The sequence below is a fragment of the Microchirus variegatus genome (assembly GCF_963457635.1).
Source record: "Microchirus variegatus genome assembly, chromosome: 3".
Taxonomy (NCBI): domain Eukaryota; kingdom Metazoa; phylum Chordata; class Actinopteri; order Pleuronectiformes; family Soleidae; genus Microchirus; species Microchirus variegatus.
In genome coordinates, this window is record NC_139804.1 from 21,158,393 (window position 1) to 21,287,219 (window position 128,827).

At 41.0% G+C, this 128,827-nt stretch overlaps 1 protein-coding gene across 1 annotated transcript; it reads left to right on the forward strand.

The window, feature by feature from the left end:
* Positions 1 to 24,205: 24,205 nt before the first annotated feature.
* Positions 24,206 to 120,932, forward strand: fat3a (FAT atypical cadherin 3a; the record flags this gene model as incomplete). Its single annotated transcript, XM_083887331.1, has 29 exons — positions 24,206 to 27,515; positions 51,887 to 52,210; positions 68,152 to 68,213; positions 70,077 to 70,391; positions 70,479 to 70,689; positions 77,651 to 77,790; positions 81,557 to 81,832; positions 82,595 to 82,805; positions 82,928 to 85,656; positions 85,752 to 87,123; positions 89,244 to 89,440; positions 89,978 to 90,131; positions 90,220 to 90,453; positions 91,162 to 91,551; positions 93,672 to 93,886; positions 94,948 to 95,085; positions 99,221 to 99,364; positions 100,870 to 101,067; positions 103,346 to 104,147; positions 106,035 to 106,169; positions 106,586 to 106,740; positions 107,972 to 108,226; positions 108,878 to 109,124; positions 110,913 to 111,066; positions 112,470 to 113,167; positions 114,181 to 114,294; positions 116,098 to 116,157; positions 117,852 to 117,887; positions 120,307 to 120,932. The coding sequence occupies 29 exons, from the start codon at positions 24,206 to 24,208 to the stop codon at positions 120,930 to 120,932; spliced, it is 13,902 nt and encodes a 4,633-aa protein (XP_083743457.1).
* Between the last annotated feature and the right edge of the window lie 7,895 nt (positions 120,933 to 128,827).

Sequence of the window (128,827 nt, forward strand, 5' to 3'; positions counted from 1 at the left end):
ACATGCCATCACTGTGATGCTGACACTGGGACTGCACCTTTACAGATACAAGTATTCTTGCTGCATTAAACTGTCAGTGTTGAGCCTGACATATTTGCTTGTACAGGTTTGAACAGTACCACACAGTGTTTGTTTTAGTGCTCACAGACCCTGCTGTTGCATCTGGCAGCGCAGCAGAGGTTAAATGGGGCAAATCATGGTTGAGGAGATGTTTGTTACCTCTAATGGATTATTCTCTACAGTTTACCGCAGTCGGTCAGTGCCCTGTCAATTTCCTAAACAGAAGAAGATATATTGTTTCTATGAGGTAAACTATTCGTTCTATTCTCTTCTCTCTCTCCTCTGACCTGCCGACTGACTGCTTAGATGAGACTGGTAAACAACAGGGATTTATTGTGTAGTGGTTTGGTTGTGCTTGTGGTTAGGCGTTGAGGATTACAGAAGAGCCTGTTCAAGCCTTTGTGTTGATATGTTGTATTATGTGGTGGCATTATGTAGTTGTATTTGTGGCTTTGATTCAGACTGCATTCAGGTTTGAAAGCTTAGGAAGTCCTCCCAGGTGATTGGGTTGAGAAAGACACAATTTGCGAGTGTCATGAACAAAGATGCACAAAAACACACGGAAGGGATTTGAGACATTTGAAAGAAATTAGGATTTTTCTCTTATACCCGCAGTTAAGTTCCCGTCCAGATGTTCCTGCTCAATTATCCTCAAAGAAAACAGCTGTCTGTAAATTCTATACGTGCCTGTGCATATGAATGTGTGTGAATTTATGTTTTATTATTATTGTGTGTACAGCCCCAGGCAATTACTGAAGCTTTCCTCCTTAACAATAGCAGCTCTTTCAGGTCAGAACAGGAGGATTTTCGCTATAAATACCTGCCTACCTGCTTCTGTTGCTTCTGCAGAGGCCATAGATAAAACCTTCAGCTTTCGCACAATCCTACTGGGAAAATCCCTCATTACTGCAGAGCCAGCACTTATGGTGATGACTCTAATTTACCTAGAGGACGTAGAACCTTCAAATGTGCTCAAAACGACTCATGGTTGGGTTACACTTAGGATTTTTTTTTTTTTTTTTTAGCAAGAACCAGTATGTTGATCTCCTCCAGTATATTTTACTTCTACCCTTCTAGCCCCGTACTCACTTTATTCATCTTGCATCCAGTCAGCTGTCAGCCAGTCCCGTTTGGGCCCCATACATCTTGTCTCACCTTAACACATTGTGGCTGCTATGGCTGCAGGCTTCTCTTCTACACCAAGCAGCCCAGTCACAAATCCACCCACACTCGAGACTAAAATAGTCGTGCTATTGCCAAGCACTCTGCAGAACTCATACAGTGGAGGATGGCTGCACTTTCTGCAAGTCAATAGCTTTAACCCCATGTCCCCTACTACACATTTTGTGTTTGAGTTTTTAGAATTGTTGGCTACATCTACACGACTCAACGCTGCTCTGGATACACCTGCCATCCACGTTATCCATTTTTAAAGAACCATAAAGAACCATTAAATTTTTTTCTGTTTTTTTTAGTTTCGAAACTGAACCAAAAACTCAACGTTATGTTAATTGTGTTGGCCCTCTCATAAAATAAATCCTGTATGTTACTTTTTACCATTGCTTCTCCTCAGCTGTGTCTGAATCTATGCAAACACCGCTCACCTGCCTCTGGTTTATGACCATGCATGTGTGTACCTGAATGGTCATGTCCATTGTGAACTCCATTGTGGACTCCAGCCAGACAGTGTTCTCAGCATGCAGGAACTTCCCAGCAGGTTACACATGAACGTTTTTACTGGTTCCTCTTTTGTTTCCACTCCTCTCCAATGGATTTTGAGGAAGAGTTGTTGGAACAAAATTTGGCCACCGCCCAGGAGGGCGATATTTACAGTTAATGCGAGTTGCATGTGCTGTCAGCGATTGCCAGCAGCGCTTTAAGATGGTGATGAGTCAAGCAGATGTGTAATCACCTTACAAGAAAGACCGCAACAACATATTGCGGTGAAAACCCTTTCTCGCATGTGTTTGAACCACAGCGGAGGTCCTCATTACTTTTTATCACAGCAAAAACATTTGGAGTCAGAAAACAGGCAGAGTGAATGCACTGGAGTTTTTAGAAGAAACAGTAAAATTGACAGACAGACTCTTTTGTCTCCCCTCTCCCCTATGCCTAATTTTTCTTTTCAACCCAACTGGCCAAGGCAGATGGCTACACATCTTTGATTCTGGTTCTACCAGAGATTTCTTGTTGGGTTTTCTCTTCTCTCGTTATATTGCTTCTGCCTTACGTACAGTGCCTTGAGATAATGTATGTCATGATTTGGTGCTGTACAAATACAATTGAATCCAAGTAAATTATACAGAGACAGTTGGTCAGTCAATCGGACAGACAGAATGGTGAATTCCCTGTCTGCTCAGTGTTGGTGAGGTTTCTGTGGGATGCTGTTATCATTGCACGTGGGTGTGTGTGTGTGTGGGTGTGTGTGTGTAAGAGTGGAAGCCCATAAATAAGTCAGGTCTGGAGGGTGTTTTCTGACTGCTGTTAAAATACTAGGTAGACAGAAATCTCTGGCAATCCATAGCTGTTAGCATACTAATCTGCACACTCCCATTCATATTCATGCTGCCTCGCTTCTCCCATGGCTGCAGTGTACTCATGTGCATGTGTGTTCACTGATATGGTGATTGAGACATACAATGAATTAGAGAATGAGAAAATATCTGTTTTAAGATCAGCACGGGAACAACATGAGTGTGTGTGTGTGTGTTCCTATTTGTTCCTCTTTATGTGTCACTCACATCTCTTTATGTATGCATGTGGTCTCCAATGCCGAAATTGATATCCACAGTGCGTGCGTGTGTGTTTGTGTACAGAGCAGCAGACCCCCATTATGCATTATTCATAGCATTAGATATTGCAAAGATGCAAATTGACTCATAAAGCAATGAAGCTGCTACCAACTTCAGCCAAGACTCACACTGATTCTCTGCTCCCCCCCAATGTAAGTGAGTCACAGCTAAACTGCATGGATGAACACACCAGTGCATATGGAATGGAAATTATAGCCCAGGAAGACAATAGGTCTGGAAGGAGCAGAGGAGGTATCAAAGTCACACACTTGACAGTAGATTTAAATGTTACCAGATGTTCATGAAAAAAAAATTCTGGGTCAGTCCCAAGTCTTTCTAATATGTCGGTGAGTATGTGGCACAAGGTATTTATGAGCACTCCGATATCACTTGATATGTTTGCGCGACTGTTTCCTATTATACTTGTGAAGTTCTGATGTACAGTTTGTGGTTGCGAAACAGTTTGGGCTTTTGTTGTGGGTATTTTGATCCGGAGCTGTCGTCCGTTTAACCTGCGACTGTTACCCACACTCAATGTGATATACAGCTGTTTATTTTCCATGAGCATTGCCATGTAACGACCATTAATCCTAACGTTGGAGGCAAATGCATCAACAGGCATTAAACAAAGAATGCTTGTAAAATTGTGCAAGAATGCTTTGTTTTTAGACTAATACTATTTATTAGTAGTAATGATTATTTTACTATGGATGGATATCAGGTTATCATGATGAAAACTTCAAATCAGGCACTACAGACAATTTTCACAATAAATGTTAATATATTAAGGTTGACTTTTTGAATTAACCACTTAAAGGTGCATTAAACAGGATTATTAAAGGTGAATAGTGGATTGCGGAGTATCATCTCCAAGGCATTAAATGTTCATGTTTGGGGATCACAGCTGTCTGTCCTGAGCTCAGACCTTTGTTTCATATGTGACATATGACCTCAGGCAGTCTCTACATCTTTTTACAACATAGGCAATTGCTGCTGGTGTTTCAGTCCACCAAAGAGACCAGGATGCAGACTAACTGTAGGAATAGTAATGCCTTCTTTCTTTAAGCTGCCCTGTGATCGGTTAAAGTTTCTGCATCAGATATCCCCTATGCAGTGAACACAACTTGAGGAGTTGCTGATGTGTCATTCCCTCTTAGATCACTTGCTTTGTTTTAAGCTGAATGGCTATTATGGAATTATTGAGAAATAACCCCAACGTATGTTGCTTATCCCAGTTTTAATTGTGGGTATAAACGTCTTGATGACACAGGCGAACAAACATTTCACAAATCGGAGGTAAAACTTTCAGAGCAACGCGTTCGAACTCAAAATGTGTTTACACAACGCATAAACATTATATTGTAGAAATGTATATTGTGATAATTAGTGTTGCTCAGGCTTCATTTTTTACAGTGTGATTCAAAGGGCTATACTCATTGAAGTTCAGTTGTAAGTATCAACAAAATCCAGGAACAGTATGAAGGATGTTGGAGGGGTGTGGAATGTTTTTGTCTCATCTTGTGTGGGATCTTCACCCATAAACATTGACTCCGGCAGTCTTCGGTGCAGCCTCTGCTGTGGAGACACATTTCAGATAAACACATTTTGTCCCTCACAAAACATTTACAAGATTTGGGAGGTGTATGCATTGATTCCTTTATGAGCTATATGCATTACCCATGACACCCCTGTCTGGGTCGAACCCCAGAGATGTTTGTTGTTTGGAGAGAAAAATCACTACAAGCCTTATGACTTGGAAGAATTGGGATAATAAAAAGTGGGTTTACTACAGTTGTATACGTCCTCTGTTCTTTTTATCGAGCATAGGTCCAAGAACATGAGCAGCTGTTAGGTTTCTTCCAAATCACAAAGGAAAGATTACTGTAGAGATGCCTTAAAGGTCCATTGCGTAAAATGCGGAATCATTTTCTTTTGGCAAAAAGTGGACAAAGTCCTGATTGTGTAAATTGTTGTTTTTCATTATCTAAGAATGAGCCTTTTGCATTTGTTTTAGGAGCCATGTCAACTGAAGGTGAGGGATATTCAGCTGCAACATGCAACTTCATCACTAAATTACGCTAAATTTCACACACTGTACCTTTAACACACACTCATTTGATATTTTATCGGCCTTGCACCTTCAAAGAAAACAGTGATGAACATTTCCTACAATATACAATGCTCTAAAGTCCCTATCAATGCCAAACCTAAACAAAACATCTTTATTGGTGTTTACTTTCATTTCAACTCTGCATTTTTTTTTTTCACGTCCATCCATCCAGTATCTGCTGAAGGATGGTGGCCAGTGTCTGCTTCTCTGATAGCCATTCTCGGGCAGAACAGATGAATTACAGAGCAGCGCATTGTTGACTGGCCTCAGGAAAAACTGGAGACCTTTCTGGGAAACCATGTAACCAATTTCCCCAGTTTTTAACCTGTAATCTATCAAAGAAGGAGAAAATGCCGAGTGGTAATTGGTCACAGAAGTCCAGTGGTGAATGCGTGACCAGAGAAGTCATGTATGAATGAAGTCATAAAAATGTGTTTTTATGGTCTTATTCAAATTATTTTGTTTTCATCGTGTGTTTTTAAAAAACATGAAGTCAAAAATAGTATAAGCTGGTGAGACATTGACTATCTTTGGGTGAAAGAATAAAAAGTGATATTTCTTTTAAATCTAGTCATATTTTGTCAAACTTCAAAAGACCAAACACATTTTTCTGTGTTCCGTTTGAAATAGTCTCTTGGGTGGGGACTCATTTCTGCAGTTTATCAATATTTGGTGTTGTATTGAATGCTTGAGGGCAGCAGGACCATACTGGACACAGTCTTAAAGTACAGCATGTGTGATCACGGTGAAGAAGGATCATGTGACTCACTTAAATACTGATAGGGTGCTGGGAAATGTAGCACTGATGAACAGGATGTATTTCACACAGGAGCTGAGCTCCAGGTTTTCCCATCATCTAGCAATTTCCCTGCAGGAATAATGAAGTACTTCTGATTGTGAAGGTTTGCAGACTGCATCACCACTGACCAATCAGACAAGTGTGTTTTGTGTACAGTACATCTTGTTAGTAAACTACATCAGCGTATGAATTTGGCCTTAGGCTTATGTTGTGGCTATTGATAGCCAGTTATGTACGATTGCCCAGTCATTGTGCTGGTACATTAACCACTTACTTCACTGTAGCATTGCTTGGCCCTTGGGGGCCCAGTCAGCAGGACATGGCTGAATTAATCTGTGTGAAGACTGAATAACAGCTCACACTACTACAAGTGACCTAGAAAACCCAGAGCACTAAAATGAAATGACGCTGGCTTCCACTTCAAATGGAAGGCCGTCACTGGCAGGAAATGTCAGATTGCACTTATTCAGGATGACAGAATCATATTGAAGATGACCCGTTCATATCCTCAGCTCCCGTAATGAATCATAATCACTCAGTGTCACATGGGATGTTATAGAACACGTTCTTTGCTTTAATTATGTTTTCCAACGTTATATGACCTTTATTGCGTCACATTTGTGTGATGATGAGTGGAACAAGCCCCAGGCGCCAATATTACACGGGCGATGGTTAAAGCTGCTGTCAGTGAAATCCTCAAAATCTCTTTTAAATAGCTTTATAGTCCAACAGCTATTGCGGTCAATACAAGATAGTGTTGCGAAATATTTTGCATGGCAACATTGTGTCGATACACAAGCTTGTTCAGTTTTTTGCTTATTGTTTAACCATAAAAGGGCCAGATGTCCTGTGAGTAAGTGCGTTTGCCCATTTTTCCAGAATAGCTTTCAATCCCTGGCGATTATTTAGAATTTAATGCATGTTATAATAGTGTATTAACATTTTAAAATGAAGATAAACTACATTTTTAATTAGAAAAAAAAAAACGTAGTTGTACACGAACACCAGCTTTTGTGTGTTAAATTTGAAATTTGAACAGTATACAATATATTTAAAGTAACAACTGTTTGAGTCTGTGTCTCAATGTCCAAAAGCAGGCCGAACGTTTTTTCCAACTCTCATCTCTGGTGACAAAGATGCCAATTCACCAGCTTCCTGCAACAGCGCAAGTGAAATTACCGTAATAACCACAAATTGGCTTTTTCTTCCAACTTCTCAGCTTTCAGAAACCGTTAAGAACCCATTGAGAAGGTGACTCTAAAACCTTTTGTCCACAGCTGATAGTCAAGCCATTAATTTGCCTCCTGATTGGTTCTTACTCAGTGAGTGACCGTTTCAAGTACTATTTGTTTGTCTAAAGGTAAAAGCAAGATTTTACTGGGACTTTTCCACTGATTTTGTTTTCCCTCCATCTAATAAAATACCATATTTAACAATTGATGCCTAAAGATACTTTAATTAAACATCTGCTCATAACAATTTGTCCCAGCAGTCTGCATTGGCTGATGCTGTGTATTAAAACTTAACTCAATAACCGTTGTATGTGTCACCCAGTGAGATTGCTTGTGGAATATATTCAACTCCTGGCTGACTCTACATGGAGCAGTGAGCTGATGCTGCCTGCAGGGTTGTCCCGAGTTGTCATTGGCTGCATATTTCCATAAGTGTGGGTGGCCTGCTCCATTTCAACAACTGCCTCGACCTGAAGCGCCTCAGCTGATCATTCATCAGACGACCTGGTCGTTGGACACTTTGTTTGACTTTGTTTGACTTTCTTCTTGTTTTCTTACGGTTGGCCTGATTCTGTGGGGCAGTTTGGAATTATCCATTGATGCTTCTTTATTTTTCTTTAGAAAGTTCCCCATTAATGTTACTCCTGTCTCTGCATAATAGTTTGGAAATTAACTGCAGATTGCAAGTTAACACACACACGCACACACACACACACACACACACTGCAGCCCTGCAGTCTGTCATGATTTAATAAGTCTGCTGCCATTTTAGAATGTCAGCAAGAGCAATTTATTCCTAATTAGGTTGAAGCTGAACTTTTGACCTGCTGCCCACTGTGTGTTTATGCACAAGCAAAATGTCAGCTATACACAGGAGGTGGGAACACAGCAACCACACACACACCTAACCACAGGTCCTAAAGAGGTAACTAATGCAATATGCACACACACGTATACAAACACACGTAAACCCACGTATACACACACCTATATATACAATACACATACACCTGAGTAGGTCTTCCACCCTCTGCATGCTGAGCCCTGAAGGTGTGGGTGATGCAGGCTGCTTGTGAACATCCCTCAGCTGAATGTGCTGCTGAAGGTTGTGGGTCAGCCTTGATCTGTAAAATACAAATGTACTTTAATATGCCATTGATTCAGGATGGCAGTCTTATTTATACTTGAGAGTATAAATATCTGCAGAAGCTGTATCTCAATTCAGAGGAGGAGAAACCAAAAAAGTCTGGTGATGGTCTGGTCTACGGTGGATTTCCCTATTGCGTTTGTCATGCAATGTATCGTGTCATTTTGTAAACATGGAAATAAAGTTATTATGGCCTTTTTTACTCATACTGGTAGATTTCAGTTCAGTTGAAGCCTGGTACCTGCATTTAAAAGTGTGTTCTTTGGATGTGTTGTTGTTGTTGGCTGTGGCTATCTCTTTTCAAAACATTCGTCTCTGGGGTGCAATGAATCCTGGGATTTGTTGGGCCGGGAATGATACATTTGTTGTATCCTTTGTTGCTTGGCAATGGGTGGACACATTTGTTGGCTGCATTCTGGAGGAGCCTGTGAAATGGGACAGCTGAACCGTGACACAGTCAGCCTCCAAATGATGCTGCCCTTGAACGGAGACACCTTTTTATAGTAACATCCATCGTTACATTATAATGCACACAATTACAAAGTGTGTGTGAAGGTGACAGATCTATTTTATGATTATTACTTGCTGTTCAGTGTTTTTTTTTGTTTTTTTTAATGTGTGGTTGTGTGACGTTCTGACATATTGTTAGCACTGATTTTTCCAAATGCTCTGCTGTCACTGAGAATGCAGCCTGAGACATATTAGCTAACCCTCACTTATAACATGACTGCTCTTGGGGAGTTTCTGCAACCAAGATTTTGAAGAATAGTGAAGAAGGCCCTGGAGTCTGTGATGAGTTATGTTGAGGAAATGTATTTGAATATTCTTGCTCAAGGAGAACAGAAGCAACACCATGTACACAGCCTGACTCTACTTCCACTTCTGAAGATCAGTCCTCAAGATGACAATTATAATCATCTGTCTAATAACCTTTAACATATTTAATTAGAACCTGGAAGACACAAAGTCTCTCTGGACTTATCTGCTCTTGGCTCCATAATTATCTATATTTTGGTTTTATACCAGGCTTTGATTGGCTTCTTACTCACAAGGAATGAACACAATAGCTTTCTCTTAGAGCCAACCTTGAATCTAGCTCAGTCTGTACAATACCATGTTCTCTAGGGGTGGGTCAAAACATCGATTTGGTGATCGTCCTTCCTTGGGCAATATGATAATTGATTCCCCGGGGCAAATATTTTTCTTATAATTAACAGATTAAAGGCGTTCTAAATTAAACAGTCCCTGCTAGTTCCACTCGCCGGACATCACTACTTGATGCCTCCTTGCGGCAGCGCTGCTCAAATGAGATGCCCCAAATTCTTGAACTGTTACACTGATTTGAATAATCTTCTGACTTCTTCCACCACGGCACATTATTGTGTTGTGTGATGTTTTGAATGATGCTCACAGGTAGCAAGCACAATCATTTCCACCTCTGTCGTCGATCAGATTTCGAAACAGCTGAAAATTCTGTGGATCCAGCATCTGTTGGTCTTGTGAAGAATTGCATTTAAACTTTATTGCCCAATCTTAAACCCTTCTTTTGTTCTGGCCTTAACACTTTATCAGATCCCCCCCCCCCTCCTCCTACTGGTCCTCCTCATGTTTCGTCTCCCCATCCTCCCCTCATTGTATTCTGTCTGCACTGCCCAAGACCTCTGGGGACTCCTGGAGGGACAGGGTGAGTTTAGTGTTACATGGTGAACCCAAAAGTAGAGAATAAACCACACATATAACACACATACACACCCATTCTTGTACAACGATGTTAGTGAGGACACTCCATAGGACAAAACTAATTCTAAACCTAAAAACTAAGTTATCATTGTGAGGACCAGCCAAAATGTCCATAGAAAGATATAATTGATTCAAAATGTGTTGTCCTCACAGCCTACTAAAGACCTGTATAGCATACACACACACACACACACACACACACTTAAATACATGCTTGAAATGGGTATCAGCTTCCAGAGCAGAACAAATGGGCCTGGTAGGAACAGAAGTGGAGGTTAGGGGTGGTCTGGACCAAGCTGGAGCTCTCACGCCTATACATCCCTGCAGGGACACTCTGTCTCTTTCACTCACTCGCTTCCTCCATGACACATACACACACATAGGCATGCACACTAGAAAAAGGCCAGGTTGATTGGATTTATTTTTTCTATCATGTGAGGTGCTGCAGCAGAGAGACACACTCTTTTAGTGCCGTAGGATTTTTTTTACACACACTTGCGCACACACACTCACGCGCACACTTATCCCTTCCCCTTTGCCTTTCTTCAGAGCCACTGAAGTAAATGTGGTGTCGGAGTCAGTCTTATGCAATTATTTCTGCCTCTCTGCAATGCACCCACTCGGAAGTGTGTGTGTGCATCTGTGCGTGGGTGTGTGAGATAAAGGGTATCTCCTCACATCATAGCGGTACCCATGTCTCTCTGGTGAAATATGAGCGCTTTCTACTCGCCTGAAACATGGCGAGTGTGAACCATCCCGTGCACACTTGCAGTAGCAGAGGCAGTAGGACAGAGCTTGAATATGTATGAGGGTGAACCAGATTCTCTCTGATTTAACACATGTACTCTATGTTTGAGAAAACTGCACGAGTGGATGTGGAACACTACTTTTCCAGCTGCCAGATGACCATGAGCACAGATAGCACTTCCTCAGGCGGCTCCAAGGTCAAAGCTGCTTTTTTTTTTTTTTTTTACCTTGAGTGTGCATATTTTAATCAGACACTTAAGATTTGTGTGTGAGAGAGGGAGCCACTCATCTTTTTTTTTCTTTTTGAAGTACTGTGGAGATACTAGCAGTCGTCCTTGGTGTTAAAGTATCTTTTTTCATTGAGCAAAAGGCTCTGGGACACAGATATGGCTGCTCACTTGGTTTCATTATCTGTGTGTGTGTGAGAGAGGGAGAGATAGAAAGAGGAGAGCCCATTGTGTGTCTCTGTCTGAAGCGAGTGCGACCCAACAGACATTTGTGTTCTTTTTCCACCTGAAATAGACCTGAGACTGATTTTACTTGCACATGTTTTCCCCTGTTTGATTAAATATGGAATAAATGTGTACATGGCTGGAGCCCAGCCAGCGTGATTGAGCAGCATTACTGTATGTGTGCATGTACTAGCTGTATATACCTTCAGAAAATACCTTTTTTTAATCACAGTCATGGATATTAACCTCTCCCCCACTTAATCACTGACACAATTGTTGTTCTACAAGCCAGATATTTACACTTTTTTTCATATTAAAGTGTCTGTAAGCCATGTGTCTAATCTAAAGGTGAAGGTGGTCTGAGTTAGACGATGATGATGACGAATGGCTGCTAAAACCCTCCCTAACCATGACCTCTTAGGTAACCGGACAGGACACCACATTTCCTGGATTTTAGAAAATGTGGAAAATAAAAAAAACAAAATGTACCTCCAGAAAATTCCTGCGATATCTGCCAAACCAATTACGATGGATTAGAGTCCAGAAATGTTGTACATATTGTATGTTACAGGGCATTAGGGCAGTGGTAACTTGAATACATATGGTCTGCTGCATTTCTGGACTACTGAGAACGTCCATAATGTGAGCAGTCAGTTAACATTAGCACTTTGAGAATGACTTCTATAAATCACATATAGCAGTTGGGTCGATCCAGTCCAATTGAGTAAATGGTGCTCATATGTTTTTTATTATACTATATTATAGAAACCCTTTTTTGCCTGTACAACAATATCATAACTGAGAAGGAAGTCCAGTCCAGTCAGGGAAATTCATCATCTGTTATTGATCAACGGCTGTCTGTATCACCAAGAAGCAGCTTAACACCAAATTGATTGCTCTGATCTTTATTTGATCTGTGGGAAGTGTTTTGGGCATTTAACAAGCAGGGACTGTCTGTCAAATAGACAGACATGAATAGGATCCAGTGATTTTAGCGCTACAAACAAAATGAAACTTTGACTTTTCTCTTCATAATCTGTATCTTTTCAGACCCTCAGTTCAATGGAACCAAAGTATTTATATGTAAGGTATTCCTTACAAATATAATGTTGCCATTGTTGGGAGACAAAAACACAGCATGAAGTTTGGTTGCAACTGTGTATATTGGCACAAGTACGATCTAAAATAAGGGGAGAGTTAAGTTACCTATAATTATACAATAATTAACAATGTTTTAGTCTGAAAACCCTGACCTGAAACAAATTTCATATTTCTTGAGGCAACTGGGGCTCGGAAACAGTTAGGGTGAATTCCAATTCCTTGCTTAACCCTCAATCTTAACCCTCAATCTCAAAAATGCACGCTCCCGCTTGTGCAAGTGCTGTCCCGATTCTTAGAAAAAATAAGTTGAGGGGCAAGTTTAAGGGCTGTATCGCCCTCAATATTGTGATTTTCCGAGACCACCCTTGGGAGCAAGGGCTACCCAGAATGCATTGTGTGTTTTGACACACAATGCAGTGCAGCAAAATGAGTAAGCTATAAATTAAGTATTTTCTCTGTTAAAAGAGATATAAAAATTATGAAAACCATTGTATTATCTTAGTTTAGGCCCATTTTATGGATTACTTACATCATAATTGCGCTTTTGTCAATAGCCGGCCGGTGTGGACAAGCGATCGTTTGCTATCGTTTACTTTTCAATAAGCCGTGGTGTGCGGTAACTGTCAGCTGAATATGTCCGTGGTTGTGGTATTTGTATGAGTATCATCTTATAGCTAACTGACAACCTAATAGCTTGACTGACAAACGGATTGTAATAAATAATCGTGACCGAAATGCGTTCTTCTTCTTTGGAGAGACTGGACGCAGCTTTCACGTTATTCTGCCCCCCACAGTCTGAAGACGTATCTGCATGTAAGGGGTTTCCCATTTCTAAGTGACAAAATAACACTTGGTTTTGAGGGCCAGTTAAGATTAAGGGTTGAGCTTGAGGGTTAAGATTGAGGGTTAAGTTAGGAATTGGAATTGGCCCTTAGTCTTCTAACTCTAAGGTCAGCAGTTGAGGTGTCCTTGGTGCAAGACACTGAACTCTGTGAATGGGGGGGCAGCATGTGCACAGGTGTGATTGCAATTTAAAAAAAAAAAAAGTGCTTTATTTAATGTGCAATGAATGAGTGAATGGCAAAACAGTAGTATAACGCGCTGTTGATAGTGGTAAAGAGTCAAGACAATACAATTTATATACCGTCCACACAAACGTCCTATAGGAAATCATTTTCGACCTGTAATATATGTATTACATTATCCTAATCAAGTCCACGTCTCTCCATGTGTAAAAAATGAAGCCATGATGATGGAACAGTGTGTTTGGACTGAGCAGGTAATCAGAGAATGAGACCCCACCCATTCATTTCCGCTCCTCATCTGTCCTGTTGTCATGTTTTGAGCTGCAGGGCAGGTAAGCGATTTAGCAGACCCGCTCTCTGTCTTTACATCTCCCCCTTCTGCCAAAGCATTTGTTCTCTAATCCCGCACTGCCCAGCCTCACTCTCCTCTCCCTCTTTCACATCGCTCCACTGGGTAAACATGGGGGTTCTCATGTTCCACAGCAGCTGGACGGGGGATGGAGGAGCGCTTTCTGACAGTGTGTGAAACACTGCTTCATTCTATGCAGCCATTTTGTCGTGGTGGCAGCACTATTTGATTAACTTTGGCTTTGTGTGTGTGAGTGTGTGTAGTGCAGTGTAGTGTATTGTTGTGTGTGGTTTGTGATTCCAGGCCTGACACACAAACCTCTCTCCCTCTCTGTGTTTGGTTTCCTGATTTGTGGTTAAACTAAACACTGCTTACAGCAAAGACTCTCACCACATTAGCCTCAGGTATTTTTTAAAAACAGAAGTTGATTTTCACTTTCTCCTTTGCTTCTCTTCAGTAAGTGGTGATTCTGTTAGCCTGCTGTGCACAGACATTGAAAAATGATGCACGGGGCAAAGCAATGTTCCGCTCTGCTTTCTTGCTTTGTGACTTAGAACATATTAAAGCAGCCCATCTTGCATATGGTAGCAAATTAATTGTTCCAAAATGTCCATCACACTTTATTTCAGTAGGGGACCATAGTCAATATTTCACTCTCCTTTCTGTCAATCAGCTTCTCCACTCGTCGTCTCATTCCCTCAGTTTAAAGTTGCTCATGGTTTGTGTTTTATGCAGATAAACAGTCTGGATATTAGTTGTTCCTGTAGCTGGTGGGTGTCAGACAGAGCCAATACATGATAAAGAGTAATGTAGGACATGAAAGGTTCTGCATATAGATGCATCATATGGCTGTGTGTGTGTGTGTGTGTGTGTGTGTGTGTGTGTGTGTGTGTGTGTGTGTGTGTGTGTGTGTGTGTGTGTGTGTGTGTGTGTGTGTGTGTGTGTGTGTGTGTGTGTGTGTGTGTGTGTGTGTGTGTGTGTGTGTGTGTGTAAATGGGAGAATAGTAGTGCACTGTGGTTTTAGTGGTCAAGACTAGAAAACAGCTATATATCCAAACCTTGTGCCATTTATCATTTTTATCATGATTTATTGAACATAGTCTTCCGTCAAACAAAGAACAACCATGTGTTCTGGTCATAGCTCAGTAATAAAATCTTCTGTTCCTAAAGTAGCACTGGGAAGCAGCAGCAGCAAATGGTATCGACTCGATGATGATGATGAGTCATTAAAAACAACTTCTTCGTCTTGAGCTGAAAGCCTCAGTGTAATGAGCAGAAATAAGGATGCGAATGCAGGGCACACTAACGTTGCCCTGCCCTCCTCTTTATTACAGTCCAGTTTACCATTAAGTCACTTTGAGACACGATCCTGGAAGGACTTCTCTGCAGAAGTTGTTCTGCATTGTTCCTCAAACCTCCTCTACAAACATGTCATTCAGTTCATATGCAATTCAATTTTCCACAAAAGCTGGTGGGTCAAAACAATTGAAATAACTCTACATTAATTGTACTCATCCGGGTAAACTGTTCCATGTTGGATTCAGTGTAACTATGCAGTGTGGCTCTGGCTGCTGTGCACATGAATTGTTTGTCAGTGTCAATTCACGCAGTTGTTCTCAGAGCAGCCTCATGGAAATTCTTCAAGCCTCCCATTGGTCCTCTCACTGAAGCTTCTCACCCTTAACATAAAAATATTTTTATGTGAACAAGAGAACAACACACCTAGCTGGAACACAGGCAGGAGCCAATTAAAACTATAAGTGTACTGTTTAGTATTCATCCTGTACAGTCAACAATTTACGCTGAAAGTTCACTGCCACACACACACTCTCACTCTCTCTCTCAGATTCAAGTAACCTTTGTCCTTTGAATGTTCAGTGTCTGTATTTTCCATTTGAAAGGAATATGAAAAACAAAATATTTTTGAAAGATTAGTATTAAGGTTTAGTATTCCAACAGATGTCCTCTGCTGTAAGCCCTCCAGAACCAGGTCATCAGCACCACACTGTCTTTCTCCGAGGGGTACAAGGTAGCTGAATGGCTGAAGAAAGAAAGGATTGACGGAGGACAGTGGCTAGGGTGAGGAAAAGGGTAACAAGGGTGAAAGGAGAAAGAGTAAGGATGTGAAATTAAATAAGGGGAGGAGAAGGGGAAGGACAGTAGAGAGGTGTTTGAGCATAGATGGATATGGCAAGTGCAAGAGGAAGAATGATGTTAGGGAGGGGAAAAGAAAAGACGGGGATACAAGGGTAAGGAGAGGATAGATAAAAAGGAAAGGGAAGATGAAAAGAGCAATTTCCGGAGCTGAATCTGAAGATATTGTGTGGAGTTCATGTAAAGACAGCAGAAGTGATCACAGATGAAAGGGAAACAAAGAAATGCAGAGTGACTGAGAAGGAATAAAAATGAATGAATGAAGGAAGGAAGTACTTCAGTACTCCAGTACATGTTGATGCCTTTTACAACAACAACAACGATAGCAGTTTTGGTTTCTGCTGCAGTGAGCATGGGAAGTCTGTACAGTACAGTGTACAGTGTTTGCAGAATGCATGGAATCAGATATTGCTCTCTGTCCTTCAGAGTGAATGTGATGTGATTAATGGAAGCAGCTCATGCCCTTAGACACTCTTCATACCATGAGTAAAACATTTCTAAAAAGTGGTTAAAAGAACAATTTTTCCCATGACAATGCTTCATATACTGTACCTGCACAGCACTCAGTGTGGGATTCTGTGTCTTGCCCAGTGACACTAAGACTAGAGGAGCTGGGGTTCAAACTGTGGTAGGCGAGCTACTCTACCTCTTCACTGATCCACTACTCCTGCAGTGTAATTTGGACCAACAAACTAATGACCACTAGTCGTACTAGTGGTTATTTTGAATTTTTTTTTTCTTGAGTTATAATACTGTTTAATATTCTTGTTTTTCACTTTGAAATGTTTACTAAAGTATTGTCATATCATCCTTTTAAACCCTTAGAACACAGTGCATTTTAGCTGCTTCTTTCCATTGCTATGTTTAAACATACACATACAGAGGCTATAAGAATGTGGAATATAGAGTGTCTTATGTCCTTTTTTTCAGCAAAACCTAGACAATCTGATAAAAAAAAAAAAAAAATGCTTTATTTTGTGTCTTCTGCAGAATTATCGCAACTTTATATCACTACTAAAAATTTGATATAAAATGAATCATAACTTTGACAACGCATAAGAACACGAAAACCCTCTGCATTTTTAAAGCCTGAATATGTGACCTATAAACACACACACCAGGATGTCCATATTAGGAGTTGTGTATTATTCCCAGGGCAAATTACCATGGGTGCATCTGTGGCTCAAATCCGTGCCGCAGGGGCACTAAGGGTTAAATATATATCCTAAGTAAATACCGAAATATGTGCCTAAATAATACATATTAGAGACAGGACATTAAACCTATGAAAGTCGGTCAGGTAAGAGACAGACTTGTTAAGTTAGTGGATTTTAATTCTGCAGTATGAAAGTATGAAAATCCACACCTGTGTCCATTTTCTCAGAGGTCAACAGTGTTATATGTGGGGGTGTTTAACAGTCTGTCAATGATTGTTTTGATGAAATCAACAGCTGATAGCAGCAAGAGAGAGAGAGTGTGTGTGTAGGTGTGGATATTTGTATGCTTTATCGATCCTCAAACAACAAGTAGGTGGTAGCGAGGTCGCAGCAGTCTATCTGTCCCATCTGCACACTTTTCTTTCAGTGCTTCAGTTAAAACCTCCCTATATTTCCATGTCCCATGTAATTGTTCATTCAGACTAAAAATAGAGTATGTCTTGGTCTGGTATGCCACGTATGTGATCTCACATTCTATTCCATATCATCATAATATTGTCCTACCTGAAGCGTGTGTGTAGTTGACATAATGTGGTCTACGTGGTCACAAATGTGTGGGCTGTATGCAGTATTTACATCATCGGAACCATAGGGGATTTCAGCGGACCTAAGTGAAAGTCCAGTTTAATCCTCTATACGAAATGGAACCCTCCTCGTCTGACTGGACGCTCACACTTGGTTTGCTTCTGTAAATAATACTGTCGGTCATAAAACACGTCCTATTCAGTTCTTGATTTGATGGTACATTTCTAAGAATGGACTTCTGAAATGGTAGCTGGAAGACAAAATGATGAATTGTGGGTAATTGAGTTATTTCATGCCAGGTGCCTTTCTGCTGACTGATGTCTTAACTGGTGTTGACAGAAGTGATTGTAGTTGTCATTGTGCTGTAGTTCCCTGTGTGGATGAGATAATACACACTCCCTCTCCTCCATTCTTCCTTCTCCTCCCTCTGTCTTGCTCTGCCGTTTATTTCCTCCTCCACCTCTCATGCTTGATTCCCTATCGTCTGCCAGTCTTTCTGCTCATCTTCCTACGCTGCATACACAGCGACGAGGCTGTAATTATCTCAGCAGGACAGAAAACACTCCCAGTATTTATTTTTTTTATATCGTGAAGCCTCTTAACTGACAAAACACATTTTTTATATGGCCTGTGTTTTTGTGTGTGGTAAGAGTGGCGATACTTAAATCACTAAACGGAACACTTCTAGTTTTGTTTAGCACCAAGTGTAGGTTCACACGGGGGAATGGTTGAATGAAATGGAGAGCGTGGGTCTGCGTCTCACATGTGGTGATTCAGATAAACTGCTTTCACACTTGCACTCAAGTCCCGACATTCTCTAGAGATCGTCTGCAGAACGTTGGACACCCGTCTTTCAACAAAAACCTCTGCCAGCTCTCTAGTGAAATATCCAGAACGTTTCTGAGTGAGCCCACGTAGGAAGACAGCAAGAGAATCTTGGGAAAAGTCACAGCAAGCGAATGGGTGAATGTGTTTCCTCCTGTCTGCATGACCGAGGCTCCGGCTCTCACCTGGATCCTCCAGAGAGCCCACCTCACCAAACAATCTCCTGCTGCACTCGTCATATGTGAACAGCAAACATCGTTGAATGTCCTCGCCACGTTCCTTCAAAGGTTCATGTCTACAAACTGTTACAATGTTGTTGCTATATTTCCATTCATATCTTTTTTTTTGTTGACATTTGAGTTGACAATAACTACCACAAAGACGGTGGACCAGAGAATGCAGGCAATATACAACATGTAATTGAATACAGTATAATAGCTTATTTTGGAGTTCACTGCATCAATCAGTGCTTCTAGACAATACCCGTTTGTTCTGCCGGCAGGCTTTTTCATATCGCTACTTAAAGGTTCTGTATAAACAGAGACTTTAAAGTAAATGTTCTTTTATAAATGTCCATGGTCCTTGTAAATCATCATCTCTGTAATGTCCTTGCAGAGGCTCAGACTGCACCAGTTATTCAGAGTTTAAATAAGCCATTTATTAAAAAAAAAAAAAAAAAAAAAGCTATTAGGTGTCCTCTATTCCCAGGAATACCAGAATTATCAAATGTTTGCTATATTGCAGATTATAATCCATTCATTTTAATTCCGAGAAAGCATTTTTCATACATCGTCCTTTACTACTGAACTCAACATATTTTTAAATCGGAATTTCCTTGTTTATTTCTGGACATATCAACATATCCTTTCTTTCCATGAAATTGCAAATAATTGTGCTGTATTCATGGATAATTTTATTCAGCTGAATAATTTTCAACAACGACTCATTTTTAGAAACAATTTGTGGGTTTGCCTTATGATGAACTGTTCTGGTGATGGTTGGATTTGCAAACACTCTTGGTTTTGTTGTTGCTGTTCTGATCACTTTTATTGGACATCTCTGAGTAAAGATGTTAATAATAGGGTACATTTATTCTGAATTTAACTTGCTTTAAACTATTTATTTCAACATTCATCTTTTTATGGGGGCATTAGAATGTTCTTTTATTTCAATTAAACCAGTGTCTTTAAGGTTACTCGCTGTCTGTGTGTATATTATCATATTGCGTCGGTTTCCTAATACACAGTCCTGTTTCGTACTTATGTTGTTTTTAATCAATGTATCTACAACGCAGATGTTCCCTGGAGAGCTTCCCTGTGGTGTCCATGTAAACTGTTGTCTCTGTGTGCTATGATTCATGCGTGTTTTTGTGTGGGTAGAGAAATATTTTTAGCGCGCTTTTATACTTGTTTTGTTGACAGCTTTCTCGGCTGTGTTGCGTGTCTGCGTGTGTCGCTTTGTCAGCATGTGTGTTGGTTACTGAGGTATGACAGAAGTGGCAGCCGCACCACTTGGCCTGTGTCTCTCCGTATGTATAGCTATACATTGGTGGGGTCAGAGGGGTTGGTGGCAGCTGTGGTGTGTGTGTGTGTGTGTGTGTGTGTGTGTGTGTGTGTGTGTGTGTGTGTGTGTGTGTGTGTGTGTGTGTGTGTGTCAGGGGCGTGGAGACTGCTGGCTGCTGTTTGCCACACAATTCAAGGCCAATTAGCCTGTAATGAAAAGCTAATGAGAGGCTGTTTAGAGCTGACAGTAAGTGGGGCTTCTCTGTGGAGAATGATAGTGTTTTTGTGTGTCACGAAGTAGTCTCTCTCTGTGGGTATAGTGCGCACACCCACTCATACATACACACACACACACCCAGAAAACACAGGGTTGTGGTGTTTCCGTGTGTAGAAGCAACATGGCAATTATGTTCTTAAAGGCAGAAGAGCAGATGAATGGAATTGAAATGATTTCAATTTCCTGAATGTCTCATTTTTTCAAAGGCTGTTATAAGAAATATTTACCACTTTGACTCTGTAGCAACCATAAGTGTGTCCACTATTACACACTCCTCAGACACAGCCAAGCATTTCTTGATCCAACAGACCTTTATTTTTGAATTATTGTATGTTAGCTTCCAATGATTCTGTAGTGGTCAGTTTAACAATATAATTCAAATGCCTTCTTGCTTTTTAGGCTGTTTGATTTGTCCAGGACATTATGTCTTCATCTGTGGAGTGAGTTTTTGTGTGTCAGGCTGAAAGATACATGCACTGTAGTATGGATATATCACGGTAAATCTATCTGAATGAGGGACATGCTGTAAACCACAGCTGTGTTTTCAATGATCCTTGTGTCTCTCTGTGTGAGACTCCACTTCAAAGTCTGTTCTTCTCATAAGCAGCAATGTCACTGGCTCTTAGGAAAACTAGAGGCTGTTTCAGTTTGGATTTTGTTTGCCCTGCCACTGTAAATCCAAAGAGCATTCAGTGTTTCCCACATTGTTATTTGAAGGTCAGTGTTTCCCACATTTTTACATTGCTCAAAAACCATTGCTTGTAAGATCATATTTACAGTGCATTGGCTGATTTGGATAGCTGAATCTGCTGTGATATCATCTTTGGAGCGCCTCAAATGGATATGTTTGAAAATACTACTTTTAGTTTAATTTAAAACTCCTGGGTTGCATTTTAATGGCAGGAACTGAAGCCTTTAGAAAAAGTAATGCAGTTATCCACAATTGCCTCATGATCAGTTCTATTCCTGTCGTCACTCAACTGTGACCTGTGAAAGAAAAGTGTTCTTCAGTCTCATAAAAGGAATCCCTGTGGTTGATTTTCACCGTTGTAATTTATCTTCAGTAGTGTCTAAAACCTAATAAACAGAATGAAACTGCTTCCTGTGTACACTTGCATGTACATTCACAGTGTATTTGAATGGCCGTCTGAGCTACACTTTCAGTTTTCTGATACAGTGCAGAAATGCTTGTCTTGATGCAGGTCGTTTTTGTTTTAAAACTAAATGAAATTATAGCAGAATTGCATATTTAAAATCTAAAGGCAGATAAGTCACACCTGCTGTATGTTCCTGTTTATTTACACCTCCCAAACAGCCAATGGAGACATAATATACTCTTGGTACAAGTAGGTAACCCATCACTCCATGCAGATCATGCCACATGTTACATGGTTATATACTGCACTCTCCTCTATATGATTGTAAAAATGTATTGCTCCACTGAAGTAATATTCACTGCGTACATGCAAACCCTTAGAGAAAGCAGATGATGTTCATTTTGATGGATGTGGCTGTTCTTTTGTTCCATGTTGTTAAGTCTGTGCTGCATAACTTAGGTAGTGAAGAGGATAATAAAACACGCACACACACAAAGAAACACCCTTGCACACACTTTCTGACACATTTAATGGAAAACACACACGTAAGCACAAATTGTGAGAATGGCAGCACCAACCTGCCGATGGCTTCTTTCTCTGGTAGACCGTCTTGGTGAACACTGTTGTCACTGATCTCAGCAGTTTTATCTGAAGGGAAGAGCAGAGGAGCATATCAGATACATGTGCTCATTGTCAACCTGCTGCAAACTGTCCTCTAACCAGCCCTCAGGGCAATACTCTACATATGAAGGGCAGGAATTAATTCTTATGGCCGCAAATGTCTACATAGGTGTGTGTGTGTGTGAGGGTGTAGAAGGGAACACTTTACCCAGATGTCTGTTTATAGTCCTCCCAAATCTGGCTGCCTCTCGGGTATTGTGGGATTGTAACAACTGAGAATAACAGCAGGCTGAATAGAAGCTCTGCAGTTGTAACAGCAGTGGTGCCACGGGCTGCCAAAGTCTAATGAGCATTTTCCCTACACATGCCATTTATTCCTCCATACACACAATAATAAACACCATTTGGAAGTAAATGAACTTTGACTGACTTGTTGGTAGTTCTCTGAGCTGCCTGGAGTTTACTGTCTTGCTTATAAGATACTATAAAAGTGAGCACACAATCACTGTTTAGTTATCGAACCCCTACTGCTCCAAAGTACTGGTGGGTTTTATTTAAACCAGTCTGCATTTTTATGTCATATCTGTGCATACGCCCCCAAAAAGAGAACCCAACTGAAACTGACCCGTGGAAGTTGACATTGGAGCCAATTCAAGGAGACATTGGGCTTGAGCAGGTTAGAACACCCTGGACAGATCACCAGCGTATCAAGGGACATATATACACAGACAACAATTTAGGATTTCATATTAGAGTACCTGAACAACCAGTCCCCAAAAGGTATTTGGACATTTTCCAGAACATCTATTGTCATGTCCATAGTCCAATCTCTGGCTATAATGTCACATAAAATACTGCATAGGGTCATTCAGTCAAAACTTTGAAATTAGCTGTACCACTTCTCCACACAGTCTCATGGTAACCGCAGGACTGCATTTTGCGAGGAAAGACTGTGCTAAAATGTTGACCCAAATGGAAATTATAAAAAATAATATAGTATATCTATATATTTTTTTCACCACAAGCATATTTTTTACAACGGTCTTTGGCATAGTTCTTATAGTCTTTGGACATACACATATAAATTTCAGCAGTGTGAATTTCCAATGTCAATATTGAGGAGGGTAAACCAAACAAACGTGGTTCATACAGCATGTAATGTACTACTCCAATGCCAAATGATGAGAAGTGTCAATAAGGTTTTTTTCTTTTAGACATTGCCATAAATAACTAAGTAGAGTGAACATTGAGTCTGCATTCAAATGGTTAATGCAGTGTTCTGCATTCTGTGATACTGTGCTTCCCTGCTGGCACTTTTTTTTAAGACTGGTATTGACTCTGTAAAGCTGACTGAGACAGGGCCAGCAGGAATGTCCTCAGTTCCCCCTCCCATCCAGCTTTGATGAAGTTGAAACTGAGATGACAGAAGGTCATACAAAACCTGAAGTGTTGTGTTTGGCATCCTTCCTGAATTGTCTCTGACTTTAAATGTTTAAATGCAGACTTTGGCATTGGTTTGCATTGTTTCAGCTGAGGTACTATGCAGCTACAAAACCAATGTTTTTTTTTTATCTCCAGGCTCCAGTTTGAAAAAAAAGAGCTTGTACTGCAGTTACTGTAAGGATGTGTGTGTGTGTGTGTGCGTGTGCTGTACTGAATTAGTAGATTTAACCGTGTCTTAGCAGTGTGTTATTATCAGTGCACTCGGACATGGTCTGTCTTCTCCTGCCCCATCTCACCATCCCTTGTGGTGGAAAGTGCAAAGTCATCAAAATGCAGACCACTGTGGCACTCCTACTGCCACAACATGGCTTTAACCGGATCAGGCTTTACCCCCAGAGCCTAGATTGGCACATACTTGTGGCTGCTTGCTTTCAAAACCTCTTTTTCTTTTTCTTTAAAGGAGAATGAACACATCAACTACTTGCCTCTGAGTTTCGTAACCGTATTTGGTTTGCATCTGGAGATGTTCCATGGTTTGGAGACACAGGGCTACATTTGTCGTGTATTTCAGGAAAGGGGTTATGATAGGGTCATGGAGTAGCAGCCCATCATTTTGCTCTCTGCAATTTTTTTGTGTTTGTTTTGGTGTTGCTACAGTCCGCTTCCTAGCCATACAATTATTTTGTTCCCTCTCAAACCACCTCTGGTTTTTCAGAAACGTGCAATTGACTGTCAGTGTCCAAAGACCACACAAGGATGATGTCAGCTTTCATTTTGGCTGCCCGGTAACTGTGGACACCTCCTCCCTCCCTACTTCCAATCAATCTCTGTAGCTCAATGGATAATTAGTACCTTGTCAGTCCCACCAGTTGAAAGGTCAAGTTGTGGATATGTGGCATGCCTTTTGTTGCTGTGAATCTGTCCGCCATGGCTAACCTTTTTCTCCATTTCTGTCTGTTTCTTTATGTTGCAGGATCGAGTGATGATGGGATGGATGTGAATATGGGCCAGTGGGCAGGCATGCGAGTCCCACTCCTCAGCCTGGCCCTGCTGTTGCCTTTGCTGCTCTTCAAGCCACAACTCTGCTGCAGCCAGAGCACACAGGGGGCCCCACAGGATGGACCTCACTTTGGCTTCACTCAGGCTGTCTACCATGCCACAGTTTATGAAAACTCAGCAGCACGCACATATGCCAACAGTAAAATTAAAATGGGCATCCACCTGGCCCAGCGCTCCTGGGAGCTCCGGTACAGAATCACCTCAGGTGATGATGAAGGGCTTTTTAAGGCAGAGGAGTTTGTGCTCGGGGACTTCTGCTTCTTGCGCATAAGAACTAAAGGTGGCAATGCAGCCATCTTGAACCGCGAGATCCAGGATAATTATGTATTGACAGTTAAAGCCTCTGTCAAGGGAGAGGCTTTCCTCGAGACCTGGACTAAAGTCAGCATCCAAGTCTTGGATATGAACGACCTACGTCCCTTGTTCTCACCCACCACTTACTCCGTCACCATAGCGGAGAGCACACCTCTCAGGACTAGCATAGCACAAGTTACTGCCACAGATGCAGACATTGGCTCTAATGGGGAGTTTTACTACTTTTTCAAGGAGAAAATGGAGCTATTTGCAGTACACCCAACCAGTGGAGTAGTTTCTCTTAGTGGAAAGCTTAATATTGAAGAGCAGAACCGGTATGACTTAGAAATCCTAGCAGTTGACCGTGGCATGAAGTTGTATGGAAATAATGGGGTTAGCAGCACAGCGAAGCTTTTTGTTCATGTAGAGCGCATAAATGAGCATGCCCCAGTGATGAATGTGGTCACACACAACCCATCTTGGCTTGACAAAAACCCTGTGTATGCCATGGTCACTGTTGATGACCTAGATGAAGACACAAATGGAGAAATAGACTCAGTTGACATCGTAGGTGGAGACCCCTCAGAGCAATTCTTCATAGAAAGATCAGAGGAGGGCGAGTTTGCTATCAAGGCTTCTGAGTCAGTAAATTGGGAGATATATCCTCATGGCTTTAACCTCACTTTGCAGGCTAAAGATAGAGGAACCCCACAGAAGTTCTCTGCTGTCAAGGTTGTCCACATTACTGCCAAGAAGCGCCAGACAGAGGAAGCAAAATTTGAGCAAGAGTTGTATGAGGTTAGCTTGAATGAAATTTCACCCCCAGGCACAATTGTAGAAGCTATAAAAATCAAACCAGAGCCTGATGATGCTGAATACATCCTGGCACCGTCTGCAGATTCAGCGTTCTTTCAAATGAACACCTTAACAGGTGTCATTTCCACAGCGAGATGGTTCACTCAAGTGAGCCAGGATGTCTTCAATCTTGAGGTCATGGAAATAGACAGTGAGCTCAAAGTTAAAGTACGCGTGATTATCGACGATGCCAATGATAACACACCGACTTTTGCTCAGTCCTCTTATGAGATTTTTGTGAACGAAAGTGTACCAGTTGGAACCAATGTATTAACCGTATCTGCAGTGGATGACGATAAAGGAGAAAATGGATACATAACTTACAGCATTTCTAGCCTCCAGCCAGTACCTTTCAAAATCAATCAGTTTTCTGGTGTCATCAGCACCACTAAGGAGCTTGACTTTGAATCGTCACCAGAAAGCTTTGTGTTTGTTGTCAGAGCATCTGACTGGGGATCACCCTATAGACGAGAGAGTGAAGTCAATGTAACAATCCACTTGGAAAATGTCAATGATAACAAGCCATTGTTTGAGAATGTTGCATGCCAGGGTGTAATCTCAAGGGATTTCCCAGTGGATGAAGCAATCACCACAATGTCAGCAATTGACATAGATGAGTTAGAGCTAGTGAAGTACAAAATAATTTCAGGGAACGAATTGGGATACTTTGACCTGAACCCGGATTCAGGGGTTCTTGCACTGCAACATTCCCTTGCCACAGCCAATCCAAAGAATGGCATTTTCAGTCTAAAGATAACTGCCACAGACGGCGAGAACTTTTCTGATCACATGTTTGTTAACATCTCAGTTGTTCATGGTAAATCTCCTCCTCGAGGTTTTAACTGTAAAGAGACAAAGGTAGCCCAAAAATTAGCTGAAAAGCTGCTCAAAAAGTCCAAAGCCAGCACCAAGCCCAAAATTGAGGAAGGATTCATTGACCTTTTCTCTGTCAATCGGCAAACACCCCAGTTTGACAAAGCTTTCCCCACAGATATTGCTGTGATGGAAGACCTACCTGTTGGCTCAAGTGTTTTCAAGGTAAATGCCTATGATGGCGACACAGGTTTCAACGGTCAGATTCTATACTCAATTTCAGATGGAAACCCTGACAGTTGTTTCACCATTGACATGGAGACAGGCCTCATTAGTGTCTTTCTGCCTCTGGACAGAGAAAAGAGAGATCGTTATCTCCTCAACCTGACGATTTTTGACCTTGGCTTGCCACAGAAAACTGCCTGGCGTTTGCTAACCATCTACATTGAAGACGCTAATGATAATGCGCCTCAGTTTTTGCAAGAAGGAGGCTATCGAATTGTCATACCTGAAAACACAGCCATAGGTACAGATGTCATTCAGGTTGAGGCCACTGACAAAGATCTTGGACCCAATGGGGAGATAGTGTATTCTGTATTGACCAGCACCACGCAGTTTAGTATCAACTCCAGTAACGGCATAGTGTATGTAGCTGGCCAACTGGACAGGGAGTTTGTATCTACTTTTAAACTGAAGATTGAGGCTCGTGACAAGGCAGATAGAGGGAGCCAGAAGTTTTCTGTGACCACATTAAAAATCATATTGGTGGATGTGAATGACTGCCCCCCACTATTTATTCCCAGTGTATACAAAGCCAAGGCTCTAGAGGATCTTCCAGTGGGAACAGTTGTAGCTTGGTTAGAAACCCTGGATCCAGATTTGGGGTTGGGAGGCCAGGTCAGATACTCTCTTTCGAATGACTATAACGGATGGTTTGAAGTGGACAAAGCCAGTGGAGCTATTCGGCTGACCAAGGAGCTTGACTATGAGACCCAGCAGTTCTACAACCTCACCGTAAAGGCCAAAGACAAGGGGAGGCCTGTTTCTCTTCTCTCTGTCACTTTTGTGGAGGTGGAGGTGGTAGATGTGAATGAAAACCTCTACACCCCATACTTTTCCCACTTTGCTCTGACAGGATTAGTGAAAGAGAATGCCCGTATTGGAACTACTCTTCTTCAAGTCACTGCTAATGATGATGACACCGGCAGAGATGGAGAAATCCAGTACTCTATACGTGATGGAAGTGGGCTTGGAAGATTTGCCATTGACGAAGAGACAGGTGAGTTTTCTTTTAAAAATTATCCAATGTATATCAATCAGCAAAATTACCATGTTGATGAAAGTTTCCGTGGCGTCAGGTTTTTACACTGCTTTCAAGTGGCCACTTTAACAGTACAGTGCATTTAGCCCATATCTCCACAATCATTGGGAGATATTGTTTGTCAGCATGGAGGTAGCACAGTTTATGTTTATGTGGGTTTATGTAATTAAACAATTAATTAAATGCAATTTTATCAGCCTGACATCAAACGCAAGTCTTGGAAATCTGATTAAAAGTGAACGAGCCTGCAGAACAGCTAAGACAGACAGCTCCCTTGCTTTGCAGGAGAGATAGTGTTTTATTCGTTTTTCATCTTTAGATCAATGTTGCTGCTGGCACCATCAACTCACTGCAAGCATCACTGCATTATCTGTACTGCAAATATACAGAATTTAAATCCATCTGTACCGGCTGTTTATCATTACTATCTAGTCTCCCTTGGGAAGCGGATTAACATCTTTTTGATCACTATTTACCAACTTCTCACGGTAATAGCTATTGCACCAATGTCTCAAAATCTCCAAAGAATTTGATGGTATGCATTTATGCAGTTGGCATGGACCCAATGGCATTTAAAATGCAGCATTTTTTATCAGTTTATAACTTTTAACATTTTAATAATCATCAGATATTGTGTATAAGGCCTGCATTTTCCAAGTTTTAAAGACAAGCTTCGAGCAATAATGCAGAATACTTAGGACCATAGTTATGGTCAGTGGTAAGTGGTCTGTATTTTTATAGCACTTTTCCAGTCTTGACGAGCACTTTACAGTGCTTCACACTACTTTGCCATGCACCTATTCCCAAGCTCATTTATACAGCACTTATTTCTATTATACATACATCTCACCCATTCACACACACTGTCAGTAGAGCTGTCAGGAGCAATTTGGAGTTCAGTGTCTTGCCCAGGAACACTTTGCTCATGTCGAATGTCCCAGCTCCTGCTTTACCTCACACTCTACCCCCTGAGTTTCAGCTGCCCCCTCTGGCTTTACACTTATATTTCTACCTGACTGGGATCCATTAAGCCATTGGTTTTGATACTGGGTTTGGTAAACTCTTTTCTAACAAATAGGGTTAGCTATTATTGTGTTCACATAATATGGGCTGGTCTTTAGTTGACAGTTATAAACAACATGAATCTATTGTGGTGGAATGAAAAGTACAAGTATTCAGCAGAATAACATGAAAATAAGCAAATGTATTTTATTCCAAGTATTTAATTATTGATTATTGATCATTATTATACATATTTTCTTATTGCTGTTGATGATCACATGTTTATGTCTAATTGGTTGTTGTTGTTATATATTGTGATATAGTGGAGGTGATATCTGTGTTTGTTAAGACCTATGGTCGAGACATTTTGGCTATGATAATGATTATTTAGCCACTATAATAAATGCTTTTTAATGTTTTTTTTCTTTAATTAGCTTACTTGTTTTGTATCACCTTGTTTTTTAAAACTTATTCACAATGCACAACACCTATGTATTTATTTTCTGGACATGAGCAAAGACAACATTGTAATTATAATATATCATAGAGCTGGTTGAATCCAGTTTTCACTGGCTGACAGTTGCAAAGAACTAACTTTTTTGTTGGATCGCATTGAACTGTGTGGGAGTGCTTTTTATGTATGTGGGTGCTTTTTGTGAAATTGTTGCAGAGTCACAAAGGTCACATTTCAGCATGGCAGAAAGGCTGATCCTTTCTAATGACATTTAACTTATACACATATATATGTAACCATTAGACTTTTCATATCTCATATATCTACCTGTTTTCAAACCTATATGCACAACAGCTGTGGGGAAAAAAAGCAGTTTAAAAAGTCTACAGCAGCGTGTTTGGTTTAGGTTTCACCAGCAGCTCTAAATATAAGTTTATCAAAGCCTTGATTTAACATCATGATCAGATGTTGTATAAGCATCCTTTATCTTCAAGGACCACAAACTCGGTTTCATCTGATTTAGGTTGATGCAATGTTTGATATTTGCTCAGAGAGCTACTCTGCTCCACAAGCTCCAGGTTCAGGGTGTCATTAACAACTTGCAGGGACACTGTGGCATCAAAACTGTCAAATAGTTTAAAACAAATGTCAGTTTGAACGCAAATGTATCATTGTTGGAATTGAACAAACTGCACAGAGTTGAACTGCACTGATCATTAATTTGTGTGTCCACTTATTTTGGCAAAAGCTATTTGTTTTGTTTTTAAATGTGCATTTAGAGTTTCCCTGCAATATTTACCAACCTACAATAACGAGGCAGTGGGTGGCTTAATGCTGCAGAGATGAAACCACCGCCTCTTGTTATTCTATTGGTATAGGTGCATTGTAGTATGCTATTAGTTGATGTAACTTTAGTCTCAATATTCAATGCCTGCCTTTGCTTCCTACATGCACAGACTAACATTTGGCTTAAAAGCCTAACCTCTCCATGTCATTCTCCCGCCCACTCTGTTCAGCAAGCTCTTCACATCAAGGCTTCTCTTAATCATAGTGTCACTTCTCCCTGGGAACTGATGTATTCTGGCAGAGAAAAAAAAGAAAAAAGGAGGAGGTGAGGGAGAATTCATGGCTCTCAGTGATTAATTTCTAACAGGCAGGGAGGCCCGCAGCTTTGTTTCCCCACAAAACCAGCATTGTGCAGAGCCTTGAATGTACAGCCAGGAGGAAAAACACACAAACAGACACAGACACATATACAGACCATTAAAAACTGCCATCACAGGTTGGCATTTAGTGTAAACTCACTTTGTAAATCCAAACATAAAACATACTGACCTGTTGATGTGCCTGTATTTCAGTGTTCCCAATGGACTTTGGCAATTTGTTGTTCTGCTTGGTCCTCATAGAGATATAATGTCTTCCGTTTGTTGAAAAGATGTATATATTTGAAAATATAATCTGTTGACTCATGATTCAGTTTTGTATATTAAGATGTATTTATGGTTATTAGTTGGAAATTGTCCGAATGCCGATTGACTTTTGCAACATCGTGTTACATCATGTCAGCTGGAAATGGATTGTGCAAAGAAGCCCACATTTGCAATATGCATTTGATTTGCGTAACCTAGTCTGCTCAGTACGACAGCTTTGCTTGTTTTTGTCCTCTAGTGTCACTTTAAAATCACATCAGTGTTGTCTTCTTCTGATGTGTAAAAAGTCCAAGCTGCACTCACAGCATCCTCTGCTGGACAAGTTGGCAATTACTCCTCCCCCAATTTCGAACAGCCCGATTTTACATCTCGCAGAAAACAACCTTTGTTTTTGGTGTGAAGGCACCATTACTTAAGTCGTTCAGGAATTTCAATGGAACACACATTTGTCGACTAATTTATTAAGGTAAAACGACACCTATAAGAGTATACAATAGCAGGAGTACCCCCCCCCCCCTCCCCAATGAGGTCATCTGCGGCTTCTGATGTGTACAAATGGTAGTCATGTCTTTGTAGGTCTCGGGGCAACACATAACTTCCCTGTGACTCTGACCTTTACAGCCTAATTCCCTTAGAACTGCCCTCTACTGCTTGCCTTTAAGGATCACACAGCAACATGCTTGCCCAAGAGCACACACTAATCAGACACTCTGCACATTGCACAGAGCTCCTTGTATCCCTCTATCACCATAATTAGTGAATTAATGACTGCATTTATCATAATTACAAGCTGAGAAGGAACAGGAGTCTCTTGTAGAGTACGTTTCTGTGTGTATGTGTGGTTAGTGTGTGTTCTTGTATTTCTTCCTCTTTCTGACCTTTTCTGGCATTAACACTGACCTTGTCAGGACTAGTAGTCCTCATGGGGACCATAACCTGGTCCTAATGAAGCAGAACCTCATTTTTGAGGAACTGAATAAGTGCAGGTCAGTGCAGTGTCCTAAAAAGAATAGCTGCGCAAACCTGTGTGTGTGTGTGTTTGTGTGTGCGAGAAGGTAACAGCAGGGAATGATCCTAAATAAATGATGTTTGGATGCTTTACTGCTTATTGACTAAATCCATATTTGGCTGATTTTTAATATTTTAGTGTTGAGTGTTTCAACTGAATGCTTTTGAGAACAAGGGGGAAAAAATTCAATTTTGATGACAACATCAATATCAACAGAATAGTAGAGAAAAACATTGCCTTAGTACCATAGTTTGATGATTGAATACAGCACACACAAAATGCACTTCCCTCTTTCAGAACTATAACAAAGTAACACTAATGTAAATTGACAATTTGGACATGACCTGTTTATTATTCTACACACTATTTGTCTCATCTAGACACTGCCGCTGTGTCTCTCTTTACCCTCCCAAAAATACCAGTCTCTGATTGGTCACTTTGCCAGTTGTTTTGTGATTGGTTAGCCACTTATCTTGTGGTTTTCTTATCAGCTGAAACCACAGCTGTGGCCACTGTGACACTGGTATTGGTTATGCTGCACCAAGCAACTGATAGATCTGAACCACTTTTGCAAACAACACTTCATCAGCTTCACGGTGGTAAACAGGATTGGCCATACTCAGTCTCCAGTGCTGGAGAATACCATCCCATAGTTAGTAAACATGCCTCACTCTGTTGGACTTTTTGAAAACGCAGAGACATAGAATATGCTTTGTTCAATCAGAAGAGACAAGTCAATGAAAAATAAATATTATTTTAGATTGTGCAATAGCTGATAACAAAGTCTCCAGAGTCTTTCATGCTCAGACTCAGTGGGGAAATAACCATCTGGCATCTGGCCTGAGCAGCAGCAGCAGGTAAATCTCCCTGGAGTTGAGACACTGTCTGGGATTGATGGTGGTTGATGATTTGGAGGATGAAATATGATGGATCTGTTCATACTGGTTGTTTTAAAAAAAAAAAAAAAAAAATGCAGCAAGACATACCTGAGATCAAGATCTTTGCAGATAGAGACAACGTCCTATATACATTATATATATGTATGGTATTGTTAGTGTAGTCTGACTACAACATTACTACTCACCATTGCTAATGCAAATGATGTTAATCGGTTTTAATTAGTTTCTCTACTTCAGCTGTCTGAGCATGTGAGTGTGGTTCTGTGGTCTCCCTCTCCTGTTCTCTCCTATTGGTGTGTCTTAGATGAAGCAACGGATTGAGTCCTTTGTGCGTCATCAGGCTAGATGATTGTGATGCATTATGTGACTTCATCAGTATTTGCTGCAAAATAGCACATTTTAATCAGATTAGAAAATATCAACTCAGCAATTTGAAAAATACTGAAGACTGGAGTCAGTAATCAGCTGGCCTGTAATAGCATATGCACTGTGCACTGTGTATACATAAGGAGGAAGTGGTTTTATATCCTTTACCAATTTGCTGTCTCTTATGGGCTGAGGTTAAACTGATCGTGGCTTGGACATGTGGAAAGCACTGGTCGGACTCTGGCTGCACCAACTCATTCATAGGCTAGATTTCCTGCAGTGGGTGTGGGGTTGCCCTTACTGCAGGGACCAAGTACATTGTGTACTGGTAGTGTATAATTTCATCGACAAAGTTGTGCAGCTTGGAAAGCAGATATGATGAAACCTGTGTAGGAAATAAAAGCCTACGGAGCTTGTGCTCATAACAAAAGAAACACATGGATGGACAAAGAGAATAATACTCACACATGCTCGCAAACACATCCACACATACATTGTAATGCAGTGCTCCTGTCATTAAGAACAAAGCCGCAGGTGTTGTGAATTAGTGAACTTGAGACGCGGTTTTTGTTCTGGTTAGGAAATAAAATGTGTGTGTGTGTGTGTCCGTGCAGTGTGTGTGTCTGCACACCTTTGTTTGGTAGTACATATTAAAAAAAAAGTCCCTGTTTTACTTTCTGGATATGTAAACCTATTAGTTGTTCAAGCTAATGCAGGTTGTATTCGTAGAATTAATGACACAAAACATTGGAGCTGATCCACGGAAGTTATGGAGATTAGAAAACAATCCATCCACTAGACTTTTTTTATATTCAATTTTAAATTGAATCAAGGCCACCACGTAACAACTGCAGTTACTGAATGTACATTGAGTCTCAATCTAATCCAAGGCATGTACGATTCTGTGTCCTCATTTGCTATGCAAAATTTAATATTTTACACTAATGTAAGTTGAAAAAAGGACTGAATAGGACTCCTAATTTGCTGCTCATCTAATGTGAGAAGAGCTTCTGTTTTATGATCAGTTGTAAGAGGCTTTTAGAAGCAGTTTAAATCATAGAGGTACTCCTGTAATGGAGTTAGGCTGTTTGGATGAATGGACCTGAATATAAAATAGTACTGTTTTGCATCAACAAACAATGATTAATTATGCAAACGAATGATTTGACCTGAGGACAGCATATTAATGGAGAAAAATAATGTACCCAGAGGTCACCCTTTAGGAACCCCATGTTTAAAACGAGAAACTGGAGATTGGGAGTTTTTCAACAACAATTGAGGAAGTCATGTTTGACAGATAAGAGTGTAATAAATTAATACCAGATCCTTTACTGTGAACCAAAGTTTCCAGATGCTGTAATAGGATGGAGTGTTCTGCAGTGTCAAAGGCCACACTCAAGTTTATCAGGAGCAGAATGGAGCTCTCACCTTCATCTGCGGCAAGGAGTAGGTCATGTGTTATCTTAACCACGGCTGTCTCAGTGCTGTGTAAATCTCTGAAGGCAGACTGAAAGGATTCACTATGTTGGTGCCATTCACATAGTGTATGAAATCAGCACAAAATGTGAAGTTGAATGAGGTTAATTCATGAGAGGATCGCCAAAGTTATTTAGAGAGCTCATCTGACGAGCCTGGATATCTGTACAAACCATCAAGGACATTCACGTTGGTTCGTTTTCAGTCTAGCTCAACATGGAGGACGTACAGATAAACATTTCCATGGTTCCAGTCACATCAAATCACCAGCAGTGAGTGATCACGGTGGCTCAGTGGTTGAAATGGAGATTTACTAGACTGTATGATTGGAGAGCTAGCTGTGCAAGGCTTCTCCTCTGTGAAGATAACAGCAGTAGCAGATCTTATCAATGATTAGTTGACACATTGATTATTTAAATTTGTCAATGTGGATTTTTATTGTTGACATGTGTGGTTTACAAAGAGAAATCAATGGGGAAAAAGAGGGTTATATACAGTATCCTCCTCACTGCATGTTACCCCATATATTGCAGAAGTGTTTTTTCCTCGTAGTAAAATAGCCCATATCCTCTTCCACTTGTGTATCTGATTTGTCTGTTTATACGTGTTTTCCGGTGTTGATATAGATGCCTGTTGCTTCCAACACAGAGATGAAACGCTTGTCTGGACGCAGATTTTTTCGTTTGAAGACGCTGTTTATTATAAATGAAAACATAGTAGCAACATTGTCTCTGTAATTCTCCATCTCAGTCAGTACGTTTACATCCACAGTTCAATCGAGCTAAGGCTGTAGTCCAACTAAGACGGACAATCAGGCAACTTGCCGAGTCCGAGTAGACTTGGACTGAGACTTGACTTTATTGATCCCTTGGTATGACTCCCTCAGGGAAATATACAATTTCCAGCAGTGTAAAGTGGTGAGGACATAGAGCAGCAATGTATAAAAGAAAAAACACAAATATATACAAAAAAATAAAAGTATGGATAGATATACATGTGGAGAAATCGATTTATTGGCCGTGTATGTCTGACTCCATCTCCGTAGGTGGCGCTGTATCTCTCGCCATCAGTTTCCTGTTGACCGTTCAGGTCAATGTCTGGGGAGGAAATGTTGGTGCATGCGCAGAACGCCAAATCCGACCAAGTGTATACATGCAGGAATAATCAGACAATGAATCGCATTATCCCGGTATGTTAGTCCGACTAAGAGTAGCTCAACAGACTTACATGTTTACATCACATTTTGAAAACTGAATTGTCTTAGTCCAACTAAAATTGGACTTTTAACATGCATGTAAATGCTTGTTAAAAGCACCCACACACACACACACTTGCTTGCAACTTGTTCTCATCAATACTCTTTTTTTCCCCCCATAAGTGTGGCTTCTCAGCCTCCCTCCTGTCCATGGGTCTGTGTGTCTGTGATCCTTAGGTTTATTCAGTGTTGTGTGAAAACACCAATTAGAAAGCTGCTGACAGGGCACACAGAGTGTAAATAAGCCCCTGAGGGGGGCTGATTAGACAGAGGTGTGTGTATGTGTCTGTGTGTGTGTGTGTGGGTTGCGGGGGGTGGTTTGTGGAGGATACCAATGTTGCAGGTGGAGTCAGAAGGTGGAATCAATTGCTGGGCAGAGGCCAGCAGCCGTTACAGTAGCAGCAGGATGCTCCTTCATCTGCACAAGAGACACATAAAACTTAAAAGCCGTGGTAGGCAACATTGTGAGGAAAAATAGTTGATCTTGGAGTCTTGAGTGTGGGTTGTTCAATACATATTGCTCTCTCTTTCCTGAGCGAACAGATGGACTTGTTTTAATGTGACAGATGATCCATGGCAATCTCTCCATCTCTGAGACTCTTGCTGATATTGACAAGTGTTAAATTGCTTTTATTGTCCAACTCTCTTTTAGACTCAGAAAGAGTAATTCCAAATGGGACAAAAAAAGGATCTCAGGATTTCATCAAAATATAGTAGAGAACGAGGCCCTAGTAACCAGGCTGAGATAGAACGCTGTCAGTCAGACAGACTGTCTCTATCCTCCTCATGTTATGGCACACAGATCCACCAATTAATCCTCCCTCCAGCTGCATCTTCACTCTAAATTTAGCAACAAGCTCATTCTATGAGACAGGCACAAACTCAGAGTGAGGCTTTTTCACAAACCAGGCATGATGCCCTGACTTTGTATTGTTCTCCACCATAGCATTTACAAAATTACAACACATTCTAATTTGTCGACTAATAATGTAAGATTAGCTTATCTGGGCGTTGAAGATGCAGTCACTCAAAACCCTTTCAGTTCAGCCCTTTCAGTTTCATTCACCTCACTCCTGCTCGTCATCTGTTTAACTCGCTCTCTTCTCTATTGAAATCTGAAATCTGAAATAAAAATAGGGTGACATTTACATTTTATTGCAGAGTCTTTTAATCATCCTCTCTGCAAATCGCCATGGCAACAGGTAATTAGACCTATCAGGTCATAACCTTAACGAAACAAGGTCAGGTAAAGGAGGATTAAAATTGGCACGTGTGTGTGACATGTTAGCAAATGAAAATGTGGACGCAACACTGCTTTGATAAAGGGATATTAATAATACACTCCTTTTGCTTTGTACATCAACAACATGTTGGTTGTACAATAATGAAATGTACACTGTTGTTATGTCGAACGTTCTTGCCAGATTCATGTGAGCTCAATTTTTTGAACCACAATACCGTTACTTATTTGCATGTCTACAGACGTGTATATCATTGTGCTATAGTGGTTTTAAACGCTCGTGGCATTTTCAACGTAAACAAAGAATTGAGAGAGATTATAGTTATGAATGTGGTTAGGCTTGGGCACAATGAAGTAATCTTAAACAAATCAAAAAAGACTCAAATGAGATGCCAGGCCAGCAGTGCAGTGGGCCGTTGCCTCAGTGTTTCCCCTCTAAACGAGAAATAAAACAGTCCAAACCTTAATCAAACAAAACATGAAGAAACAAGGGCTATTGGTGATCTCCAAACCAAACTAAAATAAGGAAGAAAAAAACCTGACATGAGTCAGGAAACGCGAAACCAAGCAGGGAAGACTGCTGTGGTCAAGATGGAGAGCCAAGACTAAACAACCTCTCTCGCTCTCATAATGCTCCTCCAACCTAGTTTACCCCCATGTGGCCACACATAACAAAAAGGGTTAGACAAAGACAAGGACATGTTTTTCCTTACATCATCACATGGACACTGTGATCATCATCATCATCATCATAAAGTCAAACAGAAGTAAACTGTGATACAGTGTTAAAACACACCAGGAAACTGCTGTGCACTCACTCAAACAACCCCTCCACCTCCTTGGGGGAATTTCACTTTTCACCAACATTTGAGAACTCCATCACTTTAAAAATGTTTGCTTGCCATGGTGTGCACAAATACAAAACTGCAATGTTTTTCTGCAGACTGTCCAAGTTGATATAAACGGCCACATTATATAACTGTTTGGCATTATAGTGAGTCGTCTTAAAAGCAAAACTGATGGACCTGAGTATTTTCATGATACTTGATGGATCACAGATGTATTTACAGTGACAGTACAGTCTTTGCCTGACACTTTCTACAGCACTGATTCGTTGCATGTGGGAAGAGTGTGTAGTCAACAATAGTGAGCAACATAACGCAGTTTACCTTCGTGCAGCTATTTTTATATGTTTTTGGGTCACACCATAAAGTCTCTAGGTAATACAGGACATGGATCCTGGAGGGATAGTCTCCCCTTCATTCATTAAAAAAATGTCTTTGTGTCGTTTTTCAGTGCTTTCATCACCACAGACTAAATTCCATTCACTTTTTTCAGTGATATAGTTTTTTTTTGGCAGGTGATGTGCTTATCTTCAATCCTAGTTTCCCTCTGAGGTGTTCATATGCTTTATACATGATACCTAGGAGTAGGAATCTCAAGGTACCTCACAGCCTAATTTGATCAGGATTCGAAGGGCTATGATTTTATCAGCCTGTTGAAAACTGTCTTACATCAAAAAAGCATAATTACATAAATAATTGTATTAAATTCCATTATATGCAAATGGAAGAAATGTGTCAACTGGAACATTTCTGATGAAACCAGGAAATTAAAAGTGTTTCCCACTGATTTCATTCAGTCTGTGAGGGGGTGCACACACAGGCACACGCACAATGTGCACACAGTTTGTTCTCAGCAGCAACACATCACAAGTGACTGGTACACACGGGCCCAATGCCACAAAGAGTCATGAGTCATAAGGCTCAGTTGTATTTTCTCGATTTAAGCTTGATGCATCAAAGGAATAATTTTGAGAACAGCAAAACAAGAGAGGAGTGTTATTTTAATGGACCGCCTTGGTGTGGGAGTGCCTGTGATTGGAGCCTGGCTGATGAACTGGTCAGCTGGTTATTACAGGTCCAATGATCATTTGCTTGTGACAGTCAACTGATATCAAGCTGCAGTTAGCAGTTTATTACTGCACTTTTCCACTCTGCAGTTTTAGTTTAGTTTTAGTTTCTTTGGGATAGTATCTGGTAACTGGTGCTTTTTTTGGTACCTGCTCTGATGAGGTTCCAAAGCAATTAAGGTCAGAGTGTCGTCACTGCCAAAGGCAGGCGATCTGAATCTGAATCACAACATGTTCAGTCGTATTTTAGTTCAGTGTCTAGCAAACGGAATCTGTGCTCGAAAATAACTGCTTTGCTCGACACTAACTTGCGTGTTTGTGTCGTGTATATAAAACAATGTCACAGCAGTTTCTTGCAGACATTCTATTACGACCCCGTCAACTTTGAGGAGGAATATAATGGAACACGACGTGACAAACCGAGTAGATTTGAGCCGAACTATAACTGTACCGTGGAAAAGCGCTTTTAGTGTCTCCCCAGCTGATTTCGAAAGAAATTAATACATTTCAACCATATTTACTACTTGGCTTGTTGTGTGTAATTTTATAATTGCCCTAATTAACATGTTATGTTTCACCCGGCTTTTGCATGGTAGAGATAAAAACTTTTTGCATCAACTCACGGAGTTGGTTTTATTTCCTCCATCTGTGTCCACACCTGGACACCTCTTACTCCCCAATGAATGTATATAAAAAGTGGCCGTACAGTAGTTTCCATCTTGCAAAACTCCCACTGTGAGGCCTGGAAACTTGCGATTTGACCGGCACAATGTCTGTTTTTGAAAGTGGTCATTTGAAGACATCACCTGCAGGCAGGCCACTCTTGCCGAGGAGATACCAGCTGTCAATCACACGGCTGGTCACTCATATGTGACATACTTTATCTTCCTCTAATGAAGAAAGCCTGAAAAAAGCAATTGCGACCATTTACTCTCCATGAAATTGTTTCCTGTCTCATACACCTCCGTTCCAGCAGTTTCCGAGTTCTTTTTGCAGCCTGCGGAGTCGCCTCCTGTTGGCTAACTGCTACTTCTGTCCTTCTTGCTATGGCTTCAATATTAAAACTGGAAGACTGCTTCCATTTTTATATGCAGTCTATGTGCATTCACTGAATTAGGTTGGAGGGGAAAATGTCTGAAAATAAGTATATCATCATGCAAATACCCTTTCATTACCCGGCTTCCTAACCTCCCTCTCTGTGTTGCTTTTTTTTTTTTTTTTTTTTGAGTGGATTATGTTTTTTGTTTTTTTTCCATCATTGCCCCTTTTGAATTTTGTAGAGCCTCATGAGGGATAACAATCCTCTTATTTATGCACTAACCTTTACCTCCCCTCACTAATGCTGATAGAGGCCACATTGTAGCGCCGCACTTTATCGCTCTAATGCTAGCTGGCTAATGAGGGTTTTACCTGAGGGGTCTCAGGTGCTAATCTCCGCTCCAAGCTGAAGGACTAGCTGAGGACTCATTATAACCCTCAGAGGGGGCAGCTTAACAGGAGCCTGAGAAACGCTCCCTGCTGCTCATTTCTCACTAATAGCCTCTTCACTATCTGACAAGACTGACCACCTGACCTCTCACACCTGCAGTCCCCCCACCTCATTCACCCTGATCCAAACTCCACAGAAGGATGAGGCTACTTCCTGGTGCAGGTTCTGCACTGTTTGTTTAAGTTTAACGCTGCAGCAGCAGCTTTTACTTTTTCTGCTGCTCCTTTTTTTTCGCCTTCTCATTCTTTCCATCCCCTCAGCATGCACCTCTCTTCCGACCCTCTCTAAATGATGAACGAGGCAGCAGATAAAGAGCTGACTGCGGTGAGAGGGAGCGAGAGAGAGAGAGAGAACGTGTCTCTCTGGATCTGTTCAGGAGTGTCAGGTGGACAACTCACAGCAACCTCAGACAGATTTTGAGTTGTGATCCCTCAGACCACAGTCAGCGGTGTAAATGAAAACGTGTCATAGTTCACACTGCAGTCAGTGGACTCGGGTAACGTCCCCCGTGGAAGTGGAAGTGTGTTCACAGTCGCTAACAAACACAAGAAGCACACATTTGTATACGCTGACTTTGTCTATGACATCCTAAGAAGTTTCAGAAAGCTTTTAAAGCTATTACAACCATGTGTTTTCCATCTTGCCAGAGTTCAATCGTCAACTACAGTCTCTTTTACTCTTCTATTGATGTCTTAGACCATAGTTGAGTATTCTGCTGAACAGCTGCTCTGTAGGGCTGCATGCAGTGCTCGGGCTGGGCAGAGGGTTTTACTGTCACTCTCACTCATTATCTACTGGAAGTAATCCCATCTGACACAGGGTGAAAGGGGTGGGGGTGGGGGAGGTACACCCTGAGTAAGATGCCAGGCCCAACATATAGAGCTGAACAAGCATTCACTCTCACACCTACGTGCAATTCTAATTATCCTCTGCATGTTTTTGCGCTGCACTGTGGGAGGAAACCGGAGAACCCGAAGAAAGGCCCATGCATACTCAGTGAGAACATGTAAACTCCATGCAGGAAGGCTTTTGGTTGGACAGAGCAAACTCTTGTCTTGTTGCTGCAAGGCAACATTGATAGCCACTATGCTGTTGTGTGGTCCACCAAAGCACTGTCCTATACAGGGCCTATTTAGAATGCTCTTTGTCCTCTTATTCAATAGGGTTGTGATTCTAAGGTTGTTGTTTTTTTTACACCTAATAGTCTTCTAGACTTGGTAAGATTGGCGACTCGGTTCAGTTCGGGGTTGCAACATTCAGCCGGTCCCAGTTTGCTTTCATACTTCCGCATTTAAGTGAAACGAACTGAACCTTTTGATTAACAAATTCCCCTCCTCGTCTGAGGCAGTGCCGCATCAATAATTACTGAAGGAGAAGACGAGACAAACAATGAACAAGAAAACTCGCTCATCTATTGGTTATAATTCAGGGAAACTTTTGTTTGTGCCACATAAGAGCAAAACATGCTGCATCAAATCAGTCAGTTTTTTTTATTATTATTTTGTTTTATGCGAACATAAGACACAGATACACTTCAACATTGGGCTCAGCCATGTCTCCCGGCTATCGTTCTACACGCACGTATGTTTTGGTCGTGTTGTACTCAATGCCCTGCGCTGTAGTTCGCCTGCTGCATTTGGTTCATTTGAAGCGAATCGAGACCTATGTTTTTAGGCGGACCAGAGTTTGCTTCTTTTGGTGCGCATCAGAGTTAGGTTGCATTTTCACACCTCCCCAAACGAAACCAGACAAACAAACTAGGTTTGATTAAGAAGGTCTGGTGTGAATGCACCCTAAATGTAAGGAATAGTTGCTGTCATTCATCATGAGGGTTGCACGTGATTGAACCTTCATAACTTTATGGACACCTCCTCTGATTGAAGCTGGCTTTGTCTCCACTGTGTGCACTCTTCATCCTAAGTCACATCTCTGTGTACAGAATGTACTGGAACCAGCCCAATTTCCAAAGTTTGTGTGAGCCTCTGGGCTGTGTAGCAGTGAATCCTTTAGCGCTGGATACGCTGACCTACTGCTTCACCCCTTTTTATTTTCTGACTCCACTGCGGGTTGCCTTTTTATTGACAGGGCAAACGGTGTGGTGAGTTTAGAATTCTAGGAAGAAAAAGGTTTAGTGTGACTCAGTCAGCAGAGTAAAGTGAGGAAAGAAAAGTTCTCTGGTGGAATTGAAAGGGCAGTGATCTTATAACTCAGCTGAGTCTTACGTTATTACAAGGTAATATTAAAGACCAGTGTCCAGCTGTATCAGTTAGAAGTGTCCATATATTGGCACAGGTCGCACATTTGAACTGCATAGTAAATATAATGTAAATAATAATAATAATAACAATAATAAATAATGATTTAGTGGATGTGATGAGATAGAAGGATATAAAAACAGTAACACTAAGATAAGTAGCTTTCTCTGAATGTTGCTTTTTTTTCAGTATTGCTGGGGATGTCCTTCTACTACAAATTCACCCATTCAAAATAATTAATTGGAGTACAACAGCTCAACCAGCCCATGGTTTAGTATAAATTACATTTTCTTGGTAACGGTTTCAGTGTATTTCATTTTGACACAAATCTATTTTTTGCTCTTGTTTTGAAGAATAACTTACACAGAGCTGTGATAATAAATGCAAATTATAATAATCATTATATTTCTAATTTGATTATTAATATTGAATGATATTGATATTAAAGTATTATAAATATAATGTGGTTATATATCTTGATCCAGGAACATAGCTTGACAGGAACACAAAATGGTGGAAGTGAAAAACCAGGGCTGTGTCTTTTTTTCTCACTTGAGTTTTGCATCACAAGTGTGGATGGTGCACTAATGCATATATGTACATGTTTGTCATGTCTTGCTTTATTAAAAAAGTATTTTGAAAAATACAACTTCAACAAAGTAATTTAGCTAAACATTTTGAAGGTTTAGTCCAAACCATGATCAGAAATTACTTCCTGTTTTCACAAAATGGGGTACACCCTGTGTTAATTTGTAGTTTAGATTAAGGATATCTATGTTTGATATCATGGTATAGACACTGAAAAGACAGATCTCAAAGCAGCAACTTTGATCGCATCATAACTGTCATTTCCAATTATGGCTCCCTGCATGAAATGAAAATCATAAAATTAGCTGTGAACACCACGGCTTCCTGTGACATTTAGCACAGTCATTATGAATGCACATTAAATATTGACTAATGAAGAATCGGGTCTAAGTTACAAAGGGTGCAGTAGTTACATCTTATACAGTCAAATATTATGTCTTTAATAAACTGTCTTTATTTTAATTGGTTCAAATATTAAAATCATATTAAATGTTTGACTGACATGATATTGACTGTTTCACTGTTTCGCTACATCTATGTTCCCTGCTGTAGCCCTATTATATGTAACGCTTTACATTTAGGTTAATAGTTACGTATATGGACACTTATTACATTTCAGAAACAAAGAAACCCAAGTAATCAAAAACTTGAGGGGGTCGTTTCCAGGAACATCAATTCAATCAGTTACATAATGTACGTGTTTCACAATGTAATTGCCCTTAGTCCAAACGATTTCTTGTAGATATTGTTTGTGTATCATGGGAGTTTAAAACACTTTCCTGAAGACCTGTTTAAATTTGGAGTGAAATTGATGACTCACATTGTTTGTAATGTAGCGAGCTTTCTTTGTAATTCTCTGCATACACTTTTTTTCCCGATATTACTTGAACACTCTGACCAGTTAATCTCAGCAGCAAGTGTATGAATTCATTTCATTTTTAATAATATGATGGGATCATGGGATCAGTAGTGGCCGTCATTCATGCTCAGCAGCTTTGCATCAAAAACATCTGTTTATGGAAAAATCAACTTGACCTGACACAATAAGAGAGGAATAAAATTGCATTAAATATAGCTGAGTTTGGCATTTCTGCAGATGCTTGCTTAGACTAGATGTATCAATTCTGATGAAAACACCGTGCAGTCTGAGTGCAGGGGAAAATTGAAGTTGATATTCAGACAAAGAGAAATGGCCTGGTTTGGTCTTGTTCAGACCTGGTATTGCCATCTGTCTTGAGGAGTAGGCGGCTGTATTCGATGTGACAGCTGTGCTTTGTGCTTGTAGTTATAATTAACTAATGTTAATGTGCTGACATGTACAATGTGTCTGAATAAAAGCAGAAACCTCTCGTTACCTATTTCCTGTAATTTTCTGCCTGGAGAATGTTACATTTCAAGCGTTACGGGGCATTTAGGGAGTTCTTCTTTACATGGAGAGATGAAGTATTTGCAGCAGATGTGGTCTGGTCTGGTCTGGTACTCACTGCATGGATAAACTAAATTAAGCTTTGTTAAATTTAATGCAAATTACTAGGACAGTACACATTACGTTTGGATTCTTAATGTATACAGACACACACTCACACATTAGTCACTGTTTGCATGTGGCAGCACTGCAAATTGGATGCATTTTCCTCCAGCTTTGGAAAGCATGCAACAATTAAAAACAGTGAGTGGCTGCCTACTGGGCTTCCACTCACATGGATTAATGCAAATGTGAATCACTGCATTAAGTAATTCTCTTAATTCCCAATTAGGCTTGAGAATAACATCTTTGGCTTGTTGAGATGCACTTCCCCAGAAACCCAGTAGCCCTCAGAAAGCCTGACAGACTCAAGAGCCTCAAACTTAACTGTAGCTACAGTACCATGAGGGCTGAACAAGACTGAAGTCTTTCACTTCAGCTCTTTATCATGGTCACTTGTTGATGTCAATATATATATAGGACTGCACTTCTATGAGATACTATTGGCATTTTCCAAACTCATTCTGGAGTAAGGGATGTTTCTTGACCTAAACATCTGATCATACATGAAATGTGAAGTCATGCTGTGATGACATCTACTACTATGTCTGTAGTTTATAGTTTGGCACGTGTTAAGTTGGTTCTTTAAGCTTCAGCTACCTCACTTTAAATTATGTTTTCCATTTTGTCTCTATTTATTGTCATTGCCGTGAGGATTTGACAACAGAACAGCATTAAGTAGGCTATGGTAATCATTAGAACACAGCGATTTGACTGATTTTGTTGTGGTTTTATCAGAATACAGATTATATTATTGAATATACTGGGTACATCCGGTTGCGTACATTGAACCGCAGAAGAAGAATATCGTCTGTTGTGGAGGTGTTTCACGAGCGACAGTGTCTTCTGACTCTGGGTCTGACTCCGGGTCAAAGTCATAAAAGGGACTGCAGCGGGGAGTCGTGACGGAACTATTTTTAAACATGGTTTTAACAATGATAATGAGTAGCAGTGCATCCACCGTTCCAGAGGGGGGAGCTGCGCTTCTGAGAGCGGGTGTGCTGAATATGTCACTTCCGGGTATTGGCCAATCACAACAGTTGGGAAGGCTCTACGCTGGCTGGCCAATCACAACACACTCGCGGCTGAGGAACAGCGTCAGAAAAGAGAAATTTCTATCGGCTCGTTTACAGCAACTAGGAGGTTTTTTACCATAAAAACAAGTGAATGTATGTAAGTAGACCTCCATAACTAACATATATGTGCAACAGGACCACTCTGTGAGCTTTACGATAGTTTTGGTTTGCTGGTATTGCACAAAAACATAGAGATGATTGACTAAATAAAAAGGGATGTTGTCTCTTGGTTCGGACATTGAAGCCTATGCTGAAGAATTTCATGCATTCGCTTGAATGGCCATCAGGGAGCAACCCAACTGGTTTGTACAGTATGTAAGTCAATGAGCCTACTTACATGTTACTGTTTATGAGTCTCAATCACTAGTTTCAGGTGTTCTTTAATAAAGAGTGATGTCCAGTTTGTAAGTTATGGTCCCATCTAGACCATATAAGCAAGGTATAGTTATACCATGCTTTAGGGCATGGTTATGCTGTGATTGACATCCAGTAAATAGGTAGATCTACACTGGACAAGCTCTCAGTACGGTCTAGGTCTGTGTATTTGACAGCCAACAGATTTTCATTTTAAGAAAATAAAACCAAAACGAGTAGTTTCCCATTTACTATTTACAAATAGGGAAATGGAAAGACAAATATCGGCAATCATTGAGAAGGGAACAAGACAGAATGATCAGTTGTTTGGATGTGCAAATAAATCGAAATCGGACATTTGCCTGAAAACAGACTGAATGGGAAAAAAGGTGGTGCTGAGCTCCAAAAAGTCGCGCAGCAGAAATCCAACTGTGGCTCACTTAACCGCGGTCAAGCCCCTGCTCAGCACATTCCGCTCAGAAAAACCCTGGGTTGCTCCATACTGAGTGTTTAACACAGCGGACGTTTCACCACAGGACTTTCCATTCGGTCTGTTTTGCTGCTATAAAACTAGTAAATTCGAGTAAAGGCATGTTTAGACTGCAGGCAAATCCTGACTTCGGGGTACAGCGCAACAGCGACATAGCGATAGATTCCGGGACACAACAAAATAAGCTATGCACAACATGAAAAGCATTTTTCCAGTTATTTTGTTTCCTGATTTCCGTTTATTTGCATGTCCAGACTACTGATCATTCTGATTTTTCCTTATTCAATGATTGTCGATTTTTGATTTTCATTTCCCTATTTGTGAATCATAATCGGGAAATGGCTCATTTTCTGATTTTGGTGATTTTTTTCTTAAAACGAATATCTGTTTCCATTCTTCCATATATTATTAAACAGAAAACAGCAAAGTACTACACTCAAAGATGGGTTGCCACTTAGAAAAGGCACTGTGCAGATACAAAGGGTTTACTCTAATGTAATAAATGGTCTGAAATGATGCACCTCTTTGTCATATGCTGTTTATTGCTGCAGTGCAGTTGAGTTTGAGTTGCTCTGCTCTGTGAGGAAGCTGACTGACACCGGTGAGGCGGACTCTCTGTTACTCCCCGCTCTCCAGTGTGTGTTCAATTCAGCACTCCTGTGACTTTTACTCTTAATTCCATGCTCTAAATCAGAAAGCAGGCTTGTAAGCAGGAGCTTAAGCTTTGGTGAGCTGCTATTAATTGTAGTGTGGCCACAGGGCCAGAAGGAGGCAGAGATGAATGAACAGTGAGGCAGAGGGAGAACACAGAACAGGGCAACTCGGATTTAATTAAGGCCAACCTTGAACATGCAGTTGTCCCACAGGATCAAAAACCATCAAGCAATGTGTGTGCGTATGTGTTTTTGTTACCTCTTTAGGACCTTTTCTGGCATAAACATTGACCTTGTCAGGACCAGTAGTGAGTGTGCATGCATGTGCGAGAGAAATGGAACAGACGCACCAAAGCCAGACATACACATCGTGTGTATGACATCATTATGTTATGTAGCAATTGTGTATTTTCTACACAAAGTAGGATCAAGTGCCACTTATAGTACATTTGTTTATTTCACTTAAGGTGGCACTTCTCTGCTTCTGTAGCTTTTAAAAGCTATTTGTCACTCAAGGCAAACAGAAGCAGTGCATCTTGTGAGCAGTGAATGGTAGTGGTTCATTTCCAAACACATATTTATGAAATACTAGGGGATCTTTCTGAGCTTATGAATGGACTGCAGAGAAGTGGATTTTGCTGTGGCAGTGGTTTGTAGCGTTGGGGTAAATCCCTCAGTAACATTTCCTGGAAAAGCAAATACATACAGTATATATGCACAAACACACTCATTTGGGAGGGGATGCAGTATAAGCTCAGGGGAGTCCTCCTCCTCCACTGTAAGGATATTCGTTTGTGTTTGTGTGTGTACTCGTGTTAGCCTGCTGTTCTTAAGTGGCATCCCTGGAGAAGTCATGAATAGTGATTTTGTAAAGGTTAAAGCCTTACATCTTCTCACCAGAACATTGGCAGTTTGAGGTTTGCATGCCAGTGTGAGGAAATAGCATGACATTGTTTCTGATGTTATAGCAGATTGAGGTATATTTTAAGATCATTGTGAGTCAAAACTTATTTTGTTGTTTCAGGATAGAAACAGAACGCCTTCATTGTCATCGTAAATTAATTTGGTTGTCTCATACGATGACAATCAAGGCTTGTGACAACCAATTAATAACATATGCACGCTGTCATCATGGCTTTGCTAAGACAAAATATCACACAGATCATCATCAGCCACTGTGGAAATGTTGTGGCTAATGGGTGAATGTGATTTGCTGTGAATGGTATGTAAAACTGTAGTGTAATGTCCGATTCATATACATTTTGCATCTGCAAAAATTTGCTTAAGATCACATGACTGTGAACTTAAGTGGATTTCAATCTGTCCATGCCACATAGGGGTCCCTATGTGGTCGTGCAGCCCAAAAAACACACATTTTAACTGTGCATGCTCCAGGGAAGAAAATACAGTGTACTGGAATAGAATATCGGTAAATAGATAGACCACTTAAAAAAAAATTGTGACATAAAATTACACACACAGCGGCAGATGAAGACGCTAGAAAGTATTTCCTGCCACACACAGAGATTCACACAATGCACAGGACAGCAGACAAAAACACTCACACACTGAGGTCAGAGGTCTCTGGAGTTTTGACTAGACTTTCCACTGGCAAGGCATCATGGGATTAGGTCATATGTTAAACAGATTCTCCCTGGCCTTGATAGTTTCCTCTCTTCCTCTCTGTTTTGCATAGTTTGACAGGCCTGCCTAAAAGCCTGTGGTCGGGCTGTTTACTCATCCTGTCTGTGTTTAAATTAAAGGAACAAATGCTTCATTAAGAACACGGGGTTAGTTCTCCCTCTCTCTCTCTCTCTCTCTCTCTCTCTCTCTCTCTCTCTGTGTGTGTGTATGTGTGTGTGTGTGTCTCAGAGGAGATCACAGGACTACTAAATGAGGCCTCCTGCTGTGCAGAATAATTGTTGGCATTGGAAGTCAAAATGTTTGAGGATGAAATCATACCGAGACACTCACCAGCCATTTTCATGTGGCAGCGTTGAGCTAAACTGCTGCGGGGCATCTGTTATAGATAAATAAACTATCAGCTCAAGGTCTACTTATTAGCTTTTCTGTGACACACACACACACACACCACTGCCTTTCTCTGCAACAAGCTGATAAGTGCATCGGCACATTTTAAGGATATAATGAGATGATTGGGCTAATTTTTAAGGTTTAAGGTGATATCCACAAAATGTGCAGGGATTCTCTGATTTACTGATTGTACACAGGTTTTGGCTGAGATTCAGCTCCCTGGGTACCATTAGTCTTTTATGAAAATATGGCAGATGCAGGTACTGATTTCTATCTCCTCATTTTATAATAATTCACTCCATGTTAACTGTCAGGTAGACAAATTCATGATAATATGGATATATTAAGAGTAGCGTATGTAAACTGAATACATTTGTTAAGAAAGTAGTTGAATTAAAGGAGTGAGAGGCAAAGAAGGCTCTAAAGCACTGGTTGTTTGTGATTCAAGATGTTTACGATTCACGGGAATGGTAATTTTCACACAGTTGTTCTAATTTTTTTTGGAAAAACATTTAAAATACAAATCTGTGCGAAAACAAATATGTTTTCTTCTGTAGAGTGTCTAAATCTGAAATGGTGTTTTTGACACATTGGCTTAAACAAATACTGCACCTCTTGCTATTCAAAAATTGCTGTTTTGCGATATTACTGAACATTTGATTAGGTGTTCAGCCCTAATTCAGGGTTTTGGACATTAGTTTTCTTTACCTTGTGTTCTGTTTCCTGGTTTTTTTTGCATCCTGTTTTGTTTTGAAGATGTTCTTTCCTGTTTACCTTGTCTGCAGTTTTGCTTCCTGTCCTGTCTTCCCTGATTGCGTGCCCCGCCCTAATGTGTTTCACCTGTGTCTCGTTTGTCACACCTGTGTTTGATTGTCTCTGCCTCCCGAGGGTATTTAGTCTCTGTGCTTCCCAGTGTCTGCGTTGGGTCTTTTAGTTTGTTGGTTTGGTGGCTGGTTAATACAAAAATATGTTAATTAGAGCTGAAATACTTGAAATCATATTTAATGTGTTTATCGACATTTATTAGTTTCCTTGCCATGACAAATTGGAACAAATAAAACACTGGTATCAGCTACTATAGTGGGCTTAGAATGTCTCAATAGGTGCATGACCTAACATATTAATAGAGTTGTCCAGCGTCAAGCGATGAAGCAACTGTTAGTCACCACCGATCATCCTGACAGATATGGTGAACAGATGTCCAACAGCAGGTATCCACTCACAGCCAAGTGAAGCTTTAAGATAAATGAAGCGGGCTGAATGCATCAAGCAGCATCTGAGAAATACATTTTCTTTTCAGAAAATCTGTTTCTCTGCACTTTCTGTCCAAAAACATGTCCAGTTGTTGGACTGTGCTTGTCTCGCAGTGGACGGCTTCTTTATTTACCGTCGAAGGCAAGAAAACCAATTTCCTCAACTTCATTTGTTCTTCTGCATCAGGATGCTTTGTGACTTTGTGTCTTCCTCACTTCCCCATGAGCTGGATTTATAGTTGATCTAACATGAACACTGCTGTGGAAACACACAGTGTTGGTGCTGATCTTATAGTTTATTGTAGCATTCGGCTAATTGATATCATCACTATATCAGTCAGGTGCAACATATGTGACCAACATATCCAGTTATTTACACAATGCTGTGCATATTTATGTACTTTACTTTAATTAGAAATGCATCAAGGGATTATTTTTAAGAGATATGATAATGCTAGATTATCACGTTTTCTTAAATTTTAGGTTTATATATATGCAAGAGAATGCAGTTTTCCAGGTAAATGTACTCGTTTGCGTGTGTATTTAAAACAGAAATCCAAAATAAAAGCATGATCATTAGTAGGTTTATCTTTGTTTTCTGTTTATCACTACATTAATCAGAGAAGTCTGTCAACAGCATAAATATGTTGATACTCACCATGGTATAATTCTATAGATCTGACGGTGAATGATACGTCATGTAGGATTATAACAAGGAATAAAACTGGAAAGCTGTTTGGATAAGTGATAATGATGTGGAGGTTTCTGACACAGATTATGAAAGAAAACAGAAAAGCTGTTTATTTAGTGGGTATTGTTCCTATGTTCACGTTATGTATAAAAAGGCAATATAGAGTAAAAACTGGAACAAATTATGGAGGATAGATGAGACAAACAACTTATGAAGATTCCTCGCCAGACGCCACAAATAAAAACACCATTATCCAGAAAACCATAATTGCCTGACAAAAGTGTCAAAAATGAATCTTTATTAGGGACCATATCAGAAGAGTGTTAATGTGGACTGTGTGATGATTGTCGTGATGCAGGTAGATTGTTCCAAGGAGACGGTCGTCTGTATTTTAATCTGTACTGACAATGTTGAAAATTAATATCCTTTCAGTATCATATCACACATATCAAGTAAATACCAATTAAAATCACATTCAAATTGATGTAGACACACATGAAATGAGCCAAACCATTCCATAGAACTACATCAGAGTAGCTCTGGTGCATAAACATGTATGGATGCACATAGAACCACTGGGACTAAAGCACAGGCTCTGTATGATGTGTTGATGCTTCACGCTGACAGTGTTTTTGCTCAGAAACAGCCTCGGGCCTTTTCTCTCATTCTTTCTTCTTGCTGGGTTGACTTTTGACATTATAATGAAATGACAATAAGTGAAGTCTCTGCAGTAAACAACAATCTTGATATTGCTTTGTGTACTGTTTATTGATACTGATTATTTCCTTGTCCCAGGCAAACCGTACAGTGTGCCTGTATAATCAGATCAAGCAAAGTGTAAACACTAAGTGCTTTCTCTCTCTCTCTTCCTCCATCAGGTGTGATCTACACCACCGACACGTTGGACCGCGAGACCAAGGACTCGTATTGGCTAACGGTGTATGCCAGCGACCACGGCGTGGTTCCCCAGTTCGCCACTATCGAGGTGTTTGTCCAGGTTGAGGATGTTAACGACAATGCCCCTCTGACCTCAGAGCCACTGTACCGGCCATCGGTGCCAGAGAACTCTCCACGTGACGTTTCAGTAATCCAGATTCAGGCCCAGGATCCTGATACCGCACCCACCGCTGCTGCTGACAGGCTGAGCTACCGCATCATCAGTGGAAACCCACAGAACTTCTTCACCATAAACAGCCGCACAGGTGAGTGATGAGTGCCTGTGTGTGTGTGCATGTGAAAAAGGTACTGCTGTCTCTGGCTGATGAAGACTGAAAACTCTCTATGAAGAGAGAATCTGCATTTTTGGTGTCTCTTATTATGGAAACGAAGTAGCTAACATGACTGATAACAGTTTTGAAAGAGTCACTGGTTCTGTGGGCATATGTAGGGCAGCATCCTGCATCTTCAAGTGTCTCTCCGCTTTGGTGCTATATAGCTGCTTGAAATGTTTGAACTCATAAGCATAAATTACTGAAGACTTACTACAGTGGGTGAAATCAGCCGAGATCCAGTGTTGTGAAAGAGTAACTGTCCAGTTATTTGTCTTGCCAAAGGAATGAACCTCGATAAAGCAAAGCTTTTTCCAATGACAGGTCATATAGACATAGCTGCACTACATCGTTTGCCAGTATTTATACTGTATCAATAGTGTGTTGTTGTTGTTCAAGGGGCCGAATTTGGCCCACAGCCACAAACGGAATAGACCTGCTCTATGTCCCCCTGTAAGAGGCAGCGTTGTTAATTACAAACATCATCTTCCGTACATTGATGAATGAAGCACATGTTCTGATATGAGATGAAACACGGATACTGTTGTTGTGATTTATGAGGGAACGAATGTGCGGGCGGAATGTCGAACACAATAACAAGCCGTAGAAGCGGTGTAATTAATTATATATATATATCGAAACTGACACTTTCAATTGAATTCATTCAACTTCACCCGTGAGGAGTTCAATTTGCGTAAAAAAGCATTGGTGCGTATCAAATATACACATTACATCAACGTATGACATGGAACTTGTACTTTATTTGTAAAATAGTAACCCTTCCAGAACACGTTAGCTCTGCATAGTAATGTTGGTTACCATGGTGATATACACCAGTTACTATGGTGATCTAGCCTGATTAAAAGTGTTCCAGCTGAGTGCTATGCTAAAAAACCTGAGCTAAACCCAAACATGGCTGGATAAGACACAACCAAAACAATTTAAAGATGCTGACAGCGCACATACAGTGATAGGGTAACAGTTTGGATGCGACTGTCAACGCCAACTGATCCAGACGGAAACAAACACATCATATTCAGAATTGCGTCTCCAAACGTCGTGTGTCTCTATCTTGACACATTGCTCCACAGTTACACAGTTGAGACGTGATGGTTGTGACATCTCATCAAAACCGTTCACTCTGTGGAAGACGATGTTCTCACCGATTCTTCGTGGACATTGTTTACTCAAACAACTGCTTACATCTTGAGACAAACTCATTTAAAGTGGGAATCTAAGGCTTTTATTTTGACAAGGTATGTTGTCTTCTGGTCTTGAGACCATCAACAGAGCCAGTTCTCCGGGGTTCATGTTGTTTTTTTAAACATTACTGCCACTCAGTTGGCTGACGTAACACTCCGGTCCATATAACTAGCAGAGGCTGGTGCAGCCCGTGTATTAAAATAATGACGGGAGGAGAAGAAGAAGAAGAAGGGAGGAAAAGGAGGAGAAACGACAACAACAGCAGCAGCTGCAGCATCGACTGTGAACATGAACACACACAGGCACAGACGTACAGCACTCATGCTGCCTCACAGATTGGTGTGCAGAGGAAAATGTTGGTCAGATATAAGTGGCTGTTGCTATATTTGTCATTGCTTGAGTCAAGATCCTTTTATTTTATTTTGAACTTGATAACACTTCACACATTTGACTCATTTTGCACCTCTTACTTATATATAAATGGATTCTTCCACTTTTATATCTATATGTCACATTTAACATTAACATTCTTCTCCTGATTGCCGTTAGCCACACGTCAGTCCCTCAGTGTCGATGGCAGATGATGAATATTTGATTTTGTTCTTATGAAACATTGATGAGGCACAGCAGAGCAGCCCCATGAGAACATATCACACTTCATCAGTGATTTACACATTTTTGCTGGAGTTTAGCCTCAGTGTATGAAGCACAGCACGGGCCATTCGTTGTTTTTAAGACTGCAGCAGAAGCTGACAGGCTGTGATTGTGAAACTACTCATGCAGCCTTTGTTAGACTTGTTTTGGAAACAGATTATCAAGTCATTTGTGGCTGCTGTTAATTTTAAACTATGCAGCTGTCTACACACAGTGCATCTGAGGGAGGTGGGGTGTGCATTCCCTTCTTCCTGGAATGCAGAGAGCACTTTCAGTTGGTCTGACTCAGCTGATGAATGATTAGATTCAACACTGGTAATCTAGTGTCTTAGTTTTATTTTTACTGTTTTAAATAATTCGGCGAAGCTGCAGCAACTTTGGTCCTCTCATCAGCTCTCAGGTTTTAGTTGCTTAGTAACAACATGCATGGCATAATCACAACCTCACAAGAGTATTAGTTAAAACAGCTCTGGCTTCCTTCAGGTGTTTTCCCAGCATTTTTAGATTCTGCAGGTGAATAGCCTCTACCTTTCCTGTTGTATTTAAGAGCTACAGCACTGAGCAAAACTAGTGCAGTTACTTTATTGCTGCACATTTTCATCTGGGCTAAATGTAGATTTTTCGAGTCACTTGAAGATACCAGACAGAAACGAAAGAGCAGGAATGAGCAATGTGGTGGAAGATGAAACTGACAGAAACTTGCCAAATCTACCAAAAGAAGGTCTTGTGCTTTCATCACCTAAAAGGTCACTGAAACTCTCGGGACATTGAAACAGGTGAATCCCAGACATCTCAGCCATCAGCAGCTTGTAAAGCCCACAGTGTAGTGATTTGTGCCGCTGACCTTACTGCCTCCTCTTTCTGTGCAAGTTTACACTGCCAGTAAATTACACTGAAGCCCCCATTCATCACATAGGCCTCAGTAATCCTGTCAACGTGGTTGGTCTTCAACCTGCAGGTTAGTTGGATCAGTTCCATCGACTCTCTGTACTAGCATCAGTGAAATACTGTACATGTCAGGGCAAACCATCATATAAAAAAGACTTTGTACTTTCGGTTGAATTAAGAACTTTTTGGCTCCATGGAGGAGCATTTCACAGTTCTCAAGGAAGAGACTTGTGGAGCTCTGTGGAGAAAATTTGTATTTGTAGAGGGAAAAAAACAACACTGTGTGATTAAAAGAACAGAGAAACTGTGTTTTCACACCAAAAAAGATGCCATAAAAGTTTTTGGAACAGTAAGATTACATACAGAGACAAAGCAAAGATATGAGTAGACATGGACTTCACTTTGGTCACGCTGGGTGACACAGGAGGCAAATCAGGGCTGATTTTTCCAACATCTCGATGTTATATCAAAAATGAAGAACAGTCATGAGTGAGTGACACTAGGAGAAGGAGAGGGTGAGGCATTACTCTTGCACAATGAACACCAGTAAACACAAAATTATCCAGATGTATGAAGTAAATCGTAGCACTTTTAACAAATTTTTTTAGAAGTGACATGGTACTCCATCTTCTTCAGTCACTATCTGCCCCCACCCTATCCTATCCACCCTCTCCTACTGTATTCAGTCTTTCTCCGTCAGAGTTTGCACATACAGCAACTGTCCTCCATTTCTGTTACAACATCACAATTTTTGATGAATCTCAACACTGACTGGTACTGACATAAAATGAACTGCGTAAAAAGGAGTCGTACAGGGAAACGTTGCACAGATCAAGACAAAGTCGGCAGGTTCTGAATGCAGATGTCCTACAAAAGGACCCTGATGCAAAGCTGACCTCATGATGGGCCACTGGACATGACTGAAAGCTGTGGTCAGATCTTAAACAAGCTACATGTGCAGGACAGATTAAAATATTTTAGGAGCTGACGTGATCTACAGGAGGAGGCTGGAAATGTATCAGTCAACAACGAAAGTGTGTGTAAGTTGTGATATACAATATGTCTGGGCCCAAATGATTGAATAAAAAGTAACTGTGCAGTAACATCTGGGAAAGTGGTTGAGTTTGTGATGCAGGAGAGCTGCAGCTGGCTTCACTTCAACTGCACTTTTGTGTTGTGAAAAAAAAAAATGATACAAGACAAGAGAAATGGATTGACTGTAAACCAGTGGACTGTTTGTTACAAAGAGAAAAGCATGTGCGGACATGTGAGTGTGTTAAAACATGTGTGACATGTGTGATGGTTTATAGGTTACACACACACACAGGCACACAGGTTTGTGCAGCTATCCTTTTTAGGACACTGTTTTGACTTCCATTTATTTGGACAATCTAACCTACGCCTTATCCCTAACCTTAACCATAACCAGTTAATGTCTAATGTAAATAATATTCCCACTATTCAAATCTTACCCCTAACCCTAACAAGTTCTTCAGAAATTGGGTTTGGCCTAATTAAGATCAGGTTTTGGTCTCCATGACGACTACTGGTCCTGTGTACTGGTCCTGAAGACGTAACAAATACAAACACACACGCACACACGGTGACATTTCCAAGACTTGAGAATCATGCACCTCTGAGTGACAGAAAATGTAATCAATAATAACAAGATCCAAACCTCCCTCCTATTGACTTTTCACTTCTATCAAACCACAACCTGCTCTGATTCTTCCCATCTGACACATGTTCTGTTAATTAAGAAATGTGGAGAGTGGTTCAATGTCTTGTAAAGATCCAAATGCATTTAGCATTGTCAGGTGATCATGTAAGCGCTTGCACATTTACTGGTGTCTGTAAGTGGGAATCTTATCTCTTTGAAGTCTGCGCAACACAAGAGGATTTTCAAAACTGACGATGTCGACTGAATGTCGATGTCTAAATCCAGAGAAAGCGAGCGCAGACTAAACTATCCAGTCCAAGATGGAGAACCACACACTTGGGATCTAAATAGACATGTAGGCAGACTCTTGGTGTCGTCCGTTAGTAGTATGCAATCCGTTTCCTGGTCAACTCATTGGATAATTTGTCCAGAAAATCAGCCTAAAATTGGAAGGAACCCAACGGTCCTAGGAAGAGCCAGGTCGGGTCAGAAATCTAGCCCATTATCCTCTAGTGTGGGGCAGGATTGAGCCATGTCTTGTGTAACATCTGGGCCATACTGGATGTTTGAGCTGCAGATCTCAAGTGTGAAGAGGAACCCCACACCTCTCTTTGTCACTCCTCTAAAGGTTTCTTCTATATTTTATCTGTCAAAATGCGGTTTTGTGGGGACTTGGTCTTTGCTGAGGATAGCGTGTACAGATTGATTTGTGAATTTGGGCTAAACAAATCAAACTGATTTGATTTGAGGGAGCCACTCTGCCCGTCTAGTGAGTCAGCATCTTGCCTAATTTATCCATTTGCTGTGTGCAGTTTGCAGCAAAATAGATGGTGAAAAAACAACTTTCAGTAACGTTTTGATGTCTACATCTGTCAAATATATCACAAACCCAACCCTTTCTGTACCTATTTCAAAGTAAAAACAGCAACATGGAAACTGGGGAGATAACATTCAGTTTCTGTGAGCTTTCCTTTTGTTCATTCTCGTGTTATTCAGGGGACGCCCAAATCACCACCAAACAGTTTGTCTCTTCTGGAGACCACTGCATATTTTTCATTTCCTTTGGCGTTTTGTATGTATGCTGTCCTTATCTACAGCCTACACTGACACACTTACTGATGATGTAATAGTTTGCAAGGAAAAATATATTGTAAGTTTTCAGGATCCAAACCAACTTATTTTCGCTATCTGTTCAAGATTTGTTTCGGGGACTGGAACCATTCTGGTGTTAATGTGAATAACAGAGATTCAGGACATGCAGCTGATTAGTAATCCAGCATCACACACTGCACACACACACATCCACTGTGGCCCAGTCATAAGGAGTTGAAGAGTATGTTTCCATTTAAATAAACAGGTCAGGACAATTAATTTGGTCAATGTAACATTAGGGTTTACAGGTGGTGCTACTCCAAATGTGAGAAATTAAGCAGCGCTCTGAAATCATGGGGGCAACCAAAGGAAAGCAGCTCCAGTAATCACATTAGACAGGTTAGTTTATTTAATATACTGTATCTGTTCAGTCATTTAGTTATGGCCTGCACAGGATATTTGAATTTTTATGGTGATTTTGCGACAGCCCGGTGCTTGTTGTGTAAAAATAAATGGACGTATCCACAATACATCAGAGGTATGTAATTGCATTCTGACAATATGTGTGACTCAGATTGAGAGTGCAGATGGAACATGTACCTGCAGCCTCCAGATGGATTTTAAAAGTAGTTAATCAACTGAGATTGAAGGCAGTCATGCAGCATGCAAGCTGCTGTGATGACAGATGCTTGGAACAATTATGTATTCCTTTACACCTCCTGCCTCGATTTGTTCTGTACATTTAGAAGAATGGAAAACGCTGCAAAACAAGTAAATCATGAGTTAAAGATAGATGCACGGTGATAAAGCTGTTATCTCACAGCTATGGTTCTTAGGCGTGAATGTGACTGAATGTCTCTATGATAGCCTTGATATGTCCGGGATGTGTACTGAATTTGTCAGCAAGGTTGCATGTAGAAGTCCAACCCTGTGTCCCAAAGAAATGTTCCCACACAACCAAACTGCACTCTCAACTAGGCAAAATAAGGAACACATTTGCTGCCAGATTATGTTTGTTTTTTATATAACGACAGTTGTGACGTAGATCACAGGTTTTTGAGGACAAATTCTGAAATGCATGAAATTGAGATCCCGAGGCAGCAGACCACAGATCAAGAACAGTTCAATACCAAACATCAGACGATTTGTTGTCATAAGGACATTCTAATGTGTTTTTATAGAGACCAAGGTGTCCACCAAATGGGATAATGTTTTAAACAGATTACCAAGTACTGTGATCTTAAAGCAGAAATGAAGGACCCAAGGTGAAATCAACTTGAGGATATAAAAACCTGAGGACAAAATCTTCTCATACCTCTATGTAGTTGCTTTTTATGCCGACACCTTAAAAGAATTATAGCCAGGACATTGTTATTTCAGTGAAAAGTGCCACAAGGGATTAAAATATGGTCATGATAACATCATTTTAGTCTCAAAAATAAAAAAACATAAATGAGAATCCAGTTTAGTTGTATAGGAACATTGTTTTTAGGAGACAAATGGGAAGCGAGAGTGGTAGACGTGTACACTGTCTTTTGCAAGAGATCCAAGTTAAAGTTCTGTTGTTGATCACAGAACTGCAGGTCCCCTGATGTTTGGACTTTATTTTAATCCTTAATTTGTCATTAAGTCTATTTATGAAGGAAGGAAATATGGTTTTACTAGATGTATATATTAGCTAATTTCCATATGTAGCTAATTGAGTTTGTGGCTGCCTGTTGACAGTCAAGCTCTTTTTCTGCATTTGATTCTAGCATAAGTTTCCTTCTTTCTCCTCAGTCTTGTATTCATTTCCAATAATGAAATGAATAAAAGTTCTTTGTTAATATAAGTTTGGCCCATGTCTGGTCCTCAGTTTTCACTGCATTTGTCAAATCCATTACACAGGCCTAACACATTTCTTCCCTGGGTCTCTTATCCTGTTTCTCATTCGCAGACTTAAACAGCAATTAAGCTGTTGGCTGCCAGGCTCTATGAGCTAATGTTGCATAATCGCTTTGCCAAAAGGCTCCTGCTTCATTCATAAGGCTGTTGCAGTGACTAGTGCAGTGCAGTGTGTGTGTGTGTGTGTGTGTGTGTGTGTGTGTGTGTGTGTGTGTGTGTGTGTGTGTGTGTGTGTGTGTGTGTGTGTGTGTGTGTGTGTGTGTGTGTGTGTGTGTGTGTGTGTGTGTGTGTGTGTGCATACTTGAGTGTGTTATCTTTCCTGGCATAAACACTGACCGTGTTGGTACCAGTAGTCTTCACAAAGACCAAAACCTTGTCCTAATGAGGCATAACCTAATTTCTGAGGAAATGGTTAAAGAGATATTTCACCGCTGGGAAGTTGAATGTCTATTAAAAATGGGTCATCTATGGAGTAGAAATGTGAAATATTTGAAGAGAGTGCCTTCTTGGCCGAGAAAGTCAGACAAATGTATTTATCGCTCATGTACACAAACGACAACAACTCCCAGAATGCTCTGCGTGCCGTGCTCACTTCGGCGCAGCAGCGCTGCCTCGCCTCCATTATCACAGTGAAGCAGATAGCATGAGTTGTGTAAAGTTTACACAACTCACGTCTTGATGAATTAGTCTTTTTTTTTTCTATGGTGCTAAATTGTACCGGGACGTGCAGTAAAAACAACAAAAGGACAAGCAGTAAGTTCCCATTATTTGCCGGTCAGAGATTCAGAGCGGTGAAAGCTTCAAGTCGGCTATGCTAAGCTATGCTATCTCAGCAGTAACTTCACAAAACCTTTACATGACAAAGATTCAACTCCACTCAGAAGTTTGTCTTCTCTGCCGTTGCTCTTCAAATATATGTTGCCACCACCTGAGGCCCAGAACGTCAGCACAGAACCGGCGTGGCACAAGGATTTGTGCACGAGGGCCACCCAGTGCCTCGGCTGGTCGGTGAGGTTGGGTATGGCGGAGCAGGGCAGAGGCAGGGCCTGGGCCGAGGGCGGCACGCTGGTGAAGCCCATGCGCAGTCCGCCGGTCCACTTTTTGGATACTGCCTCCACGCGCATGCACAGTCGCTCCTGGATCTTCACCGCGCGGCTGCTGAAGACCAGGCTGTTCTGGAACGTGTCGCCGGTTCTTTCCGCGCGCCGATAGTCGTCGCTCAAATGAACTCGTTCTCCTACGGCGCAGCTGTGGAAAGTGAGAGGGTCGAGGCAGAAGGCAAGATAGAAGATTGTGCCAATTTGCCCCGTTGATGCACATACAAACACACAAGCGCTAGTGTAAACTAGGGCTAAGATTTGAAAACTGTAGTAAAGTTGAGATTAGGCATAACACTTTATTTAGGTTGTCAAAATGAATGGACATCATTGCACTGTAAGGAAAGCCTTTTGTTGTAGGAGACTCTCTCTGTCTCTCTCTACCCTGAAAACACACAGTGCCGCAGGGTAAAAACACACAGAATGCCTTCATAAACCCATCAAATCTGAAACAAATCACCCAATATACAGTCTTGAACTGTCTGCTGCTTGGTGTATGTTATTATTACTGGTGATTTGTCAGATATAAATCTAATCTGGTAGAAAAATGTGTTCCTCACCAAACGTATTGGAGTTAAGTTGTGTGGAAAGGTAATTTCTCAGAGACATGGTTGTATATATGAATTCTCTCCCCAAAGGCACAGTGGTGCAGCTAGAGAGGATCTTTTAATGTATGTTATTAAATCAATTCTATTATTCAATTTTCGTGGCTCTTAATTTATTAGTGGATCTGAGTTAGAGGGCTGTCTCACACACATGGTGGATTAACCTGTTTTGGTCCCAGAGGAAGCATTTGCTTCTGGCCTTAATCCAACATCACCACCACCATCAGCCAGAGCATCTGATTTCCCATTAATGCACAAGTTCTTTCTTCTCCCCTCTTTGTTTAATTAAATGCTACACTGGACACACATGATCTCTGAACAGGAAACGTGTGGTTGAAGCACACCACTTTATTAAAGTTCACCTGTTCACCTGCTTGTTAAGGTAAATACTTAATAGGCATGGAGACATGGTCAAGTTCAGCAGCATCAGCGTGGGGACGAAATGTGATTTAAATCTGATTTAAAAATTGCTAGTTCCTATTCATGAGTAGAAATTATGTAACATTATTTGAATGCTCTGTCCTTCATCTGAAAATGCTGCTGCTGCCTGATGCCTCTTTGTGTTCAGTCATGCCCCAAACTATTGCCAGCCGACTCACTGTACTAGAACAGTGTTGCTGTTGTCTGCTTCACTTCCTGTGTGGCACATAATGTGGGGCTGATTGGCTTAATTGACGTTGTGCAAATTAATTTGATAATGGTTTTGATGTAAAGAAAAAAAAAGCATTTGTTTATATTCAGTGGGATGCACAGACATTTGGAAGGGCAGTGATGAAAATTAAAAGGGCATCTACTATGCACCCGTAGGGCAGACACCACAAGTACACTTAAGGCAGGGATGTCCAAAGTGTGATCTGGGGACTGAATTTCATGTGGACCTTGATATGGACACTAAATAGATATGAAGAGGGGACGAAATGAGTTTTAAATCAAGCAGACACAGTCATATCCCATTTGGGCAGCTACTGAACATCACATTTCCCACAGGTATACAGGGACATCCTTTACAGCACAGCATCACTTTTTATCACTGACATGGGCATTTTCTATACAGCACTGAATATCATTTCCTCTAAGCACACCCTTTGGGACACTGTCATGTAGTGGCAGCATGGAACTTTATAACAGCACCCTTTTTGATTGAAAGGACACCCATAGCAAACAAAGGGCATCGTCTAGTGCACTGCACCACTTTTCTCCACTAGAAAGGCACTCCTTTAGAAACAATCAATTGTATTTATTTGCATTGTTTTTGTTTTTAAATGGAGACCATACAGTTTAATTTTGTGTCCTTGTTTGTGATTGGTGGCTGTGCTCTAATGCCGTTGTGAATCCTCTTGTGATCAGTGTAAATGAGGACTGACGGTGAATTAGTATTGCAGTCATTTGTAACATGAGACGACATGTGACCCTGCTTTGTTTGTTTTTGTGTTTTTGTTGGTCTTTATTAATTAGGTTTCTGTCAGATGTGTGTGTGTAAATATATTCTATGAGCTTTGATTATATTAATTATACATGCATGCATTTCTGCGTGTGGGTGTGTTGTTGTAGTAATCAATGTTTGTTTGTAAATGTATTGTGTATTTGTGTCTTCAGCTTGTGTTGGGTTTATCAGTTTGCTACTTAATATCCTGTGTGTGTGTGTGTGTGTGTGTGTGTGTGTGTGTGTGTGTGTGTGTGTGTGCGTGCGTGCATGTGTGGGTGTAATGTGTCAGGCATTTTTGTGGGTGTGTTGTCATGTGTCACTTTGATGCTGTGACACTAAAGCTGGCGATGTGCAGAAGTGTATAGACTGTGCGTGTGTGTTGTGTAATTGTTGAGCGCTGTCATTTTGTGTTCTTTGTCGCGGCTAATAACGTGGCACTAACACAAACACAGGGACTGCAGTCAGCTGCTCCTGGCTTGTTAGCCCGTCAGCCTGTCTGCTAATAAAGCAAACCTAGCACTTGTTTTCTCATTAGTCAGTAGCTTTTCTCTTATGGTTACGGTTGCATTTTGGAAAACTGAAACACTCGAGTGCTAAGTGCTAAGTGGAGAGGTTGTCACTACTGATCAATTTTACAAACATGTTGGACCCCAGTTCTAACAACGGGGGTCAAAACTGGACTATCAATCCACTTTAAAATGTTCTTTGCTGACAGACTTGGTAATTACACAGTATGTTAACAGTGCATTCACATTAACATACCTGCTTTGGATGCACAGTTATTGATTTTAGATAGAAATAGCGGTTTGGAATATTGCATTTAGCAAGGCTACAATTTAGGGATGTGTATTGCAGCACATCTGATAAAGGGTGTGTGCTCTTTACTGTCAATAGTTTCAGTAATGGTAATTCATGTTTTTAAGTTCTCATCCGTGTATTAAATTAAAGTTAATGTATCTGATGTTGTCTCATGTGATAATGCTCCACCAGCTTTATCTTTCACAAAAAGAAATTAATTTTAAATTATTGCCTACTGCTTTATCCTCCATATAAGGGTTGTGCAGGAAGATCAGGCGGCAAAAGGCAACATGGCAGGGCCACATAAACAACCATTCATGCTCACACCTTCAGTCAATTTAGTGTGTCCAATTAATCCATTATGGCCTGAAACGCCTGGAAAAAAATGCCTGTCAAACCTATGGGTGACTTCAGAAAGGACCTCTAAAACCTGAGGTTCAATGCCTACTAAATTATTGATTTCTCAGCCTTTGTAGCAGATAAGAACACAATTCTAAAAGTATTTGAGAGCTTACACATGTGGCCTTCCTGTAATTTAGTTTATTTAGATACACCATCACAAAAAATGTAAAGTGAATTACTATTTTCCATTTAAAAAACAGTAAGAAAATAAAGTAATGTCAACTTGTGTCAGTGCCTTGACTTTGCCCTGATGGACTGTGAAGAACAAGAACAGCATGTAATGACTGTGACGATCTGCTTCACATGTGACGGTGATAGTGCTTACAGCGCTGTGGCATCTGTAGGTAAATCCACTTTCACCCCTGGTGTGCGGTTGTAAACACTCCGTAGATTATGGTTGTAATTCTCCGTCTTCCGTCACTTTCAAAACCTTCAAACTCAGCGTCGTTATCGCCGACCTCGTCGTCTTTTAACATAATTATGTCTTAACCATAGATCCCGGTCCATTGGTTCAGCGCGTTCGAAGTCATCAGCAATGATGTCATCGAAGCCGAGAAACTCCTCAAAATCACTGCCTTCAAAAATGTCCTCGCTGTCAAAGTCCTCCATGTTTGCTCGAAGAAATTTCAAAACAATGTCACGAAGAACCCTTATACCCCTCTTGACGTAGCCACTTTCCCGGCATCAATGGTAGAATTACGCAGCCTTGCTCCCGGCTTTAATGGTAGAAGTGCGGCAATGCTTTCCCGGCGTCAATGGGTTAACCTGTGGATGTTTTTGGACCGTCCCTGACGGGACCATACAATCTCCTTACAGGAAGCCCCTTGTTCTGACTGGGTCAGCAACCCAAGTATTTAGCGCTAACCACTATACATAAAATCACCAACGATAGTGTAGGCACAACAGTTATCTCATCAAACTACAATATCTTAAACCTGGTTACACTCCTATCGCTTGACATGCTCGATAATTAAGAATGCTGCTCCACTGTTCAAGGTGTGTAGAGCAAAGATTGCAGTTCATACTTTTGCAAAAGGTTGTATTAGTTAGGTCTTTCTGTTCTTGTTCAGGAACTGAAAGACAGGAGAAGTGTTCACAGCTGAATTTGTCTTATTCAAAAAAAAAAAAAGGAAAAGTGTTTGAATGACCTGAAGAAAGGTTAACTTACCTGCATGTCTTTTCCAGTCAACACCACATCATCCCTCCCTCATTTCTGTTTTTTCTCTCTTTTTGTCTTTCCCTTCTCTCCTGTCAAGTTCTTCAAATTGAGTGTTTTTTATTTTTCTGAAGAGGCTTTGTCAGCTGAGAGGTTAGAGAGAGACTTTGCTGTCCCCAGAGGAGAAATAAGAAGAGTAGTCATATATTTTTATGACAGTTGTGATAAACAGGCTGTATGTGGTGTTGTATTGGAACGCTTCTCTGACATATATGAAGAAGCTCTCAGAGAGGCTTTCTGCAGCACCCAGCTTTAAGTTTTATATAAGATTGTTTTGGCAGTAGAGGAACAATTTGTCCTTTGTAGTTCTGAAGACGCAAGTCTCAGATTTTCCTTTCTCAATTACTTCAAATCCTACAAATTAAAGCTGCAGGTTCACTTGAAAAATCGTCGCTTGTCGAGTTTCATCTGCAGATTGTGTGATGAAGAAAAAGAAAAAATAACATTAAAGAGTGTCTACTCTGACCTGCTGCAGTTTCGCAGTGGAAGTATTGGTACGTTGATTTATGTTTTGCCACCACAACAAGACTGATCAACACATGATTTCAATCTCTGTCAGTCATTTATCTTTCAGCTGTCTGTCTCTGTCTATCCGTCTATAGAAGTGGGACAAGAAAAGCCATTACATGTGGTAGCAGATCTGATAATGGAGTGGATACGAAGGATTTTTTTTTTCTTTTTTCACATTTTGAGATTTGCATTTTCAGCGTTTGCTGATGTATTTGCTTTCTGAAGACTTTGTGGTTTGCATAAGTAGCAGGGAAGTGAAATTCAATCACAAGTGGTCTCCGCAAACAGACGTGCAGCCACACTCTAATGCACTGCGCATTATTTCGGAGGATGGTTACCTCCACCTTGACTGAAATATTGCCCTCAAGCTTGGATGTGATCATCCTCCCCTAATCTCCTCCTGCATCCATGAATAACCACTGGAGATAAATGACATCAGCCACAGGATCTGTGACTCACAACCAACTTGGTGACAACCGAGCTGTCTCCAGTGGCTGATATAGACTTCAGCATGTGGTAGGATGACTGAAAAGGGTGTCAAAAGTTTGTGTTTCTGATGGTTCTTTCGTTCTCTTTGTTCTAATTTTATTCCATGCATAAAAAGCAGTCGGTAGACTTCACCAGCTTCACACACACGCACACACACACTGTGTGTACTTGTCCTCGTTTCTGCCTGCTCAGTGACATCTCCATATTTAATTCACTTTTTGTTGCCCTAAAAAAACAAAACCCACTTCTGGCAGAGCTGAGCACTGGAAACACGATCCCGAATATGCTTTTGCATTACTCTTTCATGAATATAACACATGTAAAACAATAGAAACACAATGTACTGATGATACACGAAGCCGCAGCTCTTTCGCAAAACAAAGGAGATGTTTTACTTAAAGTGACTTTGCTCTGCATGACATTGTTTACATGTGCTCACTGCAGAGCCAGAGATATAAAAGCAGCATGAACATTGAACATTGCTTTAGATTTCAAATGACCTATTATGTCGGATTAGGTAATTACTGTACACCTACTCCTAGATTTAGAACGAAATCATGGTTTGTCCTCACAGTTTCAACTGCCTTTTACTTAAAACACTTGAGAACTACACTGTTGTAGAAATGTTGATATGACACATGAAACTATATGCCAACGTTTTCCATGGTTTACAGAAACATGTAATAGAAATGTATTTTTGTGGGAGATAAGGGAATCGGGCTCAAGGGTCATATTGCACCATCCGTTAAGACGTTCTCTAATTGTAAATATGAGTTGTATCTTCTCCAGATGTGACTGTTATAGTTCTGCTTCAGTTGAAATCAGTGTCCCTCTGCTTTGTATTGTTATAACTGTGTTGAGGATGCTTCAATGCACAATACCACATCCTGAAAATGGTTTAGAATTCCGTCACCAAAAACCCATCAGGAATGAATACACAAAGCCAGATCTAACATAACACCATAATGACACATTTGGATGAGTATGTAATTTGATTTGCCACAAAAAAATAGTGACTAAACAACGGAAAATGATTCATAAGTGTATGACGCACCACTATTGTTAGCGCTGTTGACTTTAGGGGCTTTCATGTCTAATGGCTTCTCACATACAGCTGTGCTGAAAACCCAGAGTTGATATAATACAGCTTTTCAGTCCTGGAAAATTCCCTGTGGATAAATAAGAGTGTTGTTTTCTTTGACATTATTGGATAGATCAAATTATATATACACTGTGTATTAGAATTATTTTATTAGGAATTGTCCCTTTTTTCGAGTGGGTCCTAAATCGCATTAATACGGGAGTGCTTGAATGTACAACCGAAGTTCTTTTAATGCCTGCTTTAAAGACAAATGCATTTCTCAAAACCTGTATTTTTCTTCTGCTGCTGAACTTGAGTCTCCACCTTCTTCAGCAACAAAAGCAATTGCACGGACGACCTTTTGTGCCCTCATATGTCCTGCTATTTCCTCATGTTTCTTGTGTAGACCCTTTATTTCTTTATCCGGAGCATCATAAACTTGTCCTGTGTAATCGTAGCTGCTGTTACTGCTCCGTCTGCATCGTCACAGCTGCTCCAATCTCCATGTAATTACAGCAAGTCAGTCATCGTGTCTGACATCCACAGCTAATTGCTATGGCACTTAGCTCATTGGGCTTAGTGGCACTGTAGTATGGAGTGTGTGTTTGTGTGTATGTGTGTTACCTTTTTAGGCACTTCTCAAGCATAAACGGTGACTTTGTCAGGACCAGCAGTCCTCATGGAGACCAAAACCTGGTCCTACAGAGACATAATCTCACTTATGCTGGAACTGTTTCAGTTTAGCGGGTATATACGTTTTGAATTGTGGTTACGTTAAAGTTAAGTTTGGGTATGAGCAGGTTATGCTTAAGGTTGTGTGTGTGTTTTAATGTCCTTAGTTATAACTTCCTGTTCTGTTTTCTCTCTCAGGTCTAATCACCACAACCTCAAGGAGGCTGGACCGTGAACAACAGACAGAGCATGTTTTAGAGGTGAGGACATTTTTATGTGTGTGTGTGTGCGTGTTTGCGTGTACACAAAGGTGAGTATTTTATTACCCACACATACACACACATTGGTCATTATAGACTCTGTTACTCTCATTACCAGAGGAAAGAGTGTCAGCGTACCATCACGGTACGTTCTCCACTCAGAACCTCTTGTGGGACTTGGGTATCATTTAAAATGATTTATTACTCATCAATGATGATGACTCGGAGAAACAGAGAGAGAGAAGCGCTGACCTGTCTGCTCTTTGTTTTCCACAGTGAGGTTTGCATTAGCTCAGTAATAGAAATAGTCTGAGGATTGCGGTGCGTGTATTGGTGTCCATTAGACAATAATGTGAACCTCTCTCTGCTCTGCTTTGCTCTGACTGGAAGTAAATTGTACCTCTGCTTTTCTCATCACTTATTCTCGTTTGTGTGCGAAGACTGTTTGCCTGCTTAGTGCGTTTTATATTTGGCTGCATGAAAAAGTTTCTATTCCTACTCAATATAATAACATATAGGTTGTACTCTATTGTTATTTCAGGTTTGTCAGTGTCCCTTCATACTATATCTATAGAGCAGCTATAGGAAACCTTTTTTTCTGTCGTTTCATTCAAAGTTATTGAACTTGCACCGTAGATCACCGTAACCTCTGCAGAGAGCAGCTTTGCATTTCTGCACAAGCCTGAGGTTCCATTGTTACTTAAAGGAGGGCCTGCATCAGTCTAGTGTTCCATGCATGTGTACGCCAGTTGTGAATGTGGTGGCAACAGTGGTATTTCTCAAATAACCTTGGGCAAGTTTCCATGGTTACTGTCTTCTTCATTGTCTTTTTTGACCAAAACAAGAGTGTATCACAGACTGGAATGGAAAGTGTTGCGCTACATGTGCAGCCGGCGTGTTTGAGCAGAATAAACTCCACCAGACTCCGCCATGAATTAACTGAAGGTGTGTGCAGATTTGTCCGTGTAGGGTCCACACGGATCAAAGATGCAGAAATGGACATATAATGAACTGCACATCTCCTCGGGTTGTGTCTTTGAATATTTAACACTAAATCACTGCCAACTGCAGATTTAAGAGCTGATTAGGAACGATAAGAATTGCAAAAACACATCAGCAACAGGGGTGAACATTACATCGCACTGAACTATGCTTAAGATGATGTCTTAAGATGTCTTCAGATGTCTGATTTGTAGTTGTCGTTAGGGATGAACCGATACAATACTCTGGTATACTGGCCCTAATCCCTGGATGGGATATTGGAAAAAGAAGAAGTACAATCCATTATATACATGAGAACTGCAAATGTCTGCCCCACAGTTAGAGATTGGTAAGTCTTGTATTTACAGCTAAGTTGTTTAAAAGAGTTAAAAGACTGTCTGGTGGATATCTGTATGGGTATGGGTAGGGAGCCATGCCTAGTTTTTATTAACCAAACAGAGAAAATTAGTAGATCATTGTCATTGAGAGGCATCTATCAGAGGACACTGGATAATCCTCTTCAGTCATCAAATAACTGCTGATTCCTCTCAGTTTTGTGAATAAAACTTTCCCTGGACATTGCTCTTTTGATGACTGGTTAATTAGATTTCAATGTTTTACACCTCTGGTAGTCAAAAAATGTGCCATTGTCAAACTTCAAAGGCTTTCACCAGAACACGAAAAGTGGGTTAAAGAGCAGCCCCTGAATAGACCATTCGGTTTTCTGTGAGTCTAAAGTAGTCTGATGAGAGAAGCCCAGCATGTGTCTCCTTCAAGCAACACATCTTAATATTCAAGGAACATTCCAGGCCTTGAAATGGACCACACTTGCACGTACACGTGATTTGTATTCACTGTGTCATTCTCTTCTGTCCTGTGCAGGTGTTGGTATCAGATGGAGGTCCCAGCCCCAGACAAACAACAGTTTGGGTGATGGTTCAGGTACTGGATGAAAATGACAACAAGCCCACGTTTCCAGAGAAGGTTTACCAGGTCAAACTTCCCGAGAGAGAGCGCAGGAAAAAGGGCGAGCCCATCTATCGGGTGTTTGCCTATGACCGTGACGATGGGCCCAACAGTGACCTCTCCTACAGCATCGTGGACGGAAACGAGGAGGGGAAGTTCTTCATCGACCCCAAGACAGCTGTGGTGTCATCGCGCAAAGCCTTCACTGCGGGGAGCTACGACATCCTGACTGTGCGCAAACTTTGATCAGTTATAAAGCATGTCTGCTGGCCTGTTTCAGGACAGAATGTTTACAGAACTTTCTTTATTTGTATTCAGATCAAAGCGACGGACAACGGGCGTCCTCAGAAGTCCTCCACAGCTCGTTTGCACATCGAGTGGGTCCGCCGACCTCCTCCCTTGACTCTCCCACTGCTCTTCGATGAGCCATTCTACAACTTTACTGTCATGGAGAATGACAAGGTGGCTGAGATCGTGGGTGTGGTGTCCCTGCAGCAGACTACCGCCCCCTTGTGGTTCGACATCACAGGTAAAACCTCCCGTCAGTGAGGATGCTCGTCTCTCAGCCAGTGGAGAGCTTTGTGCAGTGTGAGCAAGTGTGTTTCCAGGCTCGGTGCATGGTGTGTTGGACTAACACTGATAATGTGAGGTGGTGTATATGAGGCGCAGCTTAGGATTTATGGCCTCGCTGCATGATCTGTTCTGCTTTGCCCATCCCAGTCACCATGGCGACAGCTTGTCCAGCTGCTCGGTGTGTATGCCCTGTGGGAGGTAAAGCAGTGACAAAAACTTGGCAGTTTTTACAGAGTTTCCAAATGAGTCCAAGAAGAAAGAAAAACATATTTTCTTTTATTAACCTGAGATTTCTTTTTAAAGGGACTATCCTTTTAGGAGATTTAGTGCCAGTGTGACGTTCCCTATCAGTGGCAATTACCCAACATGACAGACTTAAATCCCTTCAAACTGTCAAAGTTCAATTTTTAATCAGTTTATGTCAAGGATACTGCACCAAGCTTTATGTACACACATTATGAAAAAGGATCCTGGTGTGGTTAAAGTGATTTCACAGTTCAAATCATCCTTACTTTTGATTCTAAATTATGTTTTTTTTTTTTTTTTTTAAATGCCTTTCAATATGACATGTGTATACACTGACTGTGATGTAACACTGTGGGCACCAGCTCAGTCCAAACTAGATGGACAGCAGCAACCAGGATCCCACAATGCACCATCCATCTTTCCTTTTGTTGTCACTGAGCAGTGACAGTCGATGTGTATCCAGCTGGAGATACCTTCTGGCTTGAGCTTTGGCTCTCCATCCTTCCCATCTCTCCTCTTTCTTTCCCTTAATGTCTCTGTCCATTTGTCTCTTCCTATGTAGACGTGTCACTCTTAACTGTGTACTCCTCCTTTCTCTGAGATCACAGCCACCTTATATCTTTGTTTTCAGTAACTACTATTAATAAATATGAATTGACAGCTTGGTTTATCTTAAAAACATCAAGAGGATAATACTTTAGTCTTGTAGAGCTTATTTCAAGGTACCTAATGTGGCTTTGTGAAGTAGAGAAAAAACAAACGAAGACAGAAAATAAAGGTTGGAATACTTGAAATGACTATTAATGAAAAGCCTGTGTGAATTTGTAATCTTTATTATAACCATCTTCATTTGTAAGACTGACATCAGGTTAAAGTATTTATTTACATATTTACAAACTTTAAGCAAAACAGCAGTTCATTGAAATGCATAGGACCAGTACTGTGTTGAACTATAGTAACTGATTAGTATCACACACAGACTAAATCTCATGTGTTTTTGTTTCCTTATCTGATGTTCATGGTACAAGGATAAAAGGGTTGTTATTGTTTTATGCAGAAAGGTTTTTCTTTGGTATTCTTGGATCATCTCTATCTGGTTGTAAAGTGTACTTAGAAAACTTAGAAAATTAATATGAAACAGAAAGGGCAGTGACTTAAAGCACCGTTCTGCTCGTCTTTTTCTCCACGTACTACTTCATTTTCATATCTGAGATCTGAGGAGAGAAAAAGCTGATGTAGGCTGTTTTAACATCAGTAATCCGGTCAAGGAGCTGCAGAGAGCTTCCCTCGCAGGGATCAGTAAAAGCAACTGTAGGAGGTTTTGAATTATTTGATATAGAGAAGGAAAGATTCTTTCCTCATGAGGATATTCTCCCAAATTTAAACATATACCCGCCCAACGCAATAAACATAATATTAACTCTAATCACTGTCTTTTGGTAAGACATCATTAAAATATTATATGATTCCACTTATATCATCAAAATGTGGTTGAAGCCCATGAGTCAGTGTAGCCGTACCAAACCAAATCATTTTCCTCGGCTCATCAGAAGCAGGTGCTGCCTCTGTCTCTGTCCCTGTCTCCTCATCTTACCTCGTTGTCTTGTTGTCCTCCTCTCTGAGTCTGTCTGTCCCTCCTGTCTCACCTTCTCTCTCCTCTCTTTCCTCAATGCTTCATGCCTGGAAGGTCCCAGGTCTTTCCGTGAGATGTTCTATATTCTGCAGAGCGCTTGTGGCAGGAACTGTTCCTCAGAAGGTATCTCACTTCCAACTTCCACTACCCCACGTTGCTGTATGATTTCCTTTTCCTTTCCTTTTTTTCCCCCTTTTTTTATTTCCTTTTTGTCGGTGCCCATCGTTCACGCCTGTGCTTCGTATCTGTGCTGCTGACGTGCTCCTGTGAAAAGTTGGGTTGAGAGCATGTGTGTGTGTGTGTGTGTGTGTGTTGTTTCACATTAATGGACTACATTGCTGCTCAGGTTAATTGAAGGGATGAATGTTTGGGAAAAAGGTTCCACCACCTTTTTATCTGCTCCCATGGCAACAACCCTGGGGTTACCTGGGTGACAGCTCTGTCTAATGACCTGCTGTTAGCAGCACCGGTACACGCATTCCTTCAGGCATTAATGCATGCCCTCACGAGGGCACAGTCACACATGCACAGAAATCTTCCACTGTGTGCTGACCCATTAGCTCCTCTAATGGATGCAGTTGACTGTTGGGCAGCTGGTTTGGGACTGAGGGAGCACAACACAGCCGGAAGCACCAAACATTCTGCAGAAAAGGAAAAACACACCCAGAATCTGAAATCCAAATACCATGCATCCACTCCTCACAGTCAACAAGTGGACTACTTAATACTTTAAATCTGAATTCAAGCAGATGAGGAAGGGAGACAGAAACAAAGGGCAAAAGCATGACCGAGTATTAGGCCCAAACAACAAAGAAAAGTCGTAATATAACGAAAATAAAGTTGCAATATTGTGAGGAAAAAGATTCCATATGCCGTCGAAGAAGCCATGCTCGCCGTAAATCCGGTATCAATCTAATAGTTTCTTGAGAAACGACAGAACCTCTTTAAACAGCACACAGATGTAACCAGCGTTATCCTTGCAGTCGGCCACTACCAGCCATTCCCTCCTCCACAAAAGAGATGATTAGATGGGATTCTTTCTTTGAAACAAACTCAGTTTCTTGCACAATCTGATCAAAGTCCTGATGCTGATGATAAAGTGGTGCTGATGTGCCAAAGAGATTAAGTACTTCCTTATTTGTGAAGCCCAAACCAAAATATAACTTTACAAAATGCTCCGCGTTTCTCATCTTGTCGCAGGTTCCAACTGATCGTCTTTTACTTGATTAATAACAATTTTTTTCTCGTAATATTACGACTTTATTCCAGATTAATTTTTTTTTTTTTTTTCAGTTTGGCCCCAATACTTCATCGTACAAAAGAAACTGAGTGAGTAGTTAGAAGAACAGTATAAAAAGTAAGACAAATAAACGTGGGTTGTAGGAAGCAAAGAAATGTTGAAGTTTAACAGCCAAGCCATAGTTTCCACGCTGCCAGTTGGTTGAGGTTTGTTATATGGTCCGTGTGAAGCTACACAGGGACGTCTGCATGCAGCCTTAAATGTATGACTGCAAATGTGGGATCAGTCATGCCTGGAACTGGAAACTGGCATTGACCCTCAGTTTAAGTACAGGCTTGTACATTTGACAGAAATGCATCCGCACTTCTCTGTGAATATTGATATATGTGTAGCCATAGTGACATTGTGCTCCGTCTCCACTATCACTGGGTGTACTATTCCTTTAAATTTAAAGGATTTGATACAAGAAAAATAATACAGTGACATTGCTTCAGTCACTCTTTTTTTTGAGTGAGCAGTGAGCGAAAAGTGGAGAGCGATACATAGCAGAGCAGTCTGCAGTGGCTGTGAAGAGGAAAGAACACCCAGCTATAATTTTATGACTAACAGCTCGGGTTTTCAATTTCTGAAGCGCACATGAACAGACCCACAGTGCAGTTTGGCAATGCTTGACACCGCTCCATTTCAAATGAATGAGAAGCGTTATTAGCTGACGCCTCTGCGGCATACATGCGAGTCTGCTGTTAAAGCGGGGTTGAGTAAACTTTTTCAGTTCCTCTCTTTATTTGTTTTTCCTCCATGCTTTCACATCACTCACCTAATCCGCTGTGTTGTAGCTCCTGAACACAGAAAGTACAGAGCGGCGGAAAGTCACAGTCGACATGAGAAGTGCATTATTTTAAATCAACTCTGAATTGTGGGTTAAAATTGCACTTTGTCAAACACCAGAGTGAAAAAAAAATGGTCACAAAAGAGTAAGGCAGCTATAGGGAGCTTACCTCGGAAACTAAGTCTAAATGGATGAGTATCTGTGTGACTGTGAGTACATCCTTCACACACACACACACACACAGAGATAACCCAGGTTTAAATTGCAGAATGCACAGACTCTACTGTGTGCTCACACCACATCCACTAAACACACACCCGTGATCCATTTTTAGATGAAGCTACTGGTGCTCCACCCAGCACACCGAGCCAGACAGATTTATAGACGCACACTCTCACACACACACACACACAGGCAGACTGGATCACAGACAGCCTCCGTCTAGTCCACAGTGCATATACACACCCACTCTCACCAGCTAAAATATAGACCCACATAGACGTGTGTGCATCTGTAGAACCATAAAAAAGATGCGCTGTGCACATCTTTTTTCAAGAGAGGTGTATATGACAAGGGCAGTAAGATCCAACAATCCTGCACATTGAGTATTTTGAATGAATTTATATTAATTTTGTGTTGTGTTTACCTTTTGTTACTGCAGGGTTTTTATTTTTCATTTTCTACCACTTTATCCTCCACATGAGGGTCGAGGGGGGGCACTGTACCAATCTCAGCTGACATAGAGCGAGAGGTGGGGTCACATCCTGGACAGATCATCAGTCACATACAAAAAATCATTCACTCTCGCACCTATGGTCAGCTATGGATTGTCCGATTTGTCTAATCCCCATTTTGCATGTTTTTGGACTGTGGGAGGAAACCGGAGAACCCAGAGAAAACCCACGCACACATGGGGAGAACATGCAAACACCATGCAGAAAGGCTCTTGTTCCTTATTGCTGCAAAAGCAAGAGTGCAAAAATAAATATCTGCTCAATGAGAAATTAACTGTTACAGAAAGCTAAGTCTTTCAGAGACAGGATATCATGCATAGGCAGGACATTGCTCCATATCCATTTATGTCAAATTTTTGGATCATTCTGAATCTCTTGGCTAAATGTATCACAAAAGGAAATAAATCATCTTTAAAACTGTGAAAACACATTTTGTACTATTGGAACACAAGCCGTGCTAGAACAAACATACACTGACAATTTAAAAATAATTGCATAATTATACATTGTAGCTGAGATATACAGCACTGTGACTCTGCCAAAAGCCTGTAAAAAGTTCTTGGCTCTGATTGTGTTTTATTTTTAGTATGTGGTATAATAAAGCAGGTGTTCTGATACAGAAAAACAAGTATTGAAGCAGTCGCTCTAAATGACATTGTCTCTGCGTCTCTGCCTCCTGTCGGCTGCAGGGGGGAGGTGATAGACATCAGCCTGTTCTGTGGTGAGACTGGCAGTGGGAAACCGTTTTAGAACAGAGAAGTGTGTTGTTTTTTTTCCCTCCCTTACTTTGCGGAGTGTTGGATTTTCTCTCTCTGTAATTTGGCAACGGTAGACCAGAAGCTTTTTCCAGCCTCAGCAGGATTCTTGCCAAACCCTCTTCTTCTTCTTCTTCCTCTTCTTTATGACCTAAATGAGGATGAACTGTTTCGAATGGCAGAATGTTTGAAGTTGGTCTAGCAGTCCCTCTGTCTGTACTTGCTCATTAATATTTTGTGGTCTCCATAAGCGTAGGTTACTGCACTGTGGCCCCTAAGTTATTTACTTATTATGTACATCTATAAATATCTGAAAAGTAATGGGTCTTCACTCGAGATGAACTTCGAGTCCTGCCTCCCTCTGAACACTTAATTGCTTCCCAAGTTGTATTTTCGATTTCTTCAAACTGTGATTATTTATATGTCCACATTCGAAACTACTCTCGTTAGACTATAGAAGACATTTAAACAGATTGAATTCTCAATTTAGATCCAATCAAATGCTACTGATCACCACATTCACCGCGTAAGTCCATGTCTTTGAGTAAGGGACATCAGAGTGAAGTCATTATCTTGAGACTACACTCAGGATGGTTTGTCCATTTTGGAACATCCCAGGTGAGCTTCTCCATCAATGTGGCCACCAGAAGCAGAAGTGTTGAGGCTACTTCACACAAGGAGTCGAACTGTGACTGAAGTGAGAGGCAGCTGCACATAAACACAAACAGCAACATGTGGTGTTGGTGAGTGGTCGCAATATGGGGTCTGAGTCAATGTTACACAGTTAAATGTAGCTTTTAATTCAGTCTGGATGGTGTGATGAGAACAAAGGCCTGTGGAGCCATCACTAGTCACTAATACTTTGGTCAGTTCTTCTTGTATAGGTTTTCACAAACTAAACTTTAAAAAAATGAGTTTACATTAAGTAGATTCCACTGAAGTTCTGTGCTCTCAGTCCACAAAGACATCAAATCCACATTTTGGTCATCACAGATTGTTTAGGATTTTCAGATTTCTCCACCTTACGATATCCAGAGTGAGCTTGGATCATTGTTAGGCTAATGCTGGAATGGATGCTTTGTCAAGCACACACACACACTTGTATGCGCCATAAGTTGCGAATCAAAAGGTCACATAAGTGCAGACAGTATACTGTATATACATGAACACAGGAATGTATGTTGTTGGTGTGCTTGCATGGCCAGTGCTTGTGCTTACGTGATTCTGAAATGTGCCAGCAGTGCAGGTGTCAGCAGCCATATGTGTGATCATTATACATGCTCAGTCCACTCATTTGTATATGAATAAATTACTCTACGTTACATAGAGTATATCCATGTCACATTAATGAACATTTCAGGAAATGAGTGTAAACCATTGCTCCATCAATAAAACCACATTCTGTGTGTGTATACATATCCATATATATCTGTATGTCTGACTTTCCCTCTTCTTGTCTGAACGTCCTCCCGCGGATCAGGTGGCAACAGCGACAGTGCGTTCGACGTGGAGAAGGCCGTGGGCACTGTCATCATTGCTAAGCCGCTGGATGCCGAGCAGCGCTCCTTCTACAACCTGACGGTGCAGGCCACAGATGGCACCAACGCGGCGTACACCCAGGTACCACGCAACTGTGTTGTTGTTTGCACGGCTGCACTTATGTAGCACTTTAAGGGACCGCATAGTTAATCACAGGTCTGAAGTCACATCTATGGAAAATTTAGAGCCTATTAGTGTGGTGAACCCTGAGAGAAATAGTGTTGGTAGGAGGAGCATACAAACTTCACAAAGAAAGGCAAAGTTATTGACTGCACCACCACTTTTCTGATATTTTTTTGTTTTTAAAATAAATTGGATACAACCCAATTTTTGCCAGCCCAACTTGTGGTTTTGCATCCCACCCATTCATAAATCATGTACTAAATCGTAGTTCATGAACCATAATAACTGTATTACATGAGAGGCAAGGGTTTCTCTGAGCAGTGAAAATGTGAGGGAACTTTTTATTGTTATTATTTTTTGTTTTTTTGTTTTTAAATCAACGACTGTAAAGTGCTTCAATAGCATATACTGTAAGTCCAACAACTCTTCTTGTTGATATGTCTGTATTATCATTATTATTATGGTTATGGTGATGATGATTATTATTGTCATTATGATAATGATGATGATGATTTATAATACTGTATCTGTTCACACACATATAAAAGGCCCAGACACACACACCTGTAAATTGGGAGGTAGGTACCCAGATGGAGAGTCAGCATGGCGTCATGCTGCCAGAGAATGTCTCCGCAGTTAAAGAACAGAAGGCCGACTGCTGCAGTATGGTTTAAATTTAGACCCACCACCTGGCAGCATTCAACTCCTGTCTCTGTTTCCCTTCATTTCGCTTCATGTTTTCTCTGGAGAAGAATCAGGGCAAATCTTTTTTTCTACGTGTGTGTATCCTGCATTTTGGCACTTTTTCCTCCCCCACTAAACCCTGCTCCAGCTCCCGCTGTTATTTTGTGCTTTGTAATGGCTGCAGACTCCAGCAAGTGTATTGTGACAGGGGCATAGATAGTAGAATTGCTTAGAAGTTCGCACTTTCACTTCTCAGGGAGAAGGTCCTGGTTCTGAACAGAGCCTTGTGAGTGCTCAATACAGTCGTTGAGTACTCACAAGTGTACTTTAATGCCTAATGTTGCAAGAGAGCAAGGGGTCCGGTGCTTGAGGGGGATTTGGTAAGTTAACGGAACAGTGTCTGTGATGTTCGACTTGATGGCAAGAGTTGCTACTATTGCTAAAGCAACACTGATGTGGTGGCGGTGATTGGTGGATGCCTGACAGTTGGGATGGTAGATTGTGATTTGTTTAACTGGTGCCTGTATATTCTCATCTCATTGACTGGAAGAGTCTTGAAGAGTTTTAGTTTGAACTTCTTCTGCCCTGAGTGCAACTAGAGTAAAGCAATGGAGCCACAATGCAGTTGGGCAACGCATGACCTTGCTCCATTTAAAATGAATGAGTGAAGTTTCAATATTGAAGAATCACTGATATAATGTGATGAACCAAACATCTCTTATCATCATGCTACATCTGGCCATGTCTGCAGGGATTTAACCCAGACATTTTGTAGGGCATTTTTTACCTACCCACACTCAAGGACCTCATGGACTATAGTACAGACCATAATTTGTGAACACACCTGCAGATATCTAGTGTCATAAAAACAGAATTCCATGTGCTTCTACTGTTCACCCTGCTGTCCTCGGTTGTCTTTGATATTCAAGTGTTCAGTGATAGGTCAGAGGGAGCAGGTCATAAAAGGTGCTGTCCGTCTCAGGTTGAAGGCCAAAGCCTTCCAACCTGCTCCAGAAAGCCACACTGGAAAACAGGTCATCGCAGTGTCCTGCAGCTGCATCACATGGCCTCACTGATCTGGTGTTAATGCAGTGAACTGAAAGAATGCAGATCTCCTCAGAACCGTTCATCATGTTGCATGTGGATGTTCCCTTGAGGACTGACAGAAGTAGGTTGAAGAGGGTTTCAAAATCTGTTATTTGGTCGTGAACAAAAGTTTAGTTTGAAGCAGTAGAGGGAATATTCCTGCCAGTTTGCAGAGACGCTGTCCTCCAAACTGTCATCAGGTCCATGAAAGCAGTTCTAAAACAGGGGTTCCAAAACTTTCCACCTTTTCCCTGAACCCCCAACATTCCAAAGACTTTGAATTATTATGTCACAGCACTTCATTTGCTGTGATGCTGAGAAACTGAAGTGTTGCAACTCATGCTATCAAAGTATTGTATGTTTCACCTATAATTCAACTTGTATCTACTGTAACTGTTAAGGCTATAAAATAATATTCCTATTCTTTTTAATTGTATTTGCATAATCATCCTGCTAGTCTTTCTGTGACTCTTCTCTACCTTGCTTCCTCACCACAGTCACCATCACCCTGCTTTCCTTTCTGGCCGGCTAATTTCTGTCACATGCCAGATTGCACCTGATAGCCTAACCTCTTGTCCCCCTGCTTAGCCCCTCGCTGTAGTAGCAGCTTGTACCCTGATGCCCCTGGCTTCCATCCCTTGCCCCTTACTTTAACCAGGGTTGTTATCCTGCCACCCATGCCATATAAGGCCACAGTGGGCAAACAGCAATACAGAATTTTTTATTTATATTAAGCAGGCAAACTGCTCAAGTCGACCTCTTGTATTTTACTTCAGTCACTTTCGCTTGACTAAATGAAATCCACTTGTGTTTGATTTCTTGACTTTCTGTCTGCCTCAGTACCTGCCTGCTCCTGCCATTCCTCCTGTGTTTTCCTGACTCACACTGAGCTCCATCACCAGTCATCTGTGACTCAGGAACTTTCCATGAGTCATGACACACACACACACATACACACACACACACACACACACACACACACACACACACACACACACACACACACACACACACACACACACACACACACACACACACACACACACACACACACACACACACCATCCACGAACACCCTGCATGACTTCTCTGCAGTGTGTAAAATGACGTGCATTCCATCATGTTCAGCAAACACTCTATTTCATCATTGCAGTGACTGTAAGGATTGCCATGTAGATGAAGTGGCATGAAAGTGCCACACGTATTTACTCGGCACCTATGATCTGAAATTCTTTTGTTACCATGACGCTTTATGTCCGTGTGATGAAAAAAATAGCACCTGGGGCCTCAAAACAGAGACCTACCGAACAAAAGCATATACCAAACACAGTGTGATCTCTAGAAACACAGTCTCCGTGTGAATAATATGCAGAATGTGTAGGCGAGAGAATATATTTTTTGGCTCAGGAACCTTGGAGTTTGGCCAGTCACATTTTAATACTCGATATGGAGAGCAAGTGGTGGGAAAAATGTGCCAAGTGCATCAGCCATCACCTTTAAATTTATATGCATTCATATGCAGACACCCTTTAATAGAGATCAGTCATAAACATGCAAGTTGATCGTATTTAATTGTTATCTCTCAACTACAACTTCATTCTTATGTCTTGTGTTGCTCGTCAGACTGAAAACTGTATACAGCCAATGCAAATCAAAAGTCTTGATCCAGATATCCACCGTCTACACTGTAAAATAAATGATTTATTTAGCATTTAGCCTCCAGAGGCTAATTAATCACCAGGCAATTCACAGATGGGCTCTTTAGACTGAAATCAATGGCTCCATCCTGTTGTTTCCTGCTATATTGTTACAATAAACAGTAGGTTACTGGCTTTGAGTAATAATAGATTAGAAAACTCAGTCATGCAGTAAAGAAATGTGTGCAGTTGTCAGTTGAATCATGTCTTTATTCATTCCTCTTTCTTTTTCTTGTCATTCTCTCCTCAAATTGTAGGTTCACATCTCTGTGATGGACTACAATGACAATACTCCCCTCTTCTCCCAAACAACCTATGATGTCACCATTTCTGAAGATACACCACCAGACACTGAGGTTGTCCAGGTTTTAGCATCAGACCGCGACGAGCATCACCAGCTGACCTTCTCTCTGCAGAGCTCGATAGACCCCAACAGCATGCGTCTGTTCCGCATCCACCCGTCCCTGGGCACCATCTACACGGTTCAGAGGCTGGACCACGAGGCCTGTGCCCAGCATATCCTCACTGTCGTGGTAAGACATGCTTGTTTTTTATGCCCCCCCAACTTTAACAGTTAAAATTAAAAATGTAGTCTGACCTTGTTTTTCACACTGCTAAAGGCAAAAGAAAAGGAACATTGAAGCTACCATTTAATTTCCATGTTAGGTTATTTTATATTATCAGTGGCATATGGGCAACTCAAGTTTTTCAACTTATTATTATTATTATTATTATTATTGTTATTATTATTATTATTATGTTTGTTTATTATAATTTTTTATTTTCAATCACAAATATTGAGAGGATTATGCTAGTATATGAAGTATATCAAAGGTCCTCATATAACGCTGAGTAATATGTTGTGTTCTTGTGAAAAAGTGCTATGGGCTTTTAATTATAAGGGCTTTTAATTGTAACACCACTAACATGATTATTGGAAACATGTTTTCTGTGAAGCATTGGCACATCATTTCCAATTCTAGTGACACGTTTTGTGTCTTTTGCAGGTAGATATTGATGTACAGGCATTGTCGATATGTATTTATCAGTATGCAACAGAACTGTCACTGACATTTTGTCTGCCAGATTTTATGGTACATGTCATTGTGCTGCACTTGTTGTTCAGGTTGGTTTATCAACCAGGGGTTGAAATTATCTCCCTAGATTTGGGACACCTTAACAAATAGTTGATGCGTTTTAGAGTGTTGTCTGCTTAGCGACATCCTGCTTTGTTTGGACCAACATTGCCCATGTTGAATGGAACTGTGTATCTCATTCCTAAATTTTCTCCACAGGTAAAGGACCAAGAGTTCCCATATCGGAAGAACCTGGCTCGTGTGTTGATAGAGGTGGAAGATATAAATGACCATGTACCCATCTTTACTAGTGCACTGTATGAAGGTCAAGTTTATGAGTCAGCAGCAGTGGGATCAGCTGTGGTCCAGGTAACTGCCCTTGACAAAGACAAAGGAGAGAATGCAGAATTACACTACTTTATTGAAGCAGGTAAGCACGTGTGAAAACTGAGTAATTGTTGCTGTTTACTGTATGTAGCCTTTAAATAACTGCTTGTAAAATGTCTACTTCAATAATTCCTTTTTTTTTTTTTTTTTTTTTTTTTTTTACAGGAAACACCGGAAATGCTTTCAGTGTTGAGCCAGTTTTGGGTATTGTCACTGTTGCACGTGACTTGGATTTGTCCAACATAGGCCATTATGTTCTCACTGTCAGGGTCACAGATAATGGCTCCCCTCCCTTGTCCACCACCACTGTAGTGCGTATCACTGTCACCCTCTCTGACAATGCAGGTCCAAAGTTTCCTCAGCCTGAGTACCAAGCTGAGATCTCAGAGAAGGCAGTGACTGGAACATCTGTTACCACAGTCAGTGCAGTCAGTCAGTCCACCCTCACTTATGACATTAAACAAGGAAACGCAGCCCGTGTTTTTCAAATTAATCAATACAGCGGAGTGATAACTACTCAAAAGCCTCTAGACTTTGAGACTACAACATCTTACACCCTTATAGTCCGGGCTACCAACATGGCTGGCATGGCCTCTAATTCTACTCTGTTAATTCAGGTCGTGGATGAAAATGACAACCCCCCAGTGTTTCAGTTGCTTCATTATCATGGTAGCATCGGTGAAGCAGCGCCAGTCAACAGCGTAGTCTTGGACTCAGATGGCTCACCGCTAGTAATCAAGGCTATTGATGCTGATCGTAACCAAAATGCTCTGATGGTTTACCAGATTGTTGAAGATACAGCAAAAATGTTCTTTACAGTAGACTCAGGAACTGGCTCCATCAGAACTATTGCTAATCTAGACCATGAGACATTTGCCACTTTCCACTTCCATGTCCATGTCAGGGACAGTGGTCGGCCTCAGTTGACAGCTGACAGTCCAACTGAAGTCACAATACAAGTGATTGACACAAATGATTCACCACCTCTTTTCACCCAGAATGCTTATGAAACAATCCTGCTACTTCCCACCTATGTAGGAGTAGAGGCTTTGCAAGTTTCAGCTGTAGACCCTGACAAAGATGTCCCTACAGAGCTTACCTACTCTCTGACTGATGGAGCACTGGAATACTTTGCCATCAAACCTTCCAGTGGAATCATCGTCGTCAAGAACAATAACTTCTCCAAAGAACGATTCCGCTTTAGTGTCAGAGTTTCAGATGGGAAGTTCTCCAGCATGTCTTTGGTCACCATACTTGTCCGAGAAGCTCTGGATTCTGGCCTCAGCTTCACCCAGAGCCTTTACTCTTCATCTATTCAAGAGAATGTCTCAAATATCACCAAAGTGGCTGTGGTCAATGCTGTGGGAAACCGTCTCAATGAACCACTGAAATACACCTTGCTGAATGCTGGCAACCGCTTTAGAATTCGTCCTACGTCGGGCGTGATCCAAACCACAGGTATACCATTTGACCGTGAAGAGCAAGAGTTTTATGAACTGGTTATTGAGGCAAGAAGAGAGCATGACCATCTGCATGTGGCCAGAGTTATGGTGAGAGTTCAAGTTGAGGACATCAACGACAATGCCCCTGTGTTTGTTGGACTTCCATATTATGCAGCCGTTCAAGTAGAAGCTGAGCCAGGATCACCCATTTTCAGAGTCATGGCAGTAGACAGCGACAAAGGCATTAATGGAGAGGTATCTTATTATCTAAAGGATGACCATGGGCACTTCGAGATCAACCGACAAACCGGTGGTCTTACCCTCAAGAAGTCTTTTGAATCAGACCTGTCCAACGTGGAATACCAGATGGTGATATATGCCAGAGATGGTGGTTATCCACCTCTTTCAACTACTATAGAGTTTCCAATCACTGTAGTCAACAAAGCCATGCCTGTATTTGACAAATCATTTTATTCTGTTTCTGTGAATGAGGATGTGGCTGTACACACACCTATCCTTGGCATCAATGCCACTAGTCCAGAAGGTCAAAACATCATCTACACTATAGTTGATGGAGATCCATCTCTGCAGTTTGACATTGGTTTTGACACCGGAGTCATAAGTGTCATTCACGCTTTGGACTATGAAGCAGCATCATCTTACCACCTGACTATCAGAGCAACAGACTATCTAACTGGTGCCCGTGCTGAGGTTGACGTTGATGTGGTAGTCCTGGATGTAAATGATAACACTCCCATCTTTCAGAAGATGTCCTACAGAGTTGTTTTGTCAGAAACAGCCATGATTGGAACTCCGGCACTTCAAGTCATTGCCACTGATAGAGACTCCGAGAAGAACAGTGTTGTCCGCTACCAGATCTTCTCAGATGCACACAACAGCACAGACTATTTTCACATTGATAGTAGCAGTGGATTAATCCTCACAGCTCGTATGCTAGACCATGAACTACTCCAGAAGTATGAGTTCATTGTCAAGGCCACTGATAATGGCTTCCCACCACTAAGCAGTGAAGTATCAGTCTTAGTTGTTGTGAATGACATGAACGACAATCCTCCAGTTTTCAACCAGCTTCTCTATGAGTCATATGTGAATGAATTAGCACCCAGAGGTCACTTTGTCACCTGTGTTCAGGCCTCAGATGCTGACAGCTCAGATTTTGACAAATTGGAATACAGCATTTTGTCAGGAAATGAAAAAATGAACTTCGTGATGGATAAAAAGACCGGAATCATCACATTGTCTAGTCACCAAAAGCAGAGAATGGAGCCTGTCCACACCCTCAATGTTTCAGTATCTGATGGGGTGTTCACCAGCACTGCACAGGTCCATGTTAAGGTGTTGGAAGCCAACCTGTACAGTCCAGTGTTTGGGCAAAATGCATATGAGGCAGACCTAAGAGAGAACGCTGCTGTAGGAACCAAGGTTATACAGGTAACTGTTCACATTCAGGGGGGTTTCTTATCCCCAACATCAACATAAAATACTCTTGACTGCATTGACTAAGACATATGTTCTCTTTATTCCAGGTAAAGGCGACAGATGCAGACCCTGGAATGTTCGGCTACATCACTTATTCCTTCGTCAATGATGTGGGAAAAGACCAGTTCAACATTGATGCAAGTGGTCAGATAACCACCGTAGAAAAGCTTGATCGTGAGGACCCAGCTAATAAGAATATCATCCTGACGATAGCAGCCCGGGACTATGGCGGACGTGCTTCTTTCTGCACAGTACAAATTACTCTGTTGGATGATAATGATAATGTACCTCGATTCCACGCCACAGAGTACAGGGCTTCTGTCAAATCTGATGTGACTAAAGGATTTTTGGTGACACAGATTCAGGCTCATGACCCTGATGATGGAACAAATGCCAAAGTAACATACTCTCTTTACAGTGAGGCACATGTCCCTGTGGTAGATATTTTGGAGATCGACCCAGACAATGGTTGGATGGTGACTAAAGGCAGTTTCAGCCACTTGAGAAACTCTGTATTATCTTTTTTTGTGAAAGCTGTGGATGGGGGGAATCCAGTCCGACACTCTCTAGTGTCTGTTTACATCCATGTTCTTTCTCCAGATGCTGTCATTCCTCACTTCAGTCAACATCAGTATTCATTTAGCATTCCGGAGGATACCCCTATAGGCATAGCAATGGGAACAGTGCGTATTAACCTTCCACCTGGACATGACCCACTAGCCGCTACCTTTGCCCTGGTTAATGGAGAGACTGGAGAAAACAACCAAGATGCAGTGTTTGTGGTGGAAAAGGATACAGGTGTGATTAAGCTTGATAAGTCCTTGGACTATGAAGTGATCAAAGGGTATCATTTCAAAATAACAGCCACTGTACAACAGGCTAAGCTCGATTCTGTGACTACTGTTGATGTTGAAGTCAAAGTGTTGGATCTAAATGACAACAAACCAGCCTTTGAAGCCAACTCCTATGAGGCCACAGTTATGGAGGGAATGTCTGTTGGAACCAGAATTATTCAAGTCCAAGCGCTAGACCCAGACTCTGGAGCTAATGGCCAGGTGACATACAGTCTTGGGGCATTGATCCAATCTGAAGTAGATTCAGGCACACTGGGTGGAACCTTCAGCATTGATAGCAACACAGGCTGGATTTCAACACGTAAGGACCTGGACCATGAAACAAATCCATCCTACACTTTCACAGTTGTGGCGTCAGATCTAGGAGAAACCGTGTCTCTTTCCAGTACCACCACTGTGACGGTGGTAGTATCAGACATCAACGACAACCCGCCCAGGTTTTTGGAGCAGCATTACTTTGGCTCAGTTAAGGAGAGTGACCCGCCAGGTGAGGTCGTGGCTGTGCTGAACACCAGAGATGATGACAGCTCTGCTGTTAACCGTCAAGTCAGCTACCACATCACAGGTGAGTGTAACTGTATACAGTCATTATATTGCAACTACTGTCAGAAACAATGCAGAAACCTCTATCATCTTTTTTTAAAATTCCAATGATGCTTTCCACAATATGTATGGTTGGTAATTATATACAGTTATGGTATACATGTCAACTTATTCAATTATATTAGGTTGTAAAGTGATAACCTCAGATAGCTTTTGACAGGTTAGTAATCCTGGTGTACTTCATGATGGTCAGAACTGGTCAACTTCCCCCTTTTAACCCATACCCTAATTTCTTTTTTCATTGTAGAAGAAAAAATGGCACTATATTTTGATTTTCTAGATTAAAAATCACAGAATCCTGCTTTCTTTGTGCAGAAGTTTACCCATGACACAACTGCCATCCCACTCAGATTGGGAGTATCCTGATTCTAGCCAATGGCATTTATGCAGCTACAGTTCTCTGTAGGCCAAAGAAGTAGTAAATATAGTTACAGTTGGAAAATGTTAGAAGTAGTCTTTATATGTGTAAAAAGCCACCAGTTTACAGTGAAACCAGTCGGAGAAGTTATTGTCAAAAGAATGTACTCGATAGAAGTGCAGAAGTTAAACTTTTGGACTTTTATAATATATGCAACAAAAAAACAAAAAGTTGAGTGGAATGCCAGGTGAATGCTAATACTGCATTTTTATACTGACTCCATAATAGTGAGGAAGTGAGTGCTGATTGATACGGCAGATGGTAATAATGAAGTTAGGATTCCCCAGGAGACTGAGACAGAAGAGTACCATCCCAACAGGCAATGCAGCGCTAATGAGGAATTTCTAACAAGAAGTTGCATTGTAATGAGAAAATGACAGACATTTTGATGACGTGACCTCATACATGACAGCTAAAAATGAAAGCAGGCAAGGATGAATGAGGTGCTGCCACACTGCAAGAGGGAAGAGACAGCAAGATAAAGATGAGAGAGATAATGAACAAATGTCTGAAATTAGAACAGAACAGCACTTACTCCACTGTCTTGTTACGAAAACATTGTTTCAGTTGTGAATGTAACTATAACAATATTGCCTGCTGTTTTCATAACATATCAGCATTATGGACATGGATGGCATGGACTGGATGTGAAGGTACATTCCGGTGTGAGGAGTGTGTCGAGTTTAAAGACACACAGAAATGCTTCTCTGCTCTTTAAAGATGAAGTAGTTCTGTTGACATCATCAGACCATGACCCTCAGCACGTACTAGGGCTGTTTTCTGCCAAGTGTGAAGTGACCATGAGGGTCATGCACCTCCAAGTGGGACGTCACTGAGCTCACAGTCAATTTCTGTTCTAACCCTAACCTGTTTTCATGAGCTCTGCTTAGTGAATCTTCCAAAATATTTCACATCCATAGGGGAGTCAGAGGAAAACCACGACTGCTTTGAATCAAACGTTGTAATGGTTCAGATATGTGACGAGCATCTTCCTTTGTGCCTTCTATTTGAGGTTGTCCAGGAACAGGAAACAGCCTCCAGAGTAGACTCAGTGTGTCATAGCTAACTTTACCAATACATTTAATACTATATTATGTCAATGTCAACTTTATAGCACATTTAAAACAACCTTAGTTGATAAAAGTGCTGCACAGGCACAACAAATACACAGCAGAGACAGGTAGAACAAATCAAAAAGCAAATATATAATTTAATTTAATATAATATAATATAATATAATACAATAAGAAAGAAGCAGTGCAATAAAAGGGCAAGCTGTCTAGATCATCCTGAATTGACTGCCAAGGAGAATCACCTCTGGTTTTACATCTTGTTCTAGAAACATCCAGGATTAACTGGTTGTGTGAATTTAGCAGATCTCACAAATTTAAAATGTTACAAAAATCTTAAAATCAATCCTCATCCAGAAAGGAAGCCAGTGGAGGGTGGACAAAAATGGTGTAAAGTAGTCATGCTTTCTTTTTTATAGATTAACTGTATGTTGCCTGCAGCCCTACTGTGTTAAATTCCTTCCAAGTGGAAATGTACTGTCTCACAGCTGTGATTTCACCTTTGTGACATGCAATCTGTTTCAGTTAGAAACTCCATGTTGGCCTACGTGTCTAAATGCTTTACTGACCTGCACATCTTGTCTTTGTGTTCAGGCGGCAACTACCGTGGTGTGTTTGCACTGGGCCTGGTTCAGGGTGAATGGAAGATGTACGTGAAGGGGCTGCTGGACCGGGAGGAACGCAACCTCTACATCATCAATGTCACTGCCAGTGACGGACTCTTTGTTTCCCAGGCAACAGTGGAAATCACGGTGATAGACACCAATGACAACAGTCCTGTCTGTAACCAGGTGTGGAATAAAGCTGATAATGTTCAAATGTCCCATGTGTAACCTTATAGAGAGTTTACTGGCAGAGATTGAATATATTACCCATTAGTTTGGATATATATACATATATATATATATATATGTATATATATCAAGTGTGTATTAGTGTAGATTTTTTGTATCCTTAGAATAAGATTTTATATGTACTGTATTTTGAAGCAAAAGCCTACTGCAAACAAAGATGAACAACATCCTTTATGCAAGGGTATTTCACTGACACTACTGGGGAGTAGAGTCTAGTCATAGATGTGTTGCTGCTGCACCACATTTATTTAATGTAGCTAAGTATGAATATAGCTTTTGGTGATGCCTAAGCAAGTTTTTAATGGCAGTGAATTGCATTGACTGCATTTGTGGTGTGTGTGTGTGTGTGTGTGTGTGTGTGTGTGTGTGTGTGTGTGTGTGTGTGTGTGTGTGTGTGTGTGTGTGTGTGTGTGTGTGTGTGTGTGTGTGTGTGTGTGTGTGTGTGTGTGTGTGTGTGTGTGTGTGTGTGTGTAGGCTGTGTACACTGCTTCCGTTCCAGAGGATCTCCCAGTCAACAGTGTGCTGCTGAGGGTTGGAGCTACAGATGCAGATATGGGGATCAGTGCTTGGATCCAGTACTCCTTACATGGTCCGAGTTCACAGGACTTCAGCATAGACCCAGACATTGGTATGAATGTCATTGAAACAGTACATTTTATGGCACGCAATACTTTGAAGGCGTACAGTTTGTCTCACACGTTTTCTAACCTGACCAGGTGAAATCAAGTCATCTGTGACTCTGGACCATGAGATGATGCCAAACTACCATCTGGTTGCACAGGCAACTGATGGTGGTGGGAGGTGGTGCCGTGCTGATGTGTATCTTGTAGTGACTGATGTGAATGACAACCCACCCATCTTCACACTGTCACAGTACACTGCCAGTGTGTACGAAGACACAGCCACCAAAGCCCTGCTCACCCGGATCCAGGCCATAGACCCCGATGAAGGTGATGCAACCACTGCTGCTACTACTACATCACAATGCTAGTGATTTATTTATGAGAACCCTTTCAGACAGAGAATGCAATCATTCCGAATACCAAAGTGAAAGACAATAGAAGAAGACACCAAGATAACATCTCAAAGTGTGTCTGCACAATGTATTAAAATCATATTGATGGAACCTTTGATGAAGAAAATTATAATGCAACATTTATTGTTAATATTGCCCAGCTTTAGCTGCAACTGAAAATTAGTTTCACTATTGTGTGATGTGTTGATTATCTTCAGCATTAATTGATTAGTTCTTTGGTTCATAATATGAAAGAAGGAAAAAAGGGGATTAGTATTTCCAAAATCTCAAAGGAAAAAAACCCTCAGTGTCTTCTTTTTTCCACAAATCAAAGATATTCAGTTTACTGTCATGGAAAAGCAAATAAACCAGAACATATGAATGTGTTTGAAGCTGGAAGAAATTAGGAAACTTATTGTGTTGTTACTTACTATTCAAATAATTGATTATCAGCATAGTTGATGATTTATCAAAGAAATAACTTAACATTTAGAACAAACCATGTCTGTTTTGATCATACCAGGAAAAACAGAGATTTGACAGTTAAGCTGTCTGATTTAAAGGGAAAAAAATGCATCAGAAGCAGTCATTACCCTTGCAATACACTGATGTGCACCTGACACTGATCATGTCTGTGCAGCAGGTCCAGGCAGGATGGTGATCTACTCGCTGGCTGACTCCGCAGGAGGAACCTTTTCCATCGATAAATCCTCCGGCATCGTGGTCCTGGAACGTGTTCTTGACCGCGAGGTCCAGCCAGCTTATCAGATAATCGTCCGCGCATCGGACCAGGGTCCACCGCTGCCTCTCTCCTCACTGGTTAACGTGACCATCACTGTTCTCGACATCAATGACAACCCGCCTGTGTTCGAGCGCCGCGACCAGCTGGCGACTGTGCCGGAGGATGTGGGAGTGGGCACTGAGGTTCTGAGAGTTTACGCTGCGAGCAAGGACATCGGAACCAATGCTGAGATCACATATAGTATCCGATCAGGCAACGAGCATGGGAAGTTCCATATCCACCCACTGACTGGTGAGTTGATGGAATACATTCACTCCTTACACTTGAACAGGGGTGGCTGGTGATAAAAAAAAAAAAACATTTGCTCTGACAGTATGGTGTTGTTTGAATCCAGTTTAACTTTCACAAACTTTTGTGAAGACATAATTTTGCATGTTTTTATAAATTATTTTAGATGATTCCTATCTTCTTCTTCTTCATGTGTGTCTGGTGGGGTGGCGCTCTAGCGCCCTCTATGGACGGGCCGCCACTGCACCATTCACACAGATAATTAATGAGGTATCTGACAGCAGTAAAAAGAGTGAACAGTATAAGTTAAGTCACTTATACTGTGTTTCCTGATGTATTTCTCTGTGTTTGGCAGTGTTTCCTTTTCTCCTAACTCTGGAAGTAATATGAGTTGATATAAAAGGTCCCTTCTCACAGTGACAAACCCACAGATAATAATCACCTCTGCAGTGCACCTCAGGAATGTGGAATGTGTTAGGCTACATTCACACAACTGTATTTGACTTTTAAAACACCTACTATGTTCACATTTGCTATCTACATTATGGGCTTTTATAGCCCCATAAAGCTGAGAAGTGTGGCTCTGTATTTAGTTTGGTGTACCACAATATTACAATTTTCTGTTGTGTCGTCCATGAGGTATGAGCTGCTTTTAATGACTCATCAACAACAAGAATCAGGTTGCGTGCGGGTTTGAGTAACATGATCCCTGTGGGTCCGTGCGTGCAGTCAGCTGTGTTTTCAATGTTATGATGACCATAGGGGAAGACATGGAGAGCTGTAATTGTAATAACATGGTATTATTATTTTTACTTAAGGTTATTATACCGTCATAACCTCTTACCACCCCATGCCTAAAACAATGGTGCAGTTACTTCCCAAATGGTTCTCATCAGTCTTGGTTTTACTAAAAGCGTACAACACTCACAGTCCAAATCAAAAGGTAAACCAAAAACACAAGGATAGTAACTTAAAGTAAAACAGGAGACAGGTCAAAATCAGTGAAATAAACCCAATGGTCGACGTGTCCAGGGGCAGAAGTTAATCCGTGCACTTTGTCCACCTCTGAGCCTGAAGTTGCACAATCATACTGGATATGCTGCAGTAAACTCTTGCTCCTTTCAAAGTGAAGCAGTGCAGCAACACTAGGAGGCTGATGCGAACAAAAGAGCACAGTCAGGATAGGACTGGACTATGAGTCTTTCCCTCAGCCTGATTGCATCCATTAAAATACGCCCATACCACTGTACAGACCCTTGTCCCCCCGTGTATCTTTTATTTCTCTCGCTTTAACCAAAATGTCCAACACCAGTCGTAGTGTCATCTCATTTACATTTATTTTTCCATCTCAACTTCTTCCTGCTCTGCAATCACAATCACCAGTGAATGGTTTGAGTCGAGCCATTTGAAAGCTTTGAAAATAGTGAAAAGATCAACAGAAAAGGAAATGACAAGAAAACACCGAAGAGTTCGCATTCAAAAGGTTTTTTTTACTGCAGGTGACATTCCTCTTCCTCTCACTTTAAGAGCGCGTTGTGTGCTTGAAAACGTCACTGGCAGTAAAAATCCTTTAAATCAGAGCTCCAAGATGTACGGATCTTTTTGTCCTTTTCACTGTTACATTTTGATTGATCCATCAACCTTCTTAATGTTTTTGCTGGATGTTTGTGAGATTTTTCTATTTTCAATCTTTAAAAAAACAAAAAAAGGCTCATAAATAAATTCAATAAAGATTCAAAGAAAAAAGACATTGTCACTTGGGGTTATCATCACATGTTCCTCAAACTGGAGGATTTGCTCTATTTGTTGGGCTCTCTTTTCATCAGTAGTTTGATCCGCATGTTGGTGCTCTAATGACTATGTGAAGCAGCAGGATAGTGTGTTGGGGGACTGAGATAAATTGAACTAGTTTGTGTGCATGGAGATGAAGAAGCCCGCTGCAACAATGTGGCTTTTAGAAACAAGGAAGCTCTTTGGTTTCAGACATGGAGACACACACACATACACAAATTGTTGGTTTGACTGTCTTTGTTGAGTTTTGATGACGTTAATAGAGTATAGACAAACACCAGACCCATTCCTCTTTGAAATGATGTGTCTAATTCTCTCTTTTTCTTCCTCAGGAGCCATTTTGGTGGCCCAGCCTTTGGACTATGAGACCTGCAGGGACTATTTCCTAACAGTGGAGGCTCGTGATGGCGGCACGCCACCGCTGAGTGCGATTACCACCGTGAACATAAACCTGACCGATGTCAACGACAATGCTCCAATGTTCAGCCGTGACCTTTACAGTGCAGTGGTGTCAGAGGACTCAACCATTGGAGACTCTGTAGTCCAGGTGAGTTTGAATTCAAAGTGTTTTTGTACAACTACTGGCTGTGTAATTACATATTTGTGACTGAATGTCTTGTAAAGCGTAATTTTGCAAAATGAAGGAACCCGCTGAGTCAGAATGCACGATTCCAGATTCCAATGGAACTGGCTCACCTTAATGGAATGCAGCCTCCACAAATGCTATTAATTATACCTGTGCTTTTCCTGCTTTAACTCAAAATGTCAGCTTCGAAAAGAATTTATGAAAAATAAGGGTCAAATAATGGGAAATGAACAAATTAGACATAAAAGAACACCCTCAATAAGTTAAATTGTCTTTGGATCCTTGAGTTTTATTACTTTTAACTCCTGTAAACACAAGAATATTGTACTGTTTTTATCTAATCAGTCTAGTTTAGCAACATACTTGCATACAACATACTGAGAAAACAGACAACTGTCTCCTCAGAGGTTTGTGCTGGTAAATAACATGATAGGCTCCAACCAGTCCAGAACTCTGCTGCCAGGGTTCTCACTTGGACCAAACCATGGCAACACATCACCCCCACGCTGACTGTTAAGATCTGGATCATCGTCAGGCTTCTCCTCCTTTGCTACAAGTCTCTCCATTCACTCGCTCCACATTATCTCTCCGTCCTCCTCCATGTGTACTGTCCCTCGTGGAAACCTGCGGTCTGCTGACCTAGGTTTCCTCTCCATCCCCCGCACCTGCAGGAAAAAACTTTGGCAACAGGGCTTTCAGTGTTGCTGCTGGCTATTTGCCAGGCACCAACCCTGGAGTCATTGAAATCAATGTTAAAGTGACACTTGTTCCTGTAGGTTTTTGCCACCTGATTGTTTTTTTGTTTGAGTTTTTGTTCTGATTTGGCTTTTTTCTAAATACAGCGACCTTAGTTTTCGTGAAAATAATTATTCTTTACGAGTCACATTAAAGCAGTTTATTAAAATATGTACATCGAAATATTCATTCCATTTACGTTGAACAGTATGTTTAATTACATATGTGGGTCATCATGTGTGACTGTTGCATACTCACTCCCCCTACGTGTCCTTGTGTGTCTGCAGCTGGTAGCAGAGGATGTGGACAGTCAAGTGAACGGAGCCATCCTCTACTCCATCGTCAGCGGGGACCGAGACAACCAGTTCTTCATCGACCCGCTCAGTGGGGTCATCAAAGTCAACAAACACCTGGACCGTGAAACAGTGAGGACAGACACACACGCACACACGGGGCATTCCCTAGTCCAAGACACTAATCGACTCTGACCCTTAATCTAACCCTGACATCAACACAAACACTAAAACAAGGTCTTAACCAACAAACAGTCATTTTAAGGTGGGACAAAATGTGAGGACCAGCCAAAAAAATCATAATTTCCTGTGGTTTATAGATCAAAATGATCCTGAATTTACTTACAAGTACAGAAGCGCACACACAAACAGGGATGGGGAACACAGTTTGTGTGCGTGAGTGCGTGTGTGTGTGTGTGTGTGAGTGTGTGTGTGTGTGTGTGTGTGTGTGTGTGTGTGTGTGTGTGTGTGTGTGTGTGTGTGTGTGTGTGTGTGTGTGTGTGTGTGTGTGTGTGTGTGTGTGTGTGTGTGTGTGTGTGTGTGTCATTGAATTATGACAGCACATCATATTTTTAATCTCCACTGGATTTTTATTTTAATTATGATATTTAATTGGACCTTAACATGTCCCAATATGCAACTTGCATATCTACATTTGTAACAAAAGAAAACATGTTCACAAAATAGCAATTACTGTTATACATTACTCATTATAATTTCAACCACCGTTGTAGATGGCAATGTTATTTACAAGATGTTTTTATAGCATGTTTTTAATATGCCGTGACCAGGGTAACACCTGATTATCTCTGTAGTTCTCATACAATGAGAGTGAAGCTTTTTATCTAACTGTCTTCTATTTAAAACAGAGAAAAGGGGGAAGAGCTGCATTTATAAAAGGACGTGCTTCACTAAAGCAGTGTTACTTTTTAGCAGTTACTTGCCTTTCCTGTGACCTACTTTAGAATAAAAGTCGAGCTGTGTTTTGGCAGATAGATGTGTTTAATGTGGAGATGCTGCAGTAGGAACAGAAATGTATGGACTGCATTTGCAGTAACCCAATAGAGCAGAGGTTCTCATCTATTTTTCTCAGCCATGGAGCTCCGGACATGATATAAAACTTATTCCAGAGAATATTGTGCATTTCTTCTGGAAACATATGGGGATAAATTGTCTGATTGGAAAGTAAATTAAATTACTAATTCTTATATTCTGAAGAATAGAAATACAGACCCACTGTATGTACAATAAGATCATTTCAAATGCTAAATCAGTAAATGTTTCATGGACACCAGTTTGAGATCCAATGCTACGTCACTCTACAGAGACAGCGTCTTCTCGTCTTATGTCCAGGTAAATAAATGGATCATTATCAGGCTTCTGCAGAGCTTACTGCTGAGCTGACCATTTGAATCATGTATGTTGGAGCAGGGAAACATGCAGGGCAGTGGATCCCCAGGACCAGGATTGAGAAACACTAGCCTTAAAGGAAGCAATTGAAACGTCACGCACTTTGTTTAACTCACTTGATGAGTGTCTCATCTCATGATACATTTGAGTATGACCAAAAGGAACGGAGCCGTTGCGAGTCAGTCACAGTCACCCCATCTTTGATGTGAAGAACTCACATGGAGCTGCTTTATTGTTGGGAATATTGCACAGAGACCGATCCCTGACCCGGTGACAGTTAATCACACTTCGTCAGGAAGCTGCAGGAAACAGTATGAAAGTGGAACTTATGAACGCCAACACCCATCGCCATCTTCTGACGCGCTCTTTCGCCCTTCATCACTCTTCCTCGTCTCCTTCTGCTTGAAAACAGAAATGTTCATATTCCTATCATAAAGAATTCATGAGTGCGGTCGATGAGCCGTCTGAGCGTGCTCAGAAAAATAGTGCAGGGGTGTGTGAGGGGATCAAAGCCTTTCACTGATGAAAGTGTGTTAGCGCACACAGAGCAGCAGCTTTCCTCTCTTCGCTGTGTGTGTGTGTGTGCTTTATTCTGTCTTTTCTAAACAACCTCTCTCTCTCGCTCTCTCTCTGTTAAACAGGTCATAGTTGTTTACGACTGATTATTTCATACATTGCACGCAGCAGAATATTGTTGTGTTGGTGCTGCGACATCTCTCCTCGGTCTGCTTCATTAGCTCTTTATTGTAAAGCAACGTGGAAAAACAGAAAAATATCCTGCAGCAAGTTTGGGATGCATGCCAGTGGAATGTGTGTGTCCTTCAGAAAACACACGTAATAAGCCCCGCCTGTGACGCGTAATATGAACGCACTGGTCCAGTGAGTGTGTATCAGCTCAGACACAGTTTAGGATCAAAGACCCAAAATCAATCAGCCAATCAAGTGGTTTCTACTAGATACTCGCAGCTCTTTGCGCTGACATTTAGTGACTTTAGAAAGGCAATGAAAAGCCACACTTGATTTTCATCACTTGCTATTGCTTATTGCGTGATTAAATCAATATGCACTTAATGTGTGCTGTTATGCCAGCTACAAGATCATCTCCAATTCCACCCCTGCACGTTGCTGTGAGAGAAGTAGAGCAGTAAAGCTTTGGTCCAGACAGATAAACAGATAAACACGGAGCGATCGGTAACGCTTCATTTACACAGTTTTATTTCATGTCTGTTATTCTGTTCCTGCTGTTTAACGCACAGAAAAAACACCTTTTTACAGATGGATAGAGACACCTCAAGATTTCAGCTCAGATTTAAGCAGATTGTTAAATTCGATGATGTTATCATCTACCTGCAAATGTGACTTTATGTTGGCTGGAATGTTGGCTTTATGTATGCAAAAAACAAAAAGTCCCACATTCAGTTGACATTAACGTGGCTGAACAATTAAAGGGGCTTTAATTATACAGTTGCACTTTATTTTTCATCGTACAGTGAGGCAAAATTCAGGACCACAATACAGGGGAGGAATTTCACAGCACGCTTGAAATCATGGAAGTTGCCATAGCAATGAATACACCTTCAGTTTACTCGCATGCAGACACAGAATGACGTGGACACGACACACAAAGACAGTCTTCTGTTTAACAGTTCAATCTAAAACAGGACCAAAAATATTTAATTGATTCTATTTTTTTTTGGTCACAGCTGTTTTCCTTCTCCGAGCTCTTGGCATCACGTGGATCACGATGTTCTGTCCTCAGACGTCTCCAGCTAAACGCAAATAAAACACCGGCACAATAACCACTGACCTTCAATTACAGAATAATGATATATTTGTATGAATTTATCCACCTCTAAAGTGGTTCATTGTTCTACTCTCCTCCAGGGACCTGTTCTTAAATCTCTGTTTAACTAAATGGTTTAGGTAATCGTAGCAAAGTAGTGGTTTGTCATTAACCCGTCTTGTTATTTGAGGCAGGTATACTGTAGGTGCATTGAAGCTTGAGGAAATTACAGGGAAAAGAAGACACAGAGGCAAAAAATACACAAGGGAGTGATATCAAACTAAATCAGGTTGCTTGTAATAAAGCCTGGATGTCTGGCTTTCCAGGGCCAATGGTTGAGGATTCATAGTCAAAGAAAACCATCAGCCTGTTTGTGTAAACAGTAAATCACAGAGATGGTCCTTCAGGTATAACTGCTTTAGATTTGAATACCCCACTGACTGTTCTCTGCTGCCCCCATCAGGACAACAATGTACAATGTCACTAAATGCTTGGACACTCATAAAATCATCCCTCTGTTGATGTGCAGCAGTTTAACAAGTGGCGAGAAGTGGATACGACAGCCAAACTGACCATCTCAAATTAATACTTGTATACTGAAGCAGTACAGTACTGATGTACTGTACTGTTTATGTATGTGCACCTACAAGGCACCCAAAGTGATGTACATAAAGTAATAGAAGATGCAATAAAATCAATAAGGAGAATCAAGAAAATAATCACTAAGAACAGAGGGCAAGTGTCATCATGCTAGATATTAAAAGCCAATCTAAATAAATAACTTATCCATTATTGTGATGGTGTGCGTTGCAAATGGATGTGTGAATATGGAAAAAAACACACAGTGCAATAACTGAAACCTAACCAAACCAAATCAAGCAGAGATGAGAAAGAGACACTGACTGGCACCTCAGGTCACAGCTAATCCCTCTTACAAACACCGTGTTCACACAGAAAAAGGCGCCATCCCAGAATCTATGCATGATACCACTGTGTCTATATAATGTATACTGTATGTGTATATTTTTCTCTCATGGTTTTTCATGTATGTTTCCATTTTGTCTGTGGTCTTAGGTTCCCAGCTACTCACTGGCTATCAGAGCGCTGGACAGTGGATCACCGCCCATGTCCTCCACCGCGATGGTCAACATAGACATATCTGACATCAACGACAACCCACCCACCTTCTCCCCGGCCAACCTCACGACTGTCATACAGGTAAACCTGATGATTGACTGACACGACGCTCACGTACATCACTGACGAGATCAGAATGTGATATATTTATAAACTGCTATTACTGTGTGAAGCTCTGGGACTCGTCGGCAGAAGTTAGATTGAATGCGTCTAACTAAGCTTCAAGGTCTATGTGACTTAATGTGTGACTGTCTGTTTCTTTTGCTCGGTTTGCTTTGTATCAGCAAGTATAAGAACCAATAGCAGCCTCTCTCTGAGCTGTTCTTGGATTGGGCAGCTTTTTTGGAATTACTTTTAAGAAACACCTAAATATCTTACCTACCTACCCCAGCTTCAAATCAGTATTTGTGAGGTTGGCCCACTCGTTGTGGGGTTGTCCAGATTTAGTGATTATGCAGACCTTTATCTGAGCATCTGTTTATATTCTTATCATCCCAGTTTCAAAACAGAAGCAGGCCACCAACCACCGACTAAATAATCCAGCCAGTTTCACTTAGTGTCCGAAAGAAAATAGAAAAAGTACATTTGAAGTTGGTTTAGAGTATTTTAGAGTATTAGAGATGTCAGCAGTCTATCACAGTGCTAATATACAGACAGCCATTAGACACATTAGATACAACCAAGATGTACAAAAACATCCATTCACATGTACTAAGTGTTGAAATGTGATCTGATCACTCACACACCACATCTGACCACAGCGAACAACCCCCTCCTCCGCTAATGAACTCCGACCAGCGGCTGCAGTTTATAATAAACTGAAAATATTACTACGTTCCTCTGTTTTCTTTTCATTGATTCCTTTGTCCTCTACCACAGTGTTTTAAGACTCACTGCCACAGGCTGCATTTTTTTAATATACTGTATATATATACCTATTATTTCAAAAGAAGTCAAATGTTTTTCTGCCATCGAGAGCACATTTTTTGCACTTGATATTTTCATCAGATCGATGGTTAAAACACATCAACAGGACGACATTATTATCAATATATATCTTGATAAATACAAATAAAGGCGACGAATGTAATCATGAATTATTTCAACTTTGATATTTTGAAAATACATGTGTGTGAACTGGCAGACCAAGTTTATAGTTAGGAAGTTAGATGGATTGTTTGTTTGCTTTTGCATTTATTTCTGTGGCATCATGTTTTATGACTTTTGCTCATGGGATTATAAATAGGCTACTAAGCTGCTGAAACTGAAACTACTACTAAACATTTCAATGAATGCATATACCAAGATAAACAAACACCTTGTGACACAAAGTCAAAGAAAATGGTTTTTGTGCATTGTATATGGAAGCAAATGTGGACCAAAAAGTACTTTGACAAATCACACATAAAAACACAGAGCTTTGTGGAAATGAAGCATTAATCTTCTTCTGAAACCCTGTTTTTTTTAGTTACTTCAGCTGATGCCTCTGTTTCAAAGAAAGTTTTTTTTTAATGTCTGTAGTGTGTTACATAAAAAAAACTTATTTTAAAGCACCTACTACATAATGGTTGTGTTTCCTCCCCCAGGAAAACAAGCCAGTCGGCACCACCATCCTGCAGCTGTCTGTCATTGATCAAGACTCCTCCCACAACGGCCCGCCGTTTGACTTCCGTATCCTGTCGGGAAATGAGGGTGGGGAGTTTGTGCTGGAGAACGATGGAACACTGGTGGCCAATCATGTGTTCAGAAGAGATCTGGCAACAAAATATGTTCTTCAGATACAGGTAGAGTGAAACTGTTTCTCCCACACTGCGGCGACCGCTGCTGCTGATGATTCTGTGGAAAAACTGCTTTAAAGTGATTTTGATAAGAGCCTCTTAAAGTAACTTAAGAAGATGAGGGGAAAAACCCTCAGGAAATTATGTAAACATTTATTTTAAAGGTCGGTTGAACCAAAATTATATTATGTTGACAAATATCCCCATTTTACACAGTATTTCCTCACTGAGATGAAACTGTTTCAGTTGACTGGTTTTTAAAATAACTTTGTTGTGGCAGTAATGAAACATAACTAAAAAAAACTATATTTATGCAAGAAAAGTGTTTCCATGGTGTAGTGATTGAATCTGTACATGTTGTGATTCTCTCTCCTTCAAACACCACGTTCAGAGACTGGTGAAAAAACTGAAGCTGAAATTGGGTTTTTATTTCACTATCTACTCGTGTCTTTTCTGCCAAAAAAGACTTGTTGCTCCCACTTTTATGTCTGTGCCGGATATTATGGCAATGTTTAATGCATGCATGCATCCTCCAGATTTCTTTTTACGAGACACAGTCTACTTTGGAACAGTGAGATTTGTCACAAATCTTCAGGCCCTTAATCATCATTGCTTTTTACATGCTATGGTTGGTTGGCCCTTTTTTGTTATCTACCTACATATCCACAAGGGTTTACTGCCTTCATCTGCAGGGACTTACATCACTCAGAAAAGGTGTGGAAACAATTTTGTTCCCAGTGTTACTGCCTCTCACAGCCAGGACCCTCTTATAAAATATCTTTAATCTCAGTCAGACTTTCCTGGTTAAATAAAGCTTGAATTAATTATCGTAAAAAATAACAGCCTCCCTTTTACAAACAATGCAGCATTGTTCACCTTTACTGGGTTTGTTGCTGGAGCTGTAATTGTCCTTCAAGCTATAGACGTTGATACCTTCCTGATTTATTAATCTTACCTTTGATTGCTATTTATGGTACCACCATTTCACGTTTAGCATCTCTTCTTCTGAGGCTAAGTTACACGGTCTGATCTTCAAGTCAAATATGGTGCATGTGAAGTTCAAGCGGTGGAAAAACAGCTGGAATAGATTCCGTGAAAGAAGTCAGAATGGCGCTGACGTGTTTGTGCTGAGAAGATGTAAAGTGTTAGTGTTGGAACAAAGTTCAAGTGTGAGCCGAGCTGAAGTAGGAGTGGAGGCGGAAAGCGGTAAACACTGAAAGCGTTTAAAAGATGAGCTGAGCGGGAGATGAAAGAAGCTGAAACGGTGATTGAAGTTGCAAGCTGATGAAAGGAGCTGTGAAGATTCTCACTCATCCTCATCATGTGCTGTAAATCTAAACTCAGCATGAAAGTTACTGGACTGGAGATTCTTGACATTTTGTAAAAACTTTTTAGGTCATATATATACTGTATGTATGTATATGACACTTCAAAAGCAGAGTTCAGAAACTTTATTCACATGTAACCTGAGAACATCCCAAACTATCCTTACTGAGTTCGCATAAGGTTAAACCACTTAACAAAAGGTTCATGCCACCAGTGTAAGTTATCATAGGATTAAGTTAGCTGCTCTGTCTTCTGTGCCATCCAACCTTTTCCAAAAAGAAACCAAAGTTTGTGTCACTAAACTGCTCACTCCCCAAACCAAAGGCCATAGAGAATATTGGCGATTTCACACTATGGCACACAGAGTTGTTGATCCTCTGTCTGCCTGCATCCATCCATTTTGCCAAGTTGTAATGTGTTATTTTGTGACTATTTTAGTGTTCAAACTGTGTTCACATGAAACTCTGCGACACAAACTTTCCAAACAAAGCAGTGAGAGACAAGGAGCCCCTGTTTCCCAGAGAGCTAAAAATGCAGATTTTCTCTATGGACTTTGTTGTGGGGAGCGAACAGATTTCAGTCTTCTGTTGCCAAAAAGGCTATGTAATTGGCAAAATGAACATAGCATAGCTTCCCCTTGAGATGGTGTAGATTTTATGAGGTGAGACTTTTGTGAAGTGGCTAAACAAAAGCACAGCTGTACGCAAAGTGCTAAATTTGTATACCTCACACAACCACATTACAAAAAAAAACATTCTGAACTATCCCAGTAAGCAACCTTCATGTATACTTCCTAATGGTTAACACATTTAGCAATAAGGTTTCATTATTTGGTATTATGTCGTAGTTAAATCTATTTAAGTTTCAGCCTAAGCGTCCTGTCCTCTGGCAGCCAAAGTCCTGTAATCTGCTTTTAATTTAGGTCTTTTCTCTGTTTTTGTTTCCGTTTTCCTCCAAGGTGAAAGACTCAGGAAAGCCTCAGCTGTCGTCCTCCTCCACACTCACTGTCCGGGTGATAGAGGAGAGTCTCCACCGGCCAGTGGCCTTACCTCTGGAGGTTCATATCATCACCATGGAGGATGAGTTTCCGGGTGGCGTGATTGGTCAGCTTCACGCCACTGATGCTGACCCTTACGATGCACTGACCTTTGGCCACGCTCCTCCAGCCCAACGCAGTCTCTTTAAGATCAGTCCTCGAGATGGAAAGATCATCGCCTTGGGCGGCTTGGATGCAGGCAGGTACTCCCTGAACGCCAGTGTTAGCGATGGCCGCTTCGCTGTGCCCGTGCCTGTGAGCGTGCATGTGGAGCAGGCCACACCAGAGATGCTGCGCGAGGCGGTGACGGTGCGCTTTGAAAGTGTCGCGCCGCAAGACTTTGTGGCGTCGCACCTGAAGAGCGTGTTGAAGGTGCTTCAGCAGGCCGCCGCCTCGCAGCAGCACGACAAGCTGCACCTGCTCAGTTTGCAGCCGGTTGGAGGGACACAACAACTGGACCTGCTGGTCGCCATGGAAACAGTGGGGGGCGGTTACTACAAGGCAGCCTACCTCACCCAGAAGCTGAGCGCATCGCGGCGGCAGCTTGAGGAGGTCCTCAGAGTGTCGGCTATCCTGGACAAGAACTGCTCCGGGCTGGAGTGTCGAGGCGCACAGTGTGAGCAGAGCATCATCCTGGACTCACACAACCTGGCTACATACAGCACTCCACGGGTCAGCTTCGTCTCGCCACGCTTCCAGCGGACATCGCGCTGCACATGCAATGGTGAGTGATTGAATCCTCGACATGTGGACAGACGAGAGCATCGCAAAGCCGGCGATGTTCGAGCTGTGGGGGAAAGAACAGCTGATCATGATAGCTGACAGAAATGTTTGTGAATTCTTGAATTCTATGATCAGCCAAATACAGGAGCCAACATTGTCAAAACCTTGAAAGTGTAGTGATAAAATTAAATTATAATATATATATATATATACACTTGTATATGTATATATATATATATATATATATATATATATAAACACATATTTGAGTTCACACAATCCTGATTAAGTATTTGACCTCCACACTACTGTGTCCCTGTCTCTCAGTATAGCTGCTGCACACAGGAAGTGATTTGATTTATGGAGGAGATGGAGGCAACAGAAAGCCCAGTTCAGTCAGAGTTTGTAGTTTTGCTCAAAAGTAAAACTCAATTCTTTTATCTGATATGAGGGTTTCACTTCCCCTGCTTGTATAACACAGGTTTTCCTTTTGGTATGCATAGTATATAAGTCGTAAGTAATTATGAGCTGCACGTCACTCTGAATGCTTTTGGTACCTGCAGATGATGACTCTGACAGATTTGATTATGTTGACAATGTCATTGCTTTACATTACAGTAAAATCAAATGCAATTACATTTCATTTGGCAAGCAATTGGTACGTTAACGTAAACTTGGCAGATATTACACAACACGAAATGTAGCCCATATGTAATGTCCGTACTTTTCGTAGTACAAGTTGCTTATCAAGAATCAATTTACTTTTTTTTTTTTTTTTTTGAATGAGTGCCAAAAGTTTCATTAGCATAAATTATGTTAGTGCAGGCATGTCCTGAAATGTATGTTGCAGATGAAACATTGGCTGAGAGTCATGGAGATGGATTCAATGCTGATTGAGGGTTTTTGACATTTCTGTCAAATGTAGTGTTGGTATAGATAACTTTTAAAAGGGAGTAAAAGAAACTGAATTACCCTCTTTCACACGTCAGGCTAAATATTTGGGTTTTCCCAGCAGTTTGTCAGAACTGAAGAAGCCTCTTGGATGAAAGGAATCTTCAAAACTTTTCAAGTCAAGCACTGAACTGCTAAAGATCACAAAATTAGTGTCATTAAAAGGCAACTGCTTGCACCACAGCATTAACTTTTGAGAAATTACTCATTAGTTTAGTTTTGCTTTACAAAAAAAAAAAAATTAAATAAACTTTGTGATTCCTTGTGCATAACCTGCCACAGGCTTGTTCATCTCCTTTGGTATGACAGAACTTTGCCAAGTTAAAAGTTATTTAGCATCACTGTCCCAGACATCATCCTCCTCCTCCTGCTTTGTGGGCCTCATCACCACCAACTGTTTGAAAAAAAAAAGTTTGATGTAGAGTCTCTCACAGGCTGAGTTCAAAATAATGTGAATACGTCCATGAAATGGATCTAGCAAAACCTGTGAGAGAATCAGATATGAAGTCAGTTTGTGGCAGGTTGTCTTGAATCATAATAATAAAAACAACAGTAATTCATTTTAATTACAACTAATACTTAAATTGTGGACCGTGCATGTTTCTGGTTACTGCAAAAAAAAGCCATTCAAGTACTTGAATGGAACATTTTATACCAAGTACCAACTGAGAAAATATGGATCTCTCAAAATAACACAATTATCACCAACATTAAAAGACAGTGGTATAAATAGATCGAGCAAAGTCAGCTACGGACTTTTCACAGGAGGCAGATTTATTCCCAATAAGATCATTTGCTCTCTCATAATCCTCATGTTCTCCATGTCAACGTACTCCGGGTATTACCATAAGTGTGTATTCTTTCTCTCCCTGTGTTTGTGTGTCTGTGTGTGTGTGTGTGTGTGTGTGTGTGTGTGTGTGTGTGTGTGTGTGAACAGATGCCACCTGTGCTGTCCTGACTGAACAGTGTGAGGACCAGCCTTGTCCAGCAGACATGCAGTGTGTTTCAGTCGAGGCCACCAGAGGGCGATACGCATGCCAGTGTCCACCAGGCAAACTGGGAGAGTGTGCAGGTGTGTGTGTGTTTGTGTGTGAATTTGTTACCTCTTTAGTACATTTTCTGTCATAAACACTGATCTTGTCAGGACCAGTAGTCCTCATTGAGACCAAAACTTCATCAGAAACCTTGCAGAGAAAATTGATTAAGTTTAGGGTTAAGATTTGAATTATGGTTAAGGTAAGGTTAGGGTTAGGCATTAAGTCGATATGGTTAAAGTAAGGGATAACACTTTATTTAGACTCTACAAATTGCAATGCAGTGTCCTAAGGAGAATAGCTGTGCAAATCTGTGTGTGTGTGCATGTGTGTCAGAGAGAGAAACAGAAATACTGTAAAGTCTGAATCTGTTATGTATAAAAACAATAATACACGCAGAAACTTTTAAATCAAAGCAACATTTTTACTGTCATGTGCATTGTTGTTGGTGCAGGCCATTCGTCTCTGAGCTTCTCTGGTAACAGCTACATCAAGTACAGACTCTCTGATCGAGTGCAGACGGAGCTGAAACTCAGCCTGAGGATACGAACACTCCAGAACCGAGGGATCATCATGTATACTCACACTGAGCCCTGCACTGTGCTCAAGGTACACACACACACACGCACACACACACACACACACACACACACACACACACACACACACACACACACAGGTGCTGATATAGACTCAATCAGTGCTTGGTTCATAAAGATTATTAAATTGCTGCAAGAAGGAAGAGAAAACACAAAACAAAACAGACATTGCAGAGAGCAGAGTGGTTAATCTGTGGGCAGGAAATTGAGATTATTTGATCTTGGTTTAATCCATAGTTCCACGTTTCGTTTCTCACATGTTGTCATGAAAAGATATATCAGTTGATGCTATTCCTGCTTACAGACTGTGCAGTATGTCACTCACTTAGACTCCTGATCATGTGACAGCATATAGTGTGAAACTTGGCTTGTGCTATAACAGTCTTTGTTAATTCCATCTGTTAGTTTTGACAAAGCCATGGATATAATTATTAAAAATGTACACATTCTCAGTAGAACTTATATATATTTCTGGGCGGCTATATTTCTGTTACATGCAAACATGCTCGTGTTCAGCTTGCAAAAAAAAAAAAGATATTATTGCACTCTCTAGGAAAACATTGCATTTGTATTTTTGTTGACTGGGACCCTGAGTTTGAGACGTCTGTCCTAAAGTAAGTGGTAGTGTGTAGCAAAGCAGCAGCTCACAGTGAGACAGCAGCTCAAGACCAAATATCACAGTGTGTTTTAATGCTGCAACAATATTTTTTGTTGTTGTTGTTGTTTTTGTATTCTTTATTTTGCATAGATGTTAAGGCTATGAGGGGGAAAAAACATGGTATGTTCCATAACCAGGTGCTTTTTCAGCCTAAACATAACCACATTGATAATCAGGAAACACTTATCACCACTCTCATTTCTGCCAAAAGTGCCACAAGCTATTGAAACACGATCATGCTTACATACACATGAACATCTGTGGACATGTACACTATATATATATAACAGCATTTTAGATATGAGCTCACACATATCTGTGGTTTGCAGCAGTATAAAATGGACTGGGCTGCAGCCAGTGTTATAATGAAAACCTGAGGCCAAAGCAGCTGCAGCAGCAACAGCAGCATCCCTGTGTGTGAACGTATAGCACATAGCTCATAGCTTTTCATCAAAGGAAAGAAAACACTTGAAAATGGGCCCAACAAGTGTGTCGAAGTGTCTGGAAAAAGATGTGAGGCAAACAAAATGATTGTATTTATGCTTGTATTGATTAGATATGTGTGTGTGTTGTGTGTGAGCAGCTGGAGGAGGGAAAGCTGTGGTTCCAGCTGGCCTGTGGCCTTGGCGGCGGCGGCGGCGGTGGAGGCACTGACAATCCCAACATGTTGGGCATCTCGGGCCGACGCATCAGCGACGGCAGCTGGCACACTGTGGTGCTGGAGCTCAACCGCAACTTCAGCAGCCTGGCTCTGGATGACAGCTACGTTGAGCAGCGGCGTGGGCCACCATTCATGCAGCCGCTCTCTCCAGACAGAACCATCTACTTTGGAGCTCTGGTCAGTCATTATATGGTCTTCATGTGATATGACAATGGCTTCTTTGTTAGGGGAAACAAGTAAAAGGCCTCGTTCAGACCTGCTATTAACGTCTATCGTTAGTGATCTGATTGTATGCAGACAGCCTTAAAGACGACTGTCCACATCTGACATTAAAACACCATCTTGGATGTGTCTCCTGTGACCAAAGATCAGATCTGGCATCTCATTCAAAGTGAATCAAAGTGCTATTCACACTGCTGTAACATGAAATAAACTTAAACTATTATAGACTCTGCTGCAAATTGTACGGTGTCAGCTGAGGTGGTCGGAATATGGCAGCGTGTGCTCTCAAACCACCTCCAATTGAGGTTTCTGGGATGATGACTTATTCAAGACAGAATGTGAGTACTGTACTTAGTGCAATTTGGCTGTGATAGGATCAGTCAGGATGTTAATACTCAGTCTGAATGGGGTTTTAAAGAGAGTCAGACAATAAATGCAATAAAACATGTCACACAATATCAACAGAGACTTCCAGAGATGCAGATTACCTCCTGTGATTCATTATGTGTTGCATTAAGGAAACACAGCCGTTGTCTATTCCCATTTTTCCACGTTGAAGGCATGTTTGTGAGTCCTCCCATGGATTTGTTACCTATCTTACTGCAGGTGCAGCACCCAAACTCTCGCAGCCTCATGGACTCCCAAAAGGACCCTCGGGTGCTGGAAGGGTTCCAGGGCTGCCTGGACTCAGTCATGCTCAACAATAACGAGCTGCCGCTGCAGAACAAACGCTCACGTTACGCCGAGGTGGTGGGACTGACGGAGCTGAAGCTCGGCTGCATCCTCTACCCAGACGCCTGCCTGCAGCAGCCCTGTCGCAATGGAGCCACTTGCACCAGCTTGCCCTCTGGTGGTGAGTACAGAGTTTTTCACATGGATTGTGACTTAAACCTATTGCCTGGAGCTAAAAATAGATTTGTAACTTCCTTAAACTTTCTTAAAAACACCAATTTAAATTTGATTAATTATGCGATACACAGTTTTTAATGTGTGCGCTGGTGTACAAGAATTAATGTCCAGGAATTACATTACATTACATCATAAAGGTGCTTTTTTTTCTGGTGATTCAGCATTATATTTGTTTTATTGACATTCCATGACAATTATCACTCAGCAGAGAAAACTCACTGTGGACGGATTCTTTTCTAAAGATGTATTATATTTATTGGTACATTTGCGAAACCACATGTGTATCATTTACACACTAAAATACTACAAACAGGAACAATGACCCCTCACTAAATGTGTCCTTGCTCTGTCTGTCTCAGCTCCAACCTCATTGCGTGAGACACGCAAGACACAATATTGTGGCTCAAAAAGGCTCAACAGTGTCTCGAAAACAGATGGACTGTTGGTTTTTACTAACATTCGTCAAACAGAATGGAATCTTTTTGATGGTTAATCCACATATGGTGCAAACTGGTAAATAACTGTAAACCACAGTGTTTAGTGTTCAGGGGTCATAAATGAAAATGTCCACAATAATGGAGCTCTGTGGCACAGAAAGAGACCGAGGTTATAAACTGGCTCACTTGTTAACAGGGCGTCTGATCTGTTAGACTTATTCTTCAAGGCCACATGAGCTGAACTTAAAAGAACTGAGATACAATTTATAAGTATTCCGATACAATCAACATCAGCCCCCCATTTGTCTTACTCCTATGTCTACTAAGGAAAAACAGGGTCGTGGTAAAAAAGAAAAACAAACAAATGAAACTGCTTTTCTAACAACTTTTGCTCAACGTTGATTGAAAACACCACAAGGTCTTGGAAAGATGTGGAGGAGAATTCATAAGGAGTTAGGCAAAGTCAAACATGTTGTGTTTACACAATGTGACTGCAAAAGATGGAGGGAGGCCAAAAAAAAAGCAAACGCATTACCTCATTGGTGCAGTCTTTGTGTGTCTAATAGTTCGTCATGAAGATTAAATACTAATATGTTCTTTTAATAATGTAAAAGTTTAGATGATTTTTACAGGATATCACAGTTTTATTGACGCGTCGTCACTGGTGTAATTGCAATGGCGTTTCAAAGTAAATGTTGCTGCCAAAAACAACTGTGGGCTGACATCATCTCCTGTCTTAATGGAGGGTCCAGTGTTCTCTGCATTAAAGGAGATAAGATAAAAAGCACTGATGTTTTAATTTAATCAGCTAATAAATTCAAGACAAGTCATTCATTTTGGAACTGTCTGGACCGCAGCCCAGGTCTCAGGCAGGTAAGGAATTATTGAAGTGGGCTATTGAAGTGGCTGAGGGAGTCAAGTGAATGTAGCAGCTACTGTGTGAGAACACTGCAAATCTGTGTGTTTGCTGTAGCCTGACAGCAGGCTGCTAAAATCTTCCCAAGTGCTATATGTTCCTCATTTTCCTCTGCCTTGAGCAAAGCATCATGTGAACTGCTGTCAAAAGTTGTTGTTGTTTAGACTGTATTGTAGTCTCCAACTTTCAGTTTGCATGCCAGAGCCATTTCCTTGTATGCGTTGGTGTGAGCGTGCATGCATTGCGCGTGGGCGTCTTAATTACATTATATAGATGATTTCCCAGAGGTGTGATTTGTATTTTCGACAAACAGCATTGTATACAGTTGCACTGATGCCTCTTAATATTTAATGAAGCCTCGCTCGTCTCTGTCTGACAGGATTCTCATGCAGCTGCAACCCACAGTTCACCGGAGCGCGATGTGAGCTGGAGATAACAGCGTGTGTTCCCAACCCCTGTCACAACGGTGGCGTGTGTAAGGCCATCGGCAACGCTTTCCTCTGCAGTTGCAGGAGAGGATTCAAGGGTTTGAAGTGAGTTCCCTTGCATAGACACAAAAAAAAGTAAAAAAGATCTTAAAACCCACATTTACCAACATTTTAGAAATACATTTTGTTTTATAACACCAGTGGTACCTCTTTATGCAGATGGTCTTTGTTTATTTCATAGCATACTGTAAATATCCTGCCCAACACAACAGAGGTGATGGAAAACAGAATAATTCCTCTCAAACAGTCAAAAAGATCTGTGGCTTGTGTATATAGAACTTTATAATTTCACAGAAGCAACAGTTGGTTCCAAAGTATATACATATATGTATGTATATATATTATTTTGTAAACCATACAGCAACATGTTTCTGCAAATGATTCTCAGGATTTGTTGGATGCTCACTCCAAAATTCCAAGCAGCTAATGAAGCATACAGAGTAAATCTGCATTCAGAGATGTACTGATGTCCAGACAGTCTCCCTCTGTCCAGATGGCCTCTATGTGAGAAAGCCAACGTCCACTAAAGTTGTTCAGGACATTTTCCAGAATGTTTCTTGCCAGGTCACCTCACAAAATTTCCAAATAATATACCCTAGTGTGCCCATGTGAGAATGAAGCAGGAAATGTTTTTGCACATCCCACATTCTGCGTGCTCTAGCCAGGCTCCACCCCTCGCCTGAACATGCTCCTGCTGTTGCAAATGCAGTGGACCCTTACATTTTCCTTTTCCACAGTTAATGTCTGAAAACTATTAGGTCCAATTGAATGCAAGATATACACTTGGTAAGTCATTACCTAAACTGGGATTACAGATTGTTGAGTTCTTTCAAAGGAGTTGGTCCTCAACTCTCCAAATAGGATTACACACTCTGCCTTTAATAATGCTTCAAATCTGATTTCAAAAGAAAAATTAGTATATTTAGGTCAGAAAATGTGTTTTCATGTCAAATTGAAAAAGACCCCAAATTGATGATTATGAAGATTTTATTAATTGCAACGTTCACTCATGACCACAAGGTGTCAGTAATGGATCACAAGACAATGCAGACAGTCGAGAGCATGGCTTAAAATCGTTATGATGCTGCTGTGTTTGTGTATTTCACATTCTATTACAGAGTCGGATTCAATTTGACCATTTTTTATTTATTTATTTGATTTCTTCAAATCTTTTACTCATAAAACTTTGACTGAAGCACAGTAAGTAGGCGTAGGGCTTTTATTTTCTTTGAAGGAAGTGAATTTGATGACTTTTTGTCAATTATATTTATTTTTTTCAAACCCAATGTCCTCCTCTCAGATCCACTGTCTGATTGAATAACAAATTTATCTCTGGAAATTCGCTTTTTCGGGTGAATCGGAACAGCACTACAAACACTGTAGTGGTGTCACCTTACAAATATTCTCTTCTCTTGTTTTATGTTTTTCCCCATCATTGCTTCCTACAGCTGTGAAGAAGATGTAAATGAATGTGACCGCAACAATCCAGAGGGCGAGTGTGAGAACGGCGGCGTCTGCGTCAACACTCACGGTTCCTTCTACTGTAACTGCACAGCAGGCTTCGTGGGCCAGCGCTGCAGCCTGCGCCCTGTTGTTGTCCCCAACATGCAGGCGGGTCACGCTGTCGTCGGTAAAGAGGAGCTGATCGGCATCGCTGTGGTGCTCTTTGTTATCATCACCCTCATCATCCTCTTCATCGCGTTCCGCAAGAAGGTTTTCCAGAAGAACTACTCTCGAAACAACTTGTCTCTGGTGCAGGACCCGGCTACGGCGGCGCTCCTCAACAAAGCCAATGGTGTTCAGTTTAAGACCCTCCACTGTTCACCCGGAGACCCGATCAACCTGTACTCAGAGCCTGTGATGGGAAGCGGTGGGATGATGGGGCCACCGCAGGTCCCCGTGAGGCCTATGGCTTACACGCCGTGTTTCCAAGGAGACCCACGCTCCACGCTGGAGAAGATGGTGGATGGGCGTGGCGTGGAGCACACAGAGATGAGCACCTTTCACCCAGAGTCACCAAGAATTCTGTCAGGAACCATGAGAAGAGGGGTGGTGGTGTGCAGTGTGGCCCCGAACCTGCCGCCAGTGTCTCCCTGTCGCTCAGACTGTGACTCCATACACAAAAGCCCATGGGACAGTGATGACGGTGAGTGTGTGAAGTTTCTAGTACCAGTTTAGACCTGTAAACCTGTTGTGCATTGACTTCACACAATTTGGAATAAGCCTTACATTTCCACTCGCTGGTGTGATCATGTTTAAAGAAGAAAAGAAAAATACATTTGCTGGTGCAGTGAACATGCTGGGACCCCATTGGTTTGGATGGCGGCGCAAGTAAAGAAACTAGTTTGCAAATACTTATTAGCAAGTACAATTCAATCAGAATAAAACATGAAAATAGCAGCTGTGTTTGCTGCTGGCAAAAGTTAATTAAAGAGGCTGAACTTCATCAGGCCAGAATAAACAGAACTGGTTTACTTGAAGACAGTAATTTATGATGATGATGAAAGGGCATCAGATTATTTATTTAAGTCTTTTTAAAAAACTAAATGGAGTATTAATATAACCGAGGTTTTGATAAAAGGGTGTGTATTTACATTTCCTAAGGTACTCCTGGTCTGAGGAAGTTTTAAATTCGTACAGATTTATGTACATGCACTGTTTATGAATGAGGTCCATTGTAACTGCGGCGAAAGATAATTTTCACTGTCTCTTTAATTGTAAACCGTGTGCACCATGCGGAGAAAATAGGTAAGAGCTGTATTGTGAAGAAGAGCAGAGCAGAGCAGCAGGCCTCTCTAATCTAATAACATAGGTGCCTCAATGAAAAGCAAGACTTTCCACGATGCAGGAGGCGCTTATCACATTATTCACTGTGGCCCAGTTCTTACTGTTGGAGGCAGCAGGAGCTGAGCTCACTCTCGATTCGCCGCGGCTATTTCTCAACACGGTGAGCACACAGAGCGCCGTCACCTGTTAGTAAGACACCGGCTAGGTAAAGGTCATACAACCCCACTTCAAAAACCATGAACCATCAATTGAAAATCATAACTCAAGAGCTGTAGTAGAGATGGTGACCTGACTGTAACATGTGAGGTTGAAATTCTCATGCACAGTTATATATAACCTGACCACCTGCTTTCTCTCTCTCTCTCCCCACAGGTAAGATGGTTGACATGGCAGAGGAAGTCACATGCTTCTCAGGCAGCAACAAAGGCAGTAACTCTGAGGTCCAGTCACTGAGCTCATTCCAGTCCGACTCCTGCGATGACAACGGTAAGACGCAGGAAGGAAGAGAGGTTCAGAAACCTCACATTATTGGAGTTGTGCTGTGTTTCAGTTCATGTACCTATAGGGTGTTTTAAGGTGCTGCGTTTGTGTGTTTATTGTTCGTGTACACAGGGTGTCTCTGTCTTCTGTATGATGGTTGTGCTCATCAATATACATGTGACAAATTACTGTGGCGGCTCATGCTTGCTTGTTTCATACATTTGTGAGAAAAAGTTTGGCCAGTTATTATTATCTACTACTCTGCCCTGCAAAGGCTGCAGCTCTGAAGAGCTACTGTTTGTGTGGTCACATCCTGGTGTGTCCAAGTATCCTGGAGCACTCAGAGCAAGAATCACGACTGGGAGGATAAAGGGACAGAATCACATGTCTCTTAATAATCTACCTTTTAAATACATTGATGAATAGTCACTTATAATCAAAAGAATAATCAAATAGTTGAATATTTATTTGCATCTCTACATATGCACAAGAACAGTTGCCTCAGTTCTTATGTTGAAAGCTCACCAGTCTTTTAAAGAACTAGTATGTAATATTTACGGTCGTTTAATGGAAGAAATTGAAAATGAGCAATTGCTTTAAAATAATAACAAAATAATGTTTGGGTTTCATAGCCTTAGAATAAGCCTTTTGCGTTTAGGAAGGGGCCTCACTTTATGGAGGTCACATCTTGTGCAGCCATGTTTCTACAGCAGTCAGAACGTGTGTTTTGCATTTTGATGAATTTTGATGCTTGAAAACTACATTCTGAACTACATTCTGTGTCGTATGTAAAGGCCATTGTAGCTTCCTGAATTACAGGCTCATCATTAGATAACCCGGTAACACCTAAGCCTCAAAATGTCCGTAGATATATATTTCTTTTTGAATTTTTTGAAATTTGAATGAATTGAATTTAAGGGAATGTGAGAATATTAAACACGTTTGGTGGCATTCATCTAGTAAAAGTTGACGTGAACCTGTGCTATGGGCTTTAAAAAAATTAAATCTAAAAAAATTAAATAATATGAAAATGCAATAGATGCTCTGGAGTGTGAGGCAAAAATCAAATATCTAAATAGCTACTTCTCTGTCTCACTGCCATGGTTTCCTGACTGGACCCGAACTTTTTCTCACAACTGTACATTTGTTCCTCCTAGTAATTCCACAGCAGCATCATTGTCCGCATCTCAAAGAGGCTGCGGGGATTTGGCAGCTTCACAGTGTGATGTTGGTGGTCGTGGACTTTGTGCTGGACCTGTGTATTTTGATTTTGTCTTTCATTTCCATTGCATTGTGTTGTGTTGTTCTCACTTTATTTGCAAACCATTTTGATTCACAGTTTTACTTTTCAGAATGATCATCATTCAGAAATGTCATTTTTTTTCCCCCCAATCATCAATATGTGAATTATGCCTCAGCCATTGTCATTCCTGTGCTTGCTGGAGTCTGACTGTTGTCATGAGATGGAAAAAGTGTGTGAACGCAGCAGATTATGTTCCAGTGCTTTTGGCTGTTTTATTATTGTTTTGTTGTCATGTGGCTTCCTTTGAATTTGTTAGTTGTCTTTGTGTAGTAGTTAGTACTACCTCCATACACTGTATATTTACAGTACTGTGTGTAAATTGCCCCAAACATCAAAATCTTGACTGTGTCAGTGGCAGACCACACAATCCTCTCCACAGACAGGAGTGTCGGCCATAAGCTATGCCACAGGTGTGAGGGTACAAACCTGACAACACCGTGATAAGCAGTTTTCACTTTGAATGACTGTATTTCAAAACTTATCTCCTCCTTTCTTCCTTCCACAAGCCTCCATAGTGACCGTCATTCGACTGGTCAATGATGCAGTCGACACAATCGAAAGTGAAGGTACCACGTCTCATCCCCTTTGTGTCTATCCTCCTCTTACTCTTCCACTCTTCTCTTGTCTCAGTTCTTGTCATTGCAGAATCTCTTCTGTAAGAGGTGTCTTCAGTTATACTACACAATATACAATATACAAACTAAGGGTGTGGAAAAATACAGAGATCAACTCAGAATTTAACTTGATATCTCCTTGCTCACACATTCAGTCAGTGAGTCTATCCAACCAATTCCTTTTTAGCTTGTATTCAATTTTATCTCAAATTTCAGAATATTATTTGATACAGAATTAATGGCCATCAGTGTTCCACAAACGGCTAACTGCTTGCAAGTTTCATTATTATTATTAATAATAATAATAATAATAATAATACTAATAATAATAATAATAATAATAATAACAATAATGCATTATATTTGAAGGCGACACTCAAGGTCGCCAACTGATCATCTGATCAACCAACTGAGTTCCTACCTTCTGCTTTTCTTGAGGAGTGTCAAACCTGATTTATACTCCGTCATGCGTCACTTTTAAAATGGTAAAGCAACAGAAAATAGACAGAAAAAACGTGTCATGCATGTAACTGATGCGACCAAAAACATATTCTCCCTGTTGCTTTCTTGTTTGGTTAAAAACACGTACAGTCCTCTCAATACAATTAAATTCAAACTCTCTGCTAACCCACTTATATCAACAACTTCACACCAAATCCGTCCATCATCAAAGAAGATGAAGAAGAAGAAGAAGTAGCATGTGCATAAAGACAAACAAGGTGACTGTACTGGTCACTGGTCAGGATAATACTAGGACTTGAGCAACAATTATCAAACGTGTCAAGTGACAGACTATAAATCAGGCTTCTGTCAGTGAGTAAGTGTATTTATTTGGTTGGATATGAAAACCTGGAAGCTGTTGGCTCTTTGTGTTACATGGTGGATCAGGTCATCATCAGCAACTCTCAGTTCTTGGGTTAGTTCACATGACACATTATTCCGCCCAATTCTCTAGTACCAATCGAGGGTAGTTAATATAGAGTCCCACTAATGCTTTCCCAATATGTTGCAGAACTTAATTTCATTTTTAACCCTGCGGGAAATTGATCAGAGATCAGGGCAGGTGACAGCAGCTGAAATCACAGCTGTCGTGGTTGTTTTTGCGACACTATGTTTTTGTAATGAGACTTTAATCCGGGCTCCTCATGCTGAAATATTATTGTTTTAGTTTGAATGCAAAAATTGTTTTTAGGTTAGGTTTTCATCAACATATAATATATATCACAAAAAGTAATTTGGTTAAAAGAAAATACATATTAATGAGTGTTTCCATCAACTGCTTTAAAACGAATATTCGGAGTTGGTCCTCTGAACTAAGCATTCAGGTTGTTGCTATGGGGGTTCTGATGGAAACCCCCATAGCGTCTGTTAAAAAATCCAGACAAGACGACATCATGAAACACACAAGATCTCTGAGAGCCGTGTCGTGTGAACTTCGTAAAGAAGCAGGGTCAGACCAGCAATCCTGTTACGATCCTCATGCAATAGTTGTTGTAAAATTTAGAATTTTTCCACGAGTATCATTACAAATATAATTAAAAGACACCACTGCCTTTACACTTTGAATCTTCTTCTATCCTGAGACCTTAGACACACTCACAATGCCAATGCTAAAGGCTTCTGTGTTATTTTCTTCCATCTGACAGTGTCTGTCATGGACCAAGGTCAAACCTACAACAGAGGTGACTACCAGCCCCTCCTCCTCTAAGCCCACCCCTCCCCTATCCATCTATCCTTCTTTCTATCTGCAGCGAGTAGACAAAATAGAAATTATTCAATGAAAATAAATTGAAATGTGCAGTGGCAAGGTTTACATGTTAAACACTGCTGACAAGGTTTATTTTAGGGCTCGTATTAGGATTTATGTCAGTCAGAAGCAGGAGCCTCTCTGCAGCTCATGTATATCGATGTCCTTTAAAGTCATGATTAGCAGACTTATCTTATGATGACTGACAAATAATCAGCACTTATTACTCAAACTAACCTGTATGAGCAGAGCTGCTGTAAAATACACCAAACACCAAAGAGTCTTTTTTGTCTCTGGCATTTGAGAGTGTGATGCAGTCAAGTCCTAGGGACACGAAGTGTAACGTGGCATTCACACTTAATTTCAATAGTAAAATCAATACAGTCAGTGGCTATGCAGGATGATGTTACCACTTTTCTACGGGAAGGAGAGAGAAAAGCAAGGTGTATTGTATTCCTTATATAGTAGTGGTAAGACATGTTGTAATGCATCATCATCAAACAGCAGGGAAGAAGACAGCAGTCTATACTGAACATGGACGTGAATGATGTAGGCTGCAATAAATTAGCTACACCTTTATCAACGGCAACATGCAAACAGAAGCAGATGGACACAGAGGTAGTTTTTTCAACCTTCTGTCAAAGCCCGTAGTCACACAATCACAGCAGACAGCGTCTGTGTGAAAATCAAACACGTTTGTGACTAAAATGATTTTGTCTACTCCCTGTGCCTTTCTACATCCATGTAAACCCAGCTGTGGTTTCACATTTTCATTCTTTTTCATTGATATATCATCTGCTTGCCTGATAAATGTGCGTGTGTGTGTGTGATTTCCCCCCCTCACCAACCACCCATTTCTCATTATGCTGAATGCTTGACTTAGCAGGCCAATCTATCTCCCCCCCCCGGCCCCACTCTCTCTGCCTTTTTGCCACCTTTGCTTTCCACTTTTTCACCGTACCGCTTCCCATCACGATCCTTGGAAATATGTAATCCAGGCTTGTGATGGTCCCATACCCATTTGTTGCTTGACGAGGTTTTCACAGCCTCTGTTTCCAGATGGTTTGCGTTCTGCTTTGATGCATGGATGTCTGTTTACTTTGATCTGACATTTTTTGTTTTGGTTTTAACTCCACTCACCATGTGCTTTGTATGAAACCTGCCCTCAGTTACATGATTCTACAGGGTTCTTGGTAGATTGTCCTCTTGGTCAGCCAAAACCTTTGCGGTGAGAATCATCATTCATTAATTTGTCAGCACACTGTTGGCTCCAGTGATCAGTACTTAACAATCTAGCATATCCTGAATGAGTCTAATGTCATTTCAAGACATAATGTGCTCAATCAGCACATTAACTCTGCTGAATTGTCGAGTTAAAATGGCCACCCAGCATGTCTCACTGCATTGGGCCAGTCATCATCAACTTGCAAGGTTACGTTTTATTGGTCATCTCGTAAATGCTTTGCACCAAATGGACTGAAATTGAAATACTGGCTTCCAGGCATATTCAACTGACTGTTTTATGTAGCGTAGATACAGTGCGGGTAGTAAATTCAGACATTACAGCATTAGAGGTAGTTGCCCCCTGTGACTTATAGATGATCTGGCATTCCCATCAAGCCTTTATAGCTTAGAAACCAAAAGAATGTCTATTCTCTGTTTTGTAATCAGGTAATGAAAATCCCTCACATGAAGTTAGAGTGAAGTTATAATGGTTTAAAACAAAAACAGTATCATGCACATGGAATTTGTACGTCCAATCCCAACCATCCTACATAACCACTGACTGATAGAGAATAGAGATCTCTTCCGACCACAGTAAGTCCCTTCTCAGGAAAAATGTAAAAATGACCAACCACTAACTCGTTGTTCAAATGTTAACAGGGCATTTGAGCCAGAAGCCCACTACCAGCGTATAACGTAGTTGTTTTATATCACTTTGCTTGGCTGTCCAAAAGGACAATTTCCCATCTGTTTGGAGTATCCCTCCAACATCCAGAATCAAATGTTGCTGTTCAATCCTTCAACGTGGCTGCAGTTTTTTTTGGTTTTTTTACAATGATTTCAGCATGCTGTGACTCCTGTGACCCCAACCCTCAAAGACTGCTCTTGTGCATGTAACATCCCCTCCAAAGACCTAACATGTTTTCTGAACAGGTTGTGCCATGTCATGTAGTTGACCTTCAACACCTCTGTGTATTGTTGATGTTATTGAACACTCTTTGCCTGGTGCATACTAAAGGCATGTCACTGTGCAGCACTTCATTGTGGAGACCCTTTGTTGGCTCAGCCAAGTGGGAGGCTGTTTTTCTTATTGTTGACTGCTACTTACCATCTCCCCTTCTAATGTGCAGCATATCACTGGGACACATCAGACTGGATGCCTAGCACCAGGCTGTCAGACATTGAGGAGGCACCAGGCTATGAGGCCGCTCCTGGCAGTGAGGTACCAGGCTCAGCCCGCCGTCTTGGAGGAAGCACCCGTGAACTGGAGTCTGACTACTACCTGGGGGGATTTGACATTGATAGTGACTACCCTCCTCCCCATGAAGAAGAGTTCATGAGCCAAGACCAGCTACCACCTCCGCTACCCGTGGGTGAGGACTATCCAGAGCCCTACACTCCGCTACCCACCAATCCACCAGTCTCCAAGGAGAGTACTCTGAGCTCTGGGAGCACTGGGCGTCAGCATTCCAGGCCACACTTCCATCCCAGCCAATATCTGCCTCCCCATCAGCTGCCTCTTGGGGAGGTGCCACAAGGGGACTTTGGCACTTGTGGCGTAACGCCAGGAAATGGGGACACCGATGACTCTGTGTCCCTAAACATGCGACTGTCTGTTGGTGCATCATCGGCCTCAGACATGTCGGTGCCTGGTGGGATGGAAGATTCTGAACATGGCAGCGATTTCGACAGTATGGACGAGCTTCGTCGCGGGGTGACCATCACCACGGAGTCTCAGCAACAGACTGAGGTGTGACTGACTGATCACTCCAGGGATGATATGGGGTCTAGGACATACAAGTATTGCAGTTGTCAGGAGAAGCACAGACGGATGCTTTGTCAAGAACAATAGGTTCTGCTACAAACACATATTATCGTCAGAATGACCTTTTAATCACAATGTCTTTGTTTTACAGTACCAAATACAACAGATTTAGTGTAATTAGTCCTGTCTCCACAGTGCGGAACTGTCCTGTTCCAATAGGGAGTCATTTGTGATGTGAAAAGAATGGTATAGAGAATGTCAGTAAGAAGGATAAATCCAACAGAGAGAGACATGTACAGAGGTGGTAGAGAAGAACTGAAAGTTAAGAAAGGAAAATCAGGAATGTGAAAAGATTGTTTAGTTGCCCGCTCCCTCACAGATGCCCATCAGACCAATTCTTTTTAAAAAGAAAAAACCCAATTTTCCTCTTTTTCCTTCTTGGATTTGTAAATTTTGTAGCGCTCCAAGCTTGTACAGACTTTGTAAAATAGTATGACCTTACAGGTGAAAAAGTATGAAATAATGTTTCCGGCCACATTTCAAAAAGCCATTTCTTAGTTTTGATGTGGAATGTGCTTGCCTCTTTTTTCCAGAAGTATTAAGTCTCCCATTGAGACGTGACATTTCACTGATTCACCCTCATTAGTACAGAATGTTCTGCGTGTCATTGATCTTTCATATCTCCCTCTTTGTGTTGTGTGGAAGCCAAAAGCTAATGGAATTCCTGGTGTATTTTAGGCCTACTGTATCAAGATCACACATCAAACTTATCTCCAGATAAAACACAGTGTCTTTATATGCCTTTGAAAGACAAGGATCATTATTTAATTGTAATATCAATCCGAAAGGCTTCTAAGAGACAGTTCATATGAAATAAAAGCTAAATAAAGTAACTACAGCGCACTGCCTGAAATAACAACAGTAAGCAGTAACACTGCTTAATTTTCTGGACTTCATTATTGTAATGGAGTATTTTTATATTGTCAAATGTAGGGTCTGAATAATCTCAATATCAATGTGTTATGTGGTGATAATTACATATTTAAGACATGGTTGTGAGAAATCTGTTTACCTTCAGAAAAAAAAAATTGGCTGTTGTGACAGAAATCCTAAACAAAAATAGGAACCACAGCCTTCTCTTAGCTTCAGTTATATTGTTTTGAGAATCTGTGTTGCACTTTTTGGTTAATCATGAGGTTTTATAAACCCAGTCACACATACGCAATTTGGAAGGAAGAAACCGCTTCCTGATCCCTTCCAATCAGTCAAACGGAGAAGGAAAGTAATAATCCACTACATTTCCGTGTAGAGTTCAACTTTGACCAGAAAAATTGTAGCCTCAATCAGCCAAGTGCTTGGCTGATATTAGCTGTGTCAAACCAGATGTCAGGCATAAAAAATACTAAACTTCCCCACAAAAGAGAGGCTGTCTGGCTGGCACTGATGTCAGCCTCAACCTCAGACTGATTACAGATCAAACAAGTGATTTTAGTATGCATTACATAGCCACATTCAGCCTCGAGGTGCACCTGCTTGCGTGTTATCTAAATTAGCCAACCACATGGCAGCAACTTAATGAATGCAGGAGTGCAAACTGAGCATCAGAATGGAGAAGAAAGGGCGATTTGAGTGACTTTAAACGTTGCTCGTGCCAGACAGTCTGGTGTGAGTATTTGAGAAAATGCTGATCCACTGGGATTTTCACGCACAAGGTCAGAGGAGAATGACCAGATGAGTTAGAAGATAAAAAGGTAATAGTCGCACTCAAATAAGCATGAGTTACTATCAAGCTATTCAGAAGACCATTACTCAACAACACAACACATCAACTCTTGAAGCAGATGTTCTACAATTTATTAGGTACATGCAATACCTATAGAAGTGGCCAGTGAGTGAGTGTGAGAGTATTCAGCTTCATAAGAAACATCATCCCTTGCATTTGTGTATGCGTGACTGTACCTTTTAACCTCCAAGTCTACACCCATCATTCATCTCTTTGTCCGCTCCTTGTTTGAGTCAACATTTCAAGTACATGTGAAGCAGATACACTGACTGATTATTACTGATTTTGCATTCCAGTGTTTTTTGTAACCGTGTCACATCTTCACCTCGTCTGCAGACACAAATCAAACCTTTATCAAGGACACTAATGGCTGACTTTCCATAGGGCCTTGAGTACAGAGAGCACATCCGCCTGCTTCACGTCATCACTGTATTGTATTATACTGTATATCTATCTGATTTACTCAGATATCAGCATTCTTTTCTTTCTTTGTAAAAGGTGTATGTTTAAATCTCTGTACAGTGTACATAGCTAGGATGTTAAAATGCAGATTTTGTAGATATGGAATTGCCATCCTGAACTGCCTTTGAATCTTTTTTGTTTTGTTTGTATGACTATTTGATGTGAATGTGACAACAAGCGACCTTGGATTAATCAAATATTTTCTCATCATTCCTCCTCTGGAGTTTAAGTCTTTTTGTGTTTGTCATTTTGAGTTCACACAATTTCAATATCTTATGCATTGAGTATTGAATTCAGACATTACATCTCGGCAGATATTTTGTATTTTGTTGAAACATTTGTAAAGGTAATGAGGGAATCTTTTTGTACATTTCTTTCATATATGGGAGGAATTTGATGAATTTCTAGTGCTCTTTTCAGGTGTTTGTCTTCAAATACATTAGGCAGTGTCCAAAATATGTCCCTGAAAAATATGTCTGCAAAAACTTGAGTGTATAATGTGAGTGTTTTTGTTTGTTTGTTTGTTTGTTTTTTGCTTTTTTTTCTAACCTTTTTTAATTCAGTGCAGAAAATAAAAAGATTCTTGCTCGCCATGTCAACAGTTCTCCATTCTTAGAGAAATCTCCCTGGCAAATCCTTACTGTTTTAATGCTGTCATCTGCTCACATCTGCTCACTCGCTGCTGTGTAAAATACTTTTTGATAATATCTTGCATTGCACAGTTTCTACATGTGAAGCTTTAGAGCTGCAGAGGCAACTTCTTTGTTATTCTTTTGGAAATGGTGGTTGTTTTAAAAATGAACTGCGGGTGAACGGTAGTAAGAGTCAAAATGATTTGACAAACTGAGGCTGTAATGAAACCTGACGGCTGCCTCCTGTGCTGCCTGGTGGTAAAGTGGTTTAAGGAAAGTTGCAACGTGAGTGCACAACATATCTCCATATTCCAGTGTGAGTGGAAGAGTTGATTGTATATAGATTTTTCTATGGATTGAGGTTCTGAAGCACAACACAGCATGAATGAGGTTGACATTTATATGTTGATTGAACATTGATTTCCAGGGATTTACTTCTATGTATAACTACTGCTGGCCTAACCTTAACCATTACAATTTAACCTTTTTTTGCCTTTACTCTAACATTAACTGACCCCACAATCAACTTTTCTGTATCTTTCTCTCCAATGAGTGGTCTTTAATGAGTGCAACTGTGAACAATTTAAAAACAATAAAAATAAAAATTACACATTTTTGTAAAGGCAAAAACAAAACCTCAAGATGACACTTAGCCTTCTCAGGTGTGCTGCATCTCACGCCAGGGTTTAGCTCCACCCATTTCCTGAAACAAGGAGCACACAACCAAAACAAACAGACTTATTTAATATTCAGCTTAAAAGTTGGGGTTGAAGTTTCTGGGAAAGGATTTCTGCTGACAGAGCAGAGTGCAAGCTCGGTGAGTAGAGGCTGTGCTGCATTGTGCTGCGGGACAAACTTATTTATGGTGGAGTTTCTGTGATTCAGATGAGAGTCTGCATGCTCTGCCGCCAGCAGAGACACAGATTTTAGCCGCAGACCTCCGCCAAGGCAGCTCAGTGCCTACAAAATACCATAGCGTCGACGGATCACGCCCACAATTTAATCACTTTAAATTTTGTTACTAACAATTTGTTCCTGGTCCCATTGCCGAAATTTCCTGTAAAAGTCATCCAAATCCGTCCGTGACTTCTCGAGTTACGTTGGTAACAGAGCGACAGACAGAAAAACAAACTCCGGTGATAACCTAACCTCCTTGGCGGAGACTAATCTACGCCAGCCAAAGTGTACCTCAACCAAGAGTATGTGTATTATTGTATTTCAGTTTTAGGGAGTATTTTTTAGAAGGAAAGGGATGTTTGTATTGCTTTGTAAAACTCTAACTCCGCTCTCCAAAGTCCATGAAGAATATCAAGGTTTTTACCATGCAGGGACACAGGAGCAGCTGGTCTACTGCGGCATCATTTGGTAAGATTGGGTCCTACCTGAACAAGGGATTTGAACCACTTCTAGCAGTGTGGCAGCAGTGGATCAATGACTCCAGTGTACTGTGATGTAAAAATGTATTTTATTTATGGACCGTAGTGCTTCATAGACAGGTCATAAGGACAGTACTAGAATATCCATCTTCTACCGCTTTATCCTCCACATGAGGGTCGCTGTGCCAATCTCAGCTGACATATTCAGGGTACACCCTGGACAGATAGCCAGTCCATCACAGGAACACATAGAGACAAACAACCATTCACTCTCACAACACACCTATGGTCAATTTAGAGTGTCCAATTGACCTAATCCCAAAATCTGCATGTCTTTGGACAGTGGCAGGAAACTGGAGAACCCAGAGAAAAAAACCCATACACACGGGAAGAATATGCAAACTCCATGCAGAAAGGCCCTTGTTTCTGACCAGGTTTTCTTGCTGTAAAGGCAAGAGGGCTAACCACTACACCAAGTGTGTGACCAGTACTAGAACAATGCTTAAAATGACATTGTCTTTCTTATAATTTACTTCCCCAGTGTAGAGCGCAACACAGGAGCACAGCTGTTTCCCTCCATAACTTGATAGACTGAGGTGGACATAAGCTAAGGAGCTCAGACATCCAGAGGGAGCTTGGACGAGAGCCACTGCTCCTTCGCATCATAATGAGCTAGTTAAGATGTTTCAGGCAACTCGGAAGAGACCTCAGGGCAGACCCAATATCTGCTGGAGGGGAGTGGTGTGGTTGCCACAGTGAATGGATGGATAAATGGGCAATTATGAAGGCACATTCTGACTGATGCGTCTCAAGACTTCCATCGCTTACTTGGATCAGCTTCTCATAAAAATTTTCCTAAACATTCCTTTCCATTCAGACACCCAATGTTACAGTACATGCACATTAAGTTACTTCCACAAACATCACCATTCTCACTGTCCATATCATCACACATATCTCTGCAACTCCGTCACAAAGGTGACATACAGAGGTCAATGTTATTGTGTTTGCTCTTCTTTCGTAGGATAAGATCAACCATTCACTGCTGGGTGAAGGTTTGAGAATCTTTTTTTACAGACAGACACACAATTAATGTAAAGTGGGATGCAGTCAAGGTTAAACACACGCTTATTTTATCTCACATCTGGCATTCCAAACAACATACACTCCTAGTGATGTAATTACAGTGATTTATAGAGATGACACATTGAATAATTTATCATTATCATTGGAGCAGAGCAATACATATTCATAAGCATGCTGGCATGTTCTCACCTAGGTTAAGTATATTTAACCTTGAACATGTTTTTTGCTCCTCAGCTGATCCAGTGATGATGAATTGTGACTTTCGGTGATAAGTGATTTTCTTTGTTTCTGCAGAATAACCAGTAAAATGGAAATTGGGAGACCCATCCTGTCCTCTATTGTACTGACCCATAGTATTAACATTTGTTTATGTACGGTATGTAGAGAATGATTACTCATAGATTGTATTCATAGATTCATAGAACTAGTGAGTACTTGAAATTAAATATCAAATTGGTTTTAGAATTGTTAAAAAAAACAATAATGGGGCCACACGGTTGGTTTAGTGGTGAGCACTTATGTATTTGCAGCAAGAAGACTTGGGTTTGTGACCCATTCAGAACAAGGTAGAACTCTTTCTGCATGGAGTTTGTATGTTCTCCCCGTGTGTGGGGGGGTTTTCTCCAGGTTCTCTCATTTCCTCCCACAGTCCAAAAACATGCAGATTTGGGGATAAGGTAAATTGGACACTCTAAATTGACCGTAGGTGAGAGTAGATGGTTGTTTGTCTCTTGATGTGGACGGGCAATCTGTCCACAGTGTACACTGCCTTATGCCCTATGTCATCTGGGAATGGCACCAGCGACCTCCTGTGGAGAATAAAGTGGTATAAAACGAGTGCGTGAGAAATAAAATGGGCTCTAATGGTCCTCGACCAGAATGTGGGGAAGCTGTAATTGTAGTTGTTTTCAGTGTATCACCACAGGTGGCGGAAAGGAGCTTTATTTAAGCTTCATGATGCAGACATTGCAGGTATAATGTTTTACTGGAGAGCCCCGGTTGGAGCAAGGGCCTTTCTGCATGGAGTTTGCATGTTCTCCCCGTGTTCATGTGAGTTTTCTTCGGGTTCTCCGGCTTCCTCCAACAGTCCAAAAACATGCAGATTTGGGGATCAGTTGAATTGGTCACTCTAAATTGACTGTAGGTGTGGGAGTGTGAGTGAATGGTTGTTTGTCTCTATGTGGCCCTGCGATGGACTATTGAACTGTCCAGGGTGTACCCTATGTCAGCTGAGATGGGCACAGCACCACCGGCGACCCTCCGGTGGAGGATAAAGCAGTAGATGCGGTGGATGGATATTTTACTGGATAGAAATTCATATTGTTACTGCTCTGACATAAAAACCAGTCCAGTGACATTTTTCAAATCTTCATCAGTGTTATGGCATTTCATTGTTTGCAGATGGTGGTACCATCTGGTGGGAAAGAATGATGAGCATTTATTTAGGAAAACACAATAAGCCTTGGATCAAGTGGTCCAGTGGGCTAATATGTGGGGATTTAAGATTTCAGCACCTATGACTAAGACTCATTATTGTTGATCTGTCAAAGAAAGTCTTCAAATTCCTAGATGTGTGCACAGGAGAATAATTGACATGGAAGAGGTGGAGGGAAAAGGTGAATAACATTCCTCAAGCCTTGCTGGAAGTGACTGAGGAGTTGAGAGTAAAACCATGCTTATGATTTACCAGGCAATGGTGAGGTCCACCTTAGACTACGGGAGTATTGTGCTTGTGGCAGCTGCTGAATCCATTCTTGGCAAATGAGAAAGGGTGCAGGCTAAGTCCCTAAGCATCTGTTGCAGAGCTTTTCCAACATCTGCCCCAGCCTCACTTGTTGAAGTGGGAGAATTCCCTCTAAAAATCAGAAGAAGCATATTGGGGCAACATGTTTGAACTAGGTTGAGTTGCCTCAAGCACAAATCTGCTGGATGCTGCCCATTGGAAGATTGCTGGAAGTTGGAGGATGAAAAAAAAAAAAAAATCTTCACGTGTCACCTATTAAGGGTTGAGAAACATGTTCAAGATTGTATTTCTAGTGGTAGTTGTACAAGGTAACTGACACTTGCCCCTGTACCTAAAACCTGCATGAAATGAGCATGGAAGGAAAACCTAGAAGAAATATTGGAAAAAGACGAATGGATGTATATTCCTTCGTAACTTTAGCATCAATCCCTGCAAGCCTTGTGAAATTTTATTGTAAACATGAGGGAACTATTTAAAATCAATTGTTGGAAAGCCATTGAGCTGCTACATATCACGATTTATTGGGTGACCCATTGTTGTAAGGGACATATTGCTGAAGGAAGAAAGTAATGAGCTGTGTAAGTTTTAAGGTGACTCTCTATTTTTTATTTTTTTAAAGAATAGTCGTAAAATTTGAAATTTCATCTTAGGTTTGTCATGTACATTTACTATTATTATCCTTCATTATCCGTTTTTGCATACTCCACTTCTTAAGCAAATAAGGACATAGGTTGCATGGAAGTATTGCAGTAATGCAACATAACACACTTTTATTAAAGATTTAGTTCATGGTCAAAGGAGAT